Source organism: Myodes glareolus, chromosome 21, assembly GCF_982192425.1.
Source record: "Myodes glareolus chromosome 21, mMyoGla1.1, whole genome shotgun sequence".
NCBI classification, from domain to species: domain Eukaryota; kingdom Metazoa; phylum Chordata; class Mammalia; order Rodentia; family Cricetidae; genus Myodes; species Myodes glareolus.
Window position 1 is genome coordinate 18,420,958 of NC_142046.1, and position 138,863 is coordinate 18,559,820.

A 138,863-nucleotide genomic window follows, 5' to 3' on the forward strand; every position below is an offset into this window, starting at 1 on the left:
GCCCCTTTTTCCTAGAGAGCCCAAATTGTTGGTCACAATTATCACTTCAATTTCCTGTCATCCAAATTTCATTTAATCCTGTCATTCAATTTCCTATATCCAAGGAGTCTGGAATGTTAAGTTGGGAGTGTACACCCCTGCCCCTTGCATCTATCCCAGCCCCCAGGCCTGAGAGTTGTATTGGTCTGAACTCCAAATCCCAGCATGCCAGGACCTGACCCCTTCCTGGGGGATCAGGACCACTCCCACAGGGTATTTAAGTGAACTCCCAAAAGAGGAACACATGATCTCTTTCCCGTTTTCCCCTCAGGGCCACCCGAGAGTGCAGAATCCCTTTAAAACTGGATATTTTTAATTTGGCTTGTTGTGATTTGGCTTGATTGGGATCTTTGTGTTGGCAGAGAGCTTGCATTAGGAAAAATTCCTAACACTTAGTAGGGTGGCACTGGAGCAGAAGTGGGGGCCATTTGGTATCAGCACCTCCTTTGATTCTTTGGACATTCAGAGGTTTTGAAACATACTGGTTCTTCCCAGATTTACTTGGAGCATCTTCTGTCTGGCATGGACACGACATCTGGGATGCAGGCCAACTGTGGGCAGCTGCCTGACTCCTCCCATGGCCTGAGTGAGCTCAGGTATTTCCAGTAGTCAGAGGGAGGTAGGACTCTGAAGCAGAGAAGGTTCCAGAGAACAGAATGCGGGGGTAGCCCCTGCGATGTCAGCACAGACTCCTTACTGGCTTCTTTGGACAGTAAACCTTTTGTCTGGTCCTAGGAGTTAGCAAGCTGAGACTGGAGAGACATATTGTGCCAAGATGACCTCATCAGGGGCCTCGGTTCGAGGAAGAACAGTCTAGCCATGCAACCGCCTGGTTCAGGGCATGGGGAACCAGGGTGGGCAAGCATGGGAAGACAGAATGCCCAGGGCCACCACAGCAATATGGAGACTCCCGGCTTAGTGATGAGGAAGGAAACGTGAGAGGCGGAGGTCACACAAAGAGCTAGGTTCAAGTTTCACAGCTCTGCTCTGCTGGCCGGCCAGGAGAACTGTCCACTTGGCAGCTGCCCCAGCTGGGCTGGCCAGGAAGCTGGGGTAGTGGGAGGTTCGCTCCTGCCCCAGTTGTAGGCGGAGACTTTGAGCCAGCAGCAAGGGAGTGGGTGGCCTGTTCAGCTAGACCCAGATGCAGCTTGGGTAAGAAGGGAGGGGCAGTGTCCTGGCAGCCCCTTCATGGGCAGGGTTGGGACAGGCTGCTGGCTAGCTGGGACCTCCCTCTGCCTCTGGTTGAAAGGATCACGGACTAGATGGGAAGACCGTGGGTAACTGGGGTTGCAGGAGAGGGCTCCCGTATGGGAGGGTTCTGCAGAGTGCCTTCCCCGCTTAGGCCCCCTTCTTACCCTGTTGCAGCCTTCAAAGAAGGCCCTGGATCTGAGACCTCAGGCCTGTGACTGAGCTCTTATTCCACGTGTCCCCTGCCCTGATCCTTGGGAAGCTGAGGGCGGGAGCTGCAGGGGCCAGAGGGCAGGTTCATGAAGCAGCTGGTCTGAAGCAGGAGGAGCAGTCTGGGGGCCTGGCCGCCCCATCCCCCAACCCTGCTGTGACTGGCTGGGCTGGGAGGGAAGGGGCACGTGGCAGATCCCCAGGCCAGCAGTGTCGGCACTGGGTAGAGTCTGGAGAGGAAGGAGGTGCTGGCAGGTGTGTGGTGCCTGGTGCACTGTTTTAAGGAGCAGGCACTACCTGGTCCTGCAGAGCCCTGACTGGGCCCATATTCTGCTGACTTGCCCTTGCTAGAACCCTCTCCGGAGCTTCTGAAGAACTAAGGACATTCAAGACTAAGGTACGAATAGACTCCTGCCAAGGGGAATGCCTTGTCTCATCCCCGGAAGCTACAGAGACTGGCAGCTGTCACTGTAGGGATGGGGATGACCTGAGAGACTGGAAGCCAAGGACAGCTCCTGCCCGCAAGTCCACCCACTCTCCACTCCCAAGGTCTCTCAGCATAGACTCCTGGGCCCTACCCTTGGAGTGCGGTGCTGAGTGGGCGGCTTGGCTCTGACCTGCTCTGTCTCCTGCTGTGTCTAGTGAGGGCTCAGGAGTGCAGACAGGTGGAATATGGGACCACAGTGGGTCCAAGTTCCCAGACTGGAGTGGTGGTGGCGGGGAATCGGGGGAACATTTGGCTTTTGGATCACAGTGCCCTTTGCTCAGTGCGGCTGATCAGAGGCCTGTGACCTTGGCCACCCTAGGAAGCCTGTCACCGCCTCAATCTTTCTCTGAACTAGAGGTAAGAGTCACCAGCCTCAGATTGTTCTGTAGCAGTGAGCTGTCACCTACACCTGATGGTGGAAGTTAACTCCCTTCATGGTAACAGGCACAATTCTAAGGACCCAGCACTCTGGGTCATAGCCAAAGCCTTTGCTTTTCTTGCTGATCCCAGGAAAGAGCACAGGAAACCCCTTGGAGACATCCTACCTACCCTGTGCTGGGCGGGATCCACTCCTTGGGAGATATCCTGGGTACCACTATTCCTGGTACACTTTTATCACTACATGTTGGTGGATAGGGAGATGGGGTGGTCCTGGAGGAGGGTCTTTTGATGAGCCCTTAAGGGTAACTGGAAGAACTGTGGATGGGACAGAGAGAAGTGAGGTCTCTTAAGTCAGTGTCTGAGCCCCATCTGAAATCCAGATTCCTGGAGGGGAGTGTGTGTCTAGACACCACAGCCTCCATTGGCTTCTGCTGGGAGCCATTGAAGGATCAATAGCTTATGTGGGGTTGAGTGGGAACTGTCCTGGGGGATCGTACTAGGGCCCTGTCTACTGCTAGCTCCTGTTTGGAGCTATTGCCCCTTGCCTCCTCCACATGGCCACCCACCTCGGCCTGGCTTTCCTTGCATGCAGGTGACCTCACACATTCCTATCAAGGCAGTCATGGCTCCAGTGGGCCCGCAGTCTTTCTTCCCGAGTCTCATCTGGCAGCCCTAGGGCCCTTCTCTAGCTCAGACCGGGACAGGGCCCTCAACACTTGTGGGAAACTCAGACTCGCCAGGCCCTGGGTGTTCTCACCTCTGTATCATGCTGTCCGGATGCCCAGTGCTCCTGTGAGGACATCAGTGTCCCTCTGAGGCCCCTTTCTTATGCCTAACCCATACAATGTAAAGGAATATTCCATATCAGTCCTCACGTGCCTGTCCTCTCTGGATACTGCTCTTCCTTAGGCCTCATTTGGGCTATCTGCCACTTGTCTGACACCCACACCCTACCCAGAGCTGTCTCCCCTGAGCCCAGCTAGAGCCTGCTGGGTATCCGGCCTTGAGACATCAATACTGAATGGGTGAGTGAGTGAATGGATGAGTGTGTGAACGAGTGGGTGAATGAATGAGTGAGTGAGTGAGTATGTGAATGAATGGGTGAGTGAATGAGTGTGTGAATGAATGAGTGAATGAGTGAGTGTGTGAATGAATGAGTGAGTGGGCAAGTGGATGAGTGAGTGAATGGATGAGTGAATGAGTGAGTGTGTGAATGAATGAGTGAGTGAGTGGGTGAGTGGATGAGTTAGTGAATGGGTGAGGGAGTGGGCAAATGGATGAGTGAGTGAATGGGTGAGTGAGTGGGTGAGTGGATGAGTGAGTGAATGGGTGAGTGAGTGGGTGAGTGGATGAGTAAGTGAATGGGTGAGTGAGTGGGTGAGTGGATGAGTGAGTGAATGGGTGAGTGAATGAGTGAGGGAGTGGACAAGTGGATGAGTAAGTGAATGGGTGAGTGAATGAGTGAGTGTGTGAATGAATGAGAGAGTGAGTGGGTGAGTGAATGAGTGGGTGAATGAGTGCGTGAATAGGTGAATGAGTAAGTGGATGAATGAGTGAATTAGTGAATGGGTGAGTGAGTGACTGAATAAATATATGGGTGAGTGACTGAGTGAGTATATACCACGGGGAAGCAGCAGAAAGAAAGCCAAGTATGGAAGCTCCAGGTACATGGACATGCACATTGTCCAACCCTACAGTGTCTGCCCTACACCCCATCTGGCCTGACTCTCTTGTTGGCTCCCTAAGGTACAGAAGCACTAAGTCCCCATGGCTTCGCTGAGCCGAACCCTACGCATGGCCGCCACCTGTCCTCAAGGGATATCTGTTCGGAACCTGGGACTGCAGCCCCTAGCCAGGGATGCCCGGCCCACTGCCAAGAAGAATGTTCCATACCAGCGGACCCTGAAGGAGGAGGCACAAGGCTCCTCGGTGGTGCCCCAAGGACCAAGCCAGCCCCTGCCTAGCACGGCCGATGTTGTGGTCATTGGCGGGGGCAGCTTAGGCTGCCAGACCCTGTACCACTTGGCCAAGCTGGGTGTAGGTCGTGCGGTGCTGCTGGAGAGAGAGCGACTGACGTCCGGGACCACCTGGCACACAGCAGGTGGGACCCTGGGTGCTGGCGGGTAGGCGTGGCACAGCTGGAGTGAGTCTGGGAGGGGCCGCAGAGTTGGGGTGGCAGGCCAGCCAGACTCTCTTCTCCAAAGAGCTGTGCCAGGGAGAGTGTAGGTACTGCCTGTGGCCCTCTGGGTCGGGGTGAAGCTGGGTCCAGGCAGCTGTCTGTACCAAGAGCAGGAGCCCCTTCCCCAGAGAAAGCCACCAGGTAGAGGCATGCCTGCTGGAGAATGACTGGACCTGCATGGCAGGGGCTGCATTTTCTGTGGAACTTTCCTACTGACCCTGTGACAACCTGAGCACCCACAGTTTGCATGCCCTCAACCCTTTTAACCAGTGGCATGCTGGTGCACAGCTGCCAATTTGGTGTGGTGTTAACACTTGTACCTCGGCTGCTGCCAAGAGGCCCACTGCTCTGAGCCCTCAGCCCATCTCCCAAGGCCATGTCCAGCTGGGCTGTCACCCCTGCCCCTCCACGTTACACCAGCCTCATTTCTGGCATGTACCATTCAGCCCCTGCTGTTGAAAGTAGTAGTCTTAGGAAAACTGGGTTATCTGGGTCCAGTAAGTTTTCTTTCTTTCTTTCTTTCTTTCTTTCTTTCTTTCTTTCTTTCTTTCTTCCTTCCTTCCTTCCTTCCTTCCTTCCTTCCTTCCTTCCTTCCTTTCTTTCTTCCTTCCTTCCTTCCTTTCTCCCTCCCTCTCTCTCTCCCTTCCTTCCTTTCTTCTTTCCTTCCTTTCTTTCTTTTTATTGATATTTATTGAGCTCTACATTTTTCTCTGCTCCTCTCCCTGCCTCTTCCCTCCCCTTCAACCCTCTCCCATGTTCCCCATGCTCCCAATTTATTCAGGAGATTTCATCTTTTTCTACTTCCCTCCAGTCAGTTTTCTGTCTCACGTTCACCTGCTCTGTGACTTTGAACTCAACTATTCACTGCCTATAAAGTTTACCTGTAACCTCTCAAAGTCAGGTTTGGTAGCTTAGGCCTATCATATCAGTTCTTGGGAGCAAGAAACAGGAAGAAATATTCAAGTTCATTCTTGACTACATAGCAAGTTTGAGGCTAGCCTAGGCTTCTCAAGAGCTGCTGAGGACTCTTGAGGTCACCCTAGGCTAGACTCCGCACCAGGCCTGGCACGCAGATGGCACTTGTTAATGGGAGGCATAGCTATTGTTGCTTGGAGCTGCCCCGGAATAGCCCTAACCTCCAGCTGTGGCAGGCGACGTCCTACTCAGCCTCCCTGGGCTCCTCGTTGCTGCCCATTATTTGGCTGGCAGAAGTGGGTGTGATGCCACCCTGCAGGGGACTGATGGTGCCCTTTTCTGGGTCAGGCTTATTGTGGCAGCTGCGGCCCAGCGATGTGGAGGTAGAGCTTCTGGCCCACACACGGCAAGTGGTGAGCCATGATCTGGAGGAGGAGACTGGGATGCACACAGGCTGGATCCAGAACGGTGGCCTCTTCATCGCCTCCAACCGGCAGCGCCTGGATGAGTACAAGAGGCTCATGTCGGTGGGTATGCGGGGTGGGTATGCGCCTAGGGAAAGCTGGGCACACTCTCTGCAGGGGGCTCAGGTGGGTGACCGGATTCCCTAGGGGAAAAGGTGGGGGGTGTGCCCTTGAGGAGCTCACATGGATGCTGTATTCTTTGTGGGAGGGGCAGCGAGGGGGAGGAGGCCCCAGCAGCGAGTGCATGCAACAATCCCTTAGCACTGGAAACAAGGGCCTTCAGATCTGGGTTCAAACCCTATCCCTGCTCTTTGCTGGCTGGGCTACCTGGGTGGAGAGGTGTGACCACACTCCTCATTCAAGATTCCTGGGGAGTGTGGGGGAAGAGGCTCAGCTGATAGAGCGCTTGCTTAGTGTGCACACCCACAACTCTGATTAAAATGATGGGGCAGCTCACCTGCCTTGAATTTAGAGCCATGCAGAGTTACTGAGTTTTACCTATGAAGTAATCTGAAGCCTGGCATAGTGCTGCATGCCTCTTACCTCATCAGAAAGATCAGGAGCTTAAGGTCATCCTTGGCTATATCGTTTGTGACCAGCCTGGGCTACATGAGACCCTGTCTCAAAAAGAAAAATATTCTTGGAGAATCTCATCACCAGTCAGGTGAAGGCCTGTTAAATAGGCCATCACCTCCTTTTGATTGGCTGCCGTTGGCTAGTTAAACATGGGGCATGGTCTGTTTGACAGTGCCACCAAGGCGGGATCTTGGTGTTTCTTGGGAAGGAAACTTGGAAACCTAATTTTCAAACCTGAAATATGAGACTGAGGGTCATTTTAATTTTATTATGTCACGCCAAGCAATTTGTAGCTTGCCTTGTTCTTGTCTAAGCTCTTAATCAACTGCCCTAATTTCTTTTAGCCCACTTCTGGGAGTAGATGTTCAGTCTCTCCAAACCTGTCACCAAGCTGCACTCCAGCAGATACGAGAGCCAAAGGGATATGGCTTCAGACCCTGCCTGTGCACTGGCTCTACCCCTTCACCTCCTGCTGGAGCAGACCCAAGGGTTCTCTGGGCATGGAGACCTGCTCAGACTTCTAGAGGCAGCAGGGTTGGGGTTGAACCTGGCGCGTCAGGTTGGATGAGTGGCCTAAAGACCTACTTTTCATGAGCTCAGGTATTTTCTTCTGCGTCCCTCTAGTTAGGCAAGGCCTATGGGGTAGAATCCCATGTGCTGAGCCCAGCGGAGACCAAGGATCTGTATCCACTGATGAACGTGGACGACCTCTATGGAACCCTGTATGTGCCAAAGGATGGTACCATGGACCCTGCCGGCACCTGCACTACCCTCACCAGGGCAGCAGTGGCTCGAGGAGCTCAGGTACCCATCACTACCAATTCTGGGTCTTTGCTTTGAGCCCACCCCCTTTCCCTCCAAATCCTGAGACCTGGAACAAGCTCCATCCTTGGTTTGATCTGTGGTCCTGGGCCTGTTGGAACCTCTCAGCCTTGGGGTCCATTCTGTCCAGACATCTGCATTCCCATCCCCCTTCCCTCAAGGATCCTACTCTGCCACAGAGGAAATCTCTGGATCCATTCTGAACATTTTGTCTTCATTTGCCCTAAACTACACTTACAGTAGAGAAACTCAAAATGATGACGGGGGATATGCTCTCCGGATAAAAGTATTTGATGCACAGCTTGTACTTCCAGCATTCATGTGATAGGTGACTGTAACCTCAGCACTGGGGAGGGTAGTTAGGAAGATCACTGGGTTTCCTGTCTGCCATCCTAGTGGACACAGTGAGCCCCAGGTTCAGCGAGAGGTCCTATCCCAAGGGAACAAGGCAGAGGGTGATAGAGGAGGGCACCCATGTTCTCTGTCCTCTGACCTCCAAATGTGTATGTATATCCCACTTGCATGTTTCTGACTGTGATAAAACACACCGACAAAAAATACCTTGGGGGAGGAAAGGGTTGACTGGGCTTACAGCCAGGTTATAGTCTATCATTGAGGAGTAAAGGTGGGAACTCAAGCCGTTAGCCTCATCCTATCCCACCGTCAAGAGCAGGGAAGGATGAGCATACCCGTGTTACCTGCTAACTAGCCCAGTTATCTTTCTTCACTCATGCCGTCCGGACTTAGCCCAGGGAATGGTGCTGCCTACAGTGGGCTGGGTCAATTAATAACCAACACATTTCTCCACAGACACATTCATAGACCAACGTGACCTAGATAATTCCTCAGTTAAGATTCTTCCACGGTGATTTTAGTTGACAAGTTGACATTCTAGTTATTTCTAGATTGAAATTCTAATTATTTCAAGTTGACAATTAAAACTAACTAGCACAGTGCATGCACCCATGCACATGCATGCACACCTAGACATCACACACAACACACGTACACATCCCCCATACATACCCAGACATCACACATAACACATGCACATAACACATGCACACACAACCAGACACCACACATGACAAAGATAAATAAGCAAAAAAAGCGGTAAAAATGTCAGTCAGGACTGTGAGCATTTTGGTGTGTTTCTCTTCAAGTGTTTCCGTGAAAGCATAAACAGACACATCGTTTTATGACTTAAAAAAAAAAACCCAGAGTGATGTACAAACATATTTCCATTTCTCAAATGAATCTTACCTGCTGAAAAACAGCCAGCTACTCTCTTATTCCGAATGAGCGCCCTCACCCCTCCTACATCTGCACAGGTTTTCCAACCAAGGAAGGGAGTGGGTTCTGCTTTCTTGTGATGTGACTTCCGTTTCTCCGACCAAATGAGGGAAATAGAATCAGGAAGTGTCCCTCACAGAAGCAGCATTCCTGGTCCCATCCAGTATGTCGGGGATGGAGAACAGGTCTTCAGAAATCTCCACGTGGCTTTAGGTGCTGTCCCCCCCCCCTTCAGGTCATCGAAAACTGCCCAGTGACTGGCATCCGCGTGCGGGTGGATGACTTTGGAGTGCGGCGGGTGGCAGCCGTGGAGACAGAGCATGGCTCCATCCAGACATCCTGCGTGGTCAACTGTGCAGGTGGAATGGTGCTCCTTGGGCTCCCCCCCAACTCTGGTCTCACCCCTTTCTGGGCTGGAAAGTCAAGACAGGCAGGAATGCTGAGGAATGTCCCATGTCCCCTCGGGTGGCAGCTGAGTTACTCTCCATTCTGTTCCCAGGAGTGTGGGCGAGCACTGTAGGTCAGATGGCTGGGGTGAAGGTACCACTGGTGGCCATGCACCATGCCTACGTTGTTACTGAGCGCATCGAGGGCATCCAGGTAATCATCGGTGCCAGGTTCTCTGCAGTGGGAGGGCGGGTGAGGTCAAGGACTTTGCCCTAAAACCTACCTAGCTTGGGTGCAGACAAATGACCCGGTCCTCAGGCTTAGGCACCTCTTCTGTGCAAGGGAGACCTCTGGGTGCTGGCAGACTTCATGAGTTGGCATAGTTGGCACAGTGGATTTGATGGTGTGGCCTATCTTGGATGCCATGGCCTGGTTTCTCTTTGATATCTCATCTGATAGCCAGGGCTTTGTTCAGAAGACGCTGGTTCCTGGCACTCAGTATCTCTCGGAGAGCCTCTGCTGAAGGAAGCCCAGACCTGGTGCACCTGCAGGCCCCTGGAGTTAATAGCCTCCCGCTCTCTCCCCTCTTGGTCTGCTCTGCTCTGCTTCCTATGCTGGTGGCTGGTGGTTTTCTGACACCTTGTCACTGACCGTCCTGCTTCCCCACACCAATTTTCTGAGCTGTCTCCCCCATCCCCGCATCACTCCTTCTAAACCCATTGCATCCTCCTCTTCTCCTCTTCCTATCCCCTGTATTCCCCATGCATTCATCCTTCTTTTTCCATCCCTTTATCCTTATTGACCGCTTTTTCACCTATTTATCTTTCCATTTAATTCTTTCCCTCTCTCCTTTTTGCTACCCCACTCTTTATTCTTCCTCAGTGTCTTCTTCCATCTCCCCAGCCATTTACCAATCTACTTACCATCCATCCATCCATCCATCCATCCACCCACTCATTTTTCCTTCAGTTCTTTTTTTAAAGATTTATTTAATTATTGTGTTTACAGTGTTCTGCCTGCATCTTGCCTACACACCAGAAGAGAGCATCAGGTGGTTGTGAGCCACCATGTGGGTGCTGGGAATTGAACTCAGGATCTCTGGAAGAGCAATCAGTGCTCTTAACCTCTGAGCCATCTCTCCAGTCCCCATCCCTTCTTCTTTAACGCCTTCCATTCGTTCCCCCATCCATGCTCCATCCCTCCTTCTCTCCATTCACCTTTCCCTCCCTCTATTCTTCCTTTGTACATCTACTTGCTAATTCTTTACAATGGGAATCTAATCCTCTATCCAGCCAACACTGACTGGAGAGGCTTCATCTTTCTACTCCAGGAGGTGGAACAAAAACAGAAAAAGACCCAGTTTTTGCGTGAAGAGTAAAGGGGGATCATGTAGACAAGCAAAGGAGAACCCCCCAAAGAAACTGCAAAGGTTTCTGAAAGGGAACCCCCCCCCAGGGGTTCTAGGGCTCTGAGTAGATCCTGTCCCAGTGGATCATACTCAACTGACTTCACTTAGGCCAAATATGGCGTGACGTGGTATGTCTGACGTCTCTAACCAAGATTGGAGGACCAGCTTGATTTTTGAGGGGCTTCAGGAGAGGGAGGAGGCCATCCCTCAGTGAGGGTTTGAGGGTGATGGAGAAGGTTCATCACAAAGGGCATGGCATTTAGTTTTGACTGACAGTTCAGGGAACTGAGCCATAGGCTGTCGGGTGAGGAGAGTGTGAGAGGCCAGACTGCTCTTGTTTATGGGCCAGTGATGAGAGTTGTGGACGCCTGGACACCCACTTTTCTCCATACTAGAAGCCTCACCCCTGGGGCCTGCCTCCCCCACTCTACATGAGTTTGGCTGCCCTCCTGCCTCCAAGATGCCAAGCCTGGCTGTTTTACAGTGTGAATGTAGGAGACAGTATGGCAAAAGCCTGGGTCTGGTGGGTTCCTGCCACCAATCCCAGGGCAACTCCTCCAAACACACAGTAGGTCCTTATGCACAGAAACACCTACTTTGTACTGTATTATGTGAGCAAGAAAGAATGGCCATGCTGACCCCTGAAGCACAGAACTGTGGGGAGAACCCACTCCCCAGGTAGCCACCAGGGGTCACTCTCTGACCATGAATGGATCCAGAAGAGCTATACTGAAGTTGGGAAGGTGTAAAGTAAAGGGGGGCAGGCAGAGGATATGTCATAGACTGAGGTTGCTGAGAGGGTAGCCACAGGGTGTCCACTGAGGGGCACCACCCCTCAGTTCTAGCTAGTTTCTCTTGGTGCCTGACAAAGTCCTCCTTTTGGGAAGCAGTAGGATGGACTGCAGTTGGCCATCCCTCTCCCAGGAATGTCAAAGTCAGGAGGAAGCTGCAGTATTATATAGTCACTCAGGGGTCCCTGTGTGCCTTTAGGTATAAGAGCACATGGATAGAACCATTAGCTCCCAGAGTTCAAGACTGTGCCTGATACAGTCTGGTATGAGAAGAGAGTTCCCAGGCCCTATCCCTCTTTGTGGAGGCTGTGGGTCTGAAACCAGACTCTTCCCATCTTCCCATCTCCAGCCTAGAAGAGTGCAATCATTATTCTGATTCATTGCATGTGTGTGTGTGTGCACGCGCACATGTGTGTGAGCATGTGAACATGTAGGGAACAATTTATGGAGTTCTACCATGTGGGTACCTGATATCAAACTCAGGTCATCAGGCTTGGTGGCAAGCCCCTTTACTCAGTGAGCCACCTCAACGGGCCATCTTTCTCTCCTCTCCTCCTCTTATTTCTGCTCATCCTCCCTGCCCTCCCTCTTCCTGTTCTCCTTTCCCCTCCCCTCCCCTCTCTTTGTAGATCAGGCTCCTCCTTTTGAACTGATTTTGTAGCCAAGGATGACCTGGAACTCCCGACCATCCTGTGCTTCACCACACCGAGTTGGTGCAGTGCTGGGGACGGAATCCAGGATTTCAGACTTGCTGGCAAGCGCTGTACCCACTGAGCCACATTACCAACTCTGACTTTCCTTTCCTTCAGCAGGGGTAATAGTTGTGCATGGAGTTGTGCTGAGACAGAGCAAGTGGTGAAGGGAGCAAGGTCTGGCAGGAGCTCATGGGGTAGTTGTGATGACAATGGTGACAGAGGAGCCTGCAGTCACCTAGCCAGCTGCTGCTTCAGAGGGACTAAGAAGAGCAGGAGCAATCAGGCTAACTGTCAAGAGGAAGCAGCCAGCAGGGTTTGAAGCAGCTCGGGGAGAATAAATTGAGGTCAGAAGTTGGGATAAAAATGGGAATAGGGCCGTACTATCCACTAAGAGTAGGGTGGACTCCTGTATGTAGAGAGAGGTGGAGTTGCTGGGTGGACATGTGTGTGCTGAACTGAGCACTTACTGTATCCTCAGAGTTGTAGGGACCTATGGGGAGAGTCAGTACTGAGGTGAGTACTGTCTTGTTGGAACAGGAACGTGGACATCCCTGGCCACCAGGGGTCTCCACGATCCTGCGCTATAGCTCTCTGGGCGTGTTAGTACAGGAGGTGGTCCTGGCAGAGCTAATCGGTGCTATTTTAAAGCAGTATTTGGGGACTGAAAGCATCCCTGAGCTTCCAAAAGTGGTCCTTAACTTGGCCGTTTTGATTACCGCTCACTGCGCACAAATGAACAGGGCCACTGCAAAGGGTTCCTGCCTGTCTCTGTTTGTTTCCTTCCCTGCTCATCTCCAGTGCGGGAGAAGGTGCCACAGGTCTCCTCAGAGCAGGGCCTGCCTCGGGGCATGGGAATCAGGCCGGCTTGACGCCTGGGGCCTCTCTGCTCTGCCTTCCAGAACATGCCCAATGTCCGAGATCACGATGCCTCTGTCTACCTCCGCCTGCAGGGCGATGCCTTATCTGTGGGTGGTTATGAGGCCAACCCCATCTTCTGGGAGGAGGTAAGACCCCCAAGGGTCCCATGGCAGAGAAACAGAGGTGCTCCTGAGAGCTGGCACTCAGGTACACAGAAGCTAGGGTGGGATGGTTGCCCACCTCAGCATGAGGCAATGCTAAGACTCCAGTGGAGCTTGCAAAGATCCCAGTGTTTGGTCTGCTAATAGAAAAGATACAGGTCTCCCCAGGGCCACAGTGGGGCCTCTGGGCTGGAGGAGAGTTCAGGGCATCACCCAACTGTCTCATCCACATAGCCATGAACAATGATCAGATGGCCATTCTGCACCAAATGCCCCTTTATTTCTGAAAAGTGTCGGGGAGACTAAGATAATATCCCCCGTCTCAAGATGTCTGGTGGTAGGAAGTCCAACCAAAATCTAAGAGGTAAATAATGCAATGTGGGTGGTGCCTGCACCCCCAAATATAGTTAGCAGCCTATGAATCCTCCATAGATACTGGGGGTCAGGTTGTAGCACAGGTGGACAGGATGACCCGTTGCCCGGGTTGGAGGCCTAGGAACAGCTCCAGCTTAACCCACCCCCTCTTGAGAAAGGGTCTCACTGTATAGCTCTGGCTGTTCTGGAACTCACTCTGTAGACCAGGCTGGACTTGAACTCTGAGATCCCCCTGCCTCTGCCTTTCGAGTGCTGGGATCAAAGGGGTGTGCCACCATGAGTGACTTAGCTTGCCCTTCTTAAAAGCAGAAGGGAGGTCAAAAGGCCAAACACAGGGAAACAGTAGGGAGGGCAGGTGCATGGAGGGTTTTGCGGGGGGGGGGGTTGTGGTAGGTAATTGGGAGCCATGGGAGGCTCCTGCACGGTTTGAGAGAACAGGTTAGAGGTTAGTGCCCAGCTGGAGCCCACAGGAACAGTGCAGGGAAGCGAGGTGAGGGTGGAATGAGGAAGGAAGGGGTGTGGGAGAGCCCACAGGGGAGTCCTGTCATCTGTCTCCCGTGACCTGGTGAAGTCAGTCACGTGCCCTACTTGCCTCAGGGCTGGAGCTGTGTCAGAGGTGAACCTGGAATGGATTGGCGCTTTTCTCGTGGTGGATTGACAGATTTCGCCCTGCTGCCTTTTCAGGTATCAGACAAATTTGCCTTTGGCCTCTTTGACCTGGACTGGGATGTGTTCACCCAGCACATCGAAGGTGCCATTAACCGTGTCCCTGTGCTGGAGAAGACGGGGATCAAGTCCACTGTCTGTGGCCCTGGTGAGTGGGAACGCTAAGGCCGGAACAGAGGCAACCTTGAGTCCCTCTGGTTGACTGCCTTCCTGAGGGTGACTTGCCTCGTGTTACCTGATCTTAGCTTTTCTTTATTTCGTCTCTGGGAGAAAACCCAAGCTAGCAAGGGCGGCAATGTATCCCTGGGCAGGCAGCCCATGAAGCCTCTGACCCAACACTGAGACTCTAGACCCCTTTCACCCCCAGAACACGGGGTTTTCATCTGTAAAATAGGAATGTGGTACCCGACCTGGCACCGTGTGAGGTAGAGTGAGCACAGGAAGACGGACCATCTCTAGCAGTGATTGCACCCACTCCAATTCTCACGTCCCTGGTCAGGGTCCCCAACCACTGGCCTCACCCCTTGTTCTTGGGTAGCCAGAATGCTGTCAGGTTAGAGATGATCTCAGCACAGAGAGATTCCTGGCTAGGGGTTCTGAAGATCCTGCCTCCTCTCTGTTCTCCAGGAGGCTAAGAAGGGTGAGTTTAGCTCCCAGGCCCTCTCCCTGTAGGTTATCTACAGAGTAGCCACTGTTCACAGGGCACTCCAGGCTCCGCCCCAGAGTGAGGGTGCAGAGGATCCTAGGAAAGAGGCCAGGCTGGAAAGTAGGTCCATGCTGATAATGTGAGATTCAGGCAGCTGCACCTTGGAGATAAGTGTGGAACAACCCAGCAGCCCCACACACCTAGGGCTTATGTACTCACCCTGGTCAAAGTCCACCCTTTTCTTGGGTGAGGATTGCCAGCCTGGCAGGGGAGACACAGGCTGGGATGCCTAGGGGAAGAAGCCTCTCTTAGTTACTCTTCTCATTACTGTGGCAAAATATCCTGACAAGAGAAACGGCTTATTTTTGGCTCGCAGTTCAAGGGCACAGTCCATCATGGCAGAAAAGTCCTGGAGGGGGAGCTTGGATCAGATGGTCACATTGTATCCACAGCCAGGAAGCAGAGAGATGAATGCCGGGGCTTAGTCTAGGGCCGAGCCTAGGGAATGGTGTCACCCACTTTCAGCATGGGTCTTCCTGCCTTAATTAGCCTAAGTCTGCTCCCAGCATGCCTCAAGGTTGACTTAATCTAGTGATTCTTCACAGTTGAGAGGTTAACCTCCTGGGTGATTCCAGATCCTGCCAAGTTGAAGGTCAGCATCAGCCACCAGAGCCAGCCAGCGCTGGGCTGAGATAAAAAAAAAAAACACACACACACACACACGGCAGTGTGGAAACGTGGTCTCGGCAGAATCTCAGGGTGTGTATCCTCCTTTCTACAGGGAAAATGGTCCTCCAGTTCAGGTTCCTTGAGAATCAAGCTCAGAAAGATACAGGATAGCCCAAAAGGAGACTGTCTTCAGCTCCACAGACTGAGTAGTCTATGACTGGGAGCCTCTGGGCACCACAGCGTGTGACCTGGGAAGTAAAAACAGAACACCAGTCAGCAGAGGTGGCATGGGACTGAGAAGTCACAGACTGGGGCCAAGCCAGTCACTGACAGTAAAGCCTTATGGATGGGAGGGAACATCAGGGAACCAGGAGGCTAAGGGTCTTCTATGGGACAAAGTGGCCAGCCCATCTCAGGAGACATGGAGGGTACTTTGGCCCTCTGTGGAGGCCGGCTCTCACTGTCTGGGCGTGCTTGGTGGCTACAGAGCAGCCGACTCAGTCTGTGTGCATATGTGTGGCTGACGAGGAAGGCTGTGGCACCGGGTGCAGTCCCAGGGAGGCCAGATGGAGTCAGCTGCTAGCCTCTGTGAGCAGACCGAGAGCATGCCTGATCTGGGACGTGGGCGAGGGCTGTGACTCACATCCCTGCTCAGCCAGAGTGGGACTGATGGTGAGAAACACAGGAAGACTCCCAAGGGCATGAATGTCCCCAGCGGCTCTCTTTGTCTAATTAGCCTGGAAGCTGTCACTCCCCATGGGGCCCTATTTTGGGGAAAGCATCCTTGGGAAGATGGCTTGGGTCTGGTCTCTTAGCAGTGGGGGTAGATTTGGGGGTAGGTTGGGGGGTGGATAGCTTTTCTCCTTGCCAGACAACTCAGAGGTTTGTGCCTCCAGAATTTAGAGATGTCCCAACCCCAGACTTTGGGAAGGCTAGGGGCAGACAGAGCTCGTAGACCTAGGCTGGCTGAGAACTCAGAGATAGGTTGGGGTGGCAAATTCAAGTCCTTCCATTCATGCTGCTAGGAGTTCCAGTGTCCTTAAGTTTCTCAGTCTTGCTTATGTTCAAAATCTAAGGAATCCTGTACTCCACACCTGGCCTCCTGACCAAAGTTCCACTCCTAGCTCTGACAAATCTTTTTTGAGACCCCTCTTATCTTTTTTTAAAATATTTATTTTATTTATTATGTATACAGTATTCTGTCTGTGTGTATGTCTGCAGGCCAGAAGAGGGCACCAGACGTCATTACAGATGGTTGTGAGCCGCCATGTGGTTGCTGGGAATTGAACTCAGGACCTTTGGAAGAGCAGGCAATGCTCTTAACCTCTGAGCAATCTCTCCAGCTCCCCACTCTTATCTTTTTAGACCTGGACATGGCTCCCATCGCCTTCTCCAGCCGCTCTGGTCCTACCCAGATGACTGCCCCCACCCTCACTCATACAGTCTAGCCTCACACAGGACCCTGGAGAGTCACCTGACCTCCATCCCAGGCCTTCTTCCCCTCTGCGAGGCCTTCTAGTAGAAGGGTAAAAAGCAGTTGGCCCTGCAGGCCAAATTCTTCCCCTTCCCCGTTGGTTTTTCAGTGTAGCATCATTGTGAGCTTCACCATACTCGGCTCATCCAGGTCTGCCAGCTTTGAGCCCTCCCTCAGGATACTCATTCCAATGCCAAGTCCTTCTGAGCACACAGGACTACTGTGGAACCATGAGAAAATGCTGAACTCCTATTTGGCCAGTGTGTGTGGTGTGGTGGATCAGGAGACCCTCTGTTTCAGCCTCTCACAGCCTCTTTCAGGACTGTTTCTTGTTGTCCAATACCATATCAGGCTTTGGCACTGATATCGGGGATGGACCTTCCTGTGGGACAAATCGGGGTGGTCCCTTCTAAGGGACAAGTGCTCGGTCGCTTGGACCTGTCTCCTCTGCCATTGCCATCTGATGTGCCAGCAGCTTCTTACTGTTTGAAAGCTTCCTCTTGCTCCACAGTCGGTTGCCTCTGAGCTCAGATACTGTGCCCATCAGCAGGTTGGGATTTACTCACCCTCCGGGGAGCATGGGCATGCAACTTCTCTACCTGGGATTGGATGGATCTGGGCAGCTTTGCTGAGTGACTGGCGCACAGCAGACCCCAGCCAGACATTTTCCTCTCCTGTGATAAAACACTGGTGGTAATGGTTCATGCCATGCAAGACTACTGGGAGCGTCTAGGTTACTTTGGGGGCACCTTCTATGAGACACCTTCATTTTCGCTTATTTGGCTGTTTGGATTCTGTCTGTCTTGCTGTCCGACCAGTTCTGCTGGGTAGATTGAGTTCTGTTCTGTCTTGACTGTCTTGACTGTCAAGACAGTTGTGGTGAAATACAAATGTTTGTATGATAACCCAGCCCTATGGAGTCAGTCCTGGGACCCTGATTGATCAACAGAGGAAACTAAGGCACAGAGGGGCAGAATGACTTGCCTGAGGAGTCAAGCAGGGATGAATTCATGACTGTGACTAAAATGTCCCCTGATCTCTGAGGCACCCTGGCAGCAAAGAAAATGTGATCACTAATTAAGAGCACACATTGAGTACCTGGCTAACCTCTATGCTGAGCCTGAGTCCATGGCCTTTAACAAGGCTGGTCCTTGCTCTCAATATCCGGTGGGCAATGATACAGGAAGATGGTGGCTCAGTGGGGGGAGCTGCACCACTATGTGGTCAAAGAAGGCCCTTTGTTGGTGGGGCAATGACGATGTTCTTGGGATGAATCTGGGCCCATGGGGCAGTGCTGGTCCTAGGTGAAGTGCTTAGGGGAACAAGGACAGGAGCAACCAGGGAGGCTCCCTGGAGGAAACAGTATTGTCTTGGGTCATAAGGATGAAGGATTTCAACAAAAGAGATATCCAAGGACCACTTTCCTACCCATACTGTCCTGGGATACCCTACCCCAAGGGCCTGAGGTCTGAAGGAGTCTGAGGCCTTCCTTCTTTTCAGAATCCTTCACGCCCGACCACAAGCCCCTGATGGGGGAGGCTCCTGAGCTCCGTGGATTCTTTCTTGGCTGTGGCTTCAACAGCGCAGGTGAGGGGGCACCTGACGGGGAAAGGCGCTGGTGGTATGGAGATGGGGAGGCCTGTGGTGCAGGGTTCAGTCCTGCCAGAAGGTGTGCCACCCTCTCTACCCAGGTGCGAGAACAGGGTGGGAGCTTCCATGGTGATGGGTATGTAAAGTTGGGTGTGGAAGGCGTGCGGAGAAGATTGTAGCCCTGCATTCCCACCTCGCCAGGCATGATGCTGGGCGGTGGCTGTGGGCACGAGCTGGCCAATTGGATTGTCCATGGGCGCCCGGAGAAGGACATGTACAGCTATGACATCAGGCAAGTGTGGTGGCTGGAGCTAGAGAGAAGGGCAGCGGGGGAATAGGGGTGAGGGCTATTTTAGGAAGGAACCTTCCTTGAAATCCAGATGATCTCTTGGAAGTGGGGCAGCAAGGGTGGGAGGAAGTAGGCAGTGGTTGGTGGGAGGTGTCAGGAGGAGCACCTAGGTTTGGCAGGCCACAGCCTCTGCAGAGTCCAGAATCTCTTGGCCTAGGTCCTGCCTGACCCACTCTCCTCATCATCAGAATCCCATTGTTCTACTGCACAGACTGGGAGACTGAGGCTGGGGGAAAGAGTCCAGCTGAGATCATTGTTAGGACCAGGAGCTGGGCTCTTTGTCTGGTAGCCAGGCATGAGTCGGGCTCAGTCAACACTGGGCAGGTTCTGCCCTATGATGCAGGACAATCAGCATGGACAAGCTGGTGTGGGTACAGAGAGTGACTTGAGTCTGTGTGGAAGCTCTGGGTACTGAACCATGTAACTTGGGTCAAATGCTGATGATAGGAACCTGAAGGCACTTGCTCCACAGCCTGCTACAAAGGTTCCCAGCCAAGGAACAGGAGACTCCTTAGTTCTGTCTAGCCCAGGCTCCATATCCACTCTTAGAATAGCCACATAGACCTGTGCAGTCTGGCCCATTGCTGGGGCCATATCAGGCCCTGCAGGGGCAGCACAGGGACCGAGCAGCCAGGAAAGAAGCTGCTTCTCGGTCTGTTCCGTCTGCAGTCAGTGTGTGTTCCTGGTCAATAGTCTCCAGGCGGAACCCAGTTGCCCTGCTGGCCTGACATGGGGACAGAGTCGGGTGGAGGGGCTGTTGGCTCAGTGCAGAATGTCCCAGAGCCCTGCCAGCTTGTCTCCTCTTGGCTGGATGAGAACATTGCACCCATGGGGGAGGTGGCGTCTGCCATCACGAAGACAGATGGCCGAGTCTGAGAACCCCAGAGTGCCACCCCCTACCCGGCTTCTGGTGCTGTGAGGTCTGCTCTATCCCCTCAGAGACTGTCTGTAGCCATGCCTATGTTTTCCTATCAGAGAAGAATGTTCTAGAAATGGTACAGCTGCAAGGGGCCTCAGGGAAGGGCCTGTTCATACTCCTCCCACTGTAAATAGAGCGGGGCAGCCTGACCTCCTTCAGCTGTGTGGTCAGAGCCACAGGACCATCCTCAGTGCCCCCTTTCCAGTGTCAGGACCAGATTAGCTAGGGTCAGCTGTACCTTTGCAGGACACCTGAGTACCCATTGTGGACTCCAGGCCTGTGTGTGTGTGTGTGTGTGTGTGTGTGTGTGAGAGAGAGAGAGAGAGAGAGAGAGAGAGAGAGACAGAGAGAGACAGAGAGAGAGAGAGACAGAGAGAGACAGAGACAGAGACAGAGAGACAGAGACAGAGACAGAGACAGAGAGACAGAGACAGAGAGAAAGAGAGAGACAGAGAGACAGAGAGGTGCAGAGGAAGACATACACAGAAAGAATCACGGGTTGGGGGCTACACAAACCAGAGCCTCTTTTCTGTGCCCATTTTCCCCTTATGGGTCACCTATTTATAACTTGATCAAGGACAGGATGCACGCCTTCACCTTCATCTATAAGGAGGCACCCTCATTAGGGGACATGTGTGGGTAGGGCAGCCAGCCACTGGGTCCTGGGCATGTCTAAACCCCAACTGCAAGGGAGGGTCCCATAGCTTACTCAGCACTAGGGGCCTCCGGAAGATAGCAGATACTTCTTTCACAGCCAAACAGATGGGTATCAGTTGCCTACCCAACACCCCCACCTGTGTGGCCCTGGGCTAGTCCTTTCTCTTCACTGAGCCATAATTTCTGGGTCTGTGAAATGGGAAGATGGACCACCCATCACCCCTGGCTATCTTGGGCCATATGTATGATTGTTTGACCCAAGCTGGTAGAAGTCCACTGTGTACTGGTCTCCTCATGACACCCTTAGCTAGGTTAGCTGTGAGAGGAGTGGTTCATGACCAAGTGAAGAGGCTAGCCCAGGCCCAGACTGCAGGCTGGATCCCTGACAGGTTGTCCGCAAACAGTAATTCATCTCCTTCATTGGCGGCAGACGCTTCCATCACTCGCTTACGGACCACTCCCGTTGGATCCGTGAGCGCAGCCATGAATCCTATGCCAAGAACTACTCAGTTGTCTTCCCCCACGACGAGCCACTGGCAGGACGCAACATGAGGAAAGATCCCCTGCATGAGGTATACCGGATATACGGAAGTTAAGGCTGCTGGAGGGCCTTGGGGTGTTAGGGTAACAGACACATGTGGGGTACTCTATTGTATTCCATGAATTCTGTATAGGGTGCTGTGCCAGGGTTGGGGTGGGGGAGACCAGCTCCTGCAGGGGCTTTAGATCGAGTGGAGAGGCAGATGTCCTGAAAACCAGACTCAGGGGTGGGGGAGATAGCTCAGTTGGTAAAGTATTTGCATGTAAGCATGAAGGAAGACCTGAGTTCAATTTCCAGAACCCACATATAAAAAAACTGGGCATGGTGGTTCATGTTTATGGTCCCAGCACTGGGGAAGCAGATGCAGGAGGCTCCCCTGCCTAGCCTAGTCAGTGAGCTTCAGGTTCAGTGAGAGATCTTGTCTCATAAAACAAGGTGGATGGCACCTGAGGAATAACTTCTAAGGTTGTCTTCTGTCCTCTGCACACATGCACGCACGCACACACACATATACATACACACTAACACACACAAATATATACACACAGACTTGCACACACACACATACACACACACACACACACACACACACACACACACACACACACACACGGGAGTCTGTCCTGTGCTGCAGCAGGCAGGTGGGGCCTGGGTGGTAGAAGAATGGTAGGTATGACCACGTATACATCAGAGGAACAGCCAGGCTGTGCATGAGCAGAGACAGACTTCTCATTACAGTCTTCTTGGGATACAGTCTCTGTGTTCTGGGAGACTAAAGACCAAGTTGCCCCTGAGCTTGTTCCTGACCAAAGCCCTGACCAAGGATGAGGAAAATCACTGTCTTTCTATGTCCTCCCAGAGCAGAGAGCATCCTGGGAGCTCTTCTTGCTGGAAGGCAACCAGCCCTCTGGGATTGGGATTTACTATATGACTTTATTCAACCCTAATGCTTTCCCCATAGGCTCCGTCTCTAGACTGTCATGCAGTGGTTTGGGCTTCAGCATATGTTCTGATTGGTAGGGCTTGGGGGGACATAGTTCATAGCAGGTCATTCTCTAGATGAGAGATTATTGTGCTGAGGAGACTCTGGGGGAAGAGCTGGGGATCCTGTTTCCCTTAGCATTCTTGGGTCTGGGTGGTAGGCGCCCTGGCTCTGCATCTCAAGCGGTGTCTGGCCTTATGTGATGGGCCCTCTCTGTCTCCATCCAGGAGCTGCTTGGACAAGGCTGTGTGTTTCAAGAACGACATGGCTGGGAACGGCCGGGATGGTTCAATGCCCAGGAAACAGCTCCGGTGAGTGATGATGCCTGGGCACTGGTCCTGTGCGACCCTGGGCCTCTCATACCCATCCTTATCCAGCATCCTCCCAGCCACCCGAGTTAGGCCAATCCAATGTGCCTCGGGCTGTGGTGACAGGTCAGCTGTCCACACTCAGGAAACTGAGTACCAACCTGAGAAAGAGCTCTTGGCTTCCCAGTGGTGAGGCATCCGCAAAGCCTTGGCTCCCAGTTTGCTTGCAGCGGCCAGGCTTCCCAGACCCAATGGGCAAGCACTGGATATCAGCACAGACCCACAGTGTGGCGAGAATGGCAGATTCCTGGCTCTAGGAGGAAAGTAGCCCCGTTTTACGCACCCTTCAGAATGTATATTTGGCAACACCAGCTGCTCGTTGCTGTCAGTAGGAGGAATTGTGCCTCTGTGTGTCAGTTTACCCACTGAACGGCCCCATATGTTGGCTTCTGGGATGCCTTAGGGGCCTCCCCAGAGCATCCTAGGAACAGCCCCTGGGAGCAGGTCACAGAGGCTTTGAGGCCCACATCTAGGTGTGTGCAAACCATGTGATGTTTTCCTTTACCTCTCTCTTCTGCGCCAGCAGTCCGGTCTGAGGGCCCCCCAGTATTGCTGCTGGAGGACAGCAAGAGGCAGGATTGAGGCAGCTGGCCTGGGTAGCTGTCTTAGTTGAGGATGTAGCATCGCAAAGGGAAGGCATGGTGGTAGGAACAGAGGACAGTCGGCTACATTGTATCTTCAGTCAGGAAGCAGAGAGCAGAAAGCTAGTGGGGCTGAGCTACAAAGTCTCAACCCCCTCTTCTCCCTTGACCCAATTACTTCAACAAGGCTCCACCTCCCAAACAGTCCACAGCCTCTGGAACAGCACCCCCAGATGAGGACCAAGTGCTAAACACAGGAGCCCACGGTGGGGGGGGGGGCATTTTACCTTCAAGCCACAACAAGGAGGGAAGAGGAAGGGGGAGTGAGAGATGGCCTCTCTTTTCTGTAACAGGTCCTTGACTACGACTACTACGGGGCCTATGGAAAGCAAGCGCACAGGAACTACGCCTACAGCAGGCTGCTGGGGGATGAGTACACTTTCGACTTCCCACCCCACCACCACGTGGTAAGCAGCTTGTGCTGGGTCTAGCTGCTTTCCGTTCCTCATGTAGAATCCACTGCTCAGCTGCCCGTGGGGCCCTTGGCTTTCCGGTGAAGGGGGGGCTCCAGGCTCACCCCTTTCTCGCTACTACAGTTTTGTGCAAACCATGTGATATTTTCCTTTCCCTCTCTTTTCTGCACCAGCAGTCAGGGCTGAGGGTCCCTCAGTATTGCTGCTGGAGGGCAGCAAGAGGCAGGATTGAGGCACTTGGCCTGGGTGACTGTCTTAGTCGAGGTTTCTATTGTTGTGATAAAACACAATGATCAAAAGCAGCCTGCGGAGGAAATGGTTTGTTACAGCTTGCAGCTTGCAGTCCATCATGAAGGACAAAAACTTGAGGCAGGAACCTGGAGGCAGGAACTGAAGCAGAGACCACGGAGGAGTGAAACTTGCTGGCTCACTCCTCACATCTTCCATGGTCTGCTTCTTAGACAGTTCAGGATCACCTGCCCAGGGGTGGCACAGCCCTCTGTGAGCTAGGCTTATCCACATCGGTTGTTAATCAAGAAAATGCCCTACAGATTTTCCTATAGGCAATCTGAATGGAGGTATTGTATCAGCTAAGGTTCCTCTTCCCACATAATTCTAAGCTTGTGTTGAGCTGACAAACAAACAAACAACAACAACAAGAACAAAAACAAACAAAAAAACAAACAAAGAAAACAAGGACTGTGGGCTAGAGATAAGACTGTACCCTCTCTTCGTCCTCTGGTCCTGAGGCTGTGCAGATCCATGAGGGATGGGACTTCCTCTTCTTGGGGACCAAAGAGGTTTCCAACCTCCACTTATAGTGGAGTGGGTCTAGAACAAGGTGGCTTGTTGGCCCTGTCTGTGCCCAAGGCCACTGGATGGCTCCTCCAAATAAAGCAAAAGAGGCCAGGGCCAGGGTGGTTGCACCATTAGAGTTGTTCACTGACTCAAAGGTGGGCAGGTGAGACTCTGCGGGCAACTTGTGGTCCCTCTCCAACGTGCGTGTCTCTCCACTGTATGAGGGATGAGGTGCTGAGTCTCGGGAGACAGGTATTCATTCCTACAGCCGCCCGTGTCCCACAGGCAGCTCACACAGAGTGAGCAATGAGGATAGCCACACCACACGTAGCTCTGCTAAGAACTATAGCGGTCTCTGGGCTTGTTGCTATGCCCGAGGCACCTGCGATGTCCCTCTGTGCATCTGAGGTAGGTACAGAGCCAAGCCCTCAGCCTGGGACCTAGACTGTGGGCAGAGCAACAGGGAGGCACCATGGCATCCAGGGTAGAACTTGACAGGCAGGGACTGCCATCACTAGAGCTCCTCATAGTCAATGTCAGTGGTATCTGTGCCTCCCCAAACTCCTGAACCAGAGATCTCATTTTCATGGCATATTGTGGTCAGTCCTGAAGACAAGGGCTCATTTGTTCTTAGTGTTTCCCTAATGCTTGTTTGGGAAGGAAATTACTAAGGCAGGTCAGGGCTTTCTGGGGTGGTAGCTGGAGTCAGGAGCTCTGTAAAATGCGACACTTGCAGTGCCGGCTTGGTGCCCAGTCCTTACAGCCTCCTCAAGGGAGAGCCTGGCTGCGTCTGGCACCTCAGCACCTGCAGCTTCTACAGCCTGTGGGACTCCTGGCCCTGGAGGGTGTGGAAGCTCGGGGGAGATGCCAATTTGGCTTAGCAGCTCCATCCAGCCTCCGCAAATGCACCAGAGACAGTCTCTGAGCATGAAACACACACTTGTTCTCATTGGCAGCTTCCCCAGCCAGGCAGACAGCGAGTGTCAGCCCAAGAAGCTGTTTGGGTTTGGGTCGGCAGCTCTAACAGTGCCAGCAAAGGCACCTCAAAGCCTGGCGGATAACAAGTGGTCCTTAATGATGTCTGGAGGGAGGCAGAGGAGCCGAGGCCTCAGGAGGCAGTGTTGATATGCCAACCTGCTGGCAGAAGGCTAAGCCAGGTCTGTGATGCTTGCCCGGAAGCCCACTACAAGGTCTAAAAGGCTGATTGCTCAGCTCTGGGGGTGGCATTGGAGACCTCCACTATTGCCCTTGTGATGAGGGGCTTTTGTAGCCAAACTGGCAACATTTTTGTGGCTTTTCACTGTGCTGCTCTGGACTCCAGAACCGTAGGGATACCGAGAGTTGGTGGCAGTCATCTCATTGGGTGATGAGTTGAGGAAGGTGTGGTCCAGCTTCCGGAGACTCACATTGGCTGTCCAGCCTGTGGCAGCCCACCATCATTTTACCCTCAGTAATGAAAGTAAGGTTGTCACACCTGATCAGTGGCTAGGAGAAGGCTTTTCATTGTCAACACCTTTGTTGAGACGCAATTCCCAATTCCCACGCACACAGTCCATCCATTGAAAACTTTCCATTCCCCATGCCTCGGCGAGTTCTTGGGCTTTATCTCTCCACACAGGAAACCCCACAGCTACCAGGAGTCACTCCCATTCCCCACTCTATCCCCCCCACAAGATCAGTGAAGGACCCTGACTCAAGAGAAAAAGATGGAATCTGATAAGATGAAGACACCCAATGCCCTGTGGCTCCTGCAGCCGTATATTGGCATGCATAGTCCATGCGCATATACATGCACCATACATACATACAAAGCCTAAAATAAATACATAGCCTGTACACAAGTTCCTGGTTTGATGTATAATGTATAAGTCTCTTCCATTCCCTTTTCACTGTCATTATGGAATCGTTGGCAATACAAACTCTAATCCTTTTGTATAAACGTCTGAAGTTTTGATGATGCCCAATTCATCTTTCTCACCCTGTATTGCTGGCGTCTTCAACATTGTGTCTAAGAGACTGGCTGGGGCACAAACTCATACTTCCATGTTTTCTATTAAGGGTCTGTCACTTTAGCCCTTGTGTCTACAACCGTGTTTGTCTGGAGTCTTGTGTGTGGTATGAGGAAGTGTTCAGGCATCTTTCTTTTGCATGTGAATATCTAGTTGCTGAGACCCGGTGGAATTCTCCTGGGCCCCTTGTTGAAAACCAGTCTCCATTAATGTGAGGGTGATTTCCAGATTCTGGGCTCTACCCCATTAGCCCACATCTCCATCACTAGCGCAACCCAACACTATTTTGTCTACTGTAGCTTTCTTTCCCCCAGCAAGTGTTGGATATTTTGTCTACTGTAGCCCCAACCTGTACCAGCAAGTGTTGGAGTCAGGAACTGTGAACACATCAACTTGATTCTCCTTTTTCAACATTGTTTAGGATGCTCTGGCCCGTTGGAATTCCATGTGGATTTTAGGGTGAGCTTGCCACCTTCGCGAATGATCCAGCTGAGGTTGTGCTAGGGACTGATCTATAGATCAGCTTGAGTGTGTGGTCATCTTACCGACAGCATATCTTCTGCCTTGTGAACTTTGGTGTCTTTCCATTGGTTTTGGTCATTATTTTCCCTCAAAAACATTTCCTCAGGGCCTGAGGAGATGGCTCAGGCAGTAAAGTGCTTGCCACGTAAGCGTGAGGAGCTGAGTTCAGATCCCCAGGCTGGACAGGAAAAGCCAGGTATTGCTGGGTGGTGGTGGCGCACACCTCTAATCTCAGCACTTGGGAGGCAGAAGCAAGTGGATCTCTGAGTTCGAGGCCACCCTAAACTACAGAGCGAGTTCCAGGACAGCCAGGGCTACACAAAGAAACCTTGTTTGAAAAACTAAAACCAAAACAACCAACCAAACAAAAAAAACCCAAAGACAACCTCAGAAAAACCTAGCCAAGCCAGTGAGAGACTCTGCTTCGAAAAGTAACACAGAGAGCAATTGAGGAGGACACCAGATATCAACCCATGATCTCCATACACACTTGCTCATGTGTCTGCACACTTGTGCATACATATATTTTAACTTTTTATAAGAAGAACTTTGCATTTCTATTGTCAAGCTTACTTCTAGATATTTTTATGGCTTTGGGGGCTATGAAAATGGAGTTGTTTTCTTGGATTCTCTTTAGATTGCTCTGTGCTTATGCCCAGAAATGGAGTAGGCTTTATATATTGACCGTCTTTCCTTCTGCTTGCTGTCCATTTAGCTAACGTTCTCTCTAGTTTCTCGGAGGGAAAGGCAGGGTCACTAGCTTAAACCTCTGGTTTTCCTGCTTCTACCTTCCCAGTGCTGGAATGACAGGCCTGTGTTACCATGCCTGGCTTGTATGGCAATTCTTTTGAATGACAGAGCCTATTTATGACTTGGTGCCCAATGCCCTCTGTGTGATCCCTTCTAGAGAAGAATGTATAATGGTGGGCTCCCAGGTTGGGATGACAGAGAAGCTGGGAGGGCAGAAGTTGGGGGGCCCTGAGCATGTGTATCAGGAAAGGTCCAGTCCCATGTCTCCAGGGCCAGCACCCCGAAAAGTCTTCCTCCACTGGGCCTTTCAGATCCGGGAGGAATGCCTGGCCTGCCGACGGGCTGCTGCCGTGTTCAACATGTCTTACTTTGGGAAGTTCTACCTGCTGGGGGTGGACGCCAGGAAGGCCGCTGACTGGCTCTTCTCAGCAGATGTCAACCGACCCCCAGGTACTGGGCCCAGGGTGGGTAAGATACATTCCTCTCCCACTTCAGTTTCAGATGGAACACTCCATGGGCATAGCCTGGGCACAGACAGGGAACCTGATGTTCTTCTCCTGGGTCTGACCAGTCTTTAATCTGGGCTTCTATGTCCTGTCACCAACCCTCAACCCCACGGTCTTCCTCCTCCTCCATCTCTTCTCCTACTGTTTCTTCTTTCCCCTTTCTGGATCCCATCTTTCTTTGCTTACAAAAGGATACATGGCCATGAGTCCTCAGCAGTACCTCCTGGCTCTTGAGCCCAGTCACTTCTCCCCACCACTGGGGTGCTTTCCCTCTGTGGACTTACCAGAATTAAAAATCCATACTGCTTAGTTACATTTTGATCGCGAGTAAATAATGAACCATTTTTGTTATGGTGTATCCCATGAGATATTTGGGATAATCATCTTTTTGTCACCCACCTACCACCGTCTTACTCATCCGCCCACCCATCCTCATCTTTATTCCTTTTCCATCGCTGTTGTAACAAGTCGCACAAGCTGGGTGGTTTAGAATAAGATATGGATTGTCTCCTGGTCCTGCAAGCCAGAGGCCAGAATCAGGGTGCTGGTTAAGCCCCTTTGCTCCACGATTACGAATTGGCTCTCTCTTGCCTCCTCCAACTTGGTGGAAGCCGGGAGCATTGGCCTTGCTTGGGTTGCAGCCTCTTTACCCATCTCTGCTTCTGATGCTGCATGCTGGGTCCCCATCTTTTCTGTGTGTGTGTGTGTGTGTGTGTGTGTGTGTGTGTGTGTGTGTGCATGTGAAGGTCAGAGCACATGCCTGGATGTCATTCCTCAGGAACCATCCACCTTGTTATTTTGGAGACAGTGTTTCTCACTGGTCTGGAGCTCACCAAGTAGGCTAGGCTGGCGAGCCACGGAGTACCAGGGATCGTCCTATCTCTGCCTCCCCACCTTCACGTTTGACATGGGTCTCATGGATTGAACACACTGAGTCAACTCCCCAGGCCTTAGTTCTGCTGGATGGGAGTCTGTCTGACTGACTGTCCCTCACACAGCATTATGAAGACCTTACCTCTAAGGAGGTCTCACCTGCAAACCCTTGGAGTTAAAACCCTAATATGTCTCTCTGTAGGACGTGATTCAACCTAAGACATCCCGTGTGCAGCCAGTCAGTGGCCATCAGCCCCATGTGCAGCTGGCCTTGCTCCTGTGGATCTTCCAATGGCTCCACCCACCTGCTCACCCTCTACTACCACCCTGTTCAGCCCTTTCTACCACACTGTTCTTCATCCATCCACTGTCCAGGGTGCCCACCCTTTCACCCAGGCCACTCACCTCACTTGTTTCTCTGTCTGTCCACTGTTCACATACCTGAACACTTATACCACGGATATTGATTCCAGCATGCTGCTGAGGGTGATGAGGATAGGGATGAGGGAGGAGTCAGGTGAACATTTTTGAAGAACGCCCCTCCCTAGGTGGCAACCATGGGTGACCTCATCAATAGCCTGGTTGGTTGGAATAGAGTTACATGTCTTATGAGGAAGACCTGCCATGGGATCCTCTAGGCCCTGAGGAAGAGCAGGCTTTGATGGAACTCACACCTCGGTCCTTGTTGCCAGGCTCAACTGTGTACACGTGTATGCTGAACCACCGGGGAGGCACAGAGAGCGACCTGACCGTCAGTCGCCTGGCCCCTGGCACCCAGGCCAGTCCCCTGGCCCCTGCCTTTGAAGGTAAGGTTGCCATGAGAAGCCTTGGCATGGATGTGACCTGATCAGGGGACTGGCAGTCACTGGTAGCCGGAAGACCAAGGAAGCATTGTCCAGGACGACTACATAATAACCTGTCATGTTCACTTGTGGTTAGGACCTGGAGATTAGCTGTCTCATTTCAGGCTAAATGCTGGCTATGTTTGGGCAGCCGTGTTGCTGCTCCGAGCACTCCGTAATTACGTCTTTGAACCTGCTGGTGCTGTGGCATGTTGGAGCAGCCTTGGTGTGGCTGACTCAGCCCAGCTGTCCAGCATCAGCCCAGGGGAAGGACACACCTCTCACTCAGAACTCACCCTCTTTCCTCCTTGACATCTGGGCTGGTCTCGGTTCTCTAGCCACTGCCATCCTCAGGCCTGGGCTGGTCCCGTAATACTTGGCTCAGCACCCAGCCGTTATTGACACCTGGGTGACCTGTGTGTCCCTCCGCTTCTCCTTGCACACCCCTGATGACAAGCAGATCAGCACTTAAGTCCTGCTTGCACAGTTTTTGCTGTTACATCTAGACAAATGGCTTCCCGCCACCCGAGTCTTGAAGCCTACCTGTCGCTTTCCACAGGGGCAGCTCGGCTCCCCCCACCCCGTCCTGTGGCCTATATCCACCAGGAGAAGAGAGGGAACAAAGTGGGCGTGGCTTTTCTCCAAGAAGGCACTGATGCTTCAAAAACAGTGGCTTACAGGGAGGCTCTCTGGGCTGCCATCCAAGAGAGTGGCAATGGGCAGTGCTGGCCCTTATGGACTCTGGCTACTTCTTAGCTCTTTCCCCTGTTCCTGGAGTCTCCTGGGGCTAAGCCCCAGTCTGGGCATGGGCAGAGTGGGGGGAGGATACTCACTAAGGAGTCAGTCCCCTTATCTATGTGTGATACAGCGACAGTTCGGATCTTTTTGTACTGTGGTGGTGGTGGGGGTGGTGGGGGTTGGACCTAGGGCAAGCACCTTCTCAGTAAATGCTGCATCCCCAACCTGCATCCTCACCACCATTTTCTGTAATTTTAAAATTTTGAGGCCTTGACTTTCTGAGCTTCAGTTTCCCTGTTTGTGAAACGGGGACAGGAGAACCCACTTCCCCCAGCTGCTACCGGAACGAATAAGAGCTAAGAGGAGCTAGACTAGGTGCGGCCTCCCAAGCTTCAGTTTCCCCATCTCGGCAATAACGACCTTGCTGGAAGCTATCAAGAAAGTACTTTGTGATGTATTCTCTTGTACCTCCTACCCTGTGCACAGTTCCTGGGGTTGAGTGCTTGGGGGAGGCCTGCACCCACGAGGCATGGCCAGATGATCCAGGGAGCCCCATGCCCTGACGGTCGTGGATCCCAGGACACCACAAACCAGTAGAGAAATGGCTCCCGTACTGATACAGGTCCTGGGCTGCATATGCAATTGCATTATGTGTATATTTAATAAGCACATTAATTATGCATGTGACTCAGAGCTCCAGGGTGTCAAGAGAATGTGGCAATTTACATGTGATCAAGGCTGTGTACTAAGCAGCTGTCAATCTCGGAGGCAATTTTAAATTATCTTTATTCATCTTTCTTAATATTATAAAAGGTGTACTTGCTTGAAAGAAACACACCGACATAATGGAAAAGCCATGTGAGACCTGCCACCCACAATGTTCGCCCCACACCCAGAAATGGTGGAGAGGTGTCTGGGCGAGACCCTACCTCTTGGCTCACGCAGATCTGCCTTTCACCATGTCCCAGGCCCTGCATTGTCTCTGTAGGGCAACGGAGTGGGGATGGCTGCCCAGGGTGAACAGGCACCTTCCTCTCAAGCCAGCTGGTACTTACTGAGTCTGTTACTCAGGCTGGTAACAGAATGGGGGCTGAAGTATGCATGGGGGGGGAGTTGGTGATGGCTGAGGACCCTGTTCAGAATTCAAACATCCTCTGATACCTCCAGCTAGGGATCAGGGAGCCTTCTGCCCCCCATTTCTTTCTCCTTCCCTCCCTTTCCTACCCTCTCCCTCTTTTATATTCATGAGGAGGAAGGGAAGAGGCTTTGGTTGGCCCTAACTGGTTCTTTGCTATCAATTTGTCCCTGGAGGCCTTAAGTAGCCCTGTGCTGGAGGAGACCCATTGTACAGGAGAAAACAGAGAGGCTCAGAAAGATGAACACTGAGGTCAATAAACTGCAGAGAGTGCATGGGACAGGCTGGTCAAAGCTGTGTGCCTCCCAAGACTGCATCCTTCCATGCTGGTGTGTGTTCCTATGAGGGAGGGGTCTCTGAAATAAAGGTGCCATGGCTCAGAGGATGCTCCTCAGGATGCTTCAGTAGTGTGAGGAGACTGGATGGAGGGGCAGGCACGGTGCCTAGGTCTGGCTGTCACAGACTCAGACTGTTACAAAACTCTACAAGGTTAGGGGTGAGAGGGCTTCCGGGAGGAGACGACAATGCCTGGTCGTGGAGGTGGAGAAGCATCAAGCAAGGGAGTGGACTGGGCAGGGTCAAGACACCCCTCAGTAGAAACAAGTCCCATACGGAGGGGCTGCAAGGCTGGTTTGGGAAAGCTTGGGCAGGAAGGGGCCTTTGAAGAAGAAGGGAAGCAGAGCTTGTATATGGTGCCATTCTTCCTGTGCCTGCTGTTGCTTTGTCGCCTCCCAGCAGCCCTCTAAGGTGCTTCCAATTGCATCCTGCTGCCTAAGTAAATGATCAGGACCCAGACGCTCAGGGACATCTAGGGCCTTCACTGCAAGACAGAGGAACCTTGTGGGAGTCAGCGAAGAAGGAGGTTGGAAAGATGGGGGGCACAATAGAAACCTCCTACCATGCCTCCTTTGTACCAGGTTTGGTAAACTGGTTCAGGGATAGTAAAGGCAATGGCTCAGGGACACCTGACTACCACAGGTTGTAACAAGGGTTACGGACCCTGTTACAAGAGGGCCGTAACAAGAGGCCTCGGGCCTGTGCAACTCTGTGGATACCCTATGGCCATAGGGACAATGGGTTCCACCTATTCCCAACACATCTCCCTGAACTTCTGGGGAAGTTGACGTGTTAACATCCGGGGTGATCCGGGTTGTATTAACCATTTTTCTCATTGCTGTGACAAAAGCCCCCTGAAGAAGGAGGGGCTCATCAGCTCACATCCAAGGGCACAGAAGGGAGAATATGGCAGCAGGACCTGGAGGTAACTGGTCACGTTGCATCCACAGTTAGGAAGCAGAGAGACGGATGCTGGTGCTTAGCTCACTTTCTCCTGTTTATTTAGTCTAGTACCCCAGCCCCAGCCCAAGGTGCCACCCACAGTCAGGGTGGGGCTTCTTCCCCAAATAAATTGAATCTAGAACCTCTTTTGCAGACAGGCTCACAGGCTTGTCTCCTAGGTGATTTTAGATCTTGTCAAATGGACCATCAAGGTTACCCATCATGAGGGAACTGTCGCCTCTAACTCTTCCATTTCTAACTTCAGAATGGCAGAGGCAGGGAGTCCAGGGGCATGGGGGGAAGTGATGACTGGAACTAGTAAGGACATTGAAACCTAAAGAAGGGGAAATATTTGTCTGAGGCCTCTTATCCCTAGTGGTTGAGGCTGGACTAGAACCCCTCAGGACCTGAAGGCACCAGAGTCTTAACCCCCCCCCCCTTTTTTTTTTCTGAGAAGCAGGCAGAAGCCTTTGACACTTGTCCTTGCAGAATCAAATTATACCCTTTCTGCAGTAAGAGTCTGGGGTCCCTTAGACTCATCCCCACCGTGTTCCCTGTCCCAAGGTCCTGTTCTAAACCTGGTGCTTCTCCTCTAGGGGATGGCTACTACCTGGCTGTGGGTGGAGCTGTGGCCCAACAAAACTGGTCCCACATAACAACGGTTCTACAGGATCAGAAGTTCCAGTGCCAACTTCTGGACAGTTCTGACGATCTGGGCCTCCTCAGTATCCAAGGCCCAGCCAGGTGAGAGAAGACAGGGACCCGATACCTGGGTTATCTGGTGCACCTAGGCCCCAGGTTCTTCAGTGGAGCCCATGGGCAGAACCACTCATTTGAACTACAGGTGTTCTGACAACTTGGGATGCTACATGGGCTGAACAATATTCAAAGTAACAGGTTTGGGTCAACCCTGGACCAGGGTCGGCTTAGTTTTGCAGCCTTGTGTTCCATGAAGAGCCCTTGGAGTCTCTGGCTGCTATGATTTTTCATCTCCCAAAATGGGCAGAGACAGGCCAGGGGTGGACTCACTCCCATGTGTAAAGAGAGCCGAGGAGAGGCCTCTGAACCCTCACTGTATGCCAGACAAGGCCATCCACCATTCAAGCTCTATAATCCTCAACTGAGCCTTGGTCCTGATGGAAGAGGAATCAGGATCCATCAGGATTCCCTGGGTGCTACTGAGGGTCTTAGGCACAAGGATGTGGCACAGGTGTGCACCTCGGAAAGCTCACTCTGGCAGAGCTTTGGGGAAGGGGCAGGATAGGGGAAACAGAAGACGAAAAACGAATGTGTGTGAACAGTCGCCAATCAAGTCCAGCCAGTGGGAGCCCAAGCTGGCCTGGCCTTCACTCCTGACGCTGCGGGGGACTGGTGTTTGGGGTGTGTTGGGGTGTGTTGGGGGGTGTGTTTGGGGATGTGTTGGGGGTGTTAGGGTGTGTTTGGGTGTGTGTGTGGGGTGTTGGGGTAGGTGTTTTGTTGCTGTGTTGAATATCTGTACAAGAGTGACCTAAGGGAGGAAGGGCTTATTTTTAGTTACAGGTTCAAAGATTGTGGGGGGAGAGAAAAGAAAGGAGGAGAAAGAAGAGAGAAAAGAGAGAGGGGAGGTGAGTAGAGAGAGAGCAAAGTGGGAGAGAACGAGGAGAAAAGAGAGAGAGGAGAAGGGGAAAGAGGGAGGGGAGGAAGGGAGAGAGAAAGAGAGGAGATCACATGACAAGGGCTTATTCCTTTCTCTTTTTTATTGTTATATCACCCGCATTCAGAGCAGGTCTCTGAAACAGCCCCGTGATAACTCCTGGAGGCTCTCCCTCCTAATCTAGAAGGCGCCCCTCAGTCCAAACAAGTTGGTGAGGTCAGCTGTCCCAGGTGGCTGTGATCACTCTTTTCTTATTGATGAAACAGAGGAAGAGACATTTTCCAGGGTCACACAGTTCCCGGGAGCTAAGGCGGAGGGAGATGGGGACCCCCCCCCCGGACCTGTCAGGTGCTCTCATACCCTCACCACCATCCTAGTCACTAAGTCAAAAGTCCTCATGAGAAGCTGCACCTGGACTAGATGGTACTCCTCGGTGACCAGCAAGGTGCAGTGTGTCCCAACAGAGATGCAGGCCTGCGCTAGGTGGGTCCCCTGGGCCTAGACCGGAAATGAGTCATTAAACAGCAAGTAGGATGGAGAGACAGGACAGACGGGAGCCGCTTCTTGAGAGAGCGGCAAAGGACAGATGCATTCCTGAGAAATGGCTTCCAGGATCCCCCGGGGATCAGTATTATGGTGTGGTGACATCACTTCCACCCTGGGTGTCCTACTGGGACCCTGTCTACTTCGCTCAGACTTTGATGTGGTGTCCATTTTCCCTGGCATCTTGGGGCTGACCAAACTCGCAACTCCTGGCTGAGTCTAGACCCTGGTCACCACTCTGAGAACAGAAGGGGCACCAGGTTGTAGCCTTTGCTGAGCACCGTTCAGGGACAGTTGGCTGAAGGTAGGTCTTGACAGGCCAGGGAGAGGGACAGGTGGTGAGGACTGCCACACTGGGGACGTGGGAGCCATTTATTTGAGTGTTTAGAGTGTTTGATTCGCATCCGACTGCAGGGTCCAGGGTGCTGGGGGTGTGGCTTCCAGCTCCCCCTCTCCCCCTCCCCGGGGAGATTGAAGCCCATATATCAGCTTGAAGGGGTAGAGTCCCACCTGCTGTACCACAGGGCCCATTCTGACCTTCAGGAGACTCCAGTTTCATAGTGTGATGACCTTGGACAGGGCTGAGCTATTTAGAGAGTGAGGGAGGAGAGGAGGGAGGGATACCAGACAGTTAGATCAAGGTGCAGCCCCAGGGGACAGCCGGATGGCAGCCTCCAGGCTGGCAGCTCTCCTCCCCGCCTCTTCCAGAAGATCCTCCTTCCATGTGAGTAGTAATGCCACCAGTACAAACAGGCCTGGTTACTAAGCGGTGTGGGGAGCGTTAGCATAGCTCCTGGGGTCATGGTAGGTGCTATGTGAACTGCTACTTGGAAGGACTTTCTGGAAGTTGGCTATCTCTGAGCCAGCCAATATGGCAGCTGCTGAGCCTTTTCCTGGCTCTTGACCCTTTTTTTGGCAGCTGAGTTTTTCAATTTAATGAGCTTCATTCAGTTCAAACAGCTTCCTGTGGTTGCTGGGGACACACTGAGCTATGTGGGATGGTCACAGTTGTCAGGACTGGACATGTGCTTTTGTGGTTCTGTGAGGGTTGGTTAGGTCCCATTTAGCAGCCCGGGCTAAGACTTGCAAAGGGCTGGGACTAGCCGCTGGGACTCTAGGTGACCTCTTTCCTCAGGACACCTGTTCTTCTCCGAGGAAGGACAGCAGCCTTGGCAGACCTGGGTGTCTGTCTTCTGGAATTGACACCTAGGTCACACTCTTCCAAGCCCCACTGTACGGGCCATCTGTAGCACCTGTGCCCCATGAGGAAGACAGCGCAAGCCCTGTATATCCTGCCAGGCTACCTCTGTGTTGTGTGGCTGCCCCAGGGCTGTGGGAGCCTGGATTCTTGGAGGTCTGGATGCAGCAGAGCTGAGTTGAATCCCTAGGACTGGCGCCACGTGGGGCTGGGGTTACATAAGGATCTTGGCAGAAGGCAGCGCTGAGCACCTCAGGCGGGCGTGGGTGGTAGCTCCCAGCTCTGTGCAGTGGGGATTTGGGCTGACTGTACTTCTGAGCAGTTGCTCCAGCCCTCTGGGACCCCTGATGGGTAGAAGTGAGGGTGTTTCCAGCCCTAGGGTACATGCCCTGTTGCCCGGGTTGAGCCCAGATGCTCATAACAGGTACCGCTCACCAGATAACTGTGTGCCAAGCAGAGAGTGGTGTTTAGGGTCCTGTTGGCGAGGAGCCCCTGGCTTAGAGGAGTGGGTACAGCAAGGGGAGAGAGAAAAATGGCAGATGACTCTGTAGTTACACAGGGACACCTGTGGGACCCCTGGGGAGGGAACCTGACTCAGACCGTAAGTCTAGGGGCACCGCCTAGAGCAGATGACTGTTGGCTGAGTCAAGAGCTGAGGGTGACAGTCTGTGTATGACAGGCAGCAGGGCAGGAGTGTGCAGGGACACAGGAGAGGTGACCTGGGAGGAGGCGCGTGGCTTGGTGGTGGGCAAGCTTGGGGCAAGGGCCCAAAGCGGGAGAGCCTGAGGTAGGCTGCAGAGGGGTGGGGAGGTGGGAGGGGGAGACTGCAGGGCTGCGACTGGTGAGGAATGCGGTAGACTACGCCTCTGTGACCTCTGTGACGCAGCTTCGAGCAGCGGTGTCATGAGTGTAAACCATGTTGTGGCTTAGGAAAGCAATGAACTTGGCAGTAGGGGTTGCTGTAACGGGACACAGTTAGGGGAGGATGCGTCTAGTGCTGCAGGGATACCCTAGCTGGGCACAGTCCCTGTCTTTACAAAGGTGATGCCCACCAGGAGGATGGGGACTCGAAGTCCCATCTCTCTTTCTCCTTGTGATGCCTGGGAGGCTGAGACCCACTGAGGACAGAACCCTTGGGCCTGGTTGGAGGATGCATGGGATGGTGGCGGTGGCAGTGATGGTGGTAGCCGTGGCGTGGCGGCGGCGGTGGTGGCAGTGGTGCGCCATAGAGTCCTTGTGCTCTCCTGCTGGCTCCTGTCTCCTCACTACAACTTGAACTTCAACTTCCCTGTATAAAACAGAGACCACCATTGCCATCTTCTCTCAGTGACCACCATGGTGCCTCAGGTGAGATCCAGAGTGCCTGGCGATTAGATAACTGTTTTAGCTTACCCGCCTGAGGCCAGAGCTCATCCATAGCCCGGCCTTCCCGACTCTCCTGGGCCTTGACAGCCCGTAGGAAGGTGGCTTTCTCACACGGTGGCACTTGTGGAGTGCCTACCAGCGTGTCTACATACATGTCACATGCTGTCCTCCCTCGTGCACCGCCCCCACTGCCTTCCTGGCCCTGGCCAGGGATCCCTGAGGTGAGTGATTCGCTGACTGGCCATTCTGTGCTTGTTCACAGCCGTGCCGTTCTCCAGGATGTGCTTGATGCTGACCTGAGCAACGAGGCCTTCCCCTTCTCCACCCACCAGCTGGTGAGAGCAGCAGGGCACCTGGTAGGTAGCCATGGCCACCAGCCTCTAGGGTGTGGGCGGCAGCAACTTTTAGCCAAGGTGGGGTGGACCTGGGAGTCTGGGATTTAAGGCAAGTCTCTATCTCCTGGGTCTCAGCCCCAGTGTCAGAGACTACGGTAGTCAGCCTGACCCTGGAGGGACCCGGAGAGGGGTGACAGGGGCCACAGTGCTGTGCTATCTGTCCGCTGCTTGGTATCTCTCATGTGTCAGGCTCATCCGGGAAGAACCTTCATTGCTTGCACAGATGATTTTGTGCCCTTTCCTCAAAGCTGCGTAGCATGTTCCTCTAAGCCAGGTTGACTACTGCCTCCCTAGAAACGACAGGGCTGGGGATCTCTGAGAGTTCTCTGCGGGCTCCCACATCCCCCAGGGAGCCTACTCCTTTCTTGTGATCATCCTAGTATTGTAGATGTGGGGGAGCCTGGCCAGACCCCCAATACTCTTTCACTCTAATTTCTAGAAGTTCAAGGCTAAGCACCAAAGCCTGGCTCTTTCAAGGTTATCGATGTTATCTTCACCCAGGGTCCCCTGGACTTCATAGGATTCTCTAGGAGACTCTGGGTAGTGTTTTGGCCCTAACTCCAGGCTGGACCCTGCATTTCCTGGGCCTCAGTTTCTTGGTTAAAAAGAATACATAGTAATTTCCACCTGGGCTTTTCAAGGCTGAGGGAGAGGCTGATAACCCATATTCACCAAGTGCCACCACCCCCTCCCATGGGAGACCAGAGACCCTGGCCTCTGCTCCCGGACACAAGCAGTACCCCACTAGAGGTGACTATGGGTGTCCTGACAAGGCTGGCTTGCCCTCTGAGGTCATCCTGGACCATTTATTCCCTGCTGCTTCACAGTGATCTCAGGCCTTGCTGAGTGAGGGTTGCTTCCCTAGACTGAGTTCAGAGACTCTGGGTATCTTGCCCAGGCTGCCCAGATAGGAAGTCCCCAAAGAACAAAGAACTATGCTGGTGACACACGTGTTGTATCCTGTCCTTTCCTCTTGGCCACCTCTGTGTTCTTGGGGGGCGAGTGTGGAGGAGCATCAGTCACAGAGTGAGATTCCTGCCCACAGAGGGGCCAGACATCCTGGGACCAGGCTGGGACCTGTCAGCAATAAACAAAGTGGCGCTGAGTGCTAGGGAGGCCGCTGCCAGAGAGAACAGGGTGATAAAGGCGGCCACGCAGGCTGCACTCCACCTCCCCCCTGGAGGCTGCACCGGGCTTCAGGAAGTGGGGTGGGGGTTCTCTGTCTAGCTTGTTTCCTGCCTCATTAGTGCAAAGCTGTTTGCTGGGACCAGAGAGGGTAGGGTTGGAGAGAACGGCACAGTAGGATCCAAAGATATGGCAGCTTCCGGATCTCAGCACTCTAGCTTAGGTTGTCCATGGGGGCATCTTGGGGTCATTTGTGTGGTCTAGTCAGCATCCAGAGTCTAGTTTTGGTTAGGGTTGGAGGAGAGAAGAGACGCGTCTCTCCTCCACTGTGCTGAGGCTTGGCGTAGTCTCAGTCTGTGTGTGGTTTGGATGTTCATGGAAGGCAGACCAGGTGGGAACATATCCCCTCCTGTCAAGATCAGCATCCTCCCCCCGTCAGCAGGACCACCGTGGGGGGAGCCGCATGGGATTTCCAACTCCAGCTGTTCCCTCCTGTGGGACCCTATTCTGACCATGGACGCCTCCCCAGCCCTCCCAGGCTGCCTGGGAATCTTCACCTGGGGCCCGGGAGTTAGGCCAGAGCTCAGGCTGAGCTGACACAGAGCTCACACTGCCCAGGGTCATGGGCAGGCCAAGCCCAAAGTAGGTGTCTGGTTTGGGGGATGTCCTCACTGGCTGTGCCTGTCTTCTGCCAGGCTGAATATAGTGACATAAAATGTGTATGAAATAATGTCCACAGCCCGGCCAGATGACATAGGCCCTTATCCCAGCTATGCAGGAGACTAGGCAGCAGAACTGAAAGTTCAAGGCCAGCCTGGTCAATTTCACAAGATCCTTTCTCAAAGTAACAAGTAAAAAGAGAGCTGGGAATAGCTCTGTTGTAGAATGCTGGATTAGTATGTGTAAAACCCTGTGTTCAATTCACAACATTGTAAAAAACAAAAAGAAAAAACAACCCATCTCAAGCTCTCTCATTCTGTTTCCAACCATAGCTGTGCAGCAAAGACTGGGTACTGAGCCCAAGTCAGAATCCTCTTCCGCAGCACAACCTTGGACCACGATTTTGACCAACCCTGGGACAGGGTCATGGTCCAGAGCTCATGACATGATTGCATAATGATGGCCTTCCCCACGTGGCAAGGGCACACTGACAGACACATGTCACCCGACTCTTAGGCGTGTTGTAAAACATGAGAAAATTCAAGAAAGCTGGTCTATCCATCCTTAGAGGTTAGTGTGTCTATCCCATTATCACATCTGCCTGTTTGTAACCATGCCAGGCCTGGTTTCCACAGAGTTCTCTAGTGGTGCCACAGTGCTAGTTTTTTGCAATATGCAAGAACCTGTGTCCACTCCTCTGCCTCAGTGGTACACATGCTCAAACACCATGGGGTCTGGAGACGCTCTTGGGAGCAGTCTAGTGGCAGATATCCTTGCACACGGTTGTATGACTTCTGTCCTAAGAAAGGAACTACTGACTGAATCTACTGAATCAGAGATACAGCTTGTGCTACCCACTTACTCTTGGCTGCATCCCTTTTCAGTGATGCCCTAAATCTGGTAGGATAGGAGAAGACAGTACTCTCAAGACCAGGGTCCTAGTCTTGGGGAAACTGGGTGTGTAGTGCGCTGGAAAGCCCAGAAACCTGCAGAGCCCTGAGCTTTGCCTAGAAGATGGTGCATGAGAGAACATTTAGCATGGGAAGTCTTCACGTCCGTTTCAACTATCTGGTCACACAATGGGGTTATTAGATAGGCCTGTGTCTTTGAGACCAGACCAGAGCAATGCCTTATCAACACTGGCCCCATGACGTTTATTGCCAATTTATTGACACCTCCTGGTGTCATGTCCGTATGGCACCATTGTGGACTGTCAGGGAGTTCCAGTGTTCCAGTCTGAACCCATGGTTTTATTCTTACAACTTATTTCCCCTGCCCCCACCCCCAGCCCCTCCCCTGGCTTTAGAATGATCTCCAGATGTGTTGGCTAGGAGCACCTGTGGGACTGGGCCAGACCTAGTGCCAAGAAGGCAGGTGCAGCCCCCACCCTCTGTGAGTGCATCCCCACCCATGGGCTCAAGGGAGCCTGCAGCTGCAGCTCAGGGCAGTGGAGAAAGGCTGCCACTGCCCAGGAGCTGATGGACTGAGAGTCCCTGGGAGATGGACACAGGGAGAATTGGGTCTTGGTAAGAGGAGTTTGACGTGGAGATGCTAGACTCAAAAGTACCGCCTTTACTGCAGGCACCCCTGCCTGAGGGTGGCCCACAAGGCCAGCAGTTGCCTTTATACTTCCTCTCCAGTTCCAGCCTACACTCACCCTCTGGGGCCCGCCGTCCGATGAGAAGGTCAGTCGCCATGGGATAGCAGCAGGAGACCTTCCCTTGTTGTCACCCCACTGAGTCTGGGGCCTGGCTCCTCGAGCCAGGGTTCCAGTGATCCACTGTGACAAGAAAGGTCTGCCGGGGTGTGGTTCAATCTCTGCCCAGAAACATTTATGCTTGTCCCCAAGCACAGCCAGCTGTCCTCTCTTGTCCTACTTGCTCAGAGGTCTTGGCCACACAGATTGGGAGGACCTCCGAGGACAGGGCTCATCAGGTAGCTGATGACCACAGCTCCCAGGACATGTAGGTTGGGGTGGCAGTGCAGGCACAGGCTGCAGCTGAGGTTGTCTAAGACTGTGCCCCACCTGGGACTCCTGTCCTGGTGGCCCCAGCTTCTCCCAAGGGCCCAAAAGAGGGTTAGGCCCAACAGATCAAGATTGTCCCCGTGGTGCCCATGCTAACCTGGAAAGTTGTCCCTCAGTGTGTCTCAGGACACACATCCAAGGTGACTTAAGCCCTCCTATTCCTTGGCCAGCGATAGAGTGGCAGTTCAGCCTCTGGTGGCACTTCAAGCTGCAGAGACTGGCTGGCCACAGCCCTGGCCCCAGTGGTGGGGCTCACAGGCAAGCGGGAGGAGGGAGCAGGGATCTGGGCCACACATATGAAGGGGTAGTAGAGACCAACGCTTCTGTATGGCACTGACTTTCAGAGCTGGCAGGCAGACACTGGCTTCCAGTCCTGAACCAGCCTTCCTGGGCCTCAGTTTCCCCAGCTGTAGTGCAAAGTCTAGACAATGTTGCAAGTCCTTTCTAGAGCGTCACGTCTATCTGTCCAAATACTGAATCCTCTTGGAATCCAGGGGGAAATTTCATATTCTAAGTGATATCTTGTTCTGGCTTAAAACTATGTTGACGAACTGTCCATCAGCAAGTGGAGGCTCTGGGGCCAGAACGTGGAGGCAGGCCACGTATTTATAGATCGGTTGGCTTTGAGCCCGCCAGCTGCAGGAGAGGAATGTGTGCATCTGCAGAGTCAGCAAACCCCAGGTCGAGCAGAGACATGAGCAATGACACTGGTGAATGCTAAGTTCTGCAGACCCAGGCCCGTGGACAGAGGCCCAGGACCCTGCTGGGGTTGTCAAGCTCCACTCATGACAGGACTTGGTCACAGATGCCCAACCAGACGTCACTGACTTTTGCAATAGTGCTTTTCAGAGATGCTTGTGCCTGGGCCAGGCATCTACAGTCTTTGGATTCCTAGAGGAAGAAGGGGGCTGGGGAAAGCGAGTGTCCACTCAGCAGCCAACAGACCAGCTGTCTTTGCTCCTCAAATATTTGTGTCAAGGCCAACGAGATTCCCCAGTGGGGAAGAGCTTTCCCGGCGAGTCTCCCAGAGCTCAGCTCAGTCAGTACTGGGTCAGACACGGTGTTCTCAGCACCTCGGCTGAGGACACCCCCCTCCACCCACCCAGCTGAGACCAGGTCCCCCTTAGCAAAGCAGCAAGCCCCAGGCTGGTCATCTTCATGAGGCAGAACAGTAAAGCAATTTCCCTCTCAAAATTAATATCAAATCAGAAGGCAATTGGATTTCTTCCCTGGCGGTGAAGAAATCCTAGCCTGTAACTGCAGTGGTTCCATTTGCTCAGGGTAGATCAGGTTCATACTGCGTGCATTTGATAAACTGCCGAGTACCCCCGAGGACGCATTCACACGGAGTGCAGCTGCCTAGAAACTTGTACTGTGAAGCCGGCACAGATCTTCGGAGCCCACAGACAGCCGTAGTATGTTATGCTCTGGTTCTGTGACGCAGCCAAGAAAGATACGGCATCCGCAGTCTGGGCATGTGTTCCCTGCCACTATTCAAGCTGTCAGCGGGGGCAAAAATGCTTGCCAGGAAAATTGTAGGAACAGGGCCTGGCTGGAATGAGGTCAGGTCGCCCTGTGTGACCCCAGTATGAACTGAGTGGGAATGGTATATGTCCTTTCTTTCCAGGTTTCTGTGACCCGCTGCTCTTGTCTGCGGGCGCAGACATCTTTATCTTCTGCTTGAATTCTGGGATCTCAGGTTAGAGATGCCAGGACAGGAATTTCCTCAGGGGAAGGGGCCGGAAGGCGATCGTTGACAGATCTAGCCTGCCTAAGGCCAGAGGGGTAGACCCCAGGGCCAGCAGCTCTAGGAGAGATTTCAAGCAGTATTGATTAAGAACTGGACGCTTATGCCTATCTTTAGCAGATGGATTCTACCCATTGTGCCCGTCACCACCGCTATACCATCGCTATCGCCGTTACTACCGTTACCACCATCACCTCACCAGTACCACGATCACTGCCACCAAAACCACTGCCATGTCTGTTATTTTCTCATCACCATGACAACACGCTCACCATCATCCCACCACTGTGATTACCACCCTTACCACCTCCTGTGTCACCGTCGTCACGATGAGCACCGTCACCATTATCCACTCCATCGTTCCTCACCATCACTATTGTCACCTCCATTACCACCACCACCACCACCACCACCATCCCTATCATCATCACCATTACCACAAATACCACACTACCACCACCATCTTCACTACTGCCCCCCCCCCACTACTAACACCGTTATGATAGTGTTGTCTATTACGATGACCAGCATCTTTCTCACCACGACCCCCATTATCCCCTTTATCATTTCTATCACTATCACCATTGCCACCAACTTTATCACCTCCGCCGTCACTGCCACCACGACCATTACCACCATCACCACGACGGCCACCATCACTGTGGCTTTCATCATTTCCCTCACCATTACCACCCTCACCACCACAAACATCACAATCGTCATCACCATCACCACCATTACCACTATCGTCATCACCATGGCCACCGTAGCTTTCACTATTACTTCCACCACCTTCACCACCACCTTTGCCATCACGATCACCAACACTATCACTATTGTCAGTGCCACGATCAGTTTGACCTGCACCATCACCAGCATTAGTATCATGAACACACCGGTGCCATCATCATGAGATTCACCGCTACCTTCCATGTTCCTAGCCTCCAAGCCAGACAAGCATGCAAGAGGGAGTACCTTCCAAGGTGATTTTAGAATTGGAATATCTTGGCAGTCTCCTGAGGCTTTGAATGGAATTTCCTCCAGTCCCACCCCAACTTCCTTACCCTCTCCCGTAGGTTTGGGCCCAGGCTGTACCTGCTCTGGTGTCTGTACACCCTTCCTTCTGTCCTCTGGTGGGTCCTTGTTTATTTAAGGATGACTGAACTTGGGGGGTGCACCAGTGTGCTGGAAACCTTATGAGCCTGCCGGGGGATACTGTGATATTAAAGGTTTTGACTGTCTTCTCGAGCCCCTACTCTCTCGGTGGCACATATTCAGGGCATCCCCCAGGAATGGCTTGGCTTCCCCCATCCTGGCATCAGCATGGCCTTCAAGCTACAGCTAAGGCTAGTCTGGAGGTCTTCCTGGATTCTTAACCCCTCCCTACACAGCTGGTGGGAAGCTAGGCAGTGTGCATGAAGTGGGATCTAATCTCCCGGCTCTTGGAGTGAAATCCCAGCTCCTTCTCCCAGATCAATACTCAAGAGTGGAGGTGTCTTTCAGAGCCGAGCTCAGTATTTTGGACCTGGGAGTAGAAAGCCAAACCCTGCTCTGCCACCGAAGCCTTCAAGGCCTCTTTGGAGCTTATCCAGCTTGTAGGATCAGCGTTATTAATAATACGTCTGCTCAATCATTGCTCACCTGAAAGCAGCCATGCTGGCTAACACTGACACCAGGGGAACTGGTAGAGGTTATGGGACAGTTCTGCCTCCCAATATCTCCCAGCCACATGCCTTCATAGATGTCACCGGGTCTTGAACAATGACTTGCCCTCCCTGGGTCCCTTATTTGACTGTATTTCGGGGTGATTGTCTTGTCCCAGGAGGCAAAGACTTTGACTGTGCAGTTTCACTGAAGCAGAAGCTGCGATTCAAAGCTCTGTCCTGGACCATCCTATGACCTTGGCCCTTACAGCATCTGCCCTGGTTGGGTGGCTGACTCCTCATCTATCCTGCCTCAGTTGGCTGTCAGGAGGGCTGGACAGTGTACTCTGAACTGCCGAAGGTTAGGATCCTGGGACTGTGTCTTAGACCCGAAGGGGTGCTTGCAGGTGGATGACTGTGGAATGGGGGCTCAGAGCCTTGTCTGGCCTTGGGCTTGACGCTGGTGTTAGGTTAGTGATCTTGTCTAGAATGGAGCAGATGTGGCCAAACTTGCACTGTGAAAATCCCTGGGCTGGTGGACTGGAAGCTATGCTAGGAAATTTTGGTTTCTCATCTTGCTCATCCTGGGCTGAGCCTGAGTCTGCTGACCACTATAGTGGGGGCTGCTGGCTCTCTAGCAGGGACATGGTGCTGGGTGGTGGGATAAGGTGAGGTCTCCTGAACCTGCTGTAATGAGCAATGGTTAGCACTTGGATGCCCTGAATAACACAGGTAACGGGCAGAAGAACTCTCCTCTCATCCTTGGGGACCAATGGAACCCTGCAGAAAACCTTCAGGACAAGGAAGAGCCTGGCATCCAGGACCTTCCAGGAGAAGAATGTCCTGGGCTGGTTCGGAATGGTTATGATATCGACCTAGGTGTGCAGGTTTCCAAAGCTTCAGCCCTTTAACTGGCCACTGCAGAGACAATTCTTGACCTGCTGCTTGCTGCCACCCACGGCTCTGAGGCCAGAAGGTCACTGGGGCTCTGCTTGCCATACGATCAGCTCTGGTCCTGACAGATCATTGACATCAGGAGCACTGACTAAACCATGGATCCTGAGTCCTTGTCCTAGCCAGGGCCATGCAGGACAGTGTCGTCTCCCAGTGGGGCCCCTGAGTTGTAAAGGTGCTCCTTTATTTGTAACTAATAATCTATCCCTGATACCAGATGCATAACTCTAGGGTACAATCTCCTCTACAGGGACTTCTCTGCAGCCTTACCCTGGTGATCTAATTCAAAGTGCCCATTTCCAGACAGGAGGCAGAGCTAGCCTCAGGCAGGATGTTTTACCCCAACACTCCCAGTGTGGTCTGCCTGGCCAAGGGTCTGAGCTGCATGTCTTTGACTTTTCAGGCAGTTCATTAAGTCGAAGTCAGAGCCAGCGCTACCGTTCCGGGCATCACAGTGTATCCTTCCGATAGCCCAAGTCCTGACCTATGACCATTCCGGGCATCACAGTGTATCCTTCCGATAGCCCAAGTCCTGACCTATGGTCCACTGGAAGTGTTTTCAGGGGAAGTGGCTTCTGGGTGACAGTTACACTGGAGATGTCCCTTGGGAGGGGGGTTGTGGATTCTGTGCTAACACACAAAATTTACATATTAACGAAGCTCCATGTAATGACGGGGTACTGTGTGGTAGTGGGGTACTGTATGGCAGATGGGTACTACGTAGTATAGAGGTTCCATGTGGTGGTGGGGGTACCATGTCATGGTGCGGGGTGCTGCGTGGTGATGGAGTATTGTGTGATGGGGGGCACCCACCATGTACTGGGATGTAAGGGTGTGGTGATGGGGTACCATTGATGGCGGGGTACTGTGTGATGGGGAGTACTGTGTGGCAGAGAGGTGCCATGTGGTGGTTTTGTACTGTATGGTGGTGAGGTTCCATATCATGGTGGGGTACCATGTAATGGCAGGGAATCATGTGGTAGTGGGGTACCGTGTGTGGTATAGTGCCATGCAGTTAGTGCCAGGGTATCTGTTGCTATTTTGATGCGTGGACACAAGGTAAACTGTTTACATCAGGTTACACACGTCTGTATCCTCAAACACCTATATTTCTTTGTGTGTGTAGTGTATTTGAGTGTTCATATTTGTGTCCATGCATGCAGGTATGAGTGTGTGAGTATGTACGTGCATGTAGAGTCCAGAGGAGAATACGGGGTATCTTCCTCAATTGCTCTCTATTTTTGAGACAGGGTCTCTCACTGAACCTCAAGCTCATAGCAGCTGGGTTAGGCTGGCTTCCAGTGAGCCCCAGGCATCCTCGAATCTCAGCTTCCCCAGCACTGAGATTATGGACGTGAGCAACCAAGCCTGGCTTTTACATGGAGGCTGGGGATCAAACTCATGTTCTTATGCCTGCATTGCAAGCACTTTGCCAATGACCCATCTCCCCACTTATTCATTTACTTTCCTGTCTGTCTGTCTGTCTATCTATCTATCTATCTATCTATCTATCTATCTATCTATCTATCTATCTATCTATCTATCTATCTCTGTCTCTATACATCTATCTATCTATCTATCTATCTATCTATCTATCTATCTATCTATCTATCTATCTGTCATCTATTTACATATCATCCATTTGCCATTTATCTATATCTATCTTTTGGTTGATCCTGTGTGTGTGTGTGTGTGTGTGTGTGTGTGTGTATGTGTGTGTTTACAAGTGCATAGACATATGCCATGGAGGGAGGTCAGATGACTACCCATGGGAGTCAGTTTTCTCCTTCTGCTACATGGATTCTGGTTACAGAACTCAGACTGTGTGGCTGAGTGGCAAGCACTATTTATCTTTGCTGAATAGTCCATCTCATTGGTTTCTCCTCATCTCATCTCATGCCCTGAGATCGACTTGTTTTGATGCCACATACAAGTGAGATAATGCAACGCTTACTGTCCGGGGCTAGCTTATTGCACTTAACAAATGACAAGGGATAACTCTTTTGCTGGTTTTGTTTTTCTGAGACAGGGTTTCTCTCTGTCACTCTGGCTGTCCTGGAATCTCTGTAGACCACACTGGCCTCAAACTCAGAGATCTGTCTGCTTCTGCCTCCTGAGTGCTGGGGTTAAAGGTGTGTGCCACAACTGCCTAGTTTAAGGACTAGCCTTTTTAATGTCTGGACATTATTCCATTGGGTACATGAAGTACCTTTATGTTGTGTGACATCATGCAATGAACCTGGGAGTGTAGGCTTATCATCAACATACAGCTTTCATTTCATAAAGCACAGCGGCTCTGCTTCTCTCTTCCCTCCAGGACCTGCTTCATCACCCATCACTGGGCACAGCACGGAGCTCCTCCCGGCTCCACTCCCTGGGTTTGCTCTCCCGTCTTCATCTGTCTTCTTTCTCTCTCAAGCCATAGAGGCACAGACAAAATGCACCTTATCCAGGTTCTCAGGCCTCAGTTTTACCTCCCTGGAAGGGAGCTATTGAATTTTACCATCTTTTAATTCTTTGGGGAGGCGAATAGCCTTCTGAATACTGGGTTTATGCTCAGCTTCAACCATTTTAAACCTTGTGTCCAGTAGTGTGAGCATCTTCACTCTGTTGGGAGACAGCGCTCCAGAATGTTTTATTTTGCTCACCTAGTGCGCAAACACATCAGACAGAGCGTTTCTCAACCCCTGTCCTGGAAAGGACATCCCATGGATCTCTGCGGCATAGACCGTCTGTGACTGACTTGTGTCACTCATCTCAGCGGGTGTCAGGGCATCCTTCCTAACACACAGGTGACTGCTGTTCTGTGCTGGGGAATCCAGGCTGCTTCTGCCTCCAGCTGCTGTGGCGGAGGTGTGAAAATTCCTCTTTGAGCTCTGCCTCCCCTATTGGGGGGATGTTTACCCATAAACTGGGTCACACCACGTCCTTTACTTTAAAATTTCTAGAGGGTGTCACTTTTCCATGGTGACAGCACCGTTGTATGTCCGCACCAGCTTGCGCAAAGCTCTGGTTTCTCTACACCCTCACCAGCATCTGTTATTTTTTTTGGTTTTGCTTTTTGTCAAATTTGCGATACATTTATTTATTTGTACACGAGGACACATGTGTCATGGCATGCCTGCGGATGTCACAGAACAACTTGTAAGAGTCAATTCTGTCCTCCACCATGTTGGTCCTAGGGGTGGGACCTGGGTTCTCAGGCTTGGCAGCAGGCACCTTTACCTTTACCCACTGATTCATTGTTTTGGCCCTGTTTTTTTTTAAATAAGAAAAAATATTGTTTTATGCTTTTTGTATCTCAAGACAGTGTTTCTCTGAGTAGCCCTGACTGTCCTGGAGTTTACTCTATAGACCAGGCTGGCGCCAAACTCAGAGAGCCCTCTGCCTCTGCCTCCCAAGTGCTGGGATTAAAGGCGTGTGCCATCACCACCCTGCTGAAAGAGTTGGGTTTTCAGTTGTGGATATACACGAGTGTCTGTATGCACGAAGCTCACCTGATCACCTATGTGGGCCTTACTTGCAGATGCTCTGAGTCTCCGTCACTGCGACAGTGCCACACTGTTCCCGCTGCAGTGGCCTAGCTGCTGTCTGTTTGGGGAGGAAAAAGAGTGAATCCCCCAATTTTGTCAGTTTTCAAAACTGATTTGGCTCTTAGGGTTGAGAGTCCGTATAAGTTTTAAGAGGTTGTTTGCTGTCTCTGTAACTTAATAAATATCAGTGGGACTCTGCCAGGGCTGTGTGGCCTCTGTGACTGCTTTGGGTTCTTCGAGCATCTTAGTAATACGTCTCCCAACCCCTACACACAGGATGTCTCTGAATTTGTTTGTTGTCTTAAAATCCTTTCACCTCTTGGTTGGGATTATCCCTACATCTGAGTGCTGGCATGAAGGAAATTGCTCTGATTTCCTCTCTGATTTTGTTTTTGAACTTTTGAGATGCTCCCATGAAGTCCAGCTGCCCTTAAGCTTCCTATGTAACTGGGGAGGTTTTGAACTGCTCAATCCTCCTATCTCCACCTCCCAGTCTCTGGGATGGCAGGGGAAAGTCACCATTTCTGGCTGAGTTTCTGTATCTGGGTTGTTCATTGCTAGCTTGTAGAGACAGACGACTTTATGTGTTGGTTTTGTGTCTCGAAACTGCTGGATTTGTGTGTTGTGGGCTCTGGAGAGTGAGAAAGGGGGTTTTTAACAAAACCTGGTTCAAGGCCCTTCCTGCCAACCTTGCACGATTCTGGCACTATCCATTGTCAACAGCATCTTTCAGGGAGCTCTGCCTCCTCTTAAGCTTTCTTTATTTTGTACTTTTAGTGGTCCTGGGAATCAGACCTAGGGCCTTTCCCATGCCCTATCCCTGAGCTGTATCCTCAGCCCTCTTGGGAGCCTTTTGAAGTCACCTGAACCAGTGTATTGTTGTTTCCCAGAGACTGGGTTTCCTGAATGAACACAGTATTTTCCGTTTCTGTCCATTTTCCTCAACAATTCATAATTTTTTTTCTTTGATAAATAGAAGTCTACTGTGTGCATTTACTGTCCATTCATCCAGTGATGGGCATCTAGGCTGGTTCTGTTTCCTTGCAAGTGTGACTTGAGCAGCAATGGGTATGGTTGTGCAAGTGCCCGAGGCAGCATCTGATGGCAGGTGAATATATATCAGGCCTGGAGCTTTCTGTAATCCTGATGCTCAGGAACCCTGTCCGAAGCATGTGCCTTAGGTAGAGCACTGAGCCTGAGCCCTCGAGGTGGCCAGGAGATGCCTGACCCATAGAAGTGGGAATAATGAGTTCCTGATATCTTTGTTCTCAGCCTTGTCCCATCCTTGTGTGTCAATACTGGGAAGAAATGAGACCCGCCTTTAACTCTACTGTTTCTAGGGGGAAAAAATGTAAGGCACACAGGTAGCCAGGATCTACGAACCTGGAAAGCGTGTGGATGTCTCCAAATTCTTACCTTGCCAGGAGGAAGAAGAACCTACTGTCCCCTCTCAGGAGTTCTTGGCACCTGCCATAGGACACATTGGTATGCAGTAGATACCCAGAAGTGGCCATCTTGTATCCCGCTGAGGTCAGAAGGCCTCAAGCACCGCTGGACATCACCCCACCTGTGTGCGTGGTTGGGTGAGGAGTGTCTGAACCTGGAGGCAGGGTTGGGTGCACTTTAAAAATGACTTTCCCTGCTTCGAAATGAAGCTGGCTTTGAGCCCCAAGCTCCTTCGGGGGCTGTCTAAAATTAGCACCCTGGTGACAAGGCAGTCTTTGTCAGGGGCCTGCAGCTTGCACTGGGAAGCAGGGAAATGTCAACAGCACAGTTTCTGCATCAGTTTGGGTTTTTTCACATGGCCAGGCAAGTGGTGCCGCTTCAAAGGCGTTTAGGATCCAGGTTTGTGATGGCTGTGTGATTAGACTGTTGGGTTCAAAAGGTGCTAGCTTTGTGGTCAGACAGCAGGGTCGCTCCCTCCCCCACCCAGCATGGATTGGGCAGCATAGGCCCGGCCACCAGCCTCTTTGTTTCTGAGGTGTTTTCAGGCCCCCATATTGCACAGATGAGCTGAATAGTGAGGTTGGACTGCACCCTTGGGAACATCCACTCACACATCCCGAAGAACTTGCCCGAAGACTGGGGAGGTGGGCGTCAGTTGTTGGGTGTGTTGGCTATGGCTGGGCACCTAAGCCAAATGTCTAGAAAGATTGCATCTTCTGGGAAAGGTAGCCTTCGTATTGGCTGTGTGGGTCTGGACCCCAGACCCAGACCAAGCCGAGCTCTCCCCATCCCCACTGGGCCTCAGTGCCCTTCTTGCATGGCTGTGATTGGGGGGGGTGTGGAGTTCTCAGCTTAGGGGCAGCAGATAAATGATGCCATCATTCATGTGTTTGTGAGCCGCAGTTTCGGGAACCCGCAGTGCTCATCTGTGTGGCTTCTGGAATGGCGTATTTGGCACGTAGCCACTTGAATTGGCGCAGGCAGGGCACGAACTATGCCTATGATTCCTCACCTGCTTCCCATGAATGGGAGAGGCTTCAGGCTTTTCCAAATGAGAGCCCAGGTTCAGAATGGCAGAAGCTGTGCCTGTGGCTTGACCTGGGAATAAGGTCCTGGCAGATGGGCCTGACTGAGGCTGTGTATATAGTCACCTAAGGTCCTGGCAGATGGGACTGACTGAGGCTGTGTATATAGTCACCTAAGGTCCTGGCAGATGGGACTGACTGAGGCTGTGTATATAGTCACCTAAGGTCCTGGCAGATGGGACTGACTGAGGCTGTGTATATAGTCACCATCTTATTGCCGTCACAAAACACCCGACGAAAGCTTCCTGAAGAGAGAAGGGCTGCCAAGTGGTGATGGCACATGACTTTAATCCCAGCACTCAGGAGGAAGAGGCAGGTGGATCTCTGTGAGTTCAAGGCTAGCCTGGTCTACAGAGTGAGTACCAGGGCAGCCAGGGCTACACTGAGAAACCATCTTGAAAACCAAAAGCAAACCACAAAAAGGAGAATGGAAGGGTTTATTTGGGCTCACAATTTGAGGGTCAGATTCGTCATGGCGGGGAAGGTATGATGGTAGGAACTTGGGGCAGCTGTCATAGTAGATCCATGGTCAGGAGCAGAGAGAGGGATGGGTGTGGGCACCAGCTCACTTTCTCACTAACTCAGTCTAGAGCCTCCTTCAAGCATGGCCAGAGGTTCGTCTCCTAGGTGACTCTACACCCTTTCATGTTGATGGTCCGTGTCAACTGTCGGGAGTCGGGATGTGATTCTTCAAAGTCCTGGTAAGAGGCAGGAACGACCCAGAGATTGGCAGCTGGAGGAGGCGGCAGACGCTGAGTGTGGCAGATACAGTCAAAGCATTACTTGACTGCATTGCTTTGGGAGAAGACAGGAAAGCCTGAGTCTCCAGGCGTGGCTCTGCCGTGCCTTGATTTGAGGCTGTGAACCCCCAGAAGAGACATGGAGATCGTTTCCATCGGTTTGAGCTGCTCAGCTTCTGGCCACTTGCTTGACCGTAGGGAACCAGCCGGTCGGTCACTCCTGAGGTGTGAGACCTGGCGGTGGAGTTTGTCTCCTGTTCTCTAAGTTGAATCTTCTTCTTTTGCTCCAAAATTCCTAGATCAGCTTGTGTGAGCTTTCCAAAAACAAAACAAAACAAAACAAAACAAAACAAAACAAAGCACCCACTTCTTGTTGACAATCTGGCCAGGCCTAGGCCTGCTGATAGGTGGCAGTCTGCCTGGACCTCATCAGCCTGAGGCAGCTATATCTGATTCACACCCTTGTCTCCCCAGGTCCGGGCCATACGGCTATCCTTTGTGGGGGAACTGGGCTGGGAGCTGCATGTCCCCCGTACATCCTGCTTACCAGTGTACCGGGCTGTGATGGCTGCAGGGGCCAAGCATGGCCTGGTCAATGCAGGCTACCGTGCCATTGACTCCCTGAGCATTGAGAAAGGTGAGTCCTGGGAGGCCACCCAAGCTACCAGAAAGAAGTTGGGGATGTTTCTGTCATTGGTGTCCAGATTTTCACATCATGAATCCCTCTCTCTCCCAGCCTTGTATATTTTCTCAAACCCTCCACACTGCTTATGCATGGGGTCTCCCAATCAGGGCCTCAGAAGTGATTCTGGGGTCCCCAATTCCTGCACACACCTGGACTCAGAGAGGTTGAGGCACTACCTAGAATCCTGAGGGAGTAGGTCTCAGTGGGGAGGGGTTGAATTACACACTGTGGGGTCCTTGAGAGGTGTTTTTTTTGTTGTTGTTTGAGTTTTTAAAGAATTTGGTGCTGGAGATTGAACCCAGGGCTTCATGTTTGCCTTTGTGGGGATTGTACTACTAGCGACACCCAGATATCTCCCGAGAGGTGAAGACTCCGAGCAGGTTGGGCTGCTGACTGGTGGCTACCTCACCTTCTTTAAAAGGTGATAGTTTAGAATGGGATCTGCCCTTCCCCAAGAGTGATTCACTCCACTTTCCGGGTCCACCAAGCACCCCATCCTGATGGTACAAGGAACTGGAAAGCTCAAGGAACTAGTCTTCTCTAGGAGATCATATAGGGAGCCTTCTGAAGCCCAGGATTCTACCCCATCTTCCTGGCTGCCCGGCTTGCTAAGTGACAGTGAAGGTGGAGATTTGGGGACTGGATAGTGTGGGTTTGGAAAGCACCCACATGTATTTCCTAAAGACTTGTTGCCCACCTCATCTGGACACTCGCCCGCATCCCCCTTGTTCCACAGGCTATCGACACTGGCATGCAGACCTGAGGCCTGACGACAGCCCCCTGGAGGCAGGATTGGCCTTCACCTGTAAGCTCAAGTCCTCAGTGCCCTTCCTCGGCCGTGAAGCCTTGGAGAAGCAGCGTGCCACGGGCCTCTACCGACGCCTGGTATGCCTCACTGTGGACGAGTGAGTATTCTGGCCCGTCGGGTGATCGTCCATGCTGGCGAGGTGGTACTTAACCATTTCCAGTGATAGCTCCTGGGACTGGCGTTTCCTCAGGTCAGCCTCCCTTTTATGACGGTCCATTACAGATGGGAAAAGTGAGGTCCAGGAGATCCAGATCTACAAAACAGCAATCTACAGCAGAACTGGTATATAAATTCTGAGTGGGCCAGGAGTGGGTCAGAGGTAGGGGTGCCAGCAGGGCCCCGGGGACATAAAGCATAACACTCTCTAATGAAGGCATTTAAAAGGGAAAGGTGCCACAGCCGAACTGTGGTGAGTAGAGCCAGGCCTGGTGACTTGGGAGTGTGAACCCTACTTACAAGCTGGTGCCCCTGTCTCTTTGAAACCACCTCCCAGCCTGTTCCAGTTAAATCCCAACTAGTCAGACTTGTTCTCCATGTATAAATGAGGACCATGTCAGAGACATGGACTCAGACCCAGTCAAACAGCAGAGGAGAAAGGAGAAATCCATTCTGAGGAACTCGACCCTCCAGTCTGGTCACCAAGAAACGGCTTGGAACATGTCGCCGGTAGCGAGGCTCAAGTGCTCCGAGTCACCGGGAGAGTTTGAATCCTGAAGGCCTGGGTTCTACACGGTGGTTCCCATAGGAATTCTCATAGCAACTGTTTCCAGGACGGGGAGGTGGCTTTGGGCGTTGCTGTGCAGCTGACAGCCAGCCACAGATGCTGTCACTGTGCTCGGAGCGTCAAGTGTGATAAGAGGCAATGGGCAGCGCTAGGGTTTGTCATCATACTGTGGCCTTTCCCTGAGATGTCACCTACTCCCCTGAGGCTGCCCAGCTTGGGTGGTAGGGGCCTCTCAGGTGGGGTGGAACTGTCATACCCTCCCCACAGCCTCTACAAAGCTTCTGAGGCCGGTGTTTAGCTCCAGAGCAGAGGATCGACACCTGTCCTGCTCAGGGACTTCCTTCCTGTCCCTGCATCTCTTGGCTGCAAGGCACACGATGATGTGTGCCTGCTGCTTTGAGAGGACTTGGGTGCGTTGGGAGCCGCCAGGATACCACTTTGTCCCATGGAGAGTAACTGGAGAGGATGCGGAGGAGGAGGTGTTCCCCAGCCTTCCTTCATCCTGGCCCCCATCCCAGACGGTGTGGCTCTAAGCTGCAGGCCTAAGAGGGCGTCCAAACCTGGCCTGACTCTTGTCATTCTGGGAAGGTTTCATGCTACTGTGGCTCTGATGACAGCCCAGAGGAGCAGTCCACAGATGGCACCAAATGGTACCATGATCCCGGCATTGACGTTTCTAGATTTTAGTGGGTTTCTTTTTCTTTTTGTCTACCATTTTGGATCTTGAATCAAAAACATTAGTATCAATATAGTACGTTGATAAAGAAAATCCTTTAGTATAAAAAGTAGATAACCAAGGCTGGGTGGTGGTGGCACACGCCTCCCAGCACTTGGGAGGCAGAGGCAGGTGGATCTCTGTGAGTTCAAGGCCAGCCTGGTCTACAAGAGCTAGTTCCAGGACAAGCTCCAAAGCTACAGAGAAACTCTGTCTCAAAAAACAAAAAAGTAGATAACAAGAAGACTGTAAAATAAGCCCACTTGGGCTGGAGAGATGGCTCAGAGGTTAAGAGCACTGACTGCTCTTCCAGAGGTCCTGAGTTCAATTCCCAGCAACCACATGGTGGCAGCTCACAACTATCCATGATGAGATCTGGTGCCTTCTTCCAGCCTCCAAGCATACATGAAAGCAGAACACTGTATATGTAATAAATAAATAATTTAAAAAAATAAGCCCACTTGACAGTTAAATAAACCAGATTCAGCATACTCTCTATCAAAATTCTAATGGAATTCTTCATTGAACTAGAAAAAAAATCCTGAAATTTATATGGAGGCAAAAGACACAGAACAACCAAAGCAAACCCTGGGCAAAGGAGGGAGACAGCATCAAACCCGACCTCAAATTACATTGCAGAGCTGTAGTGACAAAACCAGCATGGTCCTGGCTCAAACACAGACGTGTAGACCCATGAAACAGATAGAGGGCCCAGAAGCAAACCACACAACCCTCACAGTGGCTCCAAAACCATGTTAGAGAGAAGTAGTCTCTCATAATGGTGCTAGCAACCATGGATATCCACATACAGAAGTGTGAACTAGACCCCTGTTTTTCATCCCACGTGAAGACAATCCCAAAGTGGACGAGATCCAAATCTCCTGAACCACTGAGACTTCAAGAGGAACCCTGAGGGAATGCGCTTCAAGACACAAATGAGGCAAGGCCTTTCGGAGTGAGCCTCCAGAGCTAAGGAAGTCAGTGTGAACTGAAGGATGGGATCTCATGAAGTAAAAGTGATTCTCCACAGCCCAGGGAACAATCACCAGAGTGAAGAAGCAGCCTGCCGAATGGGAGAAATCTATTTGTCAGGGGATGAATCGTTGGAATATGCAGAGAACAGCCACAAAATTAAACAACAACCCCACAAATAACCCAGGGAGTAAGCGGGCAACGAGCTGAACAGACATTTGGAAGAGAAGAGAAATGCAAACGGCCGGTCAGCTTATGGAAGATTGCTCAGTGTCTTCAGCTATGAGGGAAATGCGCACCAGAGCTATGGTGAGATCCCAGCTTGCCCCAGTTGGAGAGGCTGACACCGAGGGAAGGAACGGCAGAAAATGCTGGTGTGGATTCAGGGAAAGAGGAACCTTTATCCCCTACTGCTGGTAATGTAAGTCATTCTAGCCACCGTGGCCAAGGGACTTTCATATGAGTCAGCTATGCCCTCCTGGTGTATACCAAAGGGCTCTGAGTCAGCATGTCACAGAAGCACAGCCATGGTTACGACAACAGGGTTCGTAAGAACTAAAATACACAACCAGCCCAGATGCCCACCAATGGATGGAATGTATTTTATTATTTTATTTATTTTTTTGAGGCAAGGCTTCACTATGTAGGCTTGGCTAGCCAGAAACTCGCTGTGTAGACCAGACTAGCCTTGGATCCATATTGGTCTGCCTGCCTCTGCCTCCTGAGTTCTGGAATTAAAGGTGTGCACCACCATGCACAGTCCAATGGATGAATTTTAGGAAAATGTGGTACATACACGGTGGTGTATGATTGACCCATTATTTACCCAGAGATAAGAGTGGAATTGTATTTTTATGGGGGGGTTGTTTTATGTATTATTTAAAAAACTTTATGTGTGTGTACATGTGTGTGTGTGTGTGTGTGTGTGTGAGAGAGAGAGAAAGAGAGAGAGAGAGAGAGAGAGAGAGAGACATGAAAGTAGAAGGGGAGGGACTATGGGTAGAAAGAGGGGACAAGAGCGGGTGGATGTGTACAGAGCAAAAATGTACATGCACGATGATTTCACAATAGAGTATTTTTTTCTTTAAAAGTTTTTATTATATGGATGCACGTGTGTTTGTCTGTGTGAGTGGGTGTTATATGTGCACGGGTGTCCACAGAGGTCAGAGGAGGGCACAGGATCCCCTGGAGGTGGTGAATACCTGGCATGGTGGCCAAGAACGGAACTAAGGTCCGCTACAAGAGCAACAAATGCTCTTAAGCGCTGAGCCATCTCTCCAGCCCCTCCCCATTATTTTCTATAATTAACGTAGACTTTTAAGAAGGAAGTTAAGTGAAAAGGGATGAAGTGGGGCCTTTCTGAAGTGCTGGGGCTCTGGTCGGCTTTACAGTTAAATTTCATTCCCTCATTCACTTCCATCCAGCCCCCTGTCTTTCTAGGTCAGGAGTCGGGCTACTGGGGGCTTGCAAGGTCCTGGCAGGGTACTTATACCCATGTAGGGTACCCATGTGGGCTCTTGTAGGTACTGTCCAGCTGCCTCGCTTCCCCAGGCTGTGTTCCCACCACAGTCTGGGGGTCCAGCCATCTTTTTGCTTCTTTCAGGGAGGTGCCTATGTTTGGCCTGGAGGCCATCTGGAGAAATGGCCAAGTGGTGGGCCATGTCCGGAGGGCTGACTTTGGGTTCGCCGTGAACAAAACCATCGCCTATGGCTACATCCGAGATCCCAGTGGTGGGCCGGTGAGCTCTGTTCCCTGTCCCTTTCTAGATCCTCAGGACCATACCTGAACATGCTGGGAACACAGAAGGAAGCCAGGAAGGGTGGAGGCGTGCCAGTCCTGGTCTTCAGCCAAATTTTGCCGGGTTTTGTCTTTTATCTCTAAAAGAAGCTGACTAGGGCAGCCCCAGGAGCTTCTTGATCAAAAAGACTTGCAGGGTCTGGGATAGCATTCTCTAGTCCCAGAGGCTAGTGGACCATCTCTGCCCTTTCTTCTCACCCACAGTCACCTCAACCCCAACAAGTGAGCCAAACCCAGGTTGCAGATGCTGGGGCAGCCCAGACAGTCACAGGAGGGTACCAGCTATGTCCCCAGGAGGAAAGGGGTGGCCTTTACCACTTCCTGTTACCCAACAGTGGTGTAGAGGTGTAACGAGTAGCACCATTTACTTTCACATCACCTAAGCATACCTTTGCACGAGTCTCACTGAGGTCTCCTATGCCCCAGCTCCAGCCCCAGAGCTGACCTGGCTCTGCCTTCTAGCCAGACACCAAGACAAGCTGGGCTACAGTGTCTGGCTGAATGTAGGGCGGGAGCATCAGGCTTGGGAAGAGGCAAGGACAAGTGGCTCCCATGGAGTCTGGGGTTACCCAGACTTCTGAAGTACAGGTTAGGGTGGGGTGGGGTGCCTGAAAGTTGAGAGGAACCCTGTACTAGAGTGGGAGGCTTGTGATACAGGCTTAACTCGAGGCTGTGGCTTTGTCTTGCTCCGAGACCACAGACCAGGGGTTTCTCCAAGATCCCAAACTTTCCTATAAAAAGGGCACAGGCTTCCACCCTCCTCACAGGACTCTAGTATGGACAACCACATTGAGTGGAAATTGATTGACAGTCATTAAACATTGCAAAGCAGCCTGAAATCTTTGGTGATTACACAGGACTTTCTTAACATGGAGAGTCCACAACCAGGGCAAGGCAAAATTAGATGTTCATTTACTGATGCCCAGACTTGGTGGACAGGGAAGAACCCACAGCCTTTTCTTTCAAAGATCAGCGCCTCCCACCCCTCCTACCCTTTCACTGGGCTTCAGGAGGCCCAGCATAAACCCATCCAGACAAGAAGTCCCACCCTGAAAATGAGCAAAGGAAGGAGAGGCTCATGTCCCATGGCTTCTTGAATATTCATGCCATGAGAATGGGCAGATGGGGCAAACCACCCTCTCTCCCTCCATCAGTGTTCTGGTGGGATAGCCCACATTTCTAAGGAAGACTACGGAGTTTGGGGGTGGAAATTCTGTGGTTCGTGGGTGTTTATCAGCTGGACTGGGCTAGTCCCAGAACACCTGCCTTTCCTCTGCTGAAATCTACCAACCTGATAGTCACATAGTGCTTGGTGCAGAGGGCTCGCCCTAAACATCCCGCGGCTTAAAAAGGTTTGTTGCCTTTCTTTTTTTTTTCTTTTCTTTTCTTTCCTCTCCTCTCCTCTCCTCTCCTCTCCTCTCCTCTCCTCTCCTCTCCTCTCCTCTCCTCTCCTCTCCTCTCCTCTCCTCTTCTTTTCTTTCCTTTTCTCTTTTTAATCCAGTCCTGAGCCACCTGGAATGAGGGGAGATCAAGCCCCAGACCGCTCCAGCCTGGGCCTGGAATCCTCACTGTACACAAAGAAGCATGTCCTTGGGTGGCCTAAGAGTGTTCCTCCCTCCAGAACAGTAGAGTGTCAAGTTACAGCACTCTGCCCTGTCGGACAGGCTAGCACCTGCTCCCAGGGCTAACAGCTCCAGAGGGATTGCTAAGAAGAGGGAGCCAGATGTGGGTCAGAGGGAAGAGGGTACAGGGGCCACGCTGTCCAAAAAGCTGTTCCATCCACCCTATCCCTCAGGATAACAAGGACCCCTGCTCTATAATAATGCTGTGTTTGTCTGACTCTGAAATCCATCTAAGCTCCTGCCTGACCCCCAAGTTCCCAGGGATCTTGGAACAGGTCACGGGAACAGATCATGCTGAGGGAGAGGTCTTGCTGGCTACTGGGTCTGAGCTTTGATGGACTCAGCTATTCCTGTTTGGCTCATGGGCACAGGACACATGATCCGCTGTTCTAGGGAACCCCTCACAGAGAAAGGGCTTGGTACAAGCGTTGGCTTATCAGAGAGTTAGGACCGGGGGACCCTAAACCACCTCCAGAAACAACTGAGTGACCCTGACTTCCCTCTGCTCCTAGGTCTCTCTGGACTTTGTGAAGAGTGGGGAGTATGCCTTGGAGAGAATGGGGGTCACCTATCCCGCCCAGGTTCACCTGAAGTCTCCCTTTGACCCTGACAACAAGAGGGTGAAGGGCATCTACTGAGCTGCAGGGTGGAGGCTACCGCTGCTCAGGCCATCGGAAGCTGCTACACCTCAGCGCTGCCTGCCAACTCCCGCACTGCACAAATGGCCCTGTGTCTTGAGACCCAGGACACGGGCAAAACATAGCTTTCCCTACCCTTAGCCTCCATTTGGTCCTGCTAGCCATCCCAGCTCCTAACCAGGACTGGATGGACCACGATGTTGCTCCTGCTCACAGACCACACAGTGGTCTCCAATCCACCTAGTCCTCCCCAAAATGTACCCTGCAACTATCTTAGCTCAGGATCCCCATGAGTATCTCAGAATACCCCCAAGATAGGAGCCAGAAGTCAGAAGCCTCCCCTCCTGTTCCATAATAAGCAGGAGTTGATGAGCAATGTCTGCCACGGGTGTAGGATGGAGAGCAGAGATATTTGCTGGACTGGGGCAGTCCTTCCTCAGGATAGCTGCCTTTCAGACCAGAGAGGAGTGGGTATTAGAAAGTTCTTGCCTTAAGCTTCCAGGTCTGCAGGAGAGAAAACCCGTCCGAGAGTCACCAGCTCGTGACATGGGGGCACATGGCATGGGATTCAGATCAGGAACCTCCATCACTTACACAGAAGTACAGACTTCTGTCTCAGTTTCCCCTGAAGCCATTGCTCATAGGTCCAGGGACACCACGCTTGCGGTTATGCACAGACCTTCTGCAAGGCTCATTTCTAAGGACTTTTGCCTTACAGATGCATCCTTCTCACCCCGCCTCCGGAGAGGGCGCTGCTCTAGATCTGCCCTGGAAGTCAGAGCGACTCCTCTCGCCTTGTGTGACCAGCTACACCTGCCCGCGTGTCGGGAGTGACCCTGTTTCTCTTCCTGGGGTGAACGTCTGTCACTTTTTAATAGACCCTGCCTTCCTCTTCTGCCTCACACTCTGACTTAGAAACTAGAATTCTGTGACTGCCTAAACAAAGGTCACCATGCCTTGTAGTCTAGGAGAGCAGGGGGCAAAGGCTAGGGCAGTATGGAGCTGGGCTCTCCTAAACCCAAAGAAGGCAGCAGAGGGGAGAATTGGGCACGGTTGTCCTGGGTGGGCTCTGAATCTTCACAGGCTCATATACCACACACTGAGCTGGAAAAGGTCAAGCTAATAAAATTGAAACCATGGAAAGATGTGTGGGGTATAGTTGGCCTTTCAGAAGCGGATCTGGTCTCCTGAGTCTGGGGAAGGGCTGGAGGCGGGAGAGTATGGAGGAACCTCTGGATGGCTGAAGGAACACCTGTGGTCTCTCGGGACCACAGGGTTGGCTCTTGGATGACATGGGTTTTGTGGAGCCAGAGGAAAGAAGAGAGGAGAGGGGAGGAGAAAGGAAGGGGAAGAGGGAGGAGGGGAGAATGGGGAAGACGTGGGGAGAGGTAAGTGGAGCAGGGAGGGGAGGGGAGAAGGAGAAAGGAGGAAAGAAGAGGGAAGGCAGCTGCCCAGATTGCCCAGCTTCCTGGCCCCCAATTCTGTGTTCTGGCCAAGACACCCCGCCCCCCACCAAGTTGGGCCGATGCAGCTCCCAACCCGTCCTTGGGGATAGCTCAGGACAAGGGAGGTCTGAGTGCTTTCCCAGCCTAACTGGGTTTTCCCAGACTTCGCATGCCTTTCCCATGCCTGCCTGCCTCCCCCATGCACAGTCCTTGGAAGGATGCTGGGTCCCTGAGCAAGAGCAGCTGTCAAGAATCACCTCCCAAGTTCATCTGGAAAGTCCCAGGGCACCCCATCCTGAATGGATCGCAGAGACCTCAGCCCGGCTTCCGGCACTGCCAATCTAGATGTGCATTCCGTCGCTATATTAAAAAAAAAAAACCACCCAACTTTTTGTTTTTCTGGAAAATCAAGCACATGGCTCCCACAGTGACTGAGCGTTGCCTATCAGAAATCACTGGAAACCTGATGTGAAAATGCCCCAAGTGTGGAGAGCAGAGTGTAGCTTGTAGTGGAGGGAGAGGACCAAGGTCTCAGTACCCTTAGAAGCCCCAGTGAGGCAAGGTATTGGGGTTCAGAGGTTTCTGGGTAGAGCTGTCCCTGCAGAGGACAGGGGGACAGGCCCCCTTTTGCCAGCTATCTTAAGGCTTGCTTGCTGCCCCATCCTGGTCTCTGTTACACTGAGCAATGTTTTCACCAGGGCTGGAGAGATGACCCGTGGGTAAGGTGCTTGGTATATAAGCTTGAGGGCCTAAGTTTAGATCCCTAGGACCCAAGTAAAGCCCAGGTGTGGTGGCACAGCTTTGTAACTCTAGCCCTGGGCGTGAGGGACTTGGCGGATCCCCAGAGCTTGCTGGCCACCCAGCCTACCAGTCAGTGAGACTCGGGTTTACTGAGACACCCCATCCCAAGCAATAAGGATGAAGGTGGCAGGAAGGCAGATGACATTAACTTCTGGTTTCTGCATGTATGGGTACATGTGCTTGCATACCCACACATAAAAGTTCACACACGTAGAGAGAAAATGCTTGCATTAGAGCAAGACCAGTGGTACCACACCACATGCCTTCCAGTAGGAGACGGGGAAGGATCCCTGGCAGGGTGGGATGCTCATTTCCCTGGTAAGGACTGAGGCCCTAGTGTTAAAATGTCCAGGTCACTTCCAGCTTCTTCTCTCCCACACATCCCAGAGGCCTCCTATGCACTGTGCTTGCACAGGGCCATGTCCCTTTAGCCTGTGTGGAAGACAGCAGAAACACTGGGCAAAGGAGAGGAGGGACACACAGACGGGGTGGACAGCAAGCTGCTCGTGTGTCACAGTCCGGAGGTAGGCTTGGCCAGCATGCTCCACACCCTGGTGGTATCTCAACCACCCAACCTGCAGAGGGGGGCTGATAGATGGGGCTGTCTCACTCTGCCTCAGCTTTGAGACTCTGCCCGGAGGACCCACCAAGCCCCCTGGAGCTCTAGCCAGCCTGGCTGTGCCTATCCATTCATCTTACCTCCACCTCATGGGGACTCAGAGGCCAGAAAGATTGCCAAGACCAGGGTAGGGTAGAGTGGGCTGGCAAGCCATTCTGGGTCTCTGGGAAGTGAGCTGGAAAAAGCTCACAGATGGAACTGAGGTTTTTTGAGTTCCTCCAGGGCCAAACTGTGTAGGCAGAGGGAACCAGGCTGCTCTTGTGGCGGGTGAGAGGCAGACTGTGGTGGGCATCTGTGAAGAGCATCCGAGGGTGGCTGGCTTAAGCTGTCACACTCATTCATCAGGTGACCATCCTGTCAAGCTGCAAAATGGCCAGCGTGTTCCCTGACTTCCCGCTGGCCCAGTCACTCCTGGCCAGTTGTGGATTCAGTCAGGTCAAATAGCCCTGAATGCCCCAGCATGTGGCCCTCTTCTGCCTTTAGTCCCCCTCCACACACACACTTTCTTTCTTATTCTCCCTGCAGTCTTCAATAAAGTAGCCCCCTATGTAGACTTGCTGAGCATCTAAACACCAAGCTTGGGTTGCTGGGGCACTGAGACTTGCAGCTTCTTTCACTGAAGACCGGATGGTGCCATACCTGTGAGTAGGCACTTTGTATGGGTGCCCAGGTTCTTAGTATGGGTGCCCACTGATAAGCAAGCTGTAGTGATAATCACCTCAGGGAGCTTTGGACGGCTGGCGAGTCCAGGAGCCTCTGCATGCAAGCTCATGGAAGCACCTTGGAGGTCACTACAGCATGTAGATGCCACTGGTTCTGCACTGGGTGAAGAGTCTCCGCCTTCTGCATCACAGGTAGTGGGTGCCGTGTAGCTCCAAAGGCAGGTCCTGCCTCAAGTGTCCCACAGGAGATCCCTGCAGCTGTGTAGGTGGCTCTGTCCAGAGCCACTGATAACTGACTTACTTCTGGGTACCTGGAGAGAAGCTTGGGATTTTCAACCCATGGTGGCCCTCCGGAGTTCACTTGGTGCCACGGTCCCAAGCAGCTCCCCACAATGATAGGATGCTCTGTGGATGCCCCATCGAATGTGGCAGCCATGAGTTACGCACTGTTGCTAAACCTTGACACCAAAGAATGGCACCAAAAAGGGAACCGTAAATACTTTACACTGGTGTGCGTGTGTGTGTGTGTGTGTGTGTGTGTGTGTGTGTGGTGTTTCTGTATATGCACACATGAGCATACACATACAAGTGGATAGAGACCAGAGGTCAACCTTGGGTTTTGTTCTTCAGTTGTCCACCATTTTCTGAGACAAGCCCTCTCCTGGGTTAGGTTAGGCTGACGAGGCAGCAAGCCTCAGGGATCCTCCTGTCCCCTGCCCCATACCCAGGGCTAGGATTATAAACACACCTCGCATGGGTTCCAGGGTTTGAACTCAGGCCCTTATGCTTGCAGAGTTCTGTCCCTGGCCAGCTTCCGTCTCAGCTTTGAGACAGAGTATCCTGTAGACCAAGCTGGTCTTGAACTCTGTTGTGTAGCCAAGATTGACCTTGAATTTCCGATCCTCCTGCCTCCACTTCCCAAGCACTGGGATGGCATGTGTATTCATGTAACCGTGCCCAATTTAATGTGGCTCTGGGGATAGAAGCCAGGGCTTGTGCATGTTAAGGTGAGTGTTCTACCAACCGAGCTACATCCTTAGCCCTGGTGCTTATCATTTTTTTAAATTAATCTGAACAAAAATTAAGTAGCCACCTGAGACTATGGGCTACCAGATAGCACTGCCCAGGATTATTTCAGGACCAGCTCACTAAAGACTTTATCCCTGACCTGGGGACATCCTTGTACTCAAGACCCTCTCCACACTGTTAAAGAGTAGTACCCCTTAGCCTTTGGTCCTTCCTAAACGCCCTGGCTTCTGGGAGGTGGGAAAGTCCTCTGCTCATGGGATACCCAAACCCAGCAAGGGAAAGCATTATACCCAGTGAGTTGGGAATGGCTCACACTCAGATCCTTGCTATCACCCAAATTCAGAAGAGAGGTAGTTCTGGAGACTTGCTTTGGCTTAAAGCATATGATCTCAGTAGCCCACTACGTTCTCCAGGGGCCTTGTTACCTAACCTTAGATCTCCGAGCCTCTGTCTTCTCATTTGTCTAGGGAAGAGACACAGAAAGTTCTTAAAGGTTTGGGGAGCTGGTGGAGATGTCATAGGCCTCAACGGGTAGTCATAACAACACCCTGGTCACCCTAGTGAGGCCTGTTGCAACAGATGCAGCACCGGGTGCAGATGGCTTCCCTGGAGAAAGATCAGGACAGCTTAGAGGAAAGCAGGGTCTGTGGGTCTGGACATGTCCCTGGGCAAGGTACTGACCCACGAGCCTCAGGTTCCCTGTCTGTGAGTAAAGTCACTGTGTTGAAGGTCAGGCTCCAGAGCCCCGCCAGTCTTTCTGGTACCTCTGGCTCTAGGCTGCTCAGGCAGGCAGCCATTGAGGGAAAGCACAGCCGTGGAGACGGCCTGCCTCCCCCATCTCTGAGGCTGTAAAGATGACGGAGGGCTGAACATTGCTCTGGGCTGTCGGACTTGGCATTTCACACCGATTACGCCCATGACTTACGGGCGCCTAGAGCCATGATTCATACTACACAGCGCAGAGTCTGGGCACCTTCGCTCTGCAGTAGGAAAGTGCCTCGTTGAAGGGGAAGGCAGCCCTTAGCTGATGTCTGTGGCAGTGGGGGGACACGTAGCTCATCCATCACCTTCCCTGCCTGAGGAGCCTGGCCTGCGTTTTGCTGAAATAGCTGAAAAGAGCCCAGTCTCCTTCTCCCTTCCAAAGCCATCAAAGAGCTGAGCTGGCCCTTAAACGGGAGGTGAGGGAGACAAGGACTCAGGGAAGGTGGCGTGACTGGAATTACAAAAGCAGGCCTCGTTCATGTGGGGCAATACCTGTGACACCATGGGGCTCAGAAAGGCTCAGCATAGGGGCAGGAGCACCAGCCCTGCCTGTGTGTCCACAGTTAGTTCTGGGTGAGGGTAAGCCCCATTTTACAGACAAGAAGACTGAGTCACTCCTTCATTAAAGGGTTAAGCCAAACTTTCAGCCACCTGTTCCAGAACCTGATATGTCACCAGCAGGAGAAGCAATTGATTCTAACCAGGCCATCCTCCCCACAGAGCCTGGCTCTAGCTATCTTGGCTCTCCAAGATGGAACAACTTGTTGGGGTTTCCCTCTAGGTAGGCGAAAATATCTATTTACTCTGTCATGAAGTGAGCTCCCCTGGTGAGTCTCTAACTAGCTAAATGCCTTGTCCTGTCTTGTCGCAGGGAAGCCACCCACTGGGAAACATGAGCCACTCGGCAAAGAGTTGTTTCAACGGGGCTGTCATGGTAAACACCAATATAAGTCACCATTGGAGGACCAACAGGGTGGGGACTGGGAGGCTTAGGGAGTCTGCACCCAGCCTGGCAAGGCTGTTCTCGAGGCAAGGTAGGTCTGCGGTGCTGAATCTGGACCCCCGTAGCAAGTCGTCTCTACATGGAAGCAGCCCTGGCTTGGCCAGGTTTGTTCTGCCCAGTTGGGCTTCATGGGATGGTCTCAGTCACACAGGTGTCTCCAGGGTGACATGCTCCTTCCTCCTAGGCGAACGGCACTACTCTATGAAAGGGAGTCTTCAAAAGGGGGCACACAGAACTGGTGTAAGCCCACAGGGACATCCTGAGGAGGGGCTGAAGAACAGGCCCCTCCTTAATCTCTGCCCCAGTGGATGTTGACCATGGTGGAGTTAGTGCAGCTCACAGCCTGGTGGGTGGGGCAGTTCGGGATGGGTTCTTTCAGTGTGGATGTGATTTCAGGCAGAGGTTTCAGATTCCACTCACCCTGTAAGGAAGGGACCAGAAGGTAAACCAAGGCTGGAGGGGCCAGTCAGGGTGCGGTCTCCCTAGCTGGTTGAATTCTTGTCCTCAAACTCGTGAATCCCATGCTGAACACTCCCCACCTCCTCCAAGTCACCCTTTGAGGGTTACCACCCAAGGATCCATGTCCCTTTTCCATGCTATTGTGTTCTCTGGCCAAGAACCTGGAACCCTCCAGGCTTCTCCACCTCCATGCCCGCCTTTCACTCAGTTGTATACCTGAGGAAGGGATCAGAATCCATGGAGGCAGGCTGCAGTGTTAGCCACTGTCCTCCAACAAGGCTTTTACAAAAGCTAAGATCCAGCCACATCCAACAGTGCTCCAAACTGCTCCGGGGTGAGCAGGCCTCCCCATGGGCTGGGTGTTTGGGTTAGTAATGAACCTAGAACCCAAATGCTGCCAGGAAAGGACTGTTCACCCCCCCCCCCCCCCCGCTGCAGTGCCTGACTCCCCTGCCTAATGCCGCAGGCTGGGTCTGCTGACCAGCGCTCTGGGCTGGCAGGGCTGGCACTGCTGCTGCTGGCTGGCTCTGCTGGGAAATAAATTAGGTACCTTTGAATCCCAGCAGGACTCAGATAAAGAGGGAGATGCTGGGCTGTGGGGCTGTGGGGCTGTTTTCACAGAACACTGGTTTCTTTTCTCCCCTTGGCCAGAGCTTTATTTTCATGCCCTGGGAAGATTGCTGGCATTCGCTCACATGCCATTCAGATAAGACTGAGGTTAGTCCCCTGTTGCACTGTGCCCGGGAGAAGTGGCCTCCCTGTCCTTCCTGGTAGTATTGCTGGCCTGTCCCCTTACAATCCGTCTGTCTGTCTGTCTGTCTGTCTGTTTATCTCTGTCACTATCTGGTTATTTTTTCCATCACATATAGGTGCAGCTTGTGCGTGGCTCAGGGTCTCCTGCTCAACCCACCTGGGGTTCTCCTCAGGATCTGGGCAGACCTGGGATTGGAGACTCAGGCAGCAGAGGGGCTTGTTGGGTATTGGATAGGACATGAGCGAGTGCTACATCTGTACTGTGACCTACCGTTCCCCTGCTGTCGTACCTGGAAGCTGACAGCTGAGGTCTTGTTGCAATGCATGGAGATGGGGGCAAAGTGGTACAGTGCTTTGAGCATCTCACGGTTGTAAGAGTTCCAGGGCACGGAGCTGAACCGCTCGGGGACAGAGGCCTGAGGGCAGGTGCAGACCTCACCATTGCTGAAACTGGAAGACAAGGCAGTTACTCAGTTTAAAGACAGCACAGAGGGTCTTCCTACAGCTGCTCTTGCGTCACCTTCCTCTCCAACCTCGCCTCCTTTATCCACTGCCTAAGACGCTGTCCTGGCTCTGCTTCCGTCTCTGATGTCACCTTTGGTGGTTGACAGTGGCTGTTCTGGGGATCGCTTGTAAGTCACGAAACTGATTGGTGATATCTGCCACAGGCACTCCCAGGGACACATAAGGTCTGATGGCAAGCATGCTAACTTTCTCCAAGAAGTTAGCTTAAATTCCCTATGTCTGGCCACCCAGCCTCCTAAGGGGAGAGAGCATGGGGCAGGGTGCGGAGATTTTCTGTGCAGGGTTTTCCAGGGGCAGCAAGCAAGAAGCCGCACGTCACCTGTTCACCTGGTCGAAGTATTTCTGGAGGTAGCGGTCGTTGACGGCACTCTTGCAGAGTTCTAGATCTGTCTGGGGGTAGTAGTGCACGTAGTTGACACACATCTCCTCTAGGATTCCAAACCCCCCCTGCAGGCGAGAGAAAACCCCGTCAGCCCCCAGCACGTCACTCAACTGCTGTCTGCCTGTAGCCTTCTCATCCGCTTGCAGTACTGTGACATCCAAGTCCCCAGGATAGAGCCAGGAGGGAGGTCACCCTCTCGTGGCATCTGCTAGCAGCAGGAGAGACAGACCCAGCAACGAGCATCAGATGGGTGAGAAGAAAACAGAAATGGAGACAGAGCTTTGCTGTTCTTGCCTTATGGGTTACAACAACCGAGTCTTAGGGGACAGGGGACAAGTCCTGTGGTCTCCAGTGGGAGCTGACCTCCCTTCAGCTTGCAGATCTCGCTGGCCACCAGTCACATTGGCACTTCAGAGGCACTAGGATCTGGAATAGTCCCCAGCCCCTTGGCCACCCATCCACAATAAGGGAGGGACTGAGTGGATGACATCTCCACCACTTACTTCCTGTTCACAGATGTAGTGAACTGGCCCTGATGGGAGGAGAAAGAATCCTACAATAGGGTTAGGAACGAAGCAGGGAGCCCAGCCCAAGACTCTCAGCCTCCCTCTACGAGTCTGGTTCTTCATGAACATGATGTTGGGAGGGAGGTTTTATGTGACTGATCAGAACAGTTGAGGGGAGAAACGCCTTCGCTGCTTCATGACAGACCACACGGATGGTACAGAACTCAGCTGGCCCCTCCTTGAGTGCAGAGAGCCTGGGGTAGCTCTCTGGAGGTGTGGGAGAAGAAAGTTCACCAATAAGAAGTTGGACTGGCCCCCGTGTGCTATATGGGTCTTCCTGTAGCATTTACTTGTCTTAAGCCCTCTTCTTTCAGTTCCCTAGCCCTCAGTGGGCAGGAGACACCCCCCCCATCTCCCCTCTCCCACCTAGCTCTGCCTCCTCAGAGATCAAGAATGAGAACAGGGCCTGGATTGCTTTCCCCTGCTGTCTCACTCTGGGACGGAAGCCGCATTCAAAGGCCACCACCATCTCTTTAGATCCGCAGGTCGTCAGAACAGGAAGCCCATGTCTTCCTCCTGGGAGCTCCCATTCCCTCCGATCCCAGATGGAGCCACCCTGAGAAGTCACCAGGAGGTATCTCGTCTTTTAAGGATCTGAGATCTTAGGTGCTTGCTAGACCATGGCCACAAACATCCTGAGACCAGTGAGGCACGAGTTCTTAGCCATGAAGCTGGCAAGACAGGAACACAGCCCTGGCAGAAACCCTGGCAGAACACCCAGGCCTGGGGGCTCCCTTCCACCAATGACTGGCAAATACCTCCCCACCCCCACCCACAGCAGATGTACCTGCAGGAAGGAGATGATATCTATGTAAGCGCAGGGGGAAAACGCTTGCCTTTGAGGTTGACATGAAACTAAGATGGATTAAACGTATGGAAAACAACCCCGTTACAGAAGGCTATGTATCATGCAAATCCAGGGATGAGAAATGTCCGGGACAGCAAGCAGATCTGTTTGTTGGGCTGGGCGAGGGGACAGCTGTGGGTTGATTGTGTGCATGGATCTGTGAATGTGCTTCCAGGCAACGAGCTGCACACTTCACACACTTCAGCTGTGCGGTGTGTGAATCATCTCACAATAAAGCTATTTAAAGAACACATGGGAAACAGAACGGGGGACCCTGGACCTTGGCAGAAGGCGTGGGTCACCGTGCAGACATTAGTGTTAGAGTATCGATGGGAGATCCTGGGGTGTAGGGGTACCAGGGTGAGATATAGCCCGAGGTCTGGCCCACTCTAAATACCACAGTTGATGTGTTAATTGCTGGGTGCTTGAGTAGCAATTCAATGGTCAGCGGGAGGGACTGGAGAGATGGCTTAGTGGTTAAGAGCACTGACTGCCCTTCCGGAGGATCTGGGTTCAATTCCTAGCACCCAAATGGCAGCTCACAACTGTCAGTAAGTCCAGTTCCAGGGAATCTGACACCTTCAGAACAATGCACATAAAATAAAATTAATCTTTGAGAAAAGGTCAGTGGGACTCATGCTGAAAATAGTGGTGACCCAAGACAACTATGGAAAGTGTCCCTCTCCCTGCCCAACTGGTCCCGGATGGATGACACATTTCCTGCACACCTTGAAAATAGTCCTCTCTCAAGGTGCTCCTCCTCCTTGGACTATCCACAGTCCAGCCAAAAGAAGGCCCGTGTCACTCCTCTGGAGTGGCCAGCCACACCCACCTGCCTGGGGCTCCCCACATCTCCACCCTGATGTAACTGGACATTGCTCTATCCTGAGAACCGTTATCCCCTGGGGCTTCTGGCACATGTCCCTGTGTAGAGCTCTTTTCCTCTCTCCCTGGCTCTACCCCTGAGCTCACACCCCTCCTGTCATCTCTGGGTGATGTCCGGGCTCTGGTGAAGTTTCTGTGTCCCCGTTGCTTTGCTTCTCCTGTAGCAGATGTGACCTGTCTCCCCGGATGGACTTGGAACTCCACAGTGCTTCTTGGCTCCTTGCCATGCCAGAGAGACACTGAGCACCTGGATGCCCATGAGAATTCACTGTAGTGGCTCTGAGATGAGGCCCTGAAGCCGTACTGACAGCGTCATTTCCTTGGGGGCCAGTGTGGAGCCCAGCATGCATGCTGCTTGGGTAATAAACACTGGGGATCTGAGGGAGGAGGATTGTGAGAGACAGGGATCCAGAAGCATGGCCTGAGAGGGTCCGGTCCATTTGGGGAATGCGAGAGGATCAGGTCTGCTTCTGACAGCCTATACTCAACCACAGGAAAGGTTAGAAATCTTTACTCCGACTCTTTCTGGGTGGAGGGATGAACAAGCCAGTGTGACTTACCACAGTGGCCAGCTTCCTGTCTTCCGTGTTGTATGTACACGAAGTGATGAGTACGTCCCCCTGAAGAGTGAGGTGGCAGACACATTAGCACCTGCCCACTCAGGGCTGACAGGTGTGCTCAGCTCATCCTCCTGGTGACCAAGTCACTGAGATGTGTGATCTCCCGCGAGGAACCCAGAACCCTCCCCGATGAGGCTCACACCTAAGTATCCCTGGGGTTTGTCTCTATTAGTGGCCTGGCTGACCATATCAGAGCTCCAGCCTCTGCACGGGCAAGGACTGCATCTTGGCACCCCCATCTCTCTCCAATATTCTCAAGGGGTGAGACTCTTAGGAACTGTAGTTCAGCTGAAGCTAGAAGGCAATGTCCCTCTGTTCCATGAACTCCCCCCAGGCCTGCTATGCCTGCCTGGGGACTCTCCTGGCCTACTTCTTTCCCTGCCTCTCTTTGGACACAGTGTTCTTCAAATATCCCTGGGCCCGGTAACTGTCCCTGCAGACATTCACTCACCGGCAAGACAGACACAGTCTTCTTCAGCATTCTGATATCCTGGAGTGGGGAAGACAGGAGGTGAGAGAGCTGTGGACCCTCGTCCAGACTCCCTGGGTTATCAGCTCTGCCTCAACCTCTCCGGGGAGTCGGGACTAAGTGTAGGCTCCAATCAGGAGGAGACAAGATCAATCGAGTTGTCCCCAAGACATTGTTGACACCCAGCAGCTTGGCCAGGCTCCCCCACCAAAGGTCAGAGGACAGCCCTGGGAAACAGAAGGTCTGGGAGGTTGATGACAGCCAGGTCCCCACCTGGAAGAAGGGGCTGTAGTGGTTGTCTCTGCTCACAATCTCAGTCTCTTGGCCACCCCGGGCGAGCACAGTGATCACCTTCCTGCCAGTCAGGTGTGTATGGAGCTGTGAGGCGAAGATGTGGATTCCAGTGTTTGGCAGTGCCTGTAGGAGGGGCAGAGTCAGACCTAGAGCAGAGGCGGCAACCCTTGGCTTACCAGAACAGTTGCTTTTCCTAGATGGTTCTTACTGATCTCTATTATAAACCTGCCAGAGAGTGGCTTGGTTTTTTTTTTTGTTTGTTTTGTTTTGTTTTGGTTTGGTTTTTTGTTTGTTTTTTGTTTTTTGAGATAGGGTTTCTCTGAAGTTTTAGAACCTGGCCTGGAACTAGCTCTTGTAGACCAGGCTGGCCTCGAACTCACAGAGATCCACCTGCCTCTGCTTCCCGAGCGCTGGGATTAAAGGTGTGCGCCACCACTGCCTGGAGAGAGTGGCTTGTTTAAAAGAGGACTATGGCCAGAAGCCCAAGACTTTGAAGCAACAAGCCCCAACCAGCAGTTAGACATGAATGCATTCAGGGCGATGACACCCCTGTCCTTGGGCCTCCTTGAGGTGCCTGAAAACTGAATTCTCTTTCTCCTCAGCCAGAAGAAGCCTGTTCCCTGTTGACTGTACAGGACTTCCCTTCTCTGTGGGTTTCATGACAGTTATGCGCTGCAATTCCCACCATGTTCAAAGCCCCCAGCAGGCCTCGGAGTGCCCTGTTCACAAAAGGAGACCACAGTGTCTCTGAGGTGAATGTGACCCTGGTCAAGAGCAATGATGCTCATCACGAAGCCAGTGGGGAAAAGATACCAGCCCTCCTGTGAGAAGTCCTCTTTCCCTCATCAACACATGAGGGCATCTTCCATCGGTTTTCCTAGTCTGGGCTCACGTCTTCTGATATGAAGTTTTCTCAGATGTACCAAGCATGATGACTCTCCCACCTTTCTGCCGCCCTGCCGTGGTCCTCTGCTCCTTTGATGCTGCCAGCCAGAGCTGAAGACCTTGGTGCTGACAGTTGGCAGTGGATGACCCTGGACAGCTGAGCTTTCTACAACTTTACTTCGGAACCTTCTGTCTTGCTTTCGTCAGCTACCGGCCCTGCCCTCCACATTGTGGATATCTTTATCTCTCTTGCAATGAGAACCAGGGACCTCCGTGACTACATTTATGACAGCATGTATGCTGGGCCCGGATCACTACTATGGAACGTGGGATACAGGCGTGTGATGGAATGTGGACCCAGGTCTCAGAAGCCAGCATCACCTGTCTGACCTGTCTTGACTGGGGAGGAAGGTTGATTTCTCATCCTGGTCTCAGGCGTGTCTTTGATTGAGAATAAGACCTGATGTGTCCAGCGTTTTAGCCTGAGAACACTGGACCAAGCCAATACTTAAAAGATCAGGTGCTCGGGTAGGGAAGACCCAAGGACAGGAGTCATCCCATGAGTATGCTGGGAAGGGGAATTCACTATGAGCTCTGTAACAAAGCAACCTGGCTCCGTGGTGCAATTTTGGGATCTGTGTCCTCCCTTGGCAGACCTGTGTCTCCCTGTCTGTGATCCAGGCCTATCTACACTTTCCTGACAAGCCATTGTACGAAGCGGCAGCCAGCAGAGAACACAAGACACATAGCAGACGGTGAAGTCACATCTGTGATAGTAAAAGAGCTCTAGACAGCAAGGCCCATGGCAGCCAGCCCGAGATCCTTACAAGGGGCAAGAGCAGATGTTGGCAGAAATGAGCAGAGACTATAAACAAGGGAGAGCTACAGGTCTGTGCACTTGCCTGCCTCTCAAACCACGGAGGAATGCCACAACCTCCTGCCTGTAGTATGAGTGGGGAGGCATCGCAGACAAGACAGTCTAGAGAGGGTTCTGTGAGATCCCCCCACTGGTGGCTGTCCCTACCCTTACTGAGACCTGTGGATCCTCTAGACCTCCATGGCAGGACAGGTCTCACACCAGATCCATTGCAACTTCTTGCTATGGGAGAGGTGAGCCCAGTTATGACAGCGTCACAGCTGAGGATCAGAGCTCCCTGACATAGCCTAGGAGCCATGCTTACTTACTGCAGAAGCCAGGGTCCCATCTATTTACCCCGCTGCATCACCCTGTACTTGTACAGCCTCAGCGACACACTAGGCACTTTGCTGACTCCTCTAGTCCCTGTCTGGTACTGAAACATGGCATGATGGGGGCTGGGTAGCCTGTAAAGATAAGTCCCATTTGGAAGCTTTGATACTCCCATAACAAAATCAGTTTAAAATGTGCTGTATGGGCTCACTGAAGAGATGGCTCAGGGAGTAAGAATGCTTGCTGCTCTTCCAGAGGACCTGGGTTCAGTTCCCAGTGCCCTGGTCTGGAGGCTCACAACCACCTAACTCCAGCTCCAGGGGATCCACTGCCCTCTTCTGGTCTCTGCAGACACACACACACACACACACACACACACACACACACACACACACACACGTGTGCGGCATATAATCACACACATAAATACAAATTTTAAAAGTGGCACATGGAAGTGTGGGTGCACGGGCCTGGCCCAGTTCTTGCTGGAGATGGGGGTGCAGGGACTCAGACAATCTTGATTCCAGGTTAGGGGTCCTAAACATTTCATGTTACCCTCCCCTGGTCAGCGCAAGCGGCAGGGAACCAATCCACTCACCACCCTGGTGCACTCATCCGTGCAGTAGCCAGTCAAGACAAACGCAGTCTCCTGAGGGGGGATGGCCATCACGGGCGTGTACACCAGGCCCAGCTCCATGATGCCTGCGTTGTATTTCCGGAGAGTGGCTGTGTAGTATAGGCGGATGCCAGAGGAGTCGTGCCGGCCTAGGGAAGAGACAGGTAGTGAGCAGCAGCCCCTGAGCCACCCCTTAGGGAACCCTGTGCTTGGTCACTCTTTCTGAATCAAGAGAGCAAGAAAGAGTGGAGCCAGAAGCTGCTCTCAGGTCACCTGTCACCTCGATGGGAGTTTCCCATTGTTCCCATCTACAGATGGAGAAACCAAAGCTGGAGACTGAATGGAAGACACCGCCTAAAACCAAAGTTCTGGGAACAGTTGAACTGGGCCCCAAAACCAGGACCAACTGGCTGGGATGCAGGATGTTGCTGGCAGGCTCTGGCCATCTTCTCCTCATTGAATCTGAGGGCACCTCCTTTTTGCTGTCTTCACCTCCCTTCTTCCCCAAGCCAACAACATCTAGACTCAAACAACCCCTTGTATCTCTGGGCTGATGACATCAGAGGCAAATAATAAAAGGAAGCCGCAATTGGTTAAAATTTAGATGGGGGATTAAATAATGAGATAATCGTGGATTTTGATATTAATAGAAAAGCAGTCCGTCTCAAAATTCACCAACTGACAGGCACACCCTTATATTTGGCAAAAGATCCATAAATACATGCAGACGATGAGGGGAGACAGACTTCCCTGATGCCCAGGGAGTTTTCAAAAATCCATTTGCTCTTAGCTTTTAAATGAGCAATAAATCCCCCATGGTGCTCAGGCCCCAGCCACCTCCCCTCCCCTGCATGCTTTGGATAATTCCTGCGGCGGCAGCGGCATTGCTTATACAGCCCGAGGAAAAGTCGCTCGCATCATTAAATTTGCACAGGCAGTGTCCACACCCAGCTGGGAGCGGGGTGCAGGGGCTGCTTCTGTCTTACTATGGCCGCTGTCCATGTCTATCAGGCCTTCTGCTCCTCACATGCACAGATGAAGACATGTCTCACTCAAAAGGAAGGAGCGAGGAAGAGGAAGAGGGAGGGGGAGAGGAAGGAAAGTGGGGACGTGTGATGGAAAATGGGGTACAAGAGCAAAGAAATATTTGGTTTCTGATGTGGTGTCCTCTGTCAGCTCCCTTAATGACCCCCTCAAGCTGCTCACCTTCAGGCTTGGGGTGCTCTAGCCATACTGATGACTTCCCTTGTCCTTACTGAGAATGTGCTGTGACTTCAAGATCCCTACTAAATGCCACCAAAATTCCAGTCCCATCACATGGACCCTTTCACAAGTCCTTGCCCTTCCCTTGCATTCGAACATGAACACAGACACACACACACACACACACACACACACAGAGAGAGACACACACACACAGATACAGACACACAGACAAACACACACACAGAGATGCATACACACACAAACACACAGAAGCACACACAAACACACAGATACACAGACACACAGACAAACACATAGAAACACAGACACACACATAGACACACAGACACACACATAGACATACAGATACACACACACACGCACACACACACACACACACACACACACACACACACACACCTTGTCTCTCTTCTAGAAGTTCTTTGCAGCATGGTTGTGTCTAGTTCACCTTGAGATTCCCTTGCCTAACAGAGTATTCTCAGGCCCAACAGGCTGCCCGCTGTTTTTCTCCAACTCCACACAGGCAGAGGATTAGGAACAGGTGGGCAGGTGTGGTCCTGCCCTGGGCATTTCTAAGCTAACTGGACAGCTTGGGCTGTCTAAACACATGCCACGAACTGGGGAAAGAGCCTGGTCCTGAGCAGTCAGCACCTGGCTGGACTGGACACAGATCCTTGGCCTTCATGATCTAAGGTCTGCTTGGCAACCCTGGGAGGAGGTAGACTTGACATCTTGCCCCCCACATGGGGTTTGTGGGGCTCTGTCTTCACTGGATGTTACACAGCACCAAGCACTGGCACCAGTGTCTATAGCAGACATCACTAGTCAATCAGAGCCCTGGCTTGAGGGGCCACCCATAACCCGGCCTGGGAACTCATTAGGTTGCTGACTACAATAACGTAGACCAAGAGCAAAATGTTTGTGTTGTCTCTGGCATGTACACACGCCCTGTGTCCTCTCTGTCTGGACAAGCTGCACCCAAGCGTCTCTGGGATGATGAAGTGGGGTGGGAAGATGTGCTCTCCACACTCTTACCGTGTATGTGCCTTGGATTGTGATAGTGAACTTCCAGTCGGAGATACGAGGAAGAGTTCGGGCCCCCAAAGGCGACACCGGCTTCCTCTGGGTAGTAAAATGCCTGCGTGCGACAGGGGTATAAGACAGAGGTCTTTAGGAGAGCCTGGGACAAACCCGCCCAGCTTCTGGAACCTGAGCAGAAGTTGGTGATATCAGCAAGTGACTGGATTAGAAGGAAGCTCTCCTGGAGCTAACGGCCTTTGCTGTCACACATAGACGGCCCTACCAGGAGGGCACTGAACCTGGACTGAGCTCCTCCCAGATCCTCCGGTCCTGCCCTCAACCATCGTCTGGTGAAGGCCAGGGAAAGGGTTGGGTGAGACTCTTGGGCAGAGTCTGCTGACAGCTTGCCCTGCTACATCAAGATCACGCTGTGCACAGGCCCCAGATCTCTGCAGCATTGGCAGTGCCCCTGAGAGGTTTACACTCAAGGTCGCGTGCGGTTTCCCAGAAGGCTGGAAGGAGCCTTTGTGGCTCCGAAGAACAGTGAAGCTCAAGCATCCTAAAGGCAACTGGGGCTGTTGAGGGCCTTGCGGGCCCCCTTTCCATCTCTCTCTTGGGTCCTTTTAGGATGTGGGTGCAGGGAGTTAAAGTCCTGAGGATGTCAAAGGAGGCCTGGGAATGATGCAATGCTGTCTTAAGTAACTTGAAACTGTCCAATTGACAAGGCCTAGAATCATCCTGAGAGAATATCAGCTGTTTGGAATTACCTACATCAGATTGGCCTGTGGGCATATCTATGAAATTTGTCTTGATTCTTTCTTGATATAGGAGGGCCAGCCTAGGGGCTTATCCATGAGGTTTGTTTTGGTTCTTAACTGACACAGGAGGGTCAAGCCCACAGTGGGCAGTGTCGTTCCCTGGACTGTGTAAGAAAGCCGTCTGATTATAAACTGGCCTGCAAACCCACTAGTAAACAGTATTCTCCAGGATTCCTTGGCTATGAGTTCCTCCGTCAGAGGGGATGAACAGAGTACCAAGCAGGCCTGCCTTGAGTTCCTGCCTTGACTTCCCTCTATGATGGATTGTGACCCGGAAATGCAAGTCAAATAAGTCCTTTCCTCCCCTATCCCAGTGACAGAAAGCAAACTAGAGCAGGCATGTAGCACTATGTGCATACCTTGGCCCCCAGGGCCCATGCGGCCAGCACGTGGCGACAGTAGTTGAGTTGATTAGGCTTCATTTTGGAGTCACAGGGTGCGTTGAAGCTGGGGATGGTCTTAAACTCAGATGCACATTGGAAGACCTCCATGTGGTGCACCAGGGCCTCATTGCCCTCGGTGATAATGGCCTCATACTGCAGGGGAACAGAACACCCTGAGCCGGGAGCCCAGTAACTGCCCAACCGCCCCCACCCTCTACTTGACCAGCTGGTCCTCATCTGCTCAGATATATATGAGAAGGGTAAATAAGGCAACTTTAGGTACTGCCAATCCAGAGACAGGAAGTTCCACAACCCATGAAGAGCACTGGGGAAGGAGGTAGGGACCCACATAGACTATTCCTGGTAAGGTGGAACTAGGAAGGCAGTTGTCCTTGTATGAATGACATGAATGTATGCATGGTAACTCTGGGTTCCTGGGAAGCAAGCTCCATTGGGAAGCAAGATAAGCCTCAAGGTTAAAGCTTGGGACCTTAAACATTGCTACACAACCAGACTACCCTTTGCTGTGTGACCCTGGGTACTCACAAGACCTTTCTGGGTTATTCTTCCTCTGCTAGAATAGGGACAGTATCTGGTTCTGGGCACCACTTTAAGGAAGTCCCTAGTTGCAGCTTTGGAGCAGTTGCAATGAACCACTTTAACAGAAAGGGAGGTTGCCGGAAAAATTGACAGCACTTCTAGCCTCAAAGGGCAATCTCAGAAATTAAAAAAAAAAATATTGCTTTGGTCCAGGCAGGTAAGACAGGAATACAGGGGCCCTGAGGCAGACAGTGACAGGGTCACAGAGGACCAGGGCAATACCGCAGATTCATACGCTAAGAGGACTACAATAGCTCTTGGCCCCTGGTGGGAAGCAGAGCAGCTGAGCCCCTGCGTACCATGATGATGTGGTGTCGAGAGAAGTTTGTGGGCAGCTTAGTGACATAGCACCAGTATGTGGTCTCATTGTCAGGGATGACAACGTTAGCGGTCCGGATCTCCATGGTCTGTACATCCGCAGGCATGTCTGGAGTGGGGACCTCAGTCTTCAGAAGCTGCACGCGCTGCAACCCCGTATGCAGGCCTGAGGTGTTGATGGCCTCCAGCGACTGGAATGGCTCCTCCAGGATCCCATACACGAGGTGGACAGTGTCATCCTGCAGCCCAGACAGAACCACTCAGAGCCAGCCTAAGCTCAGCGATGAGCGAAGGGAGCCATGCCCCTGCCCATCCACTCCTATCACTCTCTGTCAGCTTGGCAAATGAGATGATTAGAAACTCTGCCTGGCCCCAGGCTGCTTTTGGAATCCTGTCTCTGCCCGTCAAACATTTTTTCGTCTTTCTCACACACTCTTTTGCTTAGCGTCCATTCATGCAGCCAACCCCTGGGCCCTTACTTCCTCTATGGATGAACCTCAGGGTGACTGGGGACAGGGAAGAGGTATTTCTTCTAGTTGGTTCAACACCTAAGGGGGTCAGTGACCACTTTGGGAGTGAAAAAAAAAACCAGTCTGGGGAGCCTAGAGTTTGGCAGTGGACTGTGTGACTTAGTTCCCCTCAACCCTCAGGAGCTAGACAAGGTCTGTAGGACATTACCTTGCTGGAGGGTCCCAGACTGCATAGACGGAGCTGGCTTGGCTACTATGGATGGAGACTGGTAGCTTTGGATGGATACATTGCTGGTAACGCCTGTAGCTACTTTCTGGGTACTAAGGGACGCACATTCATGGTGGGCAACCAGTGTGCTCTTGTTTGTAGGATCCCCATGGTCTGCTCTTGGAGAGGACACCATGCAAGTTCTATGTAGAAGTCTCTGTCCCCAGAATACGCAAACATCAGCCTGCTTATAGCGTATTCTTGAAGGTTTTCTGACTGCTCTAGCCTTGCCTGTGGGAGGGTGGGGACCCAGATGATCCATTTCCAATGGCCTTGTTCTTGCCTCTTTGTGCCAAGAGCTCCTAGATTAGTCTAGCCTTTCCCTGGCCTCCATTCCTCATCTGTTTTCATGGATTCCAGATTTGTCTGTTTGAGGTCCATTAATCAATCACAGATCTAAGCAAATGGCGAAGTTTCTTACTTCATTCCTGAGATCCAGCCTTTGAATGGGTGTATACCACTTCCCAAATTCTGTAGCCCAGGTAAGTCCAAATCACCAAGCAACTCTTTGTTCAAACCTCTGCTCCGAGCTAGCTTCTCCCCTGCCCTAAATTGCCTCAGGGCCAGGAAGGGCAAACAGAGAGCTCTCTGGTAACCTAGAAGGGTCACAATTAGCCAGCCTGGTGCTTCCCAGGACCCTCCTAGTCTTTGCCCAGTAAAATACATTGCCAGGGGTCTGCCCTTGCTTCTTCCCAGTGATTGAGTCTAGTGCTTCCCACATGCTGTGGGGGGCCTTTCCCAGGGACTGTGAGTCGTGAGTCTCTTCCTGTGGCACCAGCATCTCCTCTCTGTCTCTCAGCCATAAATGAAGACAGGGGAACAAACTGCCAGCCCCTGCCAGTATGGTCAGGAAAGATTAACTAAGATAACAAGAATGCCAGGGTCCCACCAGGGGCAAGATGGACTGGCTTTTCCTAACTGCGGAGCAGCTAAGAAGCCCAGGTGTTTTGGCCTTCCATGCTGGGAATCCAGTTGCTCCTGGTCTTATTTTATAGACAGCAGACTGAGGTTTCCGGAGAAAGGGACTGGTCCTGAGCTTCACAGCAAGTCAGTAATGGGGTGGAGTAGGAATCCAGGCATGCTGGGCTCTGTACAGAGTTCTGCTAACACAGTGGTGGGATCCGGCTAGAACTACATCCCAGAGCAAGAGGGTTCTGAACCCCACTCCCATTTGGAAAGAACACTGACTACGTGTCCGCAGGGAGCGGCCTCTTGGAGACTCATTGCTGCTGGCAGAGCTACAGCCTTTCAAAACAGCTTCCATAGGCCTAGCGGGCTTTCTTTCCCTGTGTGTAGGCCCCACCTCGGGCTTCCCAACTCGGGAGAGCCCTGGAGGACGCAGGGACGGTTCAGGCAAACTGTGCTCCTGGACTGGACAGCCTACCTCAATGAGGTAATCCTTGGGGTCACAGGTGACGAAGGGCCTCTTGAAGAGCAAGGACAGGCCATCGGGGGTTCTCTGCACCTGGATCAGCTGGTAGTCCTGCTGGGCGTCCAGATGGAGCTGCCCCTTCTGGTCACTCCAGGCATCCTGCAGAGACAGACTCGGGGTCTGAGCAGGAAGAGGCACATGCACGGTAGAGAACAGTTGCTCTTCTTCAGTAGAGATCTCTTCCACTACTCCTCGTGAGTCACCAGCTCCGTGAGAACACCCAGTGGGGCTAGGGAGCTGCAGAACCTCACTCCTGTCAGATCATTCCTTTTTCCTGTTTCATTCCCTTTCTATGTTGGGGTTCAAACCCAGGGCCGGGTGTATGTATGCCAGGTGATCAGTCCACCCTTTAATCATGTTTCCTAGCCCCCATATTACCTATGTTGCCCCTTCTGTCCGAAGCTGCAGCCCAACCTAGTTTCCTTGCGATCTGTCACACATGAGCCAGGTACCGAAGAATTCCAGGGGCGGTCAGACATAACTGAGTCTCAGGCTTTGGGAGGGTCATATGAAGAACTGGACAGCATTGTTAAGGTGGCCCAGGCTTCTGACAGGAGTGCACACCAGGGTTAGAAATTTGAGGCTAGAGCCCTGGACCCAGACTGATGATGATGACGAAGCCAGAGTGGAAAGAGGCAGGCCAGCATTTAAAGTGATACCGACCCCACACTCGCATAACACTGAGAGCAAACGCTGCCTTAAGTACTGTTCCCTGGGCATATCTTTCTTCACTCTAGTGTCAGCCTTGCCTGGAGAGAGCAAACTGAGGCCTGGGCTGGGGAGGCTGCCCTAGCCACACTGGCAGTTGGAGTGTTTCTTCGGGGGTATTTCCTAGAGCTTAGATCACTGGTTCAGTCTCCCTGCCTTCCCCTGCAGGCCTCCAGGCCAATGCAAGGGAGTTAGGCTGTGGGATGGTACCCAGTGAGCGGGCCTCCCTCTGGGCTCATGAACCCCATGGGTCTCTGCTGTGAGGATTGTTTGGACTGTTTCTGTTTAGTCCTACTTCCAGGGCTAGCATAACAGCTTAAGGAAAGCAAAGGCAAGGAGTTGGCAAAAATTTCCCCTGAGGACAGCAGCATGGTCCTCCTGCTGGGTACCCTGCCGATTTGCAGTAGAACCAGACAGGCAGCTGGGAGTCTAGAATGTGCTCCTGAGAATACCGCTGCCCAAGGAGCCCCGATCCCCAAATCTGACGTTCGTGTTCAAGGGAATTTGCTGAGCAAATGAACCTGGCAGGCAGGGGTGGAAAAGTGAAGCACCAGGCTCCCAGGACTGTGGGAGCTGCAGCCTGGAGAAGTTGCCTGGAAAAGGGGAAAGGAACAGCAAGCCCTCTGGGACCCAGGAAGTTTCTTCTGTCCTCGACTCCAGAGTCACTGTATGGTCACCCCCTGTCACCCTGCCTGATGGCTCTGAGCAAAGGACTCTATGGAACAGGCAGAGTGGCTGATCCGCTTGGGTCAAGAAGGCATCTCCTAGTCAGGTGCGGTTGTTCACGTCTGTAATCCCAACGTTGGGGACGCGGAGCAGGAGGTCTAACACAAATTTGAGGTTAGCCTGTTATGAAGAAGGTACATCCCGATTTGATAAGGAAAATCTCTGAACATCCTTTTCCTGTGGGTGTAGAGAGTTGGATTCCATCCCCAAAGAGGCCATGATGGTCAGTCCCCTCTGTGGAGGAAGGGCGAGCAGGGACCCAGAGCATGTCTGTGGGGGCTCTTTTCCCTCTGCTGACCCTTGTAGCTTGTGGGTGTCCCTGAAGCCTGCTCCAGCATATAGGAGACTGCCTTTGCCATCCTTGCGGGCAGGCATTCAGGTAGATTTTGAATAGAAGGAACAAGATGCCTCCTCTTGGCCTAGGCTCAGCTTGCGTGGTGAGGGTGGAGCTGTCCTACACCTGAGCGTGCTGTCTCTGCATTCTACCACTGTCGAGTATAGCACAGAAGGCCTGTGTGTGCTGTGCCCCACGTTGGCGTGTGTTCTGCCTGCTCTACTAAACTCCATGCTACCACCTGGCCCACAGCAGGTGTGCGTGTACTGGTAGTGTGGCATGGAGCTGCTATTTGCAAAACTGGTGGCTAGGGAGGGTCTGTGCTCACGTGATGGGGGGGGGTGCTGCCTGGCATGTGGGACCTCCATATGTGCTTATCCTTCTTGGGATTGCTGCATTCGTTACTTGGAGGTGCAGTCAAGGACTGCAGGAAGAACCCCCGCCCCCAGCATTTCATCACCTAATGAATGTGCCTCCAAGGCTGACGGGGGTACACAGGCTTAATTCAGATTAGTGACACCATGCACCAAAGCAGCAGGCAAGTTTCCACTGTGGATCGTGGGGCACGGCTGTGTGAAGACAGCCAGCAAGGGAGTACGGGCATGAGGGCAGGATAGCGAAGTAGGAGAGGACTCACCGCAAAGTAGGATCTGTTCCCATCAGTCCAGAGGATGATGAGGTCAGCATTCTCCATCTCACCTCGATCTGACATCCCAAACAGAACCCCGGCCCTCAGCCCTCGCACCTCGAGCTGGAAGTGGATGATCTCCTGGACATAGCTGATGTTCCACGAGAGCTTTAGGATCCCGTCGGGGTCCAGGGGGATGCGGTAGGGAAAGGGGCGCTCCGGAGGCTCTGAGCTCTGCAGCGCAGCCACCAGGATGACCAAGAAGATGGCCACAGCCGTACTATACATGGAAGCAGCCTCACGGACACTGGGGCTGGGGAGGCTGCTCCAGCAGCGCTGGTGGGTGCGGTGAGCCGGCATGACTGGGGTGAGTACGCCAGCCCCACCGGGGCATTTATGCCTGTCCGGTGGGGTTGGGCCAGGCTGCACCTAATCACATTTGTCTGGTGGGGAATTCAATTGTCCTGGTGGCCCTCCCACCAGCCCGTGCCCTGGGGGCAAACACTTCGCTCCCATCCTCTCCTAATTGGCCCTAATGACACATGGACATCATCAGGACAATCAAAGCAGAACAGCTGATGTCCTCCAACAACGCTCTGACGCCTGTTGGAAACACTCTGCAGCCATCGGTCCTAAGGATGCCTCCAGCCAGGCCCCAACGGCCGCCTCACAGGCAGCCAGGTGCCAGGCCCCCTATACACGATCCAGCTGAGATCTGAGGGTCTCTTTTCCAGGTGACAGTGACTGGTGGGCTTCTGGCTCCTGATTTTTTACAATACTGGACGGTGGACAAATTTCAAACTGAAAATAAAAGGCAGTCCCCAAATAGTCCATGTTTAGACACTTTCTCCAAGGCCTGCTGTTCCCACTTTTTCTCCTGTTTCCCCACGGGCTCCAGCTGGGGCCACGGCTGCTACAGAAGGAGTGGGTGCAGCGCCGGGGTACAGACTGGCATGGGGTGCCACTGGAGAAGACAGCACTGGGCAGGCAGACAGGGAGCTGAGTGGAGAGATGCCCCCCCCCCAGCGAGGTGGCTGGTTGTGGGGACAGTCCGCAGGGAACAGGAGGGTGGGGCACACCTGTTCCTCTCTAAAGTTCTCAAAGGCACGACTTCCTCTTGCCTCTCAGGTCTTCTGGTCCCCACCCTATTTCTCCCATACTTACCACAGGGCCTCTGCACCCGTTTGACCACCAATCTGAAGTGTGGACCTTCCTATTGCTCAGTTCTGTCCCTTTCATGAGGAGAAACAGTTGGATATGTACTACTCCACCCCCCCGCCCCTATCACTCCCTTCCCCAAAATTCTACTTTTCCCTCCTGCTTTTATCCAAAGCCACCCACCTCTGCGTCTGACTATGGTCGCAGATCCCTTCAACTGAGTCATGGGTCCTTCCCTCCTGCCTTCTCTCCCTCTTTTTCCTCCTGCTTTCTCAGAAACACGGTCATTCAGCCTGCGCCTCTGGCAGCAAGGCCTATTCTGCGCTGAGCTCTGTCCCACCGAGGAAAAGGGACCCCAGTCCTGCACACAGGTGACATTTCCAGGGAATCCCAGCCTTGCCCTGGGAAGCTGAGAGACACGAGGTCCAGGGCTAGTAGGTGCATCGCTCTGCAAAACCAGGACAAGAGTCACAGGCCCTGAGGTGGGGGTGTGTTTTGCACAGCCACGGCCTGGTGAGGCTCCAGGTGACCCCAAGGACTCAGGCTCCTAAGAAGGGCAGGAGCCTGACTGCAGCAAGCCGAGTCTCTTTCCTGGATCCAGGGTGAGCGCAACAGTTGCGCTTGCTCGGCGGCGCTCAGAGGAGGAGAAGCACGGTCCTTAGTAAACAGCAGAGTGCCGCACACACGGTTATTTTTAACAGATTCAGAAAGCACTCCCGCTCTGCAGCTCGGAAAAAGGCTGGAACGCTGGCAGAAGTGATTCAGCCAACTGCAGAAGCAACAATTACCCAGTCCTGGTAGTTAGCAGGAGAGGGAAGTGGGCCTGCCTGCTTTGCTGGCTTTGAGAAACTGGCCTGAAGTTGTCCCCATCTGACACACAAGGGGTTAAAGCCACAGAGAGGGGGAGATGGGTACCCAGGGTTATGTAGCCTCCAGGGGCAGGACAGTAGGGCAGAGCAGGGCAGGACAGCATTAAGGGATCCCAAAATGGGCTCTTTTAGCAGAATAAAGGGTAGGGATGCACCCTGACAATCAAAGTCAGGACAATCCCAATAGGAGTCATGAGGATGTGCTGGCCAGTATCAATAGCGAGCCCTCCTCTTCATCTGTCTATCTCTCTCTCTCTCTCTCTCTCTCTCTCTCTCTCTCTCTCTCTATCTATCTATCCATCTATCTATTTTTAGGTAGGTACCTACTATGTAGACCAGGCTGGCCTTGAACTCACAGAGCGCTGTCTGCTTTGCCTCTGCCTCCTGTGTGCTGGAATTAGAAGTGTGTGCCACCGTGCCCAGGCCTGGTTTTGTCAGATGGGGGCTGGGATTTGAGCTCAAGTCCTCACGCCTGTGAGGCAATCGTTTTACTGACTGAGCCATCTCTCCAGCCCTTACATTTCAATCTTGGTTGTTTCTAGTTTTATTTATTATTGTTCTCCATATTTGCCCTTCCTCTTATTCATCTTGAAGAGGAGTGATCTGACCCTGGAGAGGTCAGATGGGAACTATGCTAAGGCATCTCACCTGGATCCCAGGTCCTTTGAACACCTATAAACACTGAACTGTCTGGACGCAATTTCTGGTGATGCTTGGGAGGTCCAGTGATAGGGGAGAGCCCTCTCTCCCGCTCTTCCTGCACCCCGACCCTGCTGATTCTGCTAGGGTTTGACTGTGTCAGCTGCCCTCCCAAGGTGGGGGTGGGCTGGGGGTGGCACCCGGGATGTCACTGTCCTAGTGTCAGGAAATAGGCTCCGTGTTCTGCTCAGTGCCTGGCTTCGCTCCAAGGCTCATGGACGATGGCTGACCTCATTTAGAACCAATTTCAGCGTTTTAATAAGCCCCTTGCCTTCCCGAATTTCTCTGATGCCGGAGGCCTTCAGGAACTGTAATCCCCCACTGGTTCTGCCACGTGAGGCCAGCTGCAGCTACGTCCTAACCGTGGGCGGTGACAACCAGCAGTGCAGTTACTGGAGCAGGGGGGCATGGAAGTGGCCCGGAGATCTGCTCCCAACTAGTCAGGGCAAGCAGCTTCTCAGCAGTAACATGGGCTACAGGACCACATAGGACCCCTAGCCTGAAGCTGAGTCCCTAGGGATTTCCTTGTTGCAGATCAACACGCAAGGTTGTGACAGACAGCATGTCTTTCTTAGAGAGTTGACTTCTGTCTCCCCGTCCAACCATAGTGCCTGTGACTGAAGGCTGAAGGGGCATGTTCTCCCAGGATGAGCCCATGGGGCATCTGTGCCTTGATATGTCCAGCAACCAGAACAGTGACCACAAAATGACCAGCAGGATGGGTACCATAGGAGCCCATCCCAGCAGTGGTGGAACGCATGGCAGGATCCAGGAGCCCCCAGCTCCCTGCTGGGCAAGGAGTGCAAGGCCCTGTGTGTGGGGTGCCCAGCAACCCCTTGTATACCTGAGCAGCCCACCATGAGCAAACTTTCAAGGGTGAGTGACTCGGACCCTTGGTGTCCCTGTCACGTTCTATCTCTCCTGAGTATGCTGGACAGAGAGAGGGTGAAGAGGGAGGCAGCTTCCCCAGACACACACACACACACACACACACACACACACACACACACACACACTCACACACACACACACACACTCTCTCTCTCTCACACACACACGCAAACACCTCTAACAAACAGTTTTGCGTCTCTGTGAGACCACATAGCACATGGAGGTCAACAGCCTGGTCGTCTCAGAGATCATCAGCTCTCCAGAAATCTTTCACGCACTGCTGACCCAAATTTGCCAATCTAAAGAGGTGAAGCCTGTCCGCCAAGGAGTTCCCTGCTGCAACTATACGGCCTTACACCACAGGAGCTAAATAGCCAGGGTTCCAAGCCCAGGAGGGTACCAAAGAGACATGTGATTGGCATTCCTACTTGCAGGGTGCTTCCTGGTTCCCAGGGTGTGGTGAGATTGACACAATTGTGCCCCAATATCTGTGCCGAATCCTGGGGGTAGGTAAAGTCACAGGGCGGAGGGATCCTGTAGGTGCTGTTTAGTAGAGGACTTTTGTGAGTGCACATGTATGTCTGTATACACTCACATGACTTGGGGTGCATATGTATGGGTATGTGGAAGCCAGAGAATAACTTCAGATCTTCAGATATCCTTCTTGAGGTACCAGTCACCATTTGTGTGTGTGCATGTGCCTCTCTCTCTCTCTCTCTCTCTCTCTCTCTCTCTCTCTCTCTCTCTCTTTCTCTCTCTCTCTCTCTCTCTCTCTCTCTCTGTGTGTGTGTGTGTGTCTTTGAGACAGGGTATACCACTGGGTTGGAGTCACCAAGTAGGCTAGGCTGGCTGGCCAGTGAGCCTGAGGGATCCGGCCTGCTTCTGCTTGAACCCCAGCATTTCGGGGTACAAGCCACCATGCCACATGACAGTGGGTTCCAGGGACTGAACCCTTGTCCTCGAGCTTATTCAGAAATGACTTAACCAACCATGCCATCCCCCTGACTCATTAGAGGATCTTTAAGTGAGAGATGGTCCTAGGTTATCCCAGTGAGCCCAGAAGAGCCAGGGCAGCCCTGGAATAAGGATAGGAATCAGAGTGGATATAACAACAGGAATGAGGTCTGCGGAAGAGATGCTGCTGGCTTGATACTGAAAGAACAGCCAAGCCAGCGAATGTGGCAACCTCTGGATGAAGACATGGCAGCAATGGATGCTTTTCAGGCCCAGGAGGAGCCTGTCCTTAGACCTAGAACTGCGTGTTTGAGGGCTCACTGCGGCTGCCAGAGGGGTCAAGTGTACTCATCCTGGTCCCACTTTCCCAGCCTTTGCTCTTCTTCCAACCCACCCAGCTGGTTCAGCACTGAGCACCTTCAGGTCAGGCTAGAAATGAACACTAAGGTAAGGACTGATAGAGAATGTGGTTAAATGAAAGACAATCCCAGGGTGCACAGGGAGAAGGAAAGAAGTGAGTAAGCAGAGTGTTGGCGAGCAGCTTCCCAAGGGCAACTTGACGAGACTGGAGTGCACCTCACACCATCACACAGATGACAAAGAGCCAGTCTCCCCCCCCCCCCCCCCGCCCCATTACCATCACCAGTGAAGGAAGCTACCAGGCACTGGTGCTCAGCGGTGGGCCAAGCCCGTCCACAGGCTAGTCTGGGGAAAGGGTTGGGTACGAGGGGATGAGTGAAGATGCCCTGGGCACTTGCTTGGCACGCAGAAGGAGCCTACTTGAGAATACCGTCACAGCTATCACGGCAAGTCCCCCATGTTCTCTGTTCAGGTCTCTCTGCAGCACTGTGTCTCCCCAGAAGACAAAGTGTGAGCTGGGTGTCCTTGTGTGCTGACCCTTGCTCTTCTTTCTGGTCAAGGCCACATGAAGTTCTGTCCATGGCAGTGCAGACTGTCTACTGGGCAGGATGGGTTTCTGTATTCATGGGAGGAGGAGGAAGAGGGGGAGGAAAAGAGGACCTTGTTTTTCTCAGCTGCACCTCAAAGGACTGATGACGGCATTGCGGCCCCAGAGACTGCGAATGATGGCTAAAGCCTGGGACACAGGCCGGTAATTGTCCCTTAGGCCCCTTATTAAGTCTCGGTGGCTATATCACCTCTGCTCCAAGTATCAGGGCTGCCACATCCCATGTTCCACCAAGGATAGCTGCCGTTAGCTGCCGCCTGCCATCATTGACACAACCTGGTGCTACCCAGTCCCAGGAGACAAGCAGATTCAGGTCCCAAGGTCTGAGAAGTCACCTGCCTTAACTTCCACGCCCACTAATTCTGGGGCACATCGGGCCAGGAAACCTGACCTGGGTAAAGCGGAAAGGGGAACATCTCAGTGTCAGTGGTTCTCAGACTCTAAGCCTGGGGACAGTGGGCAGCTGAGGTCCGCTGCAGGACATCGCCTCCAGCTTCATGCTCAGCACTTGGCCACTTAGAAGCAAAGATGACCCCGCACCCTTGACAGTGAACCAAGTGTTGCTGTGAGGGACAGAAGGAGGCGGGACCACATGCTGTGGCCTCTGGTTCAGGTCTCCTCCTCTTCCAGAGCAGCAATGGAGCAATGTGACAGGTTCTGGGGCGGGTAGGGGGGCGGCGATATAGCAGGTGCACTAGGGGAGGGTGGCTCTCAGTTGTCGCAGGCAGACCCCAGAAAGTTTAGCAATCTCTGCTGTTACAAAGCTGCAAATGCTCCTGAAATCACAAAACGGAGCTCTAGAATGTCCTACTTAGGAGTGACTGCCATTAAATGCACACACTCCTCTTGCAGAGTGGCCTCCATCATCTGTGTCCAGAGAGCTTTCCTTAGCACACTGACACCCCTCCTTAAACTCCACCTTTCACTCCTCCTCCTCAGGCCTGGTACCCACTCGTCTACTCTCTGTCGGTACCACCTCCATCACTGGAGGGACTTCACACAAGTGGACTAACACGTCCATCATGTGTATGTTCTGTGTTGAGCTATTTCACACAGCAGTGCTCTCAGGGTTTAGCCATGTTGCAACAGGTGTCAGACTTAAGACTAAACGATGTTCTACTGTGGGTAGACAGCATAGTGCTTATCGACCATCTATGGGTGGACATTTGTGTGCACGAGTGTCTGTGTGCACTTGTGAATGTGGACACCAGAGGTTGATGTCTTCACTCAATCCTTTCTCCACTGCATCGTTTGAGACAAGTGTTCTCATTGCCCCTAGAACTCAAAAGTAGGCTTGACTTGCTGGCCAGGGAGCCTTGGGGATCCTCCCGTCTCTAGCTCCTCCGTGCTGGGATTACTGGATGCCAACACACCTGGCTTTTATGTGGGTGCTGGGGATCAAATTCACGTGCCCCTGCTTGCATGGCATTCTAGTTTCATTTCTGTTGCTGTGATAAGATGTCCTGGAAAAAAAGAAACTCAGGGGAGAAAGTGTTGACTTTAGCTCCCAATTTTAGGTCCATCATTGTGGGACACTCAAGGCAGCAGGCGTTCGAGGCAGCTGCTCACGGAGCAGCGAGAGCAAGGAGAGAATGAATGTGGGCGTGCATATGCTCAGCTCAATTCTTCCACTCTGATACATTGCAGGACCCAACTCCAGGGAATGGTGCTGCCCACTTAGTCTTTGTAGTGGTTTAAAGGAAGATGCTCCCATAGACTCACGTAGTTGAGCTATTGGTGGAATTGTTTGGGAAGGATTAGTAGGCGTGGCCTTGCGGAAGGAGAATCATCACTGGGGTCAGCTTCCTCCACTATTCACGGTTAGACCCCCTCCCTCTCTTTCCATTGCCTCCTCTACTTCATGGTCGTGTCTCAAGGTATAGGCTCTCAGCTACTGCTCCAATGCCATGCCTGCCTGCTGCCATGCTCCCCATTGTGATGATAATGGACTAACCCCCTGAAACTGGAAGCAAGCCCCCAGTTAAATGCTTTCTCTTGTAAGTTGTCTTGGTCATGGCGACTGAACAGTAACTAAGACGGCAGGCCCAGCTGCAAGAGCAGGAAGCTGAGCACTCACGTCTTGAACCACAAACCAGAAGCAGGGAGAGCCAGGTGGAAATAGTGTGAGGATTTAAACTCTCAAGCTTACCCCCAGGGACCTACCTCCTCTAGCCTTAGTCCACACCCCCTAAGCCTCCCCAAACAGCGCCACCAACTGGGGACCAAGTGCTAAAACACTATGTACTGCTCATTCAAGCCACCACTGGACAGGTTCCCAGGACCATCGCTAGTCCTTACTTGTGTGGTCGCCAACTTTCCTATGTCCACTTTGCATATGGATAGAGCATCAGCACCTGAAAGCTGTATCTCAGCTCTCCCCAAAAGACAGCCTCAAGGGTCACAAGGCAAGGAGAACATTTAGTCTCTGACTCTTGTGGCACCAGCCAGAAGATCCAGCCGTCCCCATGGAGCACATGGCCTTCCTAAAGGTAAGTAGATTTAAGCCTCATAGATAGGCCACATTAGCTTCTGGCTTAGACTGTTTCCCTCCAGCGATAATCGGATGCATCATTTCCTTAAAGACAAATTAAATAAGGCCCTCCGTGGTTCGCCATCTGCCTGTCAAAGACGAAGCTTTAGAAAAGAACAGGTCTCTGAGCCCAGGGGCCTCTGACATCCATACAGCAGGAGTGGCCTTGATCTGCACACCCTGATCCAATTTCCCTGCTGCTGATCAAGTTAGCAGAGACTTCGCCTAAGGCACCCGGGAAAGGGCAGATTAAAATGACCAGGGCGGAGGAACCACACCGAGGTGGAGAGGAGGCGCCTGAGCCTGGGTGCTAATGAGGACTCGCTTCTGGGTAATGACTTGTCAAGGTCTGGAGGGATGGGATCTTTTAGAAGGGCAGGCACTGTTGGATGTCAATGCCAAAGGCCCACTTACTGGAACAGGAATCTTTGAATTACAGTTTTCAGCACTGGGGATGGCTGAGGCCACCATAAGCTCACTGCTAAGAATTTCCTGGTTCACTGCAGGACTTGAAGAGGGTGGATCACACGCAGAATCCCCAGCATCCATACCCTAGTCTGTGCAATTGTCCCCACGACTAAAACATCTTTTGTTCTCCAGACCTCCTTGGAATGGAAGGGTGTACCAGCTATTCTCCCCAAAACTGAACAGAGGCGTGAGATGTGATAGTTTGGATGAAAATGCCCCCCCCATAGGCTCATAGGGAGTGGCACTATTAGGAGGTGTGGCCTTATTGGAGTAGGTGTGACCTTGTTGGAGGAAGTGTGTCACTGGGGTGGGCTTTGAGGTTTCAGATGTACAAGCCAGGCTCTCTCTCTCTCTCTCTCTCTCTCTCTCTCTCTCTCTCTCTCTCTCTCTCCCCCCTTGCTGCCTGTGGATCCAGAGGTAGAACTCTCAGCTACCTCCCCAGCGCCATGTCTGCCTGTGTGCTGCCATGCTTCCTGCCACGATGACAATGGACCAAACCTCTGTTCGGTAAGCCAGCCCCAGCTAAATGCTTTGCCATGATCATGCTTTCTCTTTGTAGCAATAGAAACCCTAATTAAGACACGGAGCAAGACAGAACTCAGATGGCTCTGCATTGTCATGGATCATGCTTAGGGTATGAGCCTTGTGTCTCCTTTCTGGTGGTCTTGGGTGGTCTCTGGTGGTTGAGGAGATTCAATTTTTTTTGTCAATGCCCAGGTATCACCCAAACAGCAGGTGCAGGATCCAGAGGACCCACCAGTGCTGGAGAGGGGCTGTGCCACCCTGGAGAGGGGCTGTCTTTGAGTGTCTCCTTTGTGGGGGGCCTAAGAATCTAGATCAGGGGTGAAGCACTTAGCTGTAGGAGGTGCTGGGCTCAGCAACCAGGAGCATACAAAAAAGAATTCAACAGATCAGACCCCTGTAAGATTCATACAGTAAGAAAGAGGCAGAAACCTGGAAGATAGGCGAATTGGTGCAGAGTCATGGCAACCACGGCCTGAACAGTGCTTAGGGGGTGGAGAAGAGAGTGGCTGTGGAGAGTAGTGGACAGTGCCCATAAAGTGGACAGCAGCAATGGAGTGGAGGAGACAGTGGTCATGGGGTGGAGTGAACAATGGCTGTGGGCTAAGATGGGCAGTGTCCATGGGGTGGAATAAACGGTCATGGAATGGAATAGACGTTGACCATGGTCCTTGGGTGGAGTGGATAGTGGTCATTGGGTGGAGTAGACTGCAGCTATTGGGTAGAGTGGACAGTGGGGTGGAGTGGACAGTGGGGTGGAGTGGACAGTGGGGTGGAGTGGACAGTGGGGTGGAGTGCACAGTGGGGTGGGGTGGACAGTGGGGTGGACAGTGGGGTGAAGTGGACAGTGGGGTGGAGTGGACAGTAGTGGTGGAGTGGACAGTGGGGGGTGGAGTGGACAGTGGGGTGTGAAATGGACAGTGGTGTGGAGTGGACAGTGGGGTGGAGTGGACAGTGGGGTGGAGTGGACAGTGGGGGTGCAGTGGACAGTGGGGTGGGGTGAAGTGGACAGTGGTGTGGAGTGGACAGTGGTGTGGGATGGACAGTGGTGTGGAGTGGACAGTGGGGTGGGATGGACAGTGGGGTGGGATGGACAGTGGGGTGGAGTGGACAGTGGGGTGGGGTGGACAGTGGTGTGGAGTGGACAATGGGGTGGGGTGGACAGTAGGGGTGGAGTGGACAGTAGGGGTGGAGTGGACAGTGGTGTGGAGTGGACAGTGGGGTGGAGTGGATAGTGGGGTGGAGTGGGAAGTGGGTTGGGGTGGAGTGGACAGTGGTTATAGTATAAAGTGGACAGCAGTCATGGGATAAAGGGAAAAGTGGCCTTGGGTTATGATAGAGTGGACACTGGCCATAGTGTGGGGAGGATGATGGTCATGGTGTGACGTGGGTGGTGGTCATGGTGTGAGTAGAAAAAGTGGTAGACAGTAGCCATGGGATTATTGTGGAGAGTGTGGTAGGGCCACTCAGCTTTTGCTTTTGTTCCAGCAGCTTGGTTACTTGCTCCTGGTTGTTATTTGTAGTCCTTGACCCCAAGCTGAGGCCCAGAGAGGCTACTGTGGCAGATGAGTGACCAGCTAGCTGCTGACCTCAAGGTAAGATAACAACTTCAGTGGAAGAAGAGCAACTCTTCACCATTCCACCTGGGCACGTACTGGGGGAGCCCTGTGTGGCTGCACATGCCTGGGATCAAATTTAACTCATAAGTCAAATATAGGAAGAGACCAGTTGCAACTCAGAACGACTCAAACCATATTCTTAATTAAAGGCATTGCGGCTTATGTGAAGATTTCTGAAATCTTCCCTTGAATATTCTTTTTGATCAGGTGGACCTCTGGGTAGCTAAAATAAAAAATTAAAAATATATAAAAGAGGACCTAAGGTAAGGGGCTATACTTCTCTGACTTCTATTAGGAATGCAGAAACAGATACCCCAGTGGCAGACAGACAAATGGTGAATCTCAACCACAGAGCTGGGCGCGCTGCCCGCACAACCAAACGTGTGAGCTGAAACCACAAGGAAAGAGGCAGAAATGCCGATGCCTGAGGAAGCAACGTTGATCAAATCAACAGAAGGAGACTCTAAAATAAGTATAATTACTATCCTTAAAGAGATATGCGGTTATTGTATTCATGAAGCAAGAATGGGCTTTTATATAAAAGAACTAATTAGAGATCGTGGAGATTTAAAATAGACGGTCTGAAAAGCAGAGAGAGACATCTGAGGAGCAAATTAGTGAGCTGGAGGCTCAGGCAGGTGCCGCCCGAGGAATTCAGTGCAAAGGGCAGAAGGGGAAAGGTGGGGGACTTGGACCAGCTCCAGAGGCCCCCCACGCGGGTGGCAGACATTCCCAGAGGGAGGGTGGGAAGGAAAGGATGGAGAAAAGGGCCAGCCGTTCTCAAAGCACAGGACAATACAGTCTTCAAAGTTGATGAACTTATTGCTGGGCAGACCATAGAAAACAGGCCCACGACAGGCCAGTAACAGGACAAGGGGTCTGATATCCAGAGAAAATTCAAAAGAGAACGATTGGGAGCAAGAGTCTGGAGGAGTGGGCTAGAGGAACAACGTAGCTGGCAAAAAGCTTGCCACGCAAGAGTGGGGACCTGAATCTGATCCCCAGCACCCACATAAAAACCCAACAGCAGAACCCAGTGGTGACCGCATTCTTAGCACTCGGGAACACAGCTGGGAGGACCCTGTGGTCTCCTTGGCCAGCCAACCTTATTGAATCCATGAACTCCAGGCTCGGTGAGAGGCCCTGTCTCAAAAAACAAGATGAAGTTTGGAGCTGGAGAGATGACTCAACAGTTAAGAGCACTCGCCGCTCTTTCCAGGGACCCAAGTTAGTCTGTTGGTTCTTAGTCAACTGCAATTCCAGCTCCATAGAATTAGACACTGCTGGCCCCACAGGCCCCCGCGCTCATGTGCACATACCCACACGCTAACACATACACCTACACATAATTAAAACTATCAAAAATAAACCTTTAAGGAAAACCAAGGTGGAGAGTGGGTGAAGGCTCTGACATTGGCCTCTGACCTTTGCACCCTCCTCCTCAGTCCGACGGTTATGCACATACACACACTGATAAATAAATAACAAGAGTCTAGACACAAAAAGAGATACCCTACAGGGGAGAGGCCTACTCTAGCTTCTTCCTGGCAACTCCTAAACTCAGCTTTCTCATTGTAGAAGGAAACAGAAACCGGCCTCAGTGAATTTACAATAACCTTTCTGAGTTACTCCAGGGTGTGTTCCAATCAAACAAAAACTATAACACAGGGAAGATGCAGCCAAGGGCAGAGAGAATGAGGGGCTAATCAAAACCCAGGGGGATATAGTGTCAAGCCTAAGGAGTCTCGCAGCTGCCAGAGGTGAAATCCGCTGCTTTCTTTGTTTCATGAAAGACTTTAAGTGTAAGAAAGATGCAGTGAGTCATGCCACAAACGCTCTTTCCTTCACCACCATCCAAATGATGCGTGTGTCCACTGCATTAGAAACCAATAAAGCCTCCTTTAGACTTTTTATATGCAATCAGTTTTCTAAGTCTCATAGTACTGGGCTATGAAAATTAGAAATAAAACACTAATTACGTTCACATCTATATGTACATAATTATTTTTATACTACTTATTTGAGGGTGGTGATTGTCGTGGCTTGTGTGTAAAGCTAGGAGGACAATCTGCAGGACTGAATTTTAGTTCTTTAATCCTGTGGGTTGTGGGTACCAAACTCAAGACGTCAGGCCCGGCAGCAAGTGTCTTTGACACTGAAACATCTCAACAGCCCAAAACATTAATCTTTAAAAAGTGTTTATCTTGTATCTGTCAGAGTGCTAAACTTTAAATTTATCCCACTAACTCTTCAACACGTTCATTCAAATTTATCCAGTAGAATTTTCCGCATGTCAGGAAAGGTCAGAGCCCGGCTTCTTCCGGGTCGATATCTAGGACTTTTCATTTCTGTCTCTGTCTTTTCAGGTCCCTTGCCCTCCTCTGTCACGGGGAGGCTGTGGGGCGAGGATGCACAGCTCAGCTTGTTTTCATGTTTTCTTCCGGCCGGGTATCCTTTCACAGCGGGCCGGTTCGCATCACCAGAAAGTGTCAACCTTGACGAACTGCTCCCTCAGCGTCCTTACAGACCGGATGAAGGACTCGGGTTCCTGGCCCTCGTTCTCCAGCAGCTTGTGTTCCAGATCTCTTCACCTTCCTAAAAAGTCACCGATGAAGAAAAGGCACAGAAATAAAAATAATGGCTGCTCTCTGTGCAGGGCTGGCATGGCAAGCAATAAAGTTAACAGGCACGGGAGTCACCCCAAGAAAAGTCTTGAGCACATGCACATCTCTGAAATGGATGCACTTTGCAACCAAGGATGCACCAGAGCTCTCTTACCCCATTTCCTTCCTTTTCTGGTAGTAAACACAGTAATGACTTACCTTAAGAGAGAGATTATGCATAATGCACCAGGATAGCATTAGCCTAGTGGCTCTTCAGTGTCAGGCCTACAAGAAGAATCTGCATATCATCAGCCCATTTTGTAGATGAAGGAGCCATGACACAGACAACTCAATCAGCTTGTACAAGATAACAGTGAGTGAGAAGCAGAAAACTCATAATAGCTCCTTTGAGCCTCTGCTGCTTGGGTTTCCCCTTGCCGATTTCTTCCACCTTATCTAAAATTGAACCCAACCTTAATTAAAGTCCACAGAGTACCAGACCTCACAGGTTGGTTTATAAAAAGTCATTCAGCTGATCACTAAGGGGACATAACAAAAAAGGACAGGTCTTTGGTGTGGGAGGATCAGCTTCTCAGTGACACTGCCCTGCAGAGCTGAGACAATGGCATTTCTTGTCTATCCATGAAGTCGACAGCATAGGGACCAAGAACGGAGCCCTGCTTGTGTAGTAGAGAAGAACGCAGCCAGCGCCAGGCATGCAAGACAAAGGATAAAGGTTAAATTTCTACTTTGCATTTGGCTCTCAACGTCTTGGATGGGTTGAAAACTATGAGGCCAGCAAGATGACTCAGCAACTAAGGGCTGCAGGACCTGCTGACCTGAGTTCCGTCCTGGAACCCACAAGACGGAAGGAAAGAACTTCCACAAGTTGTCCCTTGACCTCCAAAATGAGCCTTCTACCTAGATAAATAAATAAACGTGGTTAAAAATTTTTTAAAAGAAAGATAAATATAAAAATTCTATAAAGGCTGTGAGACCTGCAGCCATAGCTGTCCTGGGCCTGCGAGGAGGAAGAGGCCATGAAGAACCATTCCATTCCTAACAGAAAATCTTCCAGTTCAGAGTGTTTGAGCAACATCTGGGATCAAGATGGAGCTAAGACACAGAGCGAGAACCCTGGTCAGCGAAGGTGTGACAAAGAGTCCCAGCTTCACCAGCTGCCAGGTGACGAAGGTTAGGAGCTATGCAACAGGTAGGTTCCAAACAAGGTGCGGAGGAGGGATGGTAGCACCCGAGGCTAGGAGAGGGTACATCTCTGCGGAGGCGAAGACCCATTGCTCACCCTTGGGGTGTCGGGAGACCTTAATGAGAGGTGGGCCGGGCAGCCAATGGCACGGGTGAGCAACAGTTGCCGCTTCTGGGGAAGGAAGAGAGTGGGGCCTCACCAGAGACACCTGTAATGGAGATAATGGCAGAGTTGATGACAGGTGGGTTAGGGGACCGCTGAGTTCTTTCCCTGGCACCAGCAAACAAGCGAACAGATATCAGGGAAGACAGTCAGCCAAGCAGCAGAGAAAAGAGAGAAAAGTAACAACTTACTCATTCAGGATGTGAGAAACCTAAGGCTGGGCACTTGTTTGGGTGTTTTATAAGGTCCCGGGGTCCTCCCCTTCTCAACCCCTGGGCCTTCCTGCTCTTTCTACCTGAGGATGGGGAGCGCCACCATCAGGAAGCCTGCCTCAGCTCTCTCTGATTACCTATGTTCCTCGGACCATGTTTCACACTGGAAGAAGGAGAAGAAGAGAGAGATGGGCCCAATAGCTGGGGTCCCACTAGGAGGTTGTGAGAACTCCCTGTGTCTCTTTTCTTCCCTCTTATGTCATACCTACAGGGAGTTTGGAAGTCTCTGCAGCCTCAATGGAGCCCATCGTGCACGTGGGCAAAGGTGACCGTTTTCACTTCATTATATGGGTGGCCCATAGACCCCTTTCTAGGAGATCCTCTCCTAAGGATTCATAAGCTAAACCCGGTTAAGGAAGCCGAGTGGAGTCCTCAGTCAATGGTTTTGAGAGGAAATGGAAGCAGCCTAGGTAAGTCATCTTGTCCCAAGCGCTCAAGACCTTTCCCAGATGGGTCCTAGCTACCAAGGCCTGAGGCCAGCAGGCAGTCTGCTCAGTGGCAGTGTGGCATGCAGGCCACTGTGCAGTTGATTTCATAGCTTCACATCTACCCCAACTCTCTCACCACAACAAAATAAAAGCAAATGCAGAAGAAGCTGGGTAGGTGTGAGGAAAGATGCTGTTCTGGATGGGAGGGCAGGGCCAGAGCTCCCTCCCTGGCCAGGAGAATCAGGACAGGAAGCACTGACAGGGCTCACTCATGGACCAGATCCATCCCCCTGGAAGGTGGTGACGTCAGGGTTGCGGAGGGGCCAGGGTAGGACTGGGTATTTCTTATGGATTTTCCTGGGGTGGGAAAGAAAAAGCAGCAACTCTACATCCAGGCCAGTGTTTTGCATGCTGGTGCTCCTGGGCTCTGCATGCTGGTCCTCCATGGCTCTGCGTGCAGGTGCTTTTAGAATCTGCATGCTGGTGCTTCAGGGATCTGCATGCAGGTGTTCCTGGGATCTGCATGCTGGTGCTGCAGAGATCTGCATGCAGGTGTTCCTGGTATCTGCATGTTAGTACTGCAGGGCTCTGCATGCTGGTGCTCCTGGGATCTGCATGCTGGTACTGCAGGGCTCTGCATGCTTATGTTCCTGGGATCTGCATGCTGGTGCTGCAGGGATCTGCATGCAGGTGTTCTTAGGATCTGCATGCTGGTGCTTCAGGACTCTGCATGCAGGTGTTCCTGGGATCTGCATGCTGGTGCTTCAGGGATCTACATTCAGGTATTCCTGGGATCTGCATGCTGGTACTGCAGGGCTCTGCATGCAGGTGCTCCTGGGATCTGCATGTTGGTGCTGCAGGGCTCTGCATGCTTATGTTCCTGGGCTCTGCATACAGGTGTTCTTAGAATCTGCCTGTTGGTGCTGCAGGGCTCTGCATGCAGGTGTTCTTAGGATCTGCATGTTGGTGCTGCAGGGCTCTGCATGCAGGTGATTCTGGGATCTGCATGCTGGTACTGCAGGGCTCTGCATGCAGATGTTCCTGGGATCTGCATGCTGATGCTGTGGGACTCTGCATGCAGGTGTTCCAGAGCTTTGCTGTTTGCAGCTCCCCACCCCCAGCCTCCCAGTAACCGGAGCGTTGCCAAGGGAAAAAAATGCAAAGCCTTCTTCAGCCCTGCGGAGGAGGGACAACCCCTAGGGGTTTGGAGCCCACAAGAAGTGATGCAGTCAGGGGCAGAGAAGGCCAGCCTGAGCAGTTTGAGTCTTCTACCCTCCTACTTTTATGAGAGGCACCAAGGCTGTCCCCTGGGGTCTTCCCTTGCTCCACCCCCAACCACATCACTGAACTCCTCAGCATGAAGCCACAAGATTGAGGATTCAGAGCCATCACTGCTCGGAGAAAACAGATCCCAGAAGGGAAAGCAAGGATGCCTGTGGACCCTCGCTATGGGTCTCTCTTCCTTTAGTTTAGTTAGCAGAGCGTCTGGGCTGGTGAAGCCCAGTGAGCCAGCAAGCCTGAGGGTCACCCCACCCCCAACTAGAAAAAAAGATGATTGTAGTTCCAGGCTGCTTGTGGGCAAACTGAGGTCTAAACTAGGCCCAATCGAAGAGGCCCTAGTGAGAAAGAGGTGGGCTGGAGTCCCACTCTTTCCCCTGCAAGTCTGAGTCATGCAATACCTGACTCAGAGCAGGAGGGACTTTGTCCTGCAGCTACTGGCAGACTCTGAGTGCAGGCCTGAGTCTCTCCTCGAACTAAGAAGACAAGGGCTCCGGGGAGAACAAGACAGACCACCCTGCTTCCTAGCGCCCAACAGTGTACATGCACGTAGTAGGCATTCAGTGAATGTGTGAGCCAGTCTGCTTTGGACCCTTGGTCTCAGACATCCAGCTCAAATAGTGTGAAACCAGCCACTGTAGAAAAGGTAATTTTAGAAAGTGTAGTGTCGGAGCTGGGGAGACGCCTCGGTGGATAAAGTGACTGCTGAACAAACGTGAGGACCTGAGTTTGAACTCCGACCACCACACAAGGGCCAGCTGTGATGGTGTACATTTGTGATCCCAGTCCTGAATCCATGGAGCAGGGTGGATCTGTCAGCTGGCACTGCCAGGCTGCCTGCTATGCTCTCTCTATGCCCAGCTGGTCACCTGTCCCTTGCCAATCCCACATGAAGCATCTCCATGGCTGGTGGTCTCTGAATGGCCAGGGTGTGGGGGACATCTGCTGCTCGCCATGGCTTGTCTGGATGTCTGAAATCTAGAGCCAACGGTGCTTGCTCTAGACAGGGCTCATGACACCGCAGAGCCTCAGGTCAGGGCTTTCTCCTGTGAAGGTTTACTGTTCATTCAGCCAAAGGCTACAGAGGTGGTACGGCCAGCAGAATGCAAGAGGCAGAGAGTTCCATCTTCACTGTTCTGCCATCCAGGGCAGAGGCTGGGAATGACATCCCAGGAAGCCTTGGGGTGTGATAAAACTCACAGACATGGGGTGGAGAGACGGAAGAGGAAGGCTGGTACATCGTCTGCCCTCAGGCTTTAGGGTGGGTCACAAGGGATCATGTTTAGGTCACAGGGATTTCCTTCCTGCTGCCCCAGGCCACCTGGATGGGGCACTGGGACAGTCCCTAAAGTCAGGGCTTAGCAAATCCCACCTGTGCCCTTTCACCCCATAACCCCAGACAGTCGTGGGATTTGGGGTTCCCTCCTGCCTCCATCTCTCATGCTTCATCTGCCATGCTTCTTTTTGCTCCCCAGCTCCATCCTACTGTTCCCCTCCTCCGCCCCCTCCTCCTTCCTCACATGCTGCCTCCTATCACCCGCTTCCAGATTGTCAGCGGGTGTCAGGCTGGTATAGCATCCATTCTGACAGGGGAGCAAAGAAGTCCGAGTTTTCATTCTCTGTGCCCGAGATCTGTGCTGGGTCTGGTGCGGGGAGCAGGTCCTGGACGGGCAAAGCTGAGGGTGAGTGCTCTGCCTGCAGACTCCAGCCCAGGAGAAAGACTCAGGAGCAAATGGGCTTCAGTCTGTCTTGCCAGTCTATTGTCTATCGTCAAGTCGCCGTATTGGCGTGTGTCAATCCTGGAAGAGATTCTGTGTCAGGCTTTTATCAAACCCCAATGTGCACCGTCTCACAGAGCAGCACGAAGAGAAGCTGGGAGGCGCTTTAACTTGGGGTTCACATAAATCAAAAAGTCAGTCTCTCATTTTTATGTTTTTTTTTAAATCATAAGATATGGAGGGTGCCACTCTGGGCTCAAGATCTCACCAGGAAGGACTTCAGAGACCCGTGGACCTGGCTGTTGTCACGGGTTCCTTGCTGTGAAGTTGTCAAAGGAAAGACCAGTTCTCCACTTGTCACTGTCAACATACTTCAGAGATGCAACAGCATAGGAGAGATGCCCAGCTGCCAATAAGCACTTCAAGGACCTCACTTTGAGGCATCGCTCAACTCTGAGCTCCCAGAATACAAAGGCTCTCCCTTTGCTCTCACCTCATCCAGAGTGTATGGTGAAGGAATGAATGAAGCTCGAACGGTCCAGCTGGGTTGCTGGGGCCAGTTGCCTAGGGGAAATTAGGGACTGGTCAGGACCCCTCCGGTTAAGACTTCTCTAGGGTGGACTGTCCTGAAAGCCAATGAAGGTTCCGGGACAATAAACCCCCCCCCCCGATTCTGGCTTCCCCCACCACCAAGATTTCCCAGCCTGTGACTCACACACAAGGAACCCCAAGAGGCTCAGGACTGATCCCCATGCACTACCTCCTCATCCATCATCCTCCATGATCTCTCAAGAATGAGAACATTGAGCTCTGTCACAATGTTTTAGGATGTGGCAGCAATTAGAAACCACCGCAAGTTCTTTCCAAAGAGACGAGGCTTCTGTTAGGAACTCTGAGAGATTCACCCCCATCCCCGTGGGCTTCGCATCCCTGTGTGCACCCCGCCCACTCACAGTCTCCCTTCTCTTGCACACTCGTCTCATCCTCTTGCTCTCTCCAACACGTTCATCTTCCTGTCTGTGCCTCAAAGCTGCCCAGTCTGACAGGTCTTGATCTGAGATGTGAGGGTGACTCTGACTTACACAACACAAAATCATCACAGTTGCCTGATGGTGTCTGAGCCTCTGATTATATTTAATTCAGTCGTTGTCTGGGCGGTCTTGACCTCAGAAGAACACTTGGAGTTGGATAGACACATGGTGCTGCCCCCTGACATGTTTAATCAATTTCTGAGCCCCTTATGCCTGCAGCCTGAGAGGGCAAAGTGATGTTCAACAATAGAAACTTTTACACTTGCCCACCAGTCAGCACCACCGTCCCCAAAATCTCCCAGGTGTCCAGGACAGAAAGGGTCCCCACCAGCCTTCACTATGATATTCCTGGAGTCTCAAGCTCCCTCCTTCCAAGGGTTCCCCGAAAGAGACTTGGAAATTGTTCCTGGCCCTGGCTCTGCAGGTCCTGGCAGAAGCCTCCTTCCTCCAGGAGTACTTCAGGCCTTTCACGCTGCAGAAGGATGCTCCCAGTCATGAGCAGAAGCTGGGCGCATGCCCTTCGAGCCAGAGGACCTAGTGCTCATTGCACAACACCTAGTGACTGCAGGAGCGACTTCTTCTTTTCCCGTTGGGACAAGACTCCTGACGGATGGATGTGCTCGTGTGGGTTTGCAGTTTGATGGCACATCCCATCATGGTGGAGACAGCCTGGCGGCAGAAGCCTGAGCCAGCTAGCCACAGTACATCTGTGGCCAGGAAGCAGAGAAGAATGAATGTTGGTGCTCAGCTCATTCCTCCCTTTTATTCATCCCAGGATTCCAGCCCACGGACTGATATTCTCATACGCAGAGTGTGTTTTCCAATCACAGTTAGCCCAGTCTATAAACTCTTTCACAGATGGACATAGAAGTCGGCTCTTTAGAGGCTCTAGACCCTGTTGTATTGAAGATACTAACCCACAGTGATTGGGGGTGTGTAAGTGTTTCCAGGTGCTCACCGTCCTCTAAAGTCACTAGTAATTTTTCTCCCACACCTCACCTGAGAGTACACCATGGGCTCGGATATTTGCAGAGCACTGGAGAGAACTATTTGGTCTCCCTGCTTCTGATGAAGGTGTTATCAGCCATCAGCCCCAAAGTTGCTCATCTATCAGTCCACTCAAAGGTCCTATTTCCCTAGCATAAAAGGCTGCTCCCACTAAAGCCACATTTGCCCAGACTGGAAAGCAAGCCTTGCAAACTGCCCCACATGTTACTGCCTGCTGGGCAGTTTTCAACACCTCCACCATCTGTTGGGTTTGGGTTCCATCCACTAAACTGTATGCTGTGGAAAGATGCCTGGGACAAGACAAAAGTTGCCATGCAACTGGAAAGCCTGTTGTAGTGGGATGGCTCCCATCCTCCCTGACTGCTGCCCAGTCTGAATAACTGAATGGGGCTAGACTTCTTTTTTTTGTACCAGAACTTGCTGTTTTAGGAAACTCGACGGTATGTTGTTTCTATGAAGTCAGCTCAGAGGGTCCTCCATAGTCCTCCCTTTTCTAATTTTAGAAACGAGTTTAAGAAATAAAATCAAGGCATGCTATTATATACAAAAAGTTAGTTGAGTGGTGACCATTATATCACAAGCCAAATGAAATCTGCCCTGTGCATTTCTCTGTTGGCTGTGTGACTTTGGGAAAGTCACTTCACCTCTCTGTTAACGTTTTGAAGTGAAGGTAACAAAGGCTGTAGGGATGGCTCTACAGATAATGGCACTTGTGCAAGCATGAGGAACTGAGTGTTACTTCCCAAATCCCATTAAAAGCTGGGTGTGGCGGCATGTGTCTGTGACCCCAGCTTTGGGGGAAAACGGAGATGGGAGGATCCTGTGTACTCGCTGACCAATCTTGCTGAAATGGCAAATTCTAGGTTCAATGAGAGTGACAGAGCAGGATAATCATTGTTGACCTTTGACCTCTACATGCACAGGCACACTAGTACACATGTGTACACATCACCACACACAAGGTGTCTACTGTGCATGCTGTGAGTCATTGAAGACAGTCATGCTTTAAATGAGATGAATAGCACTTAAATAAAATCACACTGCCACAAGTTCTGAAGATGCACCTCTCTGCTCTGCATAGGACCCTAGAGCCCAGAGTTAAAGGCCAAGCCACTTCCTGGGTGCTTGGCTGCTAGACCATGGCTACCACACTCACTGGGGTGGGTGTGGACATGTGAAGAAGTGGAAGTGTAGGTGAACTGGTGGGCAGAGGCATGGTTTGGTGGTGAGGCTCCTTTAGAAATTCTTGGCATGCATTTGATGGCATCTGAGGATCTGAGACAACCACCTAAAGCCAAGAAGTCCTGGTTGAGACTGTGAAAAACCGGTTACAGGAGCTGATTGGCTGGCTAGTCTGTGCTTTCTTCTTGATTCTGTCCAGGGCTCTCTACCCTCCCCTTATATACAATCCTCTCTATGGAGTCCATTGTCCTGTCTCTGAGTGAGACTGTTGCTAAGTGTGGGAGACCCACAAGCAGGCTGAGGAGCCCCAGCTCTGGTCTGCCGCCTAGGACCCTGTTGTTTCTCCTCACTTGCAAACTGGGTTCCGGCTGGATCTCCCTGGCCATCGCTGAGCCGGCTAAATGAGACAATGTGTGCAAGGGTTTAGTATTGCATCTGGAATGCACTGAGCGCATAACTGATGGTGTTTACTGTGTCATAAGAGCCTCTGCAAGCAGTCTCTGAGCACAGTTAATTAATGAATCAAACGCAGCCACCAGTCCCCGGAGAAATGAGGCAGGTGACAATTAATTACCCATCTTGCAAGGGGTGAAGATACTTAAAGGCAGGGGTCAGCTCTTCCCGGTACTTAAGTGGGATGAAGGATGTTCCCAGTCTGTTGTAAGGAAGCTCTCAAGCGCTATGAATTTGAGTATCACTGGGGAGCTCAGTGAAGACACTTAGGAGGGACCCATTAAGAAAGCTGGCAGGATGGAGCATGCAGGTGTCTGACTGAAGCACCTGCTTCCTTGGCCCTGTGGCCATCTTGGAATGAGTTGCTGGTTCTCTTATGTCCCACTAACTGGCAAAGGGGAAGGAGATTCCACCAGCTCCCTGGCCCCTCAGGGTGGGCTGGCATATGCCCTTCCCACCAGGACAGCGCCTCTTACAGAGCACCAGGTCAATCACAGTGCAGTCAGGCATTCATAGGGCACTCCTAGTATTCCAGGAAGGTTTCTCAGAGTGTTGTGTATTCTAACTCAAACCCTTGTCCGACATATACGACCTCCAGGCTGCGTCTGCAGACACAGTGCACTCCTGAGTATCTTCATGGATGGGGCCATATTTCTCAAGAGGAAAGGTCAGAAAGTTTCTCATGTCCAACTCAAACCTGCCTTGCTTTATCCTCCAACCACTGGCCTAATGCTGCACTTGGGGGTAAAGTAGCTGAGATTTGCTTCTTCCCCAATGGCTAGAAACCTGAATCGGTCACAGGCCCCAGTCACCAACTAGCCCAGTACAGAGTCTATGCAGTGCCCTCCAGGTCTACATAAGACAGACCCAGAGAATGGAAACAAATAAGAGCAAAGGTGAACATTTATCAAGCACTTAGGCTGTGCTATGCCTATTATCTTTGCCTTTCAGTTTTAGATCAGCCTTAAAGGCCCTGCTGTCAGTTATCCCAGAAACAAGAAGGACCAGGGACCTGCTCCAAGGTTGCGCTGTCCACAGCCAAGCTAATCCCATCGTCACCGAGACCAAACATCAGAGAGACAGAAACAGATTGGTGGAGATCAGCGAGAACCCCGCAGGGCGCGCACTGAAATATGGGTCCCCAGACCTTGCCTATGGGTGCAGCCGCGGGGGACCGCGGATGAGCGTCAGCACCAGGGACAGCTCCTTGGTTGCTCCCCCGCAGCCGCCGCCAACTGCGCGCGCGGGGCCCGCAGCGCGCACTCCCCAGCAGGCTAGCGCGCGCGCCCTCCCCTCCAGCGCGCGCCCCGCGCCCGGGACTGGGCTGGAGTCGCGCGTGCAGCTCTCAGGGAGGCAGCTGGGCGTCCGGAGCTGTGGCTGCAACGCGCAGCTGGCAGGGGCTCTCGCCGGGCCACGCACTTGCCTCCTCTGGGGCCTCCAGGAACCTCTTGGCGCTCTCCTTACCAGTCTGGCCCCAGCAGACACCACCGACCGTGGCCTGGGCTGCATTTGCGGCTACTCTCTGTGCCCGGGACAGAGGGACGCCCGCCCTGTCACGTGTGTCCAAGTCCTCCGCCAGCCGGGGCAGCGTGGTTCCCATGGTTCAAGGTAAGGGCCAAGCGGGTGCGCAGGTCACGGTGTGAGAACAGGCGAAGCAGGATGGGAAGTCCAGGCTCTGCAACCACCTCATCTGGAGTTCCCTCTGCAGCCTGCCCTGGCCACCTTGCATCAGGTGCTCTGACCTATACAGGTGCCTGTACAGCATACCCCATCCCATTGCGACCCACCCTCCAAGTGCCCTGAGATGGGCAATGGAGTCCTAGCCAAAAGACGGGGGAACCCGCTGACAGAAGAAAGGCTCTATTTCCCTCCAAGGGTGGCCTGCTTAGGGGAAGGGGCATGGGGAGAGGAAGTTTGTCCAAAGAGACTGGAAACCTGGCTCCATTCATCCTTTACTGCCTGGAACTGAGATGTTTGATTCCTTGGTGAGATCCGCTTCCCACCAGGTTGGTGTTGCATGCTTGACCTGGGCTACTGCTGACATCCGTCCTGTTCAGCGTCAGTGTGAAAGGGCTGGGGCCCCTTTTGACAGATGAGGAAACTGAGGTTTAGAGAAGTTTGACTTCTTGTCCAAGGTCACAGTTAACAGGTGGTGGAACCTCTGTCACCTCTTTCCCACATTGTTGGAAGCCTCGTCTTAAATAGTGAGGACAGGAGGAGTATGGCAGGCTGGCAGTTGTAGTTTTCAAGCCGGAAATGACACACCCTAAAACATCAAACCTCTGAAAGCAGGTTCCCGTCCATCCTCCTGCCTCCACTCTCTCACCCTACTCAATGTCCTGTTCTCCCTAGGCCAGGGTCACATGAGTTCACGTGGCTCTGCTGATATGACTCGGGCAAGAAACCCTGGGTGACAAGTCTCAGGCTCCAGCATGTTCCCTTGCCCCTTCTGGGGGAAGCTAGAGTTCAGGGGTCTGTCGGAGAGCACCAGGCTGCTCCCCTGTGGTCCCACCTTCCTATGCTGATCGAGTTCTTGGCAGGTTTCCAGGGTCAGTGTCCACCTCCTTGAAGTTTGCGGCTACAGAAAAGTACATAGGCCCATTGTCCCACCTCCACCTTCCTGAGATAGAAAGGAATAAAGACTTCACACCAAGGCTCTCCAAACTTGACACCTCTGGCCAGCAGGATGTGGTTGAAACCATCCATGGACACAACTTTGTGTGGCGTGGCTTTGAGTTCTTCCCATTCCTGAGGCCAGGGGCTCACTTCCCCCTCCCCTCCCCCTCTCCCTTTCTTTGGTAGTCATTTGTGGTGCCTTTGCCTCGTGCCATAGAGGAGACAGATAACGTGGTCTTGTGCTGCAGTCTTGGTTCCCATCACCTGAGCTCCTCTAGGGCTGGTTGTTGTTGACCCACTTGGAAAGCCTGGAGGGTGTAGGGTCTGGGAGGAGGCACAGTTCCCAAACTGGGTGCCTGGAATACCTGTTGGGGGTGGGGAGTTGAGAACCTCACTGGCTCTCTGGGGGCAAGTCAATGCCATGAGATGTGGAAGCCCAGGCTATGCTGTGATTTCTCTAGCCTCTCCTCTTCCTTGAGTGAGAGAGGTCCCCAGAGCCCCGAGGCCTTTGTGTGCCAGCCCAGACCATCTAGCATGGACAAAGAACTTACAGAGAATGTGGGCACAGATGGAGGAGTCAAGACTTTGCCCAGTTCTGCCCATCTTCCTGGGTGACCTTGGGTCAGTCCCTGTCCCTTTATAGACCTCGGATGAATTGAATGGTCTCATATTCCCTGGGGTACCTCTCAGTCCTCCACATTCCGGCTCATCCCATCATCTACTTATGTAGTCGCTGATGTAGGTTTTGCACTTTGGGGCTGGACCTACGTGCCTAAGCCTGGTGCTGGCTCTGAAGGAGGTTTCACTGCCTGCTGACCTGTTCCTGCAGACCTAGCAATCCCATGAGGAATGATTGTAGTGCTCAAAGCAGAGATTTGTCACCTCACAGTCAATTATATTGGACTCTAAATTCTCAGGGACTGGGGATGGGAAGGTAGAGTGGCAAACTGCCCAGACTGTCCACTCAGCTCCCACCCTGCCACCACTGGTCTGCTCCTCTTCAAGCCCTGATCGAGGTGGCAGGGAAGTGGTGATTTATATGGTGGGAATGTGGATTCAGGGCCTCGGGTCTCAGGCAAATCACGCAGCATCCTCATCTACAAAAATAAGGGTGCTTCTGTCTTCGTGCGGGTATTTGGTGGCACCTGTGCACGACCTGAAGTCTGGTGAGGATGGGGTGGAACAGGAAGGGGCTTCCTGTCTACCTCATTGCTGCTCTCACTGTGACTTCCCTGCAGTCTCGGCCCCTCTGGATCCACGCCAGAGGGGACTCATCCAAGCTGGAACCGTAGTGCCTGCCAGCTCCTCTCCTTCTCTCCTCCCAAAGCTCTCCATTCACCCCAGGAACAGGGTGCATGGGAGAGATTTGCATTGTTGAAGCCACTCCTGCCCAAGTCCTCTGCCCTGTCTCCTTTCCTGGGATCTGCCTTGAAAGGCTTGAGAAGGGATGAGCCCTGCTATCCCAAAGCACAGGTAGGCTGTGACCAGAACCCTTAACTCATGGGACGCTGGTGTGCAGAGTCTAGCATGTGGGCTCCTGATTTACACTCCTAAGATATGACACAGGGACTCTGTGCCTAATTTCCAGGGGCCTTGTAAGTGGGGAGACTTGGGATGAACTGGTGTCAGATCCAGGATTAATCTAGGCTCTGTAAGCTATCTGTGAGCTATGGGGGGGGCGCTTTTGCTGAAGTCTAAACCTTGGTGGACAATGGTCAGGCATGGCTTTAACACTGTAAGCTGCAATTTAGAACCTGACTGGAGAGGGAAGGCAGGAAGCAAGGGGACTTAGAAGAGGACATCATGTCCATCTGGAGCAGAATGGTGGGCACTGAGCAGGTGCCAGCTATGTGGGGTGCTGGGAGGGGTTGGAGTAGCGGGATACTGCCCAGGACTGAAGAAACGTCACCAGGACTGGCCTACACGAGAGTCTGGAGCAAGCTGTGTGAGAGATGAGGAGGCAGCCCTTGGGGGCCTAGAGTAGGGCTTTTTCTTTAGCACCATGGTAGCACCTGATTGTACATCCCACCCCGGTGGGATGCTCCTACCTGTCTTCTGGTCCTCCCGGCCCACCCACAAGGGCATCTGTGGGAAAAGCTCGAGCCGGTCACCTGCGCTCTTGTCCAACTTCTCCAGTAGTAGGACTGAGGAAGGAGATGGTTCGGTTGGTAAAGTGCTTGCCTTGTAAGCAGGAGGACATGAGTTTGATCTCTAGGACCCATGAATGGGGGCCAGGAAAGTCAGGCATAAGGATGCATGCTTGTAATTCTGGAACAGGGGAGGTGAAGACAGGCAGGTCCCAGGGCTTTCCTGGCCAGGTACACTAGTCTGTTTGGAAAAGTTCCTTGCTAGCAAAGACCCTGTCTCAAAAACAATGTGGACAGAGCCTGAGAAATGATGCCAGATGTTGTCCTCTGAGACACACACAGGCACACACACGTGCACACACAAATTCACACACACATGCACACATGTATACACACACACATGCATGCACACACACATATGTGTACTCACGATTATAAAGCCACTTCTCCTGTAGTGAGTTGGCTGGGAGGAGGGCCGCACAGCTATCTGGGAATCAAGAGAGGATTATATAGCAGCCTGGGCAGTGGTTCGGGAATAAGCCGGACTCGTGGGGTTACAGCCACGTTCACCACCTCCCATAGCTGCTGTGGGGAGTAGGGTAGCACAGCCTTAGGAACTGACCAGAACTATGTTTATATCTCAAGTATGTGTCCCTAACGAGGTCACTTAAGCCCTTGCTCCCTGAGTTCTTTATTCACCTTGTACGGGAGTCCAGCTTCCTAGAAGAGTCTGCACACTGTTGGGAAACTCCCACGGTGTTCTGTTCCTGGCCAAACCAGAAGACGACCTCAGAGCAGGAGAGAGATGCCCTTGTCAGACAGGCAGAGCCTACAATTGGCAAAGCCATCACCACCTGTGGCTCAGCTCTTACAACCAGCTCCAGGCTTCTTGCAGGCTGCCCAGTGGCAAAGTTGATCATTGGGTATTCCCAGGTTTCTCTGCCCAACGGCTGAGCCTGCATCCAGGCTGCTAACCGCCTGGTGCTACTTGTTTTGGCATTAGATCTGTGACCTAGGGACTAGCAGCCAACATTTCTGGAGCTAGGTTCCCTGGCTCCCTAACCCCGGGTGAGCAAACTCCCATGCCAGCCACCATGACAGGAACAGTCTCTGCCTGCAGAAAGCAATGACAGGTGGTTTTTGTCTCTTTTATACTCTGCCTTGTGTGTGCTTGCCTAGTATATATTCATTTTTATAATGTAGTCAAATATTTTTTATTAAAAGAAATGTGTGTTTGCTGCAAAAGGAAAATCAGTTCAGCATTTCTCGGCTTACTGTGTGCAAAGCAAAAGTCCTTGACTCCTTGGCTGTGGCCTGCCTGCTCCTCTGCAGTCACACTACACCTCAGTCACACCTGGCCACAGTGTTCCTCCCTTGTCCTTTGGCCTAACTCCTGCTCTCCTGTTGGGGGTGGGCTTCAGGGCTCCATCCTCTGTCACAAAGCCCAAGCAGCTTCAGCCTGGCTTTCTGGTCTAGACATTTGCAGGGCACGGCCGTTACCTCACAGATTTACCTAGTTGATTTGACAACAGGCCTGTGTGCCATCCACTGATTCTGTCTGTTACAGGGCTGACTGAGGGGTAAGCATTGAGTGGAAGGGCCTAGTAGCTGGCCGGGGGAGGAGAGAGTGGGAGGAGGCATGTAACAGGATTAAACTGCAGTGTGGGAAGGTTCTGTGTGGTTGGCAGCGAGAGGCATGGAGGCAGGTACTCCAGATTCTATGGAAATCACCCCACTGGAGGGAAGGATGCAATCAGAGCTGAGCCCCCACTGGGTAATACAGTCAGGGGAGCAGGTAATGCAGAGGCTGGACACTTCTGCCATCCCCGGAGGCAAGGGAGGTCATCAGGAGAGGTTAACTAGGCTAACTGACAAGGAGTGGGCTCTAGAAATGCCCCCGACTTTTCTTTGAGAGAAAGAAAGCATCAGATGAGGCTAGTCCCAGGTGCCTCATTGACTTCTAACTGTGTCTATGTAAGTATAATTAAGATCTCCACTTCCGTGCTTTGGTTACTGAAGCAGGATTAGCCAACCTCCCCTTTCTGGCCCTGGCCTAAGGACCCCCTATTGTAGGCTCCCTCATATCCCTGCCCAGTCAGTTCACTTGCTGCTGGACCATGCCTGGTAGTGCACCCCTTAGTTCTCAGTATGCCAGGAACAGTAGGAGGCTCAGGGAGCAAGGCTTCCTTCAGAGCTCTGGGGGGCAATAGGAGGACACTGGGGATACCATTAACTCACCATAACATGTGTCTGGGGCTCACCTTACAATATTTGAAATGCAATATTTATATTGTGTTTTTCAAATCCCTCCACTCAGGGTTGGCATACACAGTCTCACCGGGAACATTCAGGAACTTCCCTAAGGCAAAATAAAGATGTTCACTTTTCCAGTTTATAGGCAGACACCCACTTGGGGTTCCTTTTTCTGAGCCCATTCCAGAGCCACACAGTCCAGGATGGCTTACCCCAGGACTGACACCACGCCCTCTGTGTGTGAGAGACCTTGATCACGTCTCCTTCTAAAGGAATGGGGATGTGGGGGGCAGTCTGCCTCTCTAGAATTTGCTAGTCTTTGCCCACGTGGTTGACATAAGGATGGTTGGTGTTTACCTGTGTCTGGCGTTTGTTTGGTTAAAACACTCATTACGTGGGAAGCTCCTTATAAACCAGCTCACAGAATGAAAGAGTACAGCCGTCTGTGAATTTTACCTCCGTGAGACTTCCCACATGAGATGCCCTCTAATTACAAAACAAAACTCTGTCGCAGAAGGCTGTTTCACGGCACAGCGTCTCGGGAGATCACTCTCGCGGTTGTTCATAGTTCCGCTGCTCTGTGTCTTTCTCCTTGGGAGCCCTCGCTTCGCTGATCAGGAGATAGGATGGGGGGAGAATAAGAAAGAAGGGAGGGGAGCATGGGAAGAGATAGGGTCTGCCTTCAGACATCGGTACCTCGGACCTGCTGGTCACTAACCCTCTTTGCTCCAGTTTCCTGGCATATAAAGACAGGTGTGGTTTCCCCTTCTGTCATCAGGAATGATTCTGAGTCCCTGCAGGAGCATGGTGGAACATGACAGTAGATTATGGGGTCTCTGGGCTTGGACCAAGGAAAAGAGACCGCTGGCCAGCTCCTGTAGCACATGTGGCTGAGAAACTCAGACACCTTGCCACAGCCCATGGAGCCCTTCCTGGTGTGAATTCACCCTCCCAACCTCTGCTTTGCTCTGCCGTGCCCTGCACGCGTGCTTCTGTGCCATTTCTGGGACTTCGGAGACCTTTCCCCCGAGGGTCTTCCCCTTGCTCCCCTCTGTCTGTCAGCGTCAGGTCTGTTCCCCTCCCGTCTTGTCTGCATCAAGCCTGGGAGGTCTTGGGGTCAGGTGCTGTTCATTATACCCTCCCCAGCCCCAGTAGCCAGTGAGGTGCCTGGGATACAATGGGCCCTGCAGGAGGGGAGGGGTAGTTCCATGTGGAAGGAGGGTCAACCCCATCTCCCAATGGCTTGTGTGTGGCCCTGAATGGCCTCCAGGTCAGACACCGATTGTTAGAGCCAGAAATGGCTACTGCCTCAGGAAAACTTGCCTCCAGCACGTCCAGTGTGGTCAGGATAGAGCCACAGGATGCAGATGCCTGCCTGCAGCCCCCAGGACCTACTGTGTCATTCCAGCTCTCCTGTCACAGAGCTGTCCATGACAGAGGGTGGCTTAAGGTGGGGGAGCCTCACCCCATCAGACCTTAAGGTCAACACTGCCACTTCATGACGGTGAGAAGTTGTAAAGATTATTTAATCTGCAAGATGGGCCTATCAAGCATGCTCTGTTCACTCGAAAATCCCCAAATGTCGTTTAGTTTGTTGATTTGTTTGCCTTGTCTTTTGTTTTGTTTTGTTTTGTTTTGAGACAAGATCTCAGTAGGTAGCCCAAGCTGTCCTTGAACTCAGGGCAGTCCTCTGGCTCCTGAGTAGTGATATTATAGATGTGTTTACCACATGCGACTGAGCCCCATTTCATAAAATGAAGATGCTCCGGGCAGGTCTGTGCTGAACCTTGCTGTTCAGGGTTGCTCCGGGTGGAGGAGCCATGCCAGTCAGCTAAGTGAGGAGATGAAGGAGCCAGTGAGGCCGAGGATGCATGGTGGACAGACAGCACCGGACTCTGGTGCTTGACCCTACATGGTGTGTATACAGGTGAGGACCTCACATGTCCACTTCTAGGAGAACTTAGAGAGTTGCCAGAGAAGAGAAGAAGGCAGGAACTCAGCTTGGTGTTAGAGGCCTTGCAACCCTTCCCTCACTGCTGAGCAGACTGATGGACATCTGTGGGGTGTCTGGAACCTTGACCCCCACTCTGTTTCTATCTTCTTCCTGTGTGTCAACAATATAGCAGACATACACATACAGGGACACATGCAGACACTCATGCATACAGCAGGCACATGCAGAGACACACACATGGGGTCACATGCAGAGACAAACATGAACAACAGGGGCAAATGCAGATATATACACAAATATGCAGGTACGTGTAGATATGCATATGGAGACATATATACATACATGATATACACACAATAGACACACAAAGAAACAACAAAAACCACAGCTGACACAGAGAGACATACACATGGGACACAAACAGAAACACGCAAGCACACACAGACACAGAGACAGTCATAAAGGGACACACTTAAACACATACATGCACACATGACAGACATGTACACAGTTGATATACAGAGACACACATGTACATACAGGCGCATACACAGACACACACAGAGACATGCACAAATATAACTATGCCCACACATGTGATGCACCTAGTAGATATTCAGAGATATGCACATGGGGCTCAACACAGACACACATACAAAAATACACATGCACACACACAGAAGACATATACTGAGACATGCATATGAAGACACACATGTGGAAACACAATATATACATATATATACACACACACACACAACGGGCACATGCATGTAATAGACACGCAGAGGCATATGCATATATTCAACACATATGTACAGAGCAAATGTAACTCAACAGTAGACAGTTTGTTTAACATACAAGAGGCCCTGAGTTCTATCTCCAGAACACACACACACACACACACACACACACACACACACACACACACACAAAACATATGCAGTCACGGGACAAGAAGGAACACCTTGTTTTGGAGACATTGTCCAGCTCTCATCTGCAAACACATGACCCAGGTTTCTGGATCAAGATTCTATGCCTCCTGTTGGGCTGCTTCCACTTGACTGTTTCAGCAACATGGCACCCTCATGCTCTCTGACTGCCAGCTCCTAGGGAGGCTTCCTCAGGTTCTACCTGGGCCTTCTCTTAGTCATCCTTGCTCTATTGTACTCAGCGCCTGTGTTGTTTCAGCCTGAGTAGCAAGGCTGATGATAGCTTTTGTATGTATCAGTCAGTTATGGGCATAGTGACTGTGTAACAAGCTGTCCTGACATTTACCACCAGAACAGCAAACAAAGCTCTTCTTGCTTACAGGCCTATAGGTAGCTGGGGAATGTTCCACTCACTATGTGTGTCCAGTCTAGGCCCCCAGGGCTCTTCCACAGCTCCAGTCTCTGAGCATATGCTTTCTGGACACGGTATCTGGATCCCAGGAATGCAGCTTCTTCAAAACTTTGCCTAGAACTGGGAGGTGGTCTCTTTTCCTGTGCTTCATTGGTTAAGTCAGGTCGAGGTCACCAAGGTAAGATTCTGCCACTCTCATGATCATACGAGGTCCATTGCAGGGGAGGGAGGAGGCTTACCGGGTCTCTGTTTTTAGGTAGTTCCTAGGAGTGGCTAGACTCAAGTCCTCCTGATCTGATATCATGAGCAGGTCTTACAGAGATGAAAGCTTGTGGCCGGCTCCTGCTGTCTAGTCTGCCCTAGTTCCACTAATCTGGAGAAGTGATGGGGAGGAACAGGGAATATGCCCCTTTCCCTCACTTTCCTCCAGTCGGAGCAGAGAGAATGAGTGTGGTGGTCTGAGCAGATAAAATGATGATGAGCGGGGAGACAATGGCTGGCACAAAGTGGAAACCCTGTAAATGCTCATGCAGCTAACACTAGCATTGCTTTCCTGGGCTTGGCAGACCCTTGACCCTGAGCAGATGCTGGGGAGAGGAAGACTGGGTGGAGGAGTGAGGAGCCTCCTCACCTCTGCTGGCTCAAGGCAACTCCAGTTCTGCTGGCGTGTCTGTATGAGGACAGAGAGAAAGTCTGTCATGGCCACAGTCACGGTCGTGGGGACAAAGCAGGTAGGAGGGAGTGGGAGTGGAGAGGAGGGAAGGTGAGGCCTGTCCCTCTCAGCACAGCCTGAGTGTGGAAGAGGCAAGGGAAGGAGAAGACACTCAGGCGGGTAGGGAGATCTACCCTCCCTGCTGTCCCTGGGCACAGAGCTTCTGACGAGCTCGGAAAGGCGTCTTGGGCCATTCCACATGGTGCAAGGGCCCTGTCCTGGGAAGGTGCCAGAGGATGGATCAGTATTGGTCAAGAGAGCTCCCCAAAGGGCCAGTCTGAGCTGAGACTGGAAGAGGAAGTCGATGCAGTGGTGAGGCCTGAGGTGGTTCTGGGGAGATGGGGTGGCTGGGGAAAGCAAGGAGACAGTGAGAATCTGGTGCAGGTGAAGCCCTAAGAGGCCAGAATGGAGGAGAGGAGAGGCCCAGCCAGGAAGGAAGACATGAATCTGCGCAGATAAGGGGAATACAGGTGAAAGGGAGGGAACGGCCTGTCACAGGGGAGCACCAGCTCTGCTCCTCACCAGACCAGGGTTCTGCTGGATAGCGATGTCAGGGCGTCCTTGTCTGAGCTGCTCAGCCTGAGGTGTGGCCCTGAAAGACCCTGAGGTTCCTGTTACCCCCCTGCTGTTTGCCCTGCCATGGGTGCCTGCTCCCAGTTTCCCATCTGGGAAATACGTTCAACTGGAGCTGTCTGACCTGAGAACCCAGCCTAAGCTTTGGAGCATCAAAAATACAGATTTTTATGCCAGGTAGAAGTGACAGGGCCAAGCACAGGTCTGAGGAGAGCCCCACTTTCTTGTCTCAACACCTGGAGCACCTTGGTAGCTATGGAAATTACAAGTGCCCTTACGAACTACTAAAATGTATTTTTCCTGATTTTAAAAAAATATATATTCCCAGCTTTTCTTCTGCATTCATATATTTAGTGCTAGGTGAGGCATAAGAACAAAGGCTTGCTCAGTCCCTGTGCCCAGCACGTCTCACACCCAACTCCTGGTGCCTTTGGTAGGGTATTCAGAGACCCTGCTCTCAGCCTGGGCCTCCCCCAACAGACACTAGTCCCACCAGCTCCCGGGTTAGCAGAGTATATACACCCACGCAGACCCTGGGGAGGCTAGGTTTTGTGAGGGCTAAAGTCCTCACAGGAAGCCCAAGGCTGGTCCACGTGGATATTGTCCATTATCCAGGTTGGACCACAGAATGAAAGTAAAAATCTGCTGGTTTCAGCTCCAAAACCGTGCATCCTGCAAGGGGCCGGCTTCACTCCAGGACCTTGTAGTTTGCGGGTGGAGTCAGTTCTAAAGGTACCGCAGGTTTACCACTCACTTTGGAAAGGATTTTGTTCTTCCCTGTATAGAAGATTCTAGGTGGGTGTTGTCTGTGTGTTTAACCGATTGCTACCGCTATTCTATTGTCTCTATCTGCCACTGTCACCAGCCCAAATTCTGCTGTAATTCTTACAGTAATTCTTCTCCATTCCTGAGAGTCCCTGAGTCTTTGTTCCATTATTTAGATACTCTCTAGATATTGCAATAATGTGCCTGGCTGTTGCTTCCTTTAAGTCCTTCTTATATGCAGTTTATTGAGCTTTGGGAACTAAAGGTTTCTCATTGTTATCCTAATCGAAAGCTTTCTTTTTAAAATGTGTGTGTGTGTGTGTGTGTGTGTGTGTGTGTGTGTGTGTGTGTGTGATCAGAGAACAACTTTGTGGGGTTAGTTCTCTTCTTCCACCTTTGCCTGGGTTCTGGAAATTGATCTCAAGCTTGGGCAGCAAGTGCCCTTATTCCCTGAGCCATGTCGCTGGCCCCCCAGTTTGAAAACTATCCAGCCGATCTTCTTCCTGGGGATTTATCACCCAGATGCTGGGCCACTTGCGGTTTCCCACATCTTAGGAGGCTCTGTCTGTTATTTATTTACTTATCCCCACCTTCCATTTCGCATCATTTCTGTGGCCTCCAGTGGGCTCCCCAGCGTTTCCTTATGTCTAACCTGATGTTAATCAGAGCTGTTGTGTGTTTGCCTGTTTTGATATTGTTACTTCTTCACCTGTGGAACTTTGTTCTGTTTCTTTTAACTCTGATTATCCCCGGGTTTCCCCTGAGTTTTTAACTATTAGACACAGTAACTGTTTAGCGCTCACCTCTCCTGACTCTGTCACCTGACCTGCCTCCGGTTAGTGTCCTTGGCTGGATTTTCTTTCCACTGTGGGTTGTTTGATTTTCTGACACTAGGTAATTGTTCCCTGGGTGCCATATATTGTCGATTTTTACCTTGTTGTGACTTTAGGTATTCGTGTATTTCAATATGTTCTTGCACCAGCAAGATGGTTATCTGGATAAATGTGCTCGAGCTCACTATCTGGGACTCATGTGAAGGAAGCAGAGAACTGATTCTGTAAGTTGTCCTTTGACCCTAATGTGCACACTTTGTCACGTGCATGAATGTGAGCTTGCACATGCACAGACACTAGCGCACGCGTGCGCACACACACACACACACACACACCACACACGATTCACTCTAGTGCTGCTCTGGGATGCAGCCAAACCACTGGGAGACAGTTTGATCCTTCAAACTGTTAAAAGCTCGCTTATAAGTTCTGTGAAGCAAGACCAGAGCAACTTTTAGCTCAAACCCTGTAAAACTTCCCAGTATTCCAGGAATTATGATGCTTTCCTATGTAATGAGGATTTTTTCTTTCTTTTTTCTTTTTCTTTTCTTTTCTTTTTTTTCTTTTTCTTTTCTTTTCTTTTTTTTCTTTTCTTTTCTTTTTTTTTTTTTTGAGACAGGGTCTCCCTCATTGAACCTGGTGCTCACTGACTGGCCTGCAAGCCTCAGGGTTCTTCTGTCCCCACTCCCCAGCACTGGAGTTAAGGGCAGATGCTACCATGAGCAGATTTTACTTGTTTGCTAAGGATCAAATTCAGTTCTCCTGCTTACACAGCAGAGGTCTGTCTCCAACCCCAGATTGAGCTTTTCTGACGCTTGAATCTGTTGAGCTCTGCCTGCCTGACATGTTCTTTGTGGGGTGCTCTCTCCCTCATCACCCCTCCCCAGTTCACCTTCAGGACTTGGCATCCTGCTTGCCCCCTCCTAGCTCGCTTTCCCCTGTTAGCACCCTCTACCCTCCCTCCTTCTGCTTCCTAGGATTAGAATATATTCACACTGCCAGAGAGCTAAGCCAACAGAAGGGTTGGTGTCCTAGTCAGGGTTGCTACTGCTGCAGGGAAACGCCGTGACCAAAGAGTAAGCTGGAGAGGGAAGGGTTTCTTTAGCTTGCACTCCCACGTGGTAGCCCATCAACAGGACAGGAACTCAAATAGGGCAGGAACTAGTGCAGAGGTCATGGAGCTGGGCTGATTACTGGCTTACTCGCGATGGTTTGCTCAACCTGCTTTCTTACAGAACCCAGGACCTCCAGACCAGGGATACCACCACCCACCATGGGCTGGACCCTCCCCCATCAATCACTAATCAAGAAAATGCCTTACAGCTGGATCTTATGGAGGCGTTTTCTCAATTGAGGCTCCCTCCTTTCCGATGACTCCAGCTTGTGTCAAGTTGACATAAAACTGCACAGGGTAGAGACGTAGATCCAGGCCCAGGATGTGCTAGAACTCAGCAAGTACTTGCCGCCAAATTGTAGGTAGATGTCTATGGTCTTCACACCCTGAAAGTGCCTGACCTCATCTGAATTGTGGGTAGATTTTTAAAGGTCAAGTGTACAGTGTGGGCAGTGAGTGCTGCTGGGTTCCAGAGGAGGGAGCAAGGGTGGGATTCAGGGAAGGCTTGCTCAAGGAACTGGCTGAATGATGGCTTTGAACAAGAAATTGTGGGAGTTCAGGGCTGACCAGCGAAGTCCCCAAGACAAGAAAAACAAATTACTAGGTTTGCAGTTGGCAGGCTGGGGAATAAGTGTCTGCATAGATAAATTCAAGGAGTCCTGGAGGATACTGAGGCTCCAAGCAGAACAGAGGGTGGGGATGGGAAGGGCAGGCAACCATGGAGAGCCTAGGGACACAGATATTTGGGCCTAGGTTCTGCAGTTCTGTGCTGAGAGACTGGTGGGGACACAGTAGGAGGGCACTGTTCTGGAGACTGTGAGCTGCGGCCTGCCGAGGCTGTTCTCACACACAGAGAACAGAACATCCCCACCCACCACCTTGCAGACCCCCGGAGGACACAGAGCTGGGACCCAAGGAGTAAGGCCTGTATTTTGGAGACATTGTCAGGCTGGACTTGCCTTGTGTCTCTTTCTTTAGCACAAGGTTCTTAGCATGTGGCTCTTGAGCTGGTTGCATCAGCACCCTCTCAGAGCTGGTCAAGTGGGCCTGGGCGCTACTCAGAAGCCCCGAAGATCGCGCCAGTCATCTGGATACAGAACCCTGGGGGATGGTAGACGGATCACCTTTGGGAATTAACCAGTGTGCCCAGCAGGTAACAAACTAGGGAGGTCACGGGATAAAGGGAACACTTGGATGTGTCTTACTTGGTTACTACTCCCACCCCCCAGGCTACCCAGGACCTGAGTCTCCTGAGCTTAAGTGTGATGTGTTCCCTGACCAAAACAGTGCCTGGCGTGCAGTGAGTTCTAAGCGAATGCGAAGCCTGCCTTGGTGGTGGATCAAAGGAGGTAGGGCAGGGGTCAAAGCCAAGGCGTAGCTAAACCTCTTCCTAAAAGACCGATGGCTTCTCAGTGCCACCCTTGGCAGGGGTATGGCAGTGGTGTTGCGGGGTAGCCTGAAGAGCATGGGGAGGGAGGGAGCAGGTGCTCGGCCTTTCTTAACAGCCCAGAATGCCCCAGTCTCCTCTTGCATGGATGCTAGGGGAGACTACAAGCTGAAGCAGAGCCATGAGTCTGAGAGCCAGTCCCTCTCGGGGTCCCGGCACACTCATTTTCCAGAAGACACGGGGTGGGAGGGGCAGTGTCCAGCGACTCTCTCAGCCCTTTTCCACGCATGCTCTGTCAGCCCCTCTGCACTCAGGGCCATGCACAGAGGGGTCTCCAGCACAGTCTAGAATTCCTGGCTGGGGTCAGAGTTCTGGACCGTGTTGGCAGCTAGGGTTTGGGAGTGTTCTGGCATCCCCAGGACTGTCAGGCAGAGATGGCAGGCCAGACAGAGCCCCAATAAATGCAGTGTGTGTGAGTGTCTGGTCCAAAAGCCCAGCTGGGTCTGAACCAGAGGTCAAGCAAGCCAAGAAAGGACTGTGGACCTGGTCCATCCCTCATCTGTCCATCTCAGGCTAAGACTAACGGGATGGTTGCCCACCCAGCTGGCATTCAATCGCCCCAAGCTCCCCTGCCCACTGGGTTGCTGCCTTCCCTTTCCACATCCTCCATATACAGGGGCCAGGAATCAGACCCTTCACCAGCCTTGCAGGCCTCACATCATTGAGCCCTTGGGGTACATCCATGGGGGTCTCAGGGCCTCTCTTCAGGCCAGTGAGGGCTTTACTAAAAATGGGACTTGAATTTGAGGCATCTGGACATGGGCCCTGGCCATGCTTATATCCTCCTTTCCTTTTCTCTCTGTGAACATGTTCCAGCCATGCATGACATGTTGTGGGGGTTAACCGAGTGCTGGCACATGGTACATGATTAATAAATGGGGTGCTAACGGTTCCAGATATCTGGGCCTGGCACTCTCCACCCCTCTGGCCAGGCCCTGAATCAAGGATTATGCTGGAGAGGAAGTTGCAGTTGAAAAAATAAAAACAAACAAACAAGACATAAAACCAGAAAACCAACAGCAGTCAAACAGCTTTGAAACAGGACCTCTGCACCTTGTTATTTTTAGGGGGGAAGAAACTACAATCCCAGGAAGGCCCTGAATGGGACAGCAGCTCTCTTGACTTGCGCCCACAGGAGACACTGTGAACAGGCAGGTGAGAGCAGGAGCCACAGAACTTAGACCCCGCTCCCCACTAGGTGCCCCTGCCACACTCAGGACCCTGTGGTATTTTCCTTCACCAACCCAGCCCACACAATTGCAGACTGAGACAGCCCCCACTGTATGCTACAGTACTGCCCCCTTGTGGCTGGAGGACTGCCAACAGGTGGGAAGCCAGTTTGTCTTCCTGAGGTGGGGGTGGAGCTGAGGGGGACAGTAAACGTCTGTCCTCACACTTGCCGGCAGCTGAAGCTGGCGACAGCTGACGACATCAGCTCTGAATAGCATGCTCCCCCTCTTTCACCCATGTATCTATCTCTACTGTGTGACTGTGTGCGCTTGTCTTTCCAAATACTGAGCCGTGCTGTTTCCTGAGTGTAGACTAATAACAGCCCTGCCTGGGTGTCCTAGGGACTGAAGGAGGTGGTGGAGGGGATCACATCTCTCCTGGTGTGGAGACTAGCGACGGGGTGTGTGCTTATTGTTACGAAGACGCAGTGGGAACACAGTCAGGGTGTTTGAGTGAGGCGGTGACCCGTACGGATGTTAGGGTTTGGGAAGCCCAACGGCAACACCAAAGAGGTTAGAGCCCTGGGTTGCGTGAGGATGGCTCATGCCTGGGATGTTCCTGAGCATCCTCTTGTTGAAGAGTGGCTGTCTCAGTTTGGTTAGAATAAGCAAGGTCGGCAATGGAAGGGCTGTCTTCAGAGATAGAAGCCAACTAGACAGGTGTGCGACCATTTCAGAGCACGGGGGGGGGGGGGGGGGCGGGGAGACCTCTGAGCAGTAGCTGAGCTCAGCCTTTAGAAGTCTGTCTGCGGTTGTTTGAGTGAAAATGACTCCCTAGGCTCATAGGGACTGGCACTATTGGAAGGTGGGGCCTTGTTGGACAGAGTAGGTGTGGCCTTGTTAGAGGAAGTGTGTCACTGTGGGTGGGCTTTGAGGTCTCAGAAGTTCAAGCCAGCCCTAGTGTGTCTCATTCTTTTCCTGTTTCCTGTGGATCCAGACTCTCGGCTGGCTACCTCTCCAGCACCATGTCTGCCTGCATGCCACCATGCTTCCCACCATGATGATAACGGACCGAACAGAGGAACTATAAGGCAGTCCCAACGAAATATTTTCCTTTCTAAGAGCTGCCATGGTCATGGTGTCTCTTCACAGCAATGGAAACCCTAAGACATTGTTCTTTGCCATGTTCACACCTGCATTTTCTCCTGCCCCAGCCAGGAAGCTGTTTCCCCCTCACGGAAAGATAACTCCTTCTTCTGTGGGGCAGAGCCTCTCCTCTACCCAGGAGGGTGGGGGCTCTACCCTCATGTCACTTAGCACTGCCCCCACCGCCCCATCTCCAGTTGTGGACACAGTCCACCTAGCACCAGCCTCAGTCTCAGGCCACAACTCATGCCTGACTGTCAACAGTGTCCACTTTTAAATCAGGTTCTTCATTCCAAGGAGAGAACCTCTTGCTTTTCTCCCTGATGGCATACAATGTACAATGGGGGATCAGATGGGGAGAGGCTCAAGGTTCCCTTCTAAGTCCTGCCTCTCGCTTTCCTTTGTTTTTGCTGTGTGTGTGTGTGTGTGTGTGCGTGTGTGTATGTATGTGTATGTATGTGTGTGTATGTATGTGTGTGTATATGTATGTGCATGTATGTATGTATGTGTGCACGTGCCTGTGTGTATGTGTGTGTGTGTGCGCACACATGTTTTTGTGTGTGTGTATGTCTGTGTGTGCGTGCCTGTGGAGGCCAGATGTTCACATCAAGTGTCTGCCTCTACAATTTTCCGTCTTATTTCTGAGACACCGCCTTTCACTGAATCTCTGGTTTGCTGATACCATGAGGTTATCAGGTCAGCTCCCTCGCCAGCATTAGGGTTGTAGACCGTGCTTCTACATGAGTACTGGGGACTAAACTGTGATGTTCATGCTCTCCGAGCAAGCACTGTACCGAGTCCTCCTCCCAGCCCTCCCCTTCCCTCTGGTTCTCTCCCTCCCTCCTCTACCTTGTTCTCTCCATCTCTCTCTACCTCAGGGAGACCCATGAGACCCTTACACAAAGGCCCCGGCCTAGGAGTCCTGGATCAGGTAGAGGCTGAACGTTAAAAGTAACCTACTGGCTTCTGGAGCAAACCCACCGAAACTGCCCAGCAGACTGTAGTGGTGCTCCCTGGGCCAGTACCCACCCACCCAAGAAGCCAACTGCAGCCCTCAGGCAGAAGCATCGTTTTCTCTGTACCCTGCCTAACCAGCTCTCTCTCTACATCCAAGCTGTGGGTCTAGGAACCCTGTGAGTTCTCTGGGGTGCAGGCAGAATGCAGGATTTTTTTCATGAGGTTTGAGGCAACCTCAACAGGGATAAACCTTAAGAAGTGAGAGAGCTCAGCTCCCTCCTGCTTCCAGCTTCCCTTTCAGCCTGGGCTTCCTCTCCAGGGTGAGAGCACACCCTGGGGATGCGTGGTTTCTCCTCTGCTCCTGGTTTCACCTCCCTCTAAGCTCTCCTGCCCCACTCTGAGCCACATCCCTGTGGGCAGAGACCAGGCTCCTGACTTGGGGATCCTCTATCTGTGAGGCTCTTAGACTTTGAGCCAGCTGTAACTGGTCAGCATGTGGCCTTTCAGAGTGTCCTCCACAAGACCTTGAACTCCAGGGAGGCGCCTCCGGGGACACAGACACCTCTGCTGTCTTGGTTGGTCGTCTCATCTTTCTGGCCTGTGTATTCCTACAGAAGGTGGGTCAGATCATGTCTGCAGAGATATGTAGAGGCCTGCGGTGCATCTGCTGGCTAGTTCACTCTGCCATCAGGGAAGATCATTCACCTACGGAGAGCCCTAGGTTAAATGGGCTCAACCCACAACACATGGCCAGGCTCGGTGGTCTGACTTAGTCTGAGTTGTTCAACTGGGGCCTGAGACAATCTTCCACCTATAATACTCTGGAGATGGCTGGTAGAATGTGTGGGTCCCTATGCTCCTTCTGAGGGGACCCTTAGAGAGTGCAGGCCACCAATCAGGCAAGCTCTGGACATCCGCATGTTTCCTGTGCCAACAGCTCCCTAACCAACCCTGGGCCTAGGTTTATTAATCCCCTTGTTGTGGAAATTTTCGGGGGTCCGCTACAACTTATGAGCCCCTGGGAATCTTCTTGAGTCCTGGGGGGGGCACTGTTAGGGCTCAGCAGCGCCAGGGGACACATTCCGACACTGCTGGCATGCCCTCCAGCCAGCCGCCTCCTGTCAGCCCTCCCCTTTGGTGGGCTCTGGTTAGTGTCTCTGAGACCAATCCAGCCACACAGAGCTGCTGAACACTTTCCCATCTATTTATTATTGAACGAACACAGGAATCTGGGAGCCTGCAGAGCGTGAAATTGGGAACAAATGCAGAGGAGGTCTAGACAGGAACCCTGCAGGCCGCTCTCTGCTCGCTCAGGACCGCAGGGCCCTTGGGCTTCCAGGTAGCAGAAATACTTGTAACCAGACAGATGTGTCTGGGGGAGGAAAAGGGTTCTGAGTCCCCATAAGCCTTTGCCCAGACACTGGCAAGGAAAACAGGCTGTGAGGCAGCCAGCCTGGATTCCCAGACAGAGCCAACCCTCTCTGTCCCAGCCTCAGTTTCTCCATCTGGAAGTGAGCAGTAATACCCTCACTGGGCTGGAAGAGACCCTCATTAAACCAACAAGTTTCAGGATCCCATGCTGCCCCGACTGTGGCCCAAGGCAGCTGTGTTTGCCAGGCCTTCAATTCTGGGGCCCTGTGATGTCGAAAGTCCCTAGGCCCAATGAGGCAACTGGATTTCCCCTGGCCCCAGAGCACTGGCCTTCACAGAGCCGTCTATGTGTCCTGTACCCTGTGGGACCCTGGCAGGGGCTAAAGTGGGGCGCAAAAGTCTTCTAAGGCTAAGAAGACAGTGGGCACAGTGCGGGAAGCAGAGGAAGGAGTGGGTTAAACACAGGATGCACAGTCCAGATGGCAGCTACGTGGGGGGCTCCTGCCAGAGGAGGGAGCTCACGGGAGGAGGCAGGTAGAGGCGTCTGGTTCTGCTGCCAGGTGTTTCCTGCCTTGTCCCCGCCCCCGACGCTTGGGCCTCTATACAGGAGACAACGGGAGCTTGTAACATGGCTATCCTCCAGGCTGGCTGCCTAGACATGGGTTATGGGAAACACACTGTCACTCACCAGAACCACAGGCAGGTTCCAAGAATGGGTGGAGGGTCCACAGAGTAGCTCCGTCTTATACTCTGTCCTTGAAGAAATCAGGGCTGGGGCTGGGGAGTACTGTGTTTATAAGGCCATAAACCTGTTTATGGTCCCAGGGGGGCAATTAACAGTTTGGCAAGAGCCTTGCCAAATTTCATTGGCTGGCATGAGAAGACCGCAGAGTTGCCATGGAGGTGCAGACAGACTGTGGGGTGGTCTCTGCCAGGTGTCACTGGGCCTGTTTTAGTCTTTGACTGGGCTATCCTGGGCTCTTCGGGCTCTCTCTCCTTTCCTTCCCTCAAGGACCGGCACAGAAACTCCCTCCTCCTCCAGGAAGCTCCCTGAGCTCCTTCTCCCAGCAGTCCAGCCCAACTCCCTCCCTGATCCCCAAAGCCTTCCTGTTCTCTTAGGTACTCAGGTTTGCTTTTCTCGGAACCTGTCGGGAAGCCTCCCTCAAATCTACATGAATCAGAAATCCTGCCCCTAACCCCTTGACTCTGTGCCAGGCACTTCTTACATTCATGGCCCTTACATTTGGTTGCACATTGAAATCACCAAGACTCCTTGCAAACTGATTAAAAAACCAACCAACGTGGAGTCGATGGAAGCCTTTGGACAAACTGTACTGAGTCAGCATTTCAGATGAGGGAGCTGGGGCCCAGGAGGAGGCCTCTGCCCTGAGGTGGGGGTAGAGGATGCGGCTGGCTGTGGAAAGTCCTCATCTTTGAAGAGAAGTGGAGGAGAAAACTCAAGAGCAGCAGGGTGAGGTGGAAGGAAGTGGCCCCTGGTCCGTACTCTTCTTCCATTGCCTGGAAGCAAGCTACGTGGGTCCTCCTAGCACGGGTGATTTTCCAAAGATGTGGTATACACTGGAGAGATTCAGGAAGGCTTTCCGGATTAAGCAAACATATGTTGGGCTTTGACGGCAATGAAAGCGTGGGCAAAGGGGGTATCCCAGAGGGAAGGCAGGTGGATAGAGCCAAGGGAGGTCTGGTCACCCCCCGAGACTGTTGGTAGTTAAATATAGATGATGTCAGGCTAGATGTGAGCAGAGTTGCCAGTGGCCCGAGTGTGTGTCTATGTCGGGCCGGCCCTGGGACCTGGCACCCATGGCGGGGGTGTGTGTATCAGAAAAGCGATGCTGAGCCACTCCAGCTGGATGGCCTGGGTGTTGGAGCAGCGGCTGCTGACAGCCCTGGGCACCTGGCCTAAGCTGGCACCTTTCCCATCATGCCGACAGGCTGCCTGCCGCTGGAGAGGACCCAGGCCCCAAGGAGCAGCAGAAAGCAGCCTGGGCCAGGAGAGGGATGCGTGTCTCTCAGAGCTGGGAGAGGCTCTGTGGCGAGGGAGGCCAGATCCTCGGAACCAAAGAAGGACTCGTGCCTCTAGTATGACGTCATCCTGCCCCTCACAGAATCTTCAGTGTTTCCCTAACCTTTCAAGGGAGGAAACTGAGGCATGAAGAAACAGAGGCATCTGGGGTCTGTCTAGTGACTGAGGAAGCGCTAGGCTGGTCCTCAGGTCCTGTTTGAGTCATTGTATGGAGCACTCCTGTCCGTGTCCTGCAGAGGTCCCTCAGCCCTGTCATGCTTCTTGTGAGCTCTCTCCTCCCTCAGCTCCAGTCTTACATCCATAGAGGCACTCTTCACTGGGGCATATACTGCCAGGAAAACCCAGCCGCAGTCCCTGTGACTGTCAATGAGCCTGCGTGTGAGCCCCGTGATGGCGTGGCCCATTGAAGGGCTTTCAATTTTGACCTTCAGGGCACTAAAGTCCAGCTTGCTGGCCACTTGCCTCCCACTTGGCAAGTCTCTCTGAGTGTAGCAAGTTTCCACCAGTATGGTGGTCCATGGGGCTATCTCTGTGGTCATCTGTCTTGGGTGTGGACAGCAGAAACCCACTTAGAGTGGCATCTTTACAGGCTCAGAGGGTCCTGGAGACTCAGTCAGGACATCTCCGCTTCTGTGTCTATTTCTCCTGCCTCTGCAGAGAGCTTTCTGACTCTCCACACATTTGGCTGAAAATGACAGCCCTCGCCACACGTTGCTTCACACAGACCATTGACCAGCAGGGACCAGTGGATCTTCTAACTCCTTTCCCCAGGAGAGAAGCTGTCCATCCCAGGCTAGGATGCGCCTTCACCTCAAGCCCATTTATATCCCTGCTGTCATCTAAGGACAGACAAGCCAGAAGGGTAGAAATGCAGCCACCAGCCTCTCGGCTCAGAGGCAGAGCCCAGAAAGGAGAGCAAGGGTAAGACTGCGCTGTACCTCAAACAGTCTGCTGCAGTGCGTGTTCCCATGAGGGTGCCATAGGATTCAGGACCTTCGTGAAGATGAGGTAGTCATGTGGTAGTGGGGAGTAGTAGAGGACAATTCCTGTCCTGAGGTAGACGGAGGGAGCCCCAGAGACCCACACATTCCTATGCACATCCGTAGATCTTGCTCTAAGCTGACCCCGAGTGATTGCCTTGCTGGGACTGGTGTAGAGCAGGCCACCTTCCCCTCTCCGAGCTACGGGTAGTATATCACCACAAGCAGGCAGCCATGGGGGCCATGGGGGCCCATGCCATCTCAGAGAGAAGGGTCTGTCTGACAAGCAGGGGGATGACAGGGATGAAGGCAGTCTCTGTGCCTTGAAGACACTGACCTCGACTCTTTTCTCCTCTTACAGGGCCCTGTCCCTGCTGCCATGGCTTTCAGCCATAAGATACCAGAGTGTGCTAACCTGCCTGACACATGCCCAGTCACCTCACTTAGGACATTGTTTGGTTTGGTGCACCTCCCAGGTGGACACTCCTCAGTCCTTTATCTACAGCATCAGGGTACCAGGACCTGCCCCACCCTTCCCAGCTCCTCTGACCACTAAGGAGGGCTTTCTGGGATCTCTTCAGTGATCCCAGAAAAATCAGTGTTTCTTGCACCCCCACAGAAGGATGAGAGCAGGGCAGCCGAGTCTAGTGGCCACAGTGAGCACAGTTCAGGGTCACCCTCCTAAGAGAAGAATGTACCTGGACAGACCTCCAGCCGCCTCTACTGCACACTGACTCCAAGCTCCGGCTCTGTAGACCTGCAGCCCTAGCGAGGCCAGCTAGCCAGCTGGCCTCGGCCTCCCGAGAGGCTGAGGGGCTAGAGTTGCCAGGCAGCATGCCCAGGAATGTGTAGGGTCCCTAGGGCTTCTTCCCTGTCTGGGTCTCCAGCGTGTCTGCACCCCATTGTCTCACACTTCGGGGCTGTTTGGACTTGCCTGTATTTGATTGGAGTTGTCCCTATGTCTGTCTGTGTCTCTTGCATTGTCTCTCTGGGTCTGTCTGGACCTATCTGTCATCTGTCTGTCCATCTGTCTTCTGGGGCTTGAATTCCAGTCCCAGCCTTGCCTCTGGCTCACAGCATGGCCTGAGCAAGATTCTCCTTGGCAGTACATGTTCATGTCTCCTCTATCTGTACCCAGCCCCCTGCTTGACCCCACTGGGCCATCTGACCCTCCCAAGTCCAGCCGCAAATATGTGAGAACGCCTCATATCCACCCTCCACACCCAGACCTGGAGAGTCAGAGCAAAGCACCAGACTTCCAGTTACTCTCCTACACTTCTGGGAGCTGATTCGTCAGACCCAATGCCAGCAAGTCTTGGCCAGGTTTAGCAGAAATTCAGAAATGTGTGCATGTTTCGGTAACAGCAAAAGGTGAACAACAATGTCTGTGGGATCCAGCTGGGTGATCTGGGTTCTTCTTCCTAAAAGAACTTGACCTGGGTGTGAGGAGGCCAGGCAAGTTCAAAGTTCCACGGTGCATCAGAAGGCTCCCTAAGACTGTCCTTGTAGCACAGGGCCAGACTGTGCATGAAGGAAAGGAGGGTGCAGACTTAACAGCCACCTTCTTTCTCTGAGAGGGAAAGTATTCTTGGGTGTGTGTTGAACACGCGGTCATGGAAGGAGAAACACAGAGCTAAGACAGATTGTTGCGTCCAGGGCAGAACATAGGGAGGGATGGAGGGAAGGAGGGAGGGAAGGAGGAATGAAAGAAGGAAGAAAGGAAGAGGAAGGAAGGAAGGAAGGAAGGAAGGAAGGCAGGCAGGCCTCTAAATACTCCTGGATTTATGCTGCGATCTGTTGAACCAAGCACTTTGTATAATTGAAAAGAAAATTTTAATGAATTTTTATATTTGAAACAAATGAGGAAAAGATGAATCTGAATGTGGAGTTGGTGGGGAGTCACTGTGAGGAATTGCCGAATTGCCATGGTGCCTCTGAAAGTCCTTTCATTCAACTCCGTCCTCATGGGAGTGAGCAGAGAGACAAACGGCAGGCTTTCAGGAGGCTTCGGTGGAACGCTGACATTGCCGTTTCAAAATTGCTGCAGATACAAGGGGGAAAGCAAGGAAGTGTAGGATATTAAGAGAGAAGTTAAAGATCAAATTTTAATGACTGAAAAATCCAAACCAAAAAAACAGAATCCCAAAGTTTAAGTGCAAATATCAATAGGAACTCACATCTTAGGTGTCTCCTTCCGGCAATGTAAAGCGTATTGGCAGGCGGTGCCTGCTTGGAGTCTCAGTACCTGGAGAGTAGAGCTCGGAGGACTGAGGTTCAGGGCTAGCTTGGTCTACATGAGGCTGTGTCTTGAAAAAATTAAGCTAAAGTTGTTGGGTTGGAGAGATGGCTCAGTGGGTAAGAGCTGTGTACCCATGAAGATCTGAGTTTGGAACCCCAGCACCTGTAGCCCTGGGAGTAGGGGGTTGGAGACAGGAGGATCCCTATGTCCTGGTCCCCAACTTAGTCAATAGCAAGCTCCAGGCTCAGTGAGCAACCCCGTCTTAAGGGAACGAGGCATGCACACAAGTAAATTAATGAGTTAGTTCACAATAGAAGATGCCCATGCTCTGGTTGTTGTGAACATCGAGACGGGGAGATCCACCGAAGGCTCATGAGGTCGCCAGGATGGCACTGCAGCAGCCATAGAGAGGCCCCTGAACCTGCAGCCTCACTGGGACAGTGTGACCACTGACTGCAGAAAAAATACTGCAGTAGATGGAAACAAGCCAAGCGTTGAACAACGCTGCAGTGAGCCTCAGACGCAGCCTCAAGCCTCAGGGAGGCTCTGCCTGCCCTAGGAGGTGATGGGGGAAGAACTGGGCATGGATGCCTCCCATCTTCAGACGAGCCTTTGCTATCACGGGCTCAGCAAGCTCTTTGTAACTTTACCTGGAAGAACCTGAATAGGAAATGTGAGAGAAATGAAACTTTGCGGGGGGGGGGAGGGGAAATCACTGTTTTGCGATGATGTGGTATTGCTATAACAGTCGGGTAGCGATCAGGAGGGGAAATCCCATGATGAAAGGACTACACGAAACCACTGTCAACGCAACATCACAAGAAGGGGAACTGGCCCTAGGCCTTGAAGGTGACGTATAACGAGGCCAGCTTAGAGTTCCAAATGGTCACGAAGGGCCTGTTAGCAGCCGCACGAGGAAACACGCCAACTCTAATACATAGAAGATTCTGTGAGATGGGTGACTACACTTCTCTCTAGCCACATGGCTGGGAGGCAAGAGAAGGACGGGTGAGAACTGAGGCATTCTGGAATGAAAGTGTCTCACACGAATGGAGTCCTAATGTGTACAGACCCACGGTTAGGATGGCATCTCAGAGGACGAGTGGGCCAAGCAGAGCAGAGGTTTTTCCGAGTCCCTGTCCATTGTCTGCACAGAAGTGTTGGTTGGCAGACTAAGATGTGCGAGCTCTCTTTTAAAATGGTCCGGTTATTCCCTCCCTGCCATCTCTACTATGCCCCACAAAACCAGAACCTCTGAGGAGTAGAGAAAGGGATGGGCTTGCCCAGGTCCTGTGGCTGCTCAGGGAAGGGCCCTGGAAAACAGAAGGGCTGTGGGAAAGCTGCTAACTCTTGTTTCAGCTGGCACCAGCCACGATTGGAATGGTCACCCTGCAAAAGACAAGGGAAGATGGCAGAGGAGAGTCTGTGTCCTGGGGGCAAAGGTTCAGTGGGGCGATCCCTGCAAGCAGGGCACTGCTGCAGGCTGCCAGCTGCCTGCGGTTAAGAGCTCATGGCATCAGAGCCACAGAAATCTGTTTTCTAGGAATTTATTCTGAAAAAGTCATGGAGGTTGATTCTACAACATGGGGGGGGGGGCGCTCACCATCACTTCCCTATAATGTCACTGGGAATATATTTTTCTAAATATGAATTTCATAAATAAAAAGAAATTGTTATTTTCAGTTTCATGATATAAAAAAGTACTAGAAAAAAATCTGCTTAGTTGGTATTGAACTGAGCATTTAACAGTGGTAAAGATGGGACTGGAGAGGAGACCCATCAGTGAGGCATTTGCTACTCAAACACAAGAACCTGATTTTTATCCCCTGTACGAAGTTAGAAGATGTGGTCTGCACATTTTAATCCCAGTACAGGGGAGGTGGAAAGAAGTGGACCCCTGGGGCATGCAGGCCAGCCATTTCAACTATTTTGCAAATACCAAGCCAGTGAAAGAACCTGTCAAAACAAAATACAACCAAACGACTCTCCCCATTCCCACTCAAACAAGAGACTGTCCGGGAGGCTCAGCAGATGGAGGCGCTGTGACCAAGCTTGACAAGTCGAGTTCCATCTCTGGGATGCACATCGTAGGAGAGAGCTGACTCCTGCGGGTTCTCCTCTGATCTCCATATAACACATACACACAAATAGATGTTACAGAAATTTTTAAGTCAAAAACCAAAACCAAAACCAAGGTGGACAGCTCCTAAGAAAAACGGTTGGAGACAGACCCCTGGCTTCTAGATACATGGCACCTACATGCATCCAAACCAGCCCAGAGCTGTGCACAGCTACATAGGAACAGTCAAGATGGTAAACTTATGTGTTGTGCATCTTACCACGACTAACTATGTGAAAGGGGCTGGCTGTGTTAAGCAGTGTGATATGTCAGAGGTTACACTACAGAAGAAATTGTGTGGATGAGGGGAAATGGGCAGAGGCAGATAGACAAGTTCTACAGCTAGACTCTGCCTGAACTGGGTTTGGTACTTTTTATTTATTTGTTTGCTTGTTTGCTTTTTTTGTTTTTGAGATACGGTCTCGGGTATTCCAGGCTGACCTCATATTTGCTGTGGTCCTGGAGATGACTTTGAACTCCTGATCCTCCTGCCTCCATCTCCCTGATGTGATCACAGGTATGTGCCACTGTGGACCCCAGTTCAATTCCCAGCACCCACATGGACGCTCACAGCTGTCTGTAACTCAAGTTCCAGGGGATCTAAAGCCTTCCTTCGGCATTCATGAACACAGCATGGTGTACAGACACACATGCAAAGCATACATGGGCAAAACCCATACACATAAAAATTAAAAGAACCTTCAATGTCTAACTATTAACATTTACTTTTTGCAAATGGAGAAACTGAGGTTAAGAGGTGGAACAGGGCTTCGAGGCTTAGATCTTCTCCTGCCTGCCCAATCCCAGGCTGATCTCCGGTTGTGGTATCCACATTCTGGCCTTTTGCATAAGGCACTACCAATGCCATGCCCTGTGGTATCTGTTGCAGGCTGTTGATGGAGAAGTGGGCGGATGACAGCCGGGACTGTGGTCATCACTGGGGGCATCTTGGCAACTGTGATTCTGCTCTGTATCATTGCTGTTCTGTGCTACTGTCGGCTTCAGGTACTCCCAAAAGATGGGGAAGGGGACCCGGTTGGGTTGGTGGCTCTGCATGGGGAGCAACCAAGAAGACAGAGAGGGCCGGGGTCCAAGATATAGTGGAGGAGGGTACAGTCAGACTTCAGGGGAAATGGCCAGCTATGGGGCTAGGGGGTCTCTGTGCAGTTCAGTGACCAGTTGCCCAGCTCACTCAAAGCTTTTGCTGAGGCTCAGAGAGACTCAAGGGCTCTCCAGTGGCGCACAGCCACCCTTCAGGAGAGCAGCAGCCAAGAGCGTGCTGCCTTGCCTAGCCTTCCCTGCCTGAGCTTTAGAGCCTTCTGAGACCCCATGACTCCCTGACAGGAGGGAGCACCCGTGTGTAAGGCACACCCAGTGCCTATGACTCAACTCTAGGATCTGAGATGGCTTACCCAGCTCTACCACTTTCAGGCTTCTCAACCCAACTGTGCCTCAGTTTACCTGCCCACACATTGGAAATTAGGCTTACACCCATTCGTGTGGGTGAGATAGATAAGTGACATTATCGCAGGGACCTCAGCTGAGAGTGGCCTGGGGTAGATGCTGGGTGGTGGTGGAACAGGTGGAGGAGACTGAGCAGGGCCACCCCATAATCTTGAGGGCTACCCCCTGGTTGACACTGGTGAGAAGCGCCCTGTGGTCACCTGGCCCTCTGTCCACAGTACTACTGCTGCAAGAAGGACGAGTCGGAGGAGGACGAGGAGGAGCCCGACTTCGCCGTGCACTCACACCTGCCGCCCCTGCATTCCAACCGCAACCTTGTGCTGACCAACGGGCCCGCTCTCTACCCGGCAGCCACCACCTCCTTCAGCCAGAAGTCCCCACAGGCCCGCGCCCTCTGCCGCAGCTGTTCCTACTACGAGCCGCCCACCTTCTTCCTGCAGGAGCCAGAGGAGGACGACTTTGAGGGTGTGCGCAACGGTGGGGGCCGTGTGGCCTACAAAAGCATCAGCCAGGAGGACGTGGAGCTGCCCCCAGCGACCTTTGAGGGCCTGCAGGCGCTCAACCCCAACCGCCTCTCAGCCATGCGTGAGGCCTTTTCCCGAAGCCGCAGTGTGAGCACCGACGTGTGACGGGCCTCCATACTGCCTAGGCATCCAGCCCTGGAAGGTCTTGAGATCATGGCAGGATCCCCATGGCATGCCCTGGCCCCATGCCCAGACCTCTGCTCAGCCATGTCTTCCCTCTATCCCTGTCATAGGGGCTCTAGGCATGGGGAATCCCCGGACCCTTTACAGGGATAAAGTCCAATGAACCAGGTGTGGCAGCTCCTAGGGACAACTGACCCAAGAAGGGCGGTGAGGGTCAGGAGGATAAGGTAAGGCAGTGCTGAGGCACAGGGACTAGGTCCTGTTCCCAGGAAGTAAGATGATGGCTAGTATCAACCCCAGCAACTTGTCTGTCTCTGGCTTCATGGCCTTAGCCTGTCCCTCCCTCCAGGCTTTGGGCTTCTTACCTGCTCAAGGGAGCAGGGGCCTCACTGGCTGCCAGTGGCCCTACAAGCATGAACCTTCCTTAGAGACCGTGGATCAAATAAACATTCTGTCCCCTCACCCTGTCTCCCCTTTCCCATTCTTCTCCTCACCCTCTCTACATCCTTCTCCCAGCCTTTTTGACTCACGCTCCTGAACCTAGGTGCCAAGCATCTGCCCCAAGCGTGAAATACCCGTTGCTCTGCCCCCCCCCCCGAGAATGAACAAGTCTCCCTGTAGAAGGCAGAGTTTTAGGAGACAGCAGTGTTCTTGGGATGTTTGCTTTACCCCGATCTGCTTTTCCATGGGAGAAGAGGCATAGGGACAGGGGACACTATTCTGGGAGGGTTGACACTCAAATTTACACATCCAGTATTCATCCCTAAACCAAGTCGACCGACAGACACATCTAGCAAGGTTGCTGATGCACTGGAGGTGGCCCAGCTATGCTATAGGGGTCTCAGGTGTGACTCTTGGGCAGGCTACCCCATCCGTGGGCTTGCATCACCATAAATGTAGTAGGGGGTGGGAAAGCTGACTGCAGTAAGCCTTTTAAACTTTGGTCCTCTATGGGAACTGAGGTCCCTGGGGGAGCTGAGCTATAGATCATTCACTTCCTGTTTCCTGCTTGGAATGAGGCCCCAGGCCTAGCCAGCCAGAGCTGGCTGCCCCTGTGTGGAAGCCTCATCTCTACCCACGCTGTTCCAAGCCCTCCTCCTCTGGATGAGGAATTGGTGTCAGGTGACTTCCCCTTGAAGGTGCCCCAAGCCCAGGACCCCAGCCCTCAGGAGCGCAGTTCTCTGCTCTGAAAGAGACACCATTCTTGGTGGCACAGCCTCAAGAGGCCCTTCTCCTTGGGACCCTAGATCATCTTCAAGCCCTGCAGTGGAGCCCGAGGCAAGCAGGTGCCCCCGTGAAGGTGCCTTCCTATAGAACAGCGGCCACTCCTGAGCCAGATACCACAGCAGGGCCCTCCACTCTTGCTACAGGTAGCTGAACTATGCTAGTGGAGGTCTGCTGTCTGGCATTCTGAATTTCTTTTTTCTCATTTTCTTTTCCTTGCCTTAGTTTGGTCTTGCTAACAGAATCCACCCTTAGAATCACGGAAGTCCTCAACCTACCCCTCTACTTCCTTTGTCCCATTCTACCCCTTGGCATCAGTCCCTTGCATTACTTGGGGTATGGGTGAGGTAGGGAGGGGTCTCTGGGCTGCTCTGTCTTTGCCTCCTAGCCCCTCTCCTTTTTAAACCTTCAGCGTCTCTGTATAGCTCCATAGACATCTTCGGAATTAAGCATCCATCCCTATCAGCTCACTCAACACCACTATGGGACCTGCTGGGGACCCACCAAGCACCCTGAAAAAAGCAAAAGCCAATAAATTTGTTTCCCACACCATGGCACTAGGCTGCTTGTTTGTCCATCCACTGGGCACTGTCGGGCACAGACCCTCTCTGGAACCAGACACAGTTCACCTTCCCAGCCCGGGCGGTGAGTTCTAGCTCCACTCAGAGGGGCTGGTAAGAGTTCTTGGGCAAAGGGGGCATTATAACAAGCCACCTTTGTTTCTCAGTGCCCCCAGTGGCTTTCAAGATTGCCGTTCAACAATTTGAAGAGCAGACTGAACATGATGAGTTATGTTTCTTGAGGACAGGTGGCTGACTGTCCCGGTGCTTGCATCAGCTTAGTGGGACACTCATGCTGCCCACCTCAAAAAAAAAAAAAAGATGAAACTAGCCAGTGCTGGTGGCATGTCTGACACAGCCTGGCATAGTTAGGTATGCACTAAAGTCCAACAGAGAGGCGTATGGGATGAGGTAAAGAGGGAGGAAATCAGGAGGGGAAGGGGCCTGGAAGAAAGTAATAATGAGAATCAGGTGTGCTTGAGTCCCAGCCGCTGAGACCTAAGGAAACTGCTCTAAGCCCAGCTGGTGACCTGAAGCACAACCATCTCCCGAACCACTAACTTCTGGCTTTGGGGGACAAAAATAAAATCTCTAGGAGCAGCCATCTTGATTCAGTCCCTGTGGTACAGGCACACAGAGGAGCAATAGTGCACTGGACTGTGTGGCTGTCTCTGCTTCCTCCCAAACCCTAAACACTTCAGGAACAGAACTGTATGACAGACTTTTCTGGGGCAGGCTGACCCCAAAGCACAGGAGACGGTCATCAGCGTCCCCACTACCTGGGCCCAGAGGCCTCCTCCGTGGTCTCGAGACTGACTAACCGCTGCCATCTCAGA

General features: G+C 52.2%; 3 protein-coding genes across 4 annotated transcripts; 2 read left to right on the plus strand and 1 right to left on the minus strand.

Moving 5' to 3' along the window:
* Window positions 1–1,191: 1,191 nt before the first annotated feature.
* Sardh (sarcosine dehydrogenase) lies at window positions 1,192–61,793 on the plus strand. The gene is made up of 21 exons (XM_087899825.1): window positions 1,192–1,834; window positions 4,052–4,406; window positions 5,748–5,926; window positions 7,064–7,243; window positions 8,790–8,913; window positions 9,054–9,154; window positions 12,735–12,839; window positions 13,914–14,043; window positions 18,185–18,271; window positions 18,476–18,566; window positions 20,630–20,771; window positions 21,950–22,033; window positions 23,025–23,138; window positions 27,535–27,673; window positions 29,295–29,408; window positions 33,192–33,339; window positions 37,597–37,690; window positions 53,163–53,325; window positions 54,110–54,278; window positions 58,196–58,331; window positions 60,525–61,793. The coding sequence occupies exons 2-21, from the start codon at window positions 4,073–4,075 to the stop codon at window positions 60,648–60,650; spliced, it is 2,760 nt and encodes a 919-aa protein (XP_087755951.1). The 5' UTR covers window positions 1,192–1,834; window positions 4,052–4,072; the 3' UTR covers window positions 60,651–61,793.
* A 5,087-nt stretch (window positions 61,794–66,880) lies between these two features.
* Dbh (dopamine beta-hydroxylase) lies at window positions 66,881–84,790 on the minus strand. Its single transcript, XM_048432292.3, has 12 exons — window positions 84,403–84,790; window positions 81,950–82,096; window positions 79,809–80,066; window positions 78,886–79,062; window positions 77,724–77,826; window positions 75,444–75,610; window positions 72,751–72,894; window positions 72,460–72,498; window positions 71,949–72,008; window positions 69,028–69,155; window positions 68,474–68,633; window positions 66,881–67,392 (listed from the first exon to the last, which is right to left on the minus strand). Exons 1-12 carry the CDS (start codon window positions 84,751–84,753, stop codon window positions 67,261–67,263), a joined length of 1,866 nt encoding a protein of 621 aa, XP_048288249.2. The 5' UTR covers window positions 84,754–84,790; the 3' UTR covers window positions 66,881–67,260.
* A 22,913-nt stretch (window positions 84,791–107,703) lies between these two features.
* On the plus strand, window positions 107,704–138,021 carry Fam163b (family with sequence similarity 163 member B). Of its 2 annotated transcripts, none has more exons than XM_048431834.3 (3): window positions 107,704–108,020; window positions 135,022–135,137; window positions 135,815–138,021. In XM_048431834.3, exons 2-3 carry the CDS (start codon window positions 135,045–135,047, stop codon window positions 136,223–136,225), a joined length of 504 nt encoding a protein of 167 aa, XP_048287791.1. In that variant the 5' UTR covers window positions 107,704–108,020; window positions 135,022–135,044; the 3' UTR covers window positions 136,226–138,021. The 2 variants fall into 2 exon arrangements, with proteins under 2 accessions (XP_048287791.1, XP_085537602.1); XM_085681476.2 differs by lacking the exon at window positions 107,704–108,020 and adding an exon at window positions 110,363–110,501.
* The last annotated feature ends 842 nt before the right edge of the window (window positions 138,022–138,863 follow it).

Coding starts and splice junctions, on each gene's coding strand:
- Sardh (XM_087899825.1), top strand. CDS start 4,073: ATGGCTTCGCTGAGCCGAACCCTACGCATGGCCGCCACCTGTCCTCAA. Junction 18,272..18,475: donor CTGTGGCTTCAACAGCGCAG/GTGAGGGGGCAC, acceptor CCACCTCGCCAG/GCATGATGCTGGGCGGTGGC. Junction 27,674..29,294: donor AGATGTCAACCGACCCCCAG/GTACTGGGCCCA, acceptor CCTTGTTGCCAG/GCTCAACTGTGTACACGTGT.
- Dbh (XM_048432292.3), bottom strand. CDS start 84,753: ATGCCGGCTCACCGCACCCACCAGCGCTGCTGGAGCAGCCTCCCCAGC. Junction 72,499..72,750: donor ACTACAGCCCCTTCTTCCAG/GTGGGGACCTGG, acceptor TCCCCACTCCAG/GATATCAGAATGCTGAAGAA. Junction 69,156..71,948: donor ACAGGAAGCTGGCCACTGTG/GTAAGTCACACT, acceptor TCTCGCCTGCAG/GGGGGGTTTGGAATCCTAGA.
- Fam163b (XM_048431834.3), top strand. CDS start 135,045: ATGACAGCCGGGACTGTGGTCATCACTGGGGGCATCTTGGCAACTGTG. Junction 135,138..135,814: donor TGTGCTACTGTCGGCTTCAG/GTACTCCCAAAA, acceptor CTCTGTCCACAG/TACTACTGCTGCAAGAAGGA.